This window comes from Argiope bruennichi, chromosome 8 (genome assembly GCF_947563725.1).
Source record: "Argiope bruennichi chromosome 8, qqArgBrue1.1, whole genome shotgun sequence".
Classification (NCBI taxonomy): domain Eukaryota; kingdom Metazoa; phylum Arthropoda; class Arachnida; order Araneae; family Araneidae; genus Argiope; species Argiope bruennichi.
This window is the reverse complement of record NC_079158.1, coordinates 131,428,344-131,538,064: the sequence shown is the minus strand read 5'-3', so window position 1 is coordinate 131,538,064 and position 109,721 is coordinate 131,428,344. Positions and strand designations below refer to the sequence as shown.

Below are 109,721 nucleotides of genomic sequence, written 5' to 3'. Positions count from 1 at the left end.
TAAAGGGTTGTCTATGTATCTGGAAAGAAAGCTATTTAAAAAGGAAGAATTTGAAGAAGGAATCTGGGGCTTCCAGTACATATTAAGATAATGCTTAGTGATTCTTTTTTTCTCCCTTTTGTTCCCTTTTACTTCAATAATGTTCATTGTCATTTATTAAGATACTGGTATAGTTATCCTGAAAAAGCTGTATGAAATATGTACTGTGTCGCAGTTATTGTGAATCAAAAAATCTTCAACTGCAATTTTTAAGGTTTTAGATGTTGAAGAATTTATTTAAATTGTGCCTAGTAAATATGTATTTAAATTTTTATGTGTTGTTAAAGAAGAATGTACTGATTGATCCGATCAATGGAAAAATAAGAAAACATCTTTTCTAGAACATTAACATATTCAGTCATCATTCTCATTAATATATCGATATAGACGTTCAACTGTAATCTATTGAATTGCGGTATGTAATTGCATTGGCCAATACGTGAAATCCAGTATGAAATTTTAACTTGAAACTTTAAATTTTCAATGATTGGATATCTTATAGCCGTATTTTTTTAAGGAAAACTTTTATTTATTGGACCAATCTCTCCAAATGTTAGTTTTTACAAAGGAAGAATAAAATTGCTAGTTCTGATACTTAAAGATTTTTAAAGAAATTAAAAGGGGATTCAAAATTCTCATTTTTTTAGGATTTAGATTCTTTATTTTATAACGATTTTTTCTTTATATTACTGTTATAGAAACTTTTTTCGCAGTGAAATCTCTGTTAATATATAAAGGTTTGTCCTGAGCAATGCCCAGCATAAATCCATTGAATCTAGGAGCATGAAATTCGTGGTTATTTTTTGGGCATTAGAGGCCCACTAAGAATGGATTTCTCAAACTTTTCATTCGAAATTTAATTAAAAAAATAAAACAAGAATTTTAATGTGTTTTCTTCATAATATCAAAGCATGTTACCACACTAAAATTATTTTAACACCGCTTTAAAATATATATAGCTTTTCAATGATGAAAATTATGTTTGAATGATTGTATTTTTATTTCTTTAGTTTAATAATTTTTGAGAAATTAGGTTTGGACACAGTTTATAACAATGATTTTTATTATTATGAAATTCAAAATAATTGTAATAAAAAAAATGTTTTCTTTGTTTTAATCGAAGCTTAAAATTTTTTAAAGCAGTTCATCGAATAAAATTCTTTATTTGATGAGTTTGTTAAATTTTGAAGCAATGCGATATATTTTTATATTACGGGAGTGGTCTTCCCAAAACTTTCTCGCATACGCTCATAAAAGTGTCATCCCTGAGAACGTCCTACATGGCATTGGCGTACAATAGTTACGAAATATCAACTTTTGATGTGAATTTTGCGTTTTGACTGAATTTTTCTTGTCATCCTTGGCGAATTAATTGACGCTTCATTCTTAGCATGTGGTTTATAATATCTAAAAACCGAATTTGTACTTTAGACACGTTTTTCTCAACCGATTGAAACCAAAATTTGACAGAAAACTGTTCTTGTAGTCACAAAATCCCGCATCAAGTTTTATACATTTAAATCGCTGCGCCTTTGAGTTATCGCTGAAAGTACAGACAGAAAGCGTTCTACACCACTTTGGATATGACTCAAAATTTGATAGGTGTATACACTATAGATATTAAATCTGTGTACCGAATTTTATATATCTAACTCCCTTCATTTTGTAATTATCGTGTTCATTTGTATTCGAACAGGCGGATTTTCTTAGATCAGATTTGACTCAGTATTTGATAAAATTCTGCAGATTTGGTGTAAAGAATGTATATACTGAATTTCAACCGTGAAACCGTAACTTTTGAGTTACATTTGTCACAAACAGACGGGCGGATATTTTCTGAAAAAGTCTGTAACACAAAAAATACTTTGAGCTAGACGGTTGAAATTCGGTATAGGTCTTTGTAGATTTCTGTCATATTTTGAGCAACGTCCGTCTGTTCCGGCCGTACAAATGTAAGTTAGCATGATAACTAGAGAACGAAGAGAGTTAGAGGGATAAAATTCGGTGCGCAGATTTAACATCGACATCCATCGAGTTTTTAAACAAGAAATTGACCGTCTGTCGGTCTGCACTTTCAGAAACTTGTAAACGCGATGACTCAAAAATGCAGTGACTTAACTATATCAAATTGGTATGTACATTTATGACTACAAGTGTAATGTTGTGTCAAGTTTTTGTTTTAAATCATTTGGGAAGAGTGCGTCTAAAACCCTTTTCGGATACTTTAGGACTTGCCAAGGATCACACGATAGTAAAAATGTTTAATTCACGATCAAGGATCAGTGGAAGTATTTAATTCAAGCCTAAGGTTAATATTTCTTAACTATTATCCTATGCCAATGCCACGCTCGGCATTTTCTGGCAGTGTGCGAGAAAGGTCAAGCTGGGCTTCTGCATCACCAGCAACAATTTCAGAAATGTTATATCTATATAAATGGATTGGTAACTTATTAATTTTAAGAAATGTTAAAAAAGTTAACAAACCTCTACTGTTACTCTTATAAAAGTTTTTTAATTTTTATGATCATTTCTATGTGTTTATCGAATCCCGAAAGACAATTTTTTACGATAGAAGACATTGTGCAAATGCAGAAATAACCATTAAAATTTAAAAAATAAGCATTTAAAAAAGTAAGTAAAAAAATGTTTTTAATGAAAATTATGCATTATTATAAGGGAAGAAAAAAATCTTATGTTCAGAAAACAGCCGTTTAATTATGCAGACTTATATGAAGGTGCATCATTTTTTAGATTAATGTGTTTAACCCTTTGGGTACATTTGACGCATCAGAACATTCCGTATTTGTTTAAAATTATGTTTCCGTTATTTTATTTATTTTGTAATTTAATTAGCTTAAATTATCTCAATATCATGTTGCAGTATATATATTATGAATAATAAGAATAAATGAATTCTTACGTAAAAGATACTGCCTTCACATCTTCAAAAAATGAAAGGCGCTTCAAATATAAAAGTCGGTTAAAATAAATGTGTTGTCACAAGATTAAAAAGGGCTTAAAAATACTTAATTTTTGCAGCAGTTTCTTATTACGCACCCTGAGATGAGATGTTGTATGTTGGGAAAATAGAGATATAATAAATGTCAAAGCAAAGGACATTTTAAATAATTATAATTAATAATTTAAATTTAGTAATAAATAATTATTTAAATTTAGAAACTATTCCGTTAGTAGGTTGTCGTAATTAGGGTTGCGTGTATTTTATTGTTACTCCAATTATTGCAACGTCTTAGAAAAATAATTTTAGTTACAATTTAAGTAAAGAAATTAAACATTTGAGTTGTGCTACGAACTTCACCGATGCAGTGCGCGAGAGAGCTCCGAAGACAGGGAGAGAGAATAGCTTTTTTAGAAACATACCCGGATGATGAGTGGTGCGACAATTACGTCACACAAAGCCCCAACGGAGCCTGTAGTTTACAGATGTCTGGTATGATTTATGATAGATATTGTTACGGATTTCCGGGTTCGTTTAGGTAGTGATATGGTGTGGCGAACGCTCAATCAGCAGGCGACAGTAGAAAAACAGCGACGTTTATTTACACGAAGAGACGAACATAAAGAAGACGTATACACAGACGACAAATATTTACAACCGAGACGAACACAGTAGCACACCACAGACGACAGTAGCCCACAAGTAGTAATTGCCCACAGCACATGAAGCATCCAGCAGGAGAGAGGATCCTCGGAGCTTCGCTCTACGGTCTTTCCAACGGCTGAACTTCTCGCTATCTTCTCTCGCTTTAGCTGCCGACTCACTACTTCGACTACTCACTCACGCGACTTCACCGCAGCTTGACAGTGTTTGTCTTTTATAGCTCCGGGAGGCAGGGTTAGAATCTTCTAGACTTTAGGGTGTATCTCAGTTCCTACTGGATGGATCGTGAAAGTTCTCGGACTTTCCAGTATTAGCCATTTTGTCGCCAAGCTCTGAGGTCATCACGCACAGGACAGATCGTGCAAAGGTTTTTCCCACGATGACACTGTTCGTGCCGGGAAGCAAAATTACAGGTTTGTAACAATATATATGATTTATGAAAGGCATTCACCACAAAGTATCCTCCCAGTGACGAAAGGAACGAAAATTACTTGGAAGTGAATGCAATTATGCGAATTATTACAATCTAATAGAAAAATGAATAACAATATATTGAACATGAATTATAAAACATAAAAATGTTTTAAATTTCCTCGCTTATGAAAGCGAACAGCTCTGCCATATCTGGTTATTTTTCATGATACCAGCAGATGTCCTTGGACGCAGAGGAGTGATAGCGTTGCCGAGAGACGCTTCTTGACCTGCGTCATTTCAAATCTGAGTGAGAATCAGCATTATTCAAAATTGCTCTAGAATCAGGGCTTGAAATTTTGCTTGCCTCGGCTGGTGTCACTTCCAAAATTCTATCAGCCATTTCTGCAGTTGTGAGGAGTGATAGCTGTAAGAATAGATTACATGTTACTTGGCATTTGTTGAAGAAAGAGTTCTAACGGTAGAGCATCAGAAATGTGGTGACTTTCCGCAAGCTTGCTGGGTTTCCGATCTCCTAATTGCTCGCCGGTGAGAAGACTTCGGATTTCTTGAGATTTCGATTCTCCGCATCTTTGTTACTTCCGATTTCAGTTTCTTTTAAGGATCCTCATCATCAGGGTTCATTATGATGTCACGAACAATAGATGAAGCTTCGGATGGAATATGCGCAACACAGTAGTTGAATTTGGTTTTGCTTGCAGTTATAGGCTTTGGCACTGTTTATTCAAATGTAGCTTCAACCATAAAAGACCAAAGTTGCGGATCAGCAGAATTAAATGGGGGTATCTTCACTGCAGATACTTCATCCATGTCGTAATTCGTTTTAAACGGATGTATGCTTAATCAAATGACAGATGATAAAATTTTTAACGTCCGGGTCCCCATGTCGTAATTAAAGTTGCGTGTATTTTGTTGTGACTCCAATTATTGGGACGTCTTAGAAAAATAATGGTATTTACAATTTAACTAAGGAAATGAAACATTTGATTTTTACTACGAGCTTCACCGAGGCAATGCGCGAGAGAGTTCCGAAGAGAAGGCGAGAGAATAGCTTTTTTAGAAGCATACCCGGATGATGAACAGCGCGGCAATTACGTCACACACACAGCCTCGACGGAGGTTGTAGTTTACAGATATCTGATATGATTTATGAAAGGCATTCGCCACAAGGCCGTACTACAGATTAGTATGTTAGTTTAGATACCATTACATTAATTGTACCAAAAATGAGTATGTATTATGAATAAAAAGGAAATTCTGTTTAACTTAAATTAATTTGTAATATGTATATTATTTGGAATATGTACAAATTATAAAATATTCTTAGAAGGCGGGAAGTATAAGTTTTTACCTACCTAAGATTGTTAAATTTCATATTTAACCTATGGTTTGCACTAGGGTTTCTACAAAAACCGACTTTTTGAAAAACCGGTTTTCGAATTCGATATTTCCAAAACCGGTTTTAGCCGGTTTCCGAATTTTTGTCAAAAAAAAAAATAAATTGAATAGGGAAAAATAAAATATTTTTCCCTATTCTATTTTTTTATTTTATTTTAATTTATATAAAATAACAAAAAAAAAACGAAACCAATATTAAAGTCAAAATATAAAAAAACAAAATTAAAGATTACATATACATATTACTTAGACAAAATAACGAAAATTCAAACAAAAATTTCAAATAATATTTATTTTATTTTCACTAATTTTAATTTCTCTTAAGAAAATAGAATTTTAAAAAACATAAAATATCCACTGAACGGTGGCTAAGTCTCGTTCTTAGTTTGGACACAATATTGCCTGAAATTGAAAATACTCGTTCACTAGTTACTGAGTTTGGCATCAAATTACAAATCTAAGTTTTTTGTTCTTTTATTCATTTGTTCAAATAATGAAAATTCAGCTTTCACTGTCTTTAGATTTGTAACTTTTTCTTCAGGGTCTTCAAGAAACTAAACAATTATATTATTTCCGACAATTATTTTATGAACTGCATTCAAATGATTATGTAGATTGCTCGGAGATGATCGTTTGCAACTCAACATTTTATTACAATGATTTCAGATTGCCTTGTCTATCCCGAACTTATTGAAAATATCTCAAACTTCCAACTTACTCATTTTTATCTAAAAAGGAAATTAAAGTTTTTGAATAAATATTTTCAACGTTTATTTTACAATTTTATTATTTTAACTATTAATATTAATGCAATTTAAAATAATCTAATCTACACATTTTCTAGGAATTTTGGAAAAAAAAAAAAAAAACTTCTTAATCTAATTTCGATACTTGCTAAAGACATAATTTATGTTAAAACGTTGCGAAAGAAAATATGGAATATTTTAACACCTTGTGTTTTATTTAAAATTCCATTAAACAGAAGCCAGAACTTCTTATTTTACACTAATTTTTGATAGAAGAAATTTATATAATAAAATTTAAATTTTAAAATGTAAAATAGAAAATATAAACATTAAAATTAAACATACTTAATATTTACGTTATTTTTGCCAAATATAACAACTTCGTATTTTTGTTTCCAGTTTTCACCTTCACAATGTTAATCAAACCTGTCGTGACGCGAGACGGATCGGATACTGAGACCACATTTCGACAATTTCGTTTCATTAAGGGATGGGACGCGGAACGATGAGCACATTTGATCTGGATTTCTCGCAATAGATACTTTTTTAGTTCTATTTTTTTTCTCACGTGTATGTGAGTGTTATGTCCTTTCTGACAGCATTTTATTTTAACTGAATATTTCGTATTGATATGGCTAGTCCAAGTGGTGTAAAAAAGCATTCAGGAGTGGTTCGAAGAATATATGATATCATTAAATACTGCGATCAAGAAGCAGAAAACGGGGAATTATTTATTCCTTTCACACGTTCTTCGAAACGAGCCAGTCAAATTGCTGACGTTTCTGTTAGCATTGACTTCATACCGATAGACAAAACATCCGACGAGAAGCAAGAGATGAACTTTATTAAACTTTTGTTTCACTTAGAAAAAAAAGTGAAAAGGGATGTTCACTTGTAATTGACTTGAATTGAAAGGAAACATAAATTGACGAATTCGAGGCGCAACTGTGCAGTGCACAAGCACTGGCCAACGCAACTTGCAATGTTGAAAAAATATGTTTGCTGCCCTCTGCATAGAATGAATAGCAAATCAAATAAGTTCAAAATTAATTTTTACATAATAATATGAATTCTTAAAACCGGTTTTCTTAATTTAAAAACCGGTTTTCGAATGTGACAAATTTACTTTAAAAAACCGGTTTTGAAATCCGTCAAACCCTAGTTTGCACCTATTGCTCATTATAAATATAATTTGTATAAATTGATACTTTGTGCCGACATTCATGCTGGGAAATCAGAGTTCTCACAGTCTTTGAAATTTCCTCAAATTTTATTCTATAGTATTATTAAACTATATACAATATATTGTCGAGTCCGTGAAAGATAGGTGAATTGCACATCCATTTGGGGTGGGGGTGGGGTGAAAGAACAAAACCTTTTTTTTTACTTGAAAATTCCATCAACTGAATAAAGAATATTGATTTGGGAACAATATCCGTCACCAATTTTGTGTGTGTGTGTGTGTGTGTGTGTGTGTGTGTGTGTGTGTGTGTGTGTGTGTGTGTGTGTGTTGCTTCAGTTGGGGGTTCGAACGCCATCCATTACCATATGTCCTAAATATTTCATTTCGTCCGACTCTGCGCGAGCTGACATTTTGACGGCTTCACGGTTAGATTTGCCGTAAATTTGAAAATGTGAGAGCAAATGGAATGGAGCAAAAATAAATCCAAGAAAGACGAGCACAGACCTCCGAAGGGATTTATTGGATTATAGTGTTGAAGTGAGTACCTCCACTGTGGAAGTTGACCGTAAGGCAACAAGACAGAGGAAGAAACAATTTCGAAGTCAGAAAATGATGAAGCAATGTTTTGAAGGGATTATGGACTGTTAACAGTTAGAAAAAGGTGATATTCAGTGGTGAAATCAATTTTGTGGCCACTACATAGTATTTTTTTATGTTTTTGATCAGTTCTATTTTGCCTTCCCATTACGAAAAAAGTGAAACTCTTACAGTCTAATTGAATGGCATTTGACCTTTATTTGCGGCAAGGCATTGGTTTCTGTTATGCGTTTCTAGATTGGATAGAATTATTGGTATAAACAAACAATTTTTTGGTAAAGCAAAAAAGTGCACGTATGATTTAAAGGGATTCCGGCATTTTTGTTAATTTCTTCGGGTTTTGTTTTCTTTAGGAGAACATTGGAAAATGGTTCAAATGACTGTTGCTGTACGTGAGAATGAAATATTACAGAATTTTACTATTTATAACTTCACTTTTAAGTGCATAATATTTGTTTTCATGGGTATAGTTAAAAGTTGAGTGTTTTGCTTATTTCACTAATTTCTATTATTTTTATAGTCTTTATATTAATACATATAAGGTAGTAGTGTATTATTAATGTTACTTGCAAAATTGAAGTCATTACATTAAAATAATGATTTTATATGTTTTTTTTTTTTTTTTGTAAAATCAGGCTTAACTGCTAAAATTGCGTGAGCCCGCGGTTACGCTCCACTTCGGAGCGTTCGGTCTTGTGAGAGCACTTCGTTCTCCACGGGCTCGTGCTGAAGGGGTTTAAGGAGAACATACTTCATACCAATAATCAATATAGTATATCAGATAGATATGACTATGAATGAAATGGACTAGTCATTCATCCATAGGGAAAGTCCCTTACCCACTGATGTACTTTCCAGGAACAGACCTCCCACAAACATTTGTGGTGAACGGCGGGACCTGTTGATCACATGCAGAGAGCTTACTATTTCACAAAGAGTCAGGTCCCAGCTCTCCCTATCGCATCGCATGATAACGACCATCGCTTGTTTCATTCTACGAAAACAAGTTTTCTTTCGCACTCAAGTCTCCACAGAAAAATATTTATTCTGGGAAAAAACTCTATCTGAAAAAAGAAGATCAATATCTTTCATTTAAATAGGCAATTACTAAACACATGTGGAGACTTGAATATGTTTTTTCTATACCAGTCTTTCCGATATTTGAAGTTTTATTTTATTTTCGGCTTCTTGCATCTTTAAAAGCTTTAGTTTTTTTTTTTATTAATTATAATCAGAATAATTTTATTTTATTGTTCACCAAATTTTAAATTGATTATTTTTTAAGAATCTCTTTCGAAAACCGTTGGCGAATATATTTGATTCACTAATCTTCATTGTAATTATTGTAGATTTCAATTTAAAATGTCCTCAAAATCTAATTTAGCTGATTTAATGTAAAACATGGCTAAAATGCAAGATCACTGGAGACTATACGGTTTTATGCAAAAAAAAAAAAAAAAAAAAAAAAAAAAAATTAATAAAGCATTTTGATAAAATGTGTTTAAATGACATTTAGAGGGGCAATAGAAATTTTTTTTATTTGCTTGAAAATTTCATTCCAAGTAGGGATAATAATTATTAAATAATTATAATTTGAATTTTAATACAGTTGTACATCGCATAAGATTCTTACTTAGTTATTACTTTATTGCAAAATCAAATTAGCCTCTTCTTTATTTTTATGAACACAAAAGAATATATGCATTCATATTATTTGCAAGCCAGCAGGAAATTTTACCTATAGAAAAATTGTGAAAAGTTCAAACCCTAATTCCTTCTACAATAAACTTGCAGAAAAGTGTAGGACTATTAATGAAAAAAAAAAAAAAAAAATGAAAAGTTTTCGTACCGTAAAAATCTAATTTTTCTGGAGATTACGAGAAGCAAACATAGTATTTGTAGCAGTTTAGTGAATATTATGAAGAAATGTGGTATAATAAAAATGAATAAAAATGCAGTGTAAATAATATCAAATCTTAAAGTCGGTAATAGGCAAATATGTTGTAAGGGGAAAAAGAATAAAAAGAGTCTGGATTCCCTTGAACCTAAAACCACAAAGGAACAACCCCCCGTATTACGCTATCAAAACTTAAGCGGCCTGAGACGACATCTCTGAAAGAAAAGAAGGGATATCGGCTGATCCCCGATCCTCCAGTGATTGGAAAAGAAATCCCAGAAATACAAAACATTCTTGTCTTGTGTCCTGAGGGTCCCATCCCCCTAACGCGAATAAAGGGAAAAAGAGAAATATGTGAATGGGTTGAAAAGTGAACGGACCGGTTATTCTCGGAATAATCATATCATTAAATTGCATATCACTGAAATTTATCGGAGCGGTGACTTTACTTGAAAGTGCGAAGTTGCCGCTTCACTTAATGGTAGCGACCTTGACTTTCTGATATTCGCATTTGACAATGCGCTATCCCATATAGATCATTTTTAACTGCTTGTGACATGACTTTCTGATTGCATATATTCTGTTCACTGTTGGCGCCATCTATTGGTAGAATATAGAACTAAAGTAAACATTTAAAAGAAATGACATATATTTTTAATTCAACTTTTTCAGAAAATGGTTTACTCCAATAAATAAATTAAATAGTTTTGAAAAAAAAATCAAATTAAAAAAATAATCTGAAATAGATGAATTAATTCAATCACATATTACTTAAATTAATTGTAAATTACTTAAATTAAATTAATTGTAATCACATATTACTTAAATATTAATTACAATTACAATTTTTTTATTTAATACTAACTAATAACTTTTATTTAATAATATATTTCAAGGCAAAAATATCAAAACTGACGAAACTTGAAATTCATTTTACTTGAATTTGTAATGCATTTTTTGATAATTTAATCTCATTTCTACTGTTTTTGATAACGAAGCATTATCAGTGTTTATCATGAGGATTCATGGTATGTTAACCTGAGAATGATTCATTTTATATTAATAAAGTGAAAAGAAAAAATTTTTAAGTTGATTATTTTCCACGTATTATACAACAAAGAGGTCTTATATTCTTTTTTGTTAAATATATTTTGAAAAAAATTAAGGTATCTGTCTACGTGCGAAGACAAATTTTTGAAAAAACTGTTTAATTTTCATTTTTAGTTTATTTCGTTAGTTAGTTAGTTAGTTTAGTTTATCGTGTAAATGTTTCTTATACAAAATACCTACTTTTATGGATGTGATTTCATAGATCTTTGTAAATGAAACCATTCATTTCTTCTATGCAATTAGAAATAATCATTAGATGAATGGATTATTCTAAGCATAACTAATTTTATATTCCTTTTATAGGCTTTTTGTATTTTTAAAATAGTACTTTGAAAGTATATAAACTTTCTTTTATAAAATATCTCTTTTAAATCTAATTTTTAAGGATGTATGACGTAATATATTTAAGCATTGCTCTGAAATGCGATTCTTTTAAAATTGAATTTCTCCATTTCCTACATTATTTAATATTTGCTACAGTGTTTACTACTTTTAAGTGTCACAAATTGGGCAAAGATATTGCGTTCTCCTTCTGCAGATTTTCCACCCAGTAGGAATGCTAATTAATTCTCAGCCACCCGAAAGCAGTGTCAGTGTTGCTGATCGCGTCGAAATTTCGCTTTGTGAAAAAGAATAGATTCTTCTTTTCTTCGATTTCTGAGAAAAATTAAAATTGCCATGTAGTTTCAAAACGCAGCAAATCTGTGTGGGAATTGGTAATCATGTTTCATATAACACTTCATAAAACTTACGTAAAAAAAACAACAACAAATATTTATAATTTTTGCTTTGATAAGGTTCCAGTTGTTAATAATTAAATGTGTCCAATCTCATGAATTTTTTAAAAAATGTTTAAACTTATTAAAACATTATATTACATTGAATTGTAAAATTATTTCTTGAAATTAAGGAGAAAGGTTTAATTCCTGAAACAAACAAAAGAAATATGTATATATTTGTATAATTTTTATATAAGGTGAATTTATTTCCTTTTCAGCTATTAAAATATATGTATGTTTTTTTTTCTGTGTGTGTGTGTATGCATTTTTAAGAATAAGTAGAACTGATTTGATTTAATACTATCGAAAAAATAGTATTGTTAGAATATTTTATAGCCATTAATGAATTAAAATCTTACTTATTTACTCTGCATTTTTATTAATTTTTACTATGCCACATTTCTTCATGATATTCACTAAAATGTTGCGCATACTATGTTTGCTTCTCGTAACCTTCAGAAAAATATTTTTACTGTATTAAAATTTTTTATTTTTTTTTCTCATTAATAGTCTTAATCTAATACACTATTCTACAAGTTTATTGTGGAAGGACATAGGGTTTGAACTTTTTCACAATTTTTCTATAGGTTAAAATTTTTGCCTGGCTTGCAAATAATATGAATGCATATATTCTTTTGTGTTCATAAAAATTAAGAAGCGTCTAATTTGATTTTGCTATAAAGTAATAACTAAGTAAGAATCTTATACGATGTACAACTGCATTAAAATTCAAATTATAACAAATGGTATAAAACAATAAACGACAAATTTAATATTATCACTACTTGGGATGAAATTTTCAAGCACATAAAAAAAAGTCTAGTGCCCTTCCAAATGTCATTTAAACACATTTTATCACAATGCTTTATTAACTTTCTTTTTTGCATAAAACCGTACAGTCTCCAGTGATCTTGCATTTTCAAGATCAAGAACACAAGAGTGACTGCCATGATAAAATGTTTTCTTATTTTCCTTTCAACAATCCTGACTTGGGTTGATAGCTTTGGTATAGATTTTTTCAAGCCTTCGAAGTCGGTGATATGCATCGATCATTTTGAAGAATTCATTCAGTGTGTGTCCATTTATTAAATACAGATGTTCCAGTAATTTTTTAGAAAAATTCTTCGAAAAAAAGAATTCGGTTAGCGATTTGCTAACAAAAACAATCAAACAAAATCGTGAGAGCATTTCTAATTCACTTTATTCACATTTGATGAAATTTCTGATAATTTTGAATATACTTAGAAGGTTTTAAAATGTTTGCATGAATATTACATTGCATTTTCTAAAAAATCTTATCAAAATTTAATTAATGTAATTAAACAAACTCCTGCTGCAAAAATAACAACTGCTGTAATGCTAAACTTAGGCGGAAGTGAATAAATTTCTTGAAGATTTATTTAATAAGTGAAATCTTTACTAACTACTGAAAATTGAATTTTCTTATTGACTGTTATAATATATATATAATTGATGTATTTTATTAAAAGTGCTCTTAATTTGATAAATTGAATGCTATATATAAGAAATCTATATATATTTAAGTTTTGAAAACACATGTCATTTAATTAAATATATAAATTAGTTAAGTATAAAAGCCATTAATTAACGTCAAATAATTTTTGCATTTGATTTTTAGTTTTTGGCATTACAATAAAATGCATTATGAGGTTTTACTTTTTTATTATGAACCTTAAAGTTTTTTTTATCTTTTAGTAATTTATGTTATTATTCAGTTATTATTCATTATTATTAAAATATTAACTTATCTAAGAGTAATAATTATTTTTAAAAAGAACTATATTCATAATTTTCAACATTCAATACTATGTAAAAAAGAACATATGTAATTTTTCAAAAACACTGCCATAGTCATTTGTCAAAATGTATCCGTTGGATAAAAAAGCGAAAAAAAAAAAGATATGGGAAAGAAAAGAATAAAGTGGCACCAAACGAATTAAAAAGCGATGTTAATTAATTATGCAAAAACAATAATTCTATTGAAAATGCAAATTAAAATTTCAATATAAGAAATAAAATGACATAACTACGAAAATGTGGAGAAAATAATTCAAAATAATATCTTTTAAAAAAAATCAGAAGTTTTTAATAATTGATCGGCTAGCGTAACATTTACTAAACGATGGTTTCATCAACGTTATCGGCAGACATCCCGACATGCGCAGAACGGTTGAAAATGGAACAGAAACGGTTGGTTTGGTACTTGACACGTGACCGTGAATTGACCCCATTGCCTATTTCAATTAAAGATATTGATCCTCTTTTTCAGAGAGAGTTTTTTCCCAGAACAAATATTTTTCTGTGGAGACTTGAGTGCGAAAGAAAACTTGTTTTCGTACAATGAAACAAGCCGCGTATATGTAGCTTCCAGCAATGGTCGTTATCATGTGATGGGATAAGGAGAGCTCGCATCGGAATCTTTGTGAAATAGTAAGCGCTCTGCTTGTGATCAATAGGTCCCGCCGTCCACCGCAAATGTTTGTGGGAGGTCTGTTCCTGGGAAGTGTATCAGTGGATAAGGGACCTTCCCTATGTATGATTAAACTCTTTCGTCAGTTTACATTGGACAGATCGTATCGATTGTTACTTTCTATCGTGATCCAAGAGCTGTAATCGAAATACTACCAGTAAGACTGTATAAAGGATTTGAATCACACCCCTTTTTAAAAAGTATTGATCACTGGTATTTGTGACTTTTTGATATTTTTTACTAGAGATGCATAATCCACGATTTTTTGAATAACAAATAATTTTGCTATTGTGATTTTTAAACATTTGTTCCAAATAGCTGTTTTTCCAATCATATTAAAATAAAATTATTACTTAATATTAAATATAAAATTTATTAATTGTAATTAATACTTTATTTACTTATTTAAGTAACGTGTGATTAAATTGAATAATTTTGTGAAGATTGAATAATTTTGCTATTGTTATTTTTAAACATTTGTTCCAAATATCTGTTATTCCAATCCTATTAAAATGAAATTATTACTTAATATTAAATATAAAATTTATTAATTGTAATTAATACTTTATTTACTTATTTACGTAACGTGTGATTGAATTAATTTATCTATTTCAGCTTACTTCTTAAATTTGATTTTTTTTCAAAACTATTTATTTAATTTCTTTATTGGAGTAAACCATTTTCTGAAAAATTTGAATTAAATATATATGTCATTTCTTTAAATTGTTTACTTTAGTTCTATATTCTACCAATAGATGGCGCCAGAAGTAAACTGAATATATGCAAAGTCAAGTCACAAGCAATTAAAAAGGATTTGTATGGAATAGTAGTGCATCATCAAATGCGAATATCGGAAAGTCAAGGTTACTCTCATGAAATGGAGCGGCGACTTCACACTTTCCAGTGAAGTCACCGCTCCGATAAATTTCAGTGATGTCGTATCGATTGTTACTTTCCAGTGAAGTCACCGCTCCGGTAAATTTCAGTGATATAGTATCGATTGTTACTTGTATCGTATCGATCCTATTGGTTAATAGGGATGACGAATATTTTACGAGCGGTTATTACGTAACCAATATCATAAAGTCACAAATACTAGTGATCAATACTTTTTACAGAGGGGTGAAATTCAAATCCTTGATACGATCTTACTGGTGATATTTCGATTACAGGTTTTGGATCACGATAGAAAGTAACAATCGATACGATATCACTGAAATTTACCGGAGTGATAGGAACAGGTTGTGAGTAACGCAACTCATCATCGCAAGTCATTGTGGTTCACACGTAACTAAATATTATAAATAATTGTTAATGTTTTGTATTTGTTTAATTGTTATAATTGTTCATGTTTGTTTTTGAAGTAATTGTAGCAAAAATATTTTATATAGTATTTTGTGTTAAATGGAACTATTTTTCTGCTGTTGCATCTGGCAACGAGGATGTTGTAAAAATATATAGAACGAGTGAGATGCTCGCTGTTACTTGGAATTGACGTAGTCTGTGTTTTGATTTTAATTTCGTTAAAACACTTTCAGTCGTTGGTCGTAATATCCTAAAATAAGAAATGTTTATTTTATGTATCGAGCGTTTATAATCTGCACTTTAAAACGCAGAGTCATACGCCGATAAAGTGGTGACCCTGAAACAGAACTGCAATGGCGACCAGCGAAAAAGACGAACCGAAACTAAGTGCAGCGGATACTGCATCTAATGGTGAAGTAGCCAAGGTTAGTGTAAAAATTCCTCCATTTTGGACAGAAAAGCCAGAAATTTGGTTTTACCAAGTGGAAGCGCAATTTTCCATTAGTGGTATTAAATCAGAAGAAACCAAATTTCATTATTTAATTGCGCAGATGGAACCAAAATTTGTTGAAAATTTATGGGATATAGTCACTGATGCTAATGAAAATAAATATACCTCTGCGAAGGAGAGGTTGTTGAATACCTTTAAAGAAAGCGAAAATAGACGTATTCAGCGTCTCGTGTCAGAAATGGAGTTAGGCGATTTACGGCCAACTCAAGTGCTTCAAAAAATGCGTAGTTTGGCGACAGATGGGGTTTCGGATAATGTGTTGAAAATTCTATTTCTTCAAAAAATGCCGGATTCCATACAAAATATACTAATCGTCAGCAATGAAGATATCCAGAAACTTGCCGAAACGGCTGACCGTATTGTAGAAATCCATCCAAATCGGGAAATATATGCTACATCTAGAGGTGATATACAGCAGGATATTGAGATAAATAGTTTACGTTCGCAGATTGTTTCTTTGGAGCGTAAAATCAAACGCTTACAACTTGAACGCGGTCGTTCAAGGAGCAGAGGTGCTAGTCAAAACAATCGGGGACGCAGCGCTTCTCGTAAACGATTTAATCCTGCTGGTAAGTACTGTTTTTTTCATTATAAATTTGGAGCAAAATGTTATCCTGATAAATGTAAACAACCTTGCGAATGGAAATGTGCCGATTCGGAAAACTCGCATCAGCAGCAGACTTAACGGCGAGTTCTGCTGCGGAAGTAACTCAGGATTGCCTTAAATACCGTCTATTTGTCTTTGACAAAACAACGGGTTTGCGTTTTCTTGTGGACAGTGGAGCTGATGTCAGCATTATTCCCAATACCGCAAAACAAATTTCGACTAGTGACTATAAATTATATGCTGCAAATGGAACTGAAATTGAAACATATGGAACGAAAGTACTGGCCCTTGATTTGGGATTATGGCGTGAATTTCAATGGCCTTTTGTCATAGCAAATATAAAAAAGCCAATTTTAGGAGCAGATTTTTTAAATCGTTTCCATTTGTTAGTTGACGTTAGGAATAAAACATTAATGATGGAATAACTAACCTCTCTATTCAAGGTAAAGTTGCACCTGCCTTAAACGTCAGTGTAAATACAATGTACAGTGCCTGTAAATATTCAGATTTATTGTATTTGTACCCATCTATTACAAAACCTAATTTTTTTTATTTCTGATGTAAATCATACTGCAAAACACTACATCGAAACTAGGGGACCACCAGTGGATTCTAAAGCAAGGCGATTAGATCCGGAGAAATTAGAGACTGCTAAACAGGAATTTAAGTTTATGCTGGCCAATAATATTATTCGTCCATCTAAATCTGAGTGGGTCAGTCCACTGCATATGGTCTCGAAGAAAGATGGATCTTTCCGACCATGCGGGGACTACAGAGGGTTGAATGACCAAACACTTCCAGACAGATATCCAATTCCTAGACTCGAAGATTTTCAGCACATTTTGCCAAACAAAGTCATATTTTTTTAAATTGACCTTTTTAAGGCCTATTTTCATATTCCTGTTGCAGAGGAGGACAAGAAAAAAACAGCTATTATTACTCCGTTTGGACTGTACGAATTTAACAGAATGAGTTTTGGTTTGCGGAATGCTCCGGCAACATTCCAAAGATTTATTCACGAAGTATTTCGAAATTTAGACTTTGTGTTCCCTTATTTAGATGATGTATTGATTGCCTCTTCTAGTGCAGAAGAACATCGTTCACATTTCAAAATAGTTTTTCAACGCTTAAATGATTACGGGCTTCGCATAAATGTCAGAAAATCAGTTTTCGGAGTTGATTCACTAGAACTTTTGTGTTATAAAATTTCGGCTAAAGGATCAAGGCCTCTGCCTGAAAAAGTAAAGGCCATATTAGAGTATCCATTGCCAAATACCCTTCAAAAATTGCGTACATTTTTGGGTATGCTAAACTTCTATCGTCCGTACATAAAAAATGCTACGGCAACTCAAGCCCCTCTTCATGAATTTTTAAAAGGTGCCAAAAGGAAAGATCAGAGAAAAGTCCCTTGGAGTGAAGCGAGTGTAAAACTATTTGAAAAATGCAAAATGGATATAGCAGAAGTTGCAATGTTGACATATCCAAATTCCGATTATCCTCTGTCTCTTCACACAGACGCATCGGATTTGGTTATAGGAGCAGTTTTGCAACAACACGAACCTGATGGGTTGAAACCTATCGTATTTTTTTCAAAAAAGCTAAATGAGGCACAAACTAATTATTCGACGTACGATCGTGAACTTTTGGCTATTAATTTTCCGTAAAACATTTTAAGCATTATTTGGAAGGTAGAGATTTCCAAATCTTCACTGATCATAAACCTTTAGTTTTTGCTTTTAAGCAAGAGAACAACAAAGCGTCGCCAAGACAGTTGAGACATTTACAGTATATTTCACAATTTACAAATATATGTTATGTAAATGGTCAGGAAAATATTGTCGCAGATACATTATCGAGAATTGCTAATGTTAACCTGCCAACTATAGACTATGATCAAATTGCTGATGGCCAAATTGATGATGACGAACTGAAACAACTGCGACTTTACAGTAAATCCTTGAAATTTAAGCAGTGTCAACTTCCATCCGGAAAATCTTTATGGTGCGACACATCTACATCAAAGGTTAGACCTTTTATTCCAAAGCCCTTCCGTATGCGCATATGCGCATACGGAACATATGTTTCAACAAATCCATTGCTTAGCTCACCCCGGAATTCGTACAACAGTTAAAGAAATGTCATCACGATTCATTAGGTCTTCACTGAAACAGGAAGTTCGTAACTGGACACGAGCATGTCTACATTGCCAAAAAAATAAAATTTCGCGGCATATAAAATCCGAATTTGGAACTTTTAAACCGCCTGATGATCGTTTTAGTGTAATTCATATTGATTTGATTGGGTCGTATTCTCCATCGGATGGATACATCTATTGTTTGACATGCATCGATAGACACACATCTTGGATGGAAGTGGTTCCTTTAAAGGCAGATCACTGCTGAAGTTGTTGCACAAGCTTTTACGAATGCTGGATAACACGATTTGGAGTACCTTCTCTCATGGTTACGGATCGAGGAACTCAGTTTACTTCAGAATTATTCAGAAAATTAGCAATCATTTGTGGTGTAAAATTACGTCATACGACGTCTTATCATCCCCAAAGTAATGGAAAGATAGAACGCCAACATCGCACGATAAAAGCAGCCATTAGATGCCACAACTGTATTCGATGGACTGAGTCGTTGCCTACTGTTCTCATGGGTTTACGAGCTTCTCTTCGAGACGATTGTAGTTTTACAATAGCTGAAATGGTATTTGGTAAGTCTATGAAATTACCTGGTGAGTTTTTTTGAGGATTCGAAAACTGTGTCCATTACAGATTCTTTTCTTGATAATTTAAGAAAACAGATGCAGTTAGAATACCCAAGCAAAAATGTAAACAACATATTTTTGTTCCACAAGATTTAAATACAACTACTCGCATATTTCTTAGGATTAATCGCGTAAAAACCCCCTTAGAACCGCCATATGAGGGACCCTTTTTAGTATTACAACGACCGCAAAAATTTTTCACGTTGTTAATCAAAGGTGAACATGTAAATATTTCTATTGATCGAATTAAACCAGCCTATAAGTTAACATATTTTGACATTTCTGATGCTCCATTGCCATTAAATGTTAACAGTCCTACATCTTGTGAACCCAAAAGAAGTGGCTCAACTGAAAGGATGCAACATAAGAATGCATTATGTCATTCAATAAAGGACGACAAACTGCCGGCTTTAACCACACAAACAAGTTGTGGAAGAAAAATAAAACGTCTTGTGCGCTTTACAGACAATGCCTAAAATGTTGAAAATGTTGTTCTAGTGCATTATATTCATATTACATTTAAATGTCATTTTCCATTTTTTTTCTAATTAGCGTAACTTCGTTACTGGCAAGGGAGTGATGTAGGAACAGGTGGTGAGTAACGCAACTCATCATCGCAAGTCATTGTGGTTCACACGTAACTAAATATTATAAATAATTGTTAATGTTTTGTATTTGTTTAATTGTTATAATTGCTCATGTTTGTTTTTGAAGTAATTGCAGCAAAAATATTTTATATAGTATTTTGTGTTAAATAGAACTATTTTTCTGCTGTTGCATCTGGCAACGAGGATGTTGTTGTAAAAATATATAGAACGAGTGAGATGCTCGCTGTTACTTGGAATTGACGTAGTCTGTGTTTTGATTTTAATTTCTTAAAAACACTTTCAGTCGTTGGTCATAATATCCTAAAATAAGAAATGTTTATTTTATGTATCGAGCGTTTATAATCTGCACTTTAAAACGCAGAGTCATACGCCGATAGATCTGTCCAATGGAAGCTCTCGAACAAAACAGAAGAGGAGAAATCTGTGAATGGATTGAAAAGTGAACGGACCGGTTATTGGAATCATCGCATCATTGAATTGCATATCACTGAAATTTATCGGAGCGGTGACTTCACTGGAAAGTGTGAAGTCGCCGCTCCACTTCAGGAGAGTAACCTTGTCTTTCCGATATTCTCGTTTGATGATGCACTATTCCATACAGATCCTTGCCGGTGACTTGACTTTGCATATATTCAGTTTGCTGCTGGCGCCATCTATTTGTAGAATATAAAACTAAAGTAAACAATTTAAGGAAATTGCATATATATTTAATTCAAATTTTTCAGAAAATGGTTTACTCCAATAAAGAAATTAAATAAATAGTTTTGAAAAAAAATCAAATTTAAGAAGTAAGCTGAAATAGATAATGTTACAACTGCTTTCGTTTCAGAAGTATTTGATATATCAAGATGTTTAAATCTACCCGATTCTTTCCTTAATTTGGTGAATTACTCAAAAGATGATAAAATACGTCAGCAAATAGAGTCACTTGCATTTTACAACATTTATTTGATTTAGACGCAACATATTTTTATCAATTCACACTCAAAACACGGCTATGTACAAAGCTTATATACAATCAGTTAGGAAACATATTTTACATTGATGGAACAAGAGCACGCAGGCTCGTGAACAATCCTTTCACTTCAGTTCGTTTTTAAACGTGGACTGTCTTCTTCACATCCTCAGCACTTTTTGAGTGATTACTGCAACTCAAAAACATACATAGTTTGGTTGAATAAAGTAAGCTTATTGGGAGCTTTAATACATCTGCCAGATCGTGTAAATTTACATTCGGTAGCTTCAGGGATAGAAGAAGTGTGAGGAAAATCGACCGTACATATAGTTTCATTTTTAATACTTTCATTATCACTCTTAGTGAGAGAATCTATTGTTACAAATCTGTAATTTTGCTACCCGGCATGAAAAGTGTCATCATGAGAAAGACCGTTGTAAGATCTGTGCTGAGCAGCTGCCGCGTAAATGACCTGAGAGCTTGGCGACCATTTGGCGAGTTTGGTGACTAAATGGATACTACTGGAAAGTTCGAGAACTTTCACGATCCATCCGTTAAGACCCGAGATACAGCAAGGTACGCCCTGATTGGTCTGAAGATTCCAGCCCCGCCTCCCGGAACTATAAAAGACAGGCAATCCAGCTGAGAAGAAGTCGTGTGTATCGTGAGAAGTCGTGTGAATCGTCAGAAGTGGTGTGTGTGAGAGGAGTCGGAGTCGCCGACACGTAGAGAAATTTGGAGGATTAGATAGCAAGAAAGCTGCTGAACTAATAAGATAAAGAAAGGCAGAGATAAAGAAAGGACAAGAGGATTTGAAAGCCGGATATGAAGAAATAAAGGATGGATTAAAGAAAGACATTTTGGAAATTGAAGGAAGCAGCGAGAGCCAAGTGGAAGAAAAAAAGACCGAAGATAGAATGGAGACCGCTGTCACCGATAAGGAGCCTGGCGATCCTGAGGATGAACCGGAGTTCAATAAGAAGAGGCACGAACAGGGAGAGTGTCAAGTAATGGCAGAGCTGAAATAGTATTCTCCGAATGAGTCCCCTGAACTGGAATCGAAGGAGCAGACACTTGGGGATGGAGAAGATGAACTCTGTTTGGACGGGTCTGTTAGTGGCGACCCGTGCTCGATGCCTGTGGATGCAGGTGTTAATGCGACCCGGTTCGGATTGGATTCATCCCAAAGATTTACTGGACAACCTCTTTTCAATCCTCTTAGTAGCTCCTTGCACAGTGATACGGAAGAAGAATACGTGGCTGGAATTGCTGATCCCTGTAATCTCGGCCTCGATTTTCCTCAAGAATTCGGCTTTGCTGTGGATTTGCAAAGGGGTGTGATGCAAATAGAAGCCGAAGAACCTCCTGCGTATCTCGTCAAGCTACGTCGTCGCAAAAGAACCCTTTCAGCAAAGGCTGATGAGCTCTTTAGAAGATCCTGTGTTGAGAGCTGCGGACAGTTCTCGAGTGTCGAGAATAAGCCGGGAATAGTTGGAAAAACTCCCGTGAAAGCTTTGAAGACGAAGGTGAATCCCTGGCTTTCCAGTGTACTCCGGAAGAGATTATTGGACCATCCTGACATTCCGTTGGTTCGATGGAGGAAGTTCAAAGTGACCAACCGACCAGCCTGGCTAGAATTCGTTCCGGTGAACTCTGCTGCGATAAGGTGTTTGGCTCCATGGAACATCTTGCATTTCAAGAAGAGAAATCAAATCTGGATGTATAATCCGAAGCGACGAAGAGGTCAGAGTCAAAAGCATTGAGAAGGTTCGGATGGATCGTTAGTCGCCGCCAAATTAGCGAATGATGTCATCTTCGAAAGTGCAGAAGTCGCCAAATGCATCAACATCATCACATCGTTCGAAAGCCTACGCTAGCTGTTGGATTGAATTGGGACTGCCGGGACTTCAGTCTTTAAAGAGGGGAGCAATGTTACAAATCTGTAATTTTGCTACCCGGCATGAAAAGTGACATCATGAGAAAGACAGTTGTAAGATCTGTGTCCATCTGCAACTCTCACTCTCCATGTTCACCCAACTGTTTAAATAATCGTTAAGATTATAGTCGCAGGGGCATGCAGAGGTGTTAAGTGTAAGATCTGTGCTGAGCAGCTGCCGCGTAAATGACCTGAGAGCTTGGCGACCATTTGGCGAGTTTGGTGACTAAATGGATACTACTGGAAAGTTCGAGAACTTTCACGATCCATCCGTTAAGACCCGAGATACAGCAAGGTACGCCCTGATTGGTCTGAAGATTCCAGCCCCGCCTGCCGGAACTATAAAAGACAGGCAATCCAGCTGAGAAGAAGTCGTGTGTATCGTGAGAAGTCGTGTGAATCGTCAGAAGTGGTGTGTGTGAGAGGAGTCGGAGTCGCCGACACGTAGAGAAATTTGGAGGATTAGATAGCAAGAAAGCTGCTGAACTAATAATTAGCGATTAAATGTGTTGCGTCATTACGATTTATTGGCGGTATTTGTTGTAGAAGAAAAATTTTGTAACACTATTTCATTAATGTTTAATTCTAGAGGAAAAATTCGTTGCACAGGTCTCAGAGAAACCCCAGATTGTGTTTTTACTTTAACGGTACGAATTTTTCCGTCTCGACCTGGCAACACATCTACCACTATCGCCAAATGCCAATGGGGTCAATTCATGGTCACGTGTCATGTACCAAACAAACCGCTTCTGTTCAATTTTCAACCGTTCTGCGCATGTCGCGATGTCTGCCGATAACGTTGATGATACCATCGTTTAGTAAATATTACGCTAGCCGATCAATTATTAAAAACTTCTGTTTTTTTGAAAGATATTATTTTGAATTATTTTCTCCAAATTTTCTTAGTTATATAATTTTATTTCTTATATTAAAATTTTAATTAGTATTTTCAATGGAATTAATTTTTTTGCATAATTAATTAACAACGCTTTTTAATTTGTTTGCTGCAGCTTTATTCTTTCCTTTCCCCCCTTTTTTTATCCGAAGGATACATTTTGATAAATGACTATGGCAGTGTTTTTAAAAAATTACGTATGTTCTTTTTTACATGTTATTTAAATATGTATTATTGAATGTTGAATCTTATGAATATAGTTCCCCCAGTTAGTTATTTTTAAAAATAATTTTTATTCTTAGATAAGTTAATATTTTAAAGCTTACTAATAAAATTATTACATTTTTTTTTCTTATGTAATTACTTTTATAAATATTGAGACTTTGATGTTTTCAGTTTGCTCAGAGGAAAGAACATGAAATCAAATTAGTATATATTGAATAAATTATGTTTACAATTTCAAATTATGAAATATAAAAGGTATAGATACTTTTTTTTAAATCTATGCAACTTATGAATCAATAATTTCATTTTAATTTGTAGAAATCATTAAAGGAAAACAAACAAAATCATGCTTTCATAATTTTTATTTACAAATTACAATATATATATATATATATAGCATGATTTTGCTCTCTCTCTCTCTCTCTCTCTATATATATATATATATATATATATATATATATATATATAGAGAGAGAGAGAGAGAGAGAGATAAAATATATGTGATAATTATTTGAAAAAATATGATCAAATGGATATTTCAATGTACTCACTAATTCAAAAACTATTTACTATTTATCAACATTTATTTTCCTAGACACTTAGAAATAATATAAACACAGTATGACAAGAATGTCAATGTAAGTGATGAAATCAATTTTAATCAACAAAAACATCCTAGATACTAAACAACAGTTTTTTTTTTATCACCAATAAAAACATAATTTTGAACAATACACTTTTAAAGCAGAACATTTCAGAAATTTTTTTTTAATGCTAAAGTTACATAGATAAAAATTACAGGTGAATCCTAGCATAGTAAACAAAACAAAAACAGTCCTAGCAAAATAAAACAAAAACATGCAATACAGTAAATTTAATAAACAAGAATAAGGTCATGATATATATATATAGAGAGAGAGAAGTTAAATAGGATATAAAGAGGAGTTGGAAGAAACACTTTTATGCTTTTACAGAATTTTATAATTCAAAATTGATATGTTAAAGAAATAGAAAAAAAAAAAAAGTGAAACATGCATGTAGCAATGAAGTTGGGAATAAAAATTATATAATAAATGCTGATATGGAAATTGATTTTCAATGAAAAGACCTTTATTTATTAAAACAGAAATCACTGAGGTGCACAGTGTTATAACAGGATATTATGATAACAGTCAATTTCAGTTTAAATACAATAAACTATTGACATTTCATTTTTAACAATAGAAAAGTTGTTTGATATAAATTCTCTTTGAATCCAACACAAATCTGCAAATATAATTAGAAAACTAGTAATATTCACTTCCACCTAAGTTTAGCATTATAGCAGTTGTTATTTTTCCACAGGAGTTTGTTTACTTACATTAATTAAATTTAGATAAGATTTTGTAAAAAAAAATGCAATGTAATATTCATGTAAACATTTTAAAACCTTCTAAGCATATTCAAAATTATCAGAAATTTCATCAAATATGAATGAAGTAAATTAAAAATGCACATTGTTTGCACACAAAAAATGTTTGATTTGAGAAATGCACACAAAAAAATGTTTGATTGTTTTTGACGGCAAATCGCTTACCGATTTCTTTTTCTTCGAAGAGTTTTTCTAACAAATTACTGGAACAGCTATATTTAATAAATGGACACACACACTGAATGAATTCTTCAAAATGATCGGAGCATATCACCGACTTCGAAGGTTTCAAAAAATCTATACTAAAGCTATCAACCCAAGTCAGGATTTTTGAAAGGAAAATAAGAAAACATTTTATCACGACAGTCACTCTTGTGTTTCGCATTAAAGCATGCATTCATCAGCACACCAGTATTTCCTCTGTTAACACATAATAAGAGGGAAGAAAATGACTAAAAAATTATAACTTCAAATGTAAACAAAAAATCCGCTTCATACTTGGCGGAGAACGTTAATGGCAGACTGATCGACGAAAGGGGTGCGGATGAAACTTAAATGCCATGCGCAAGAAGTACATGACATGTGACTTTTACATCAAATGAATTGACTCCCTTCAATCGTTTTTTACTGACGTCTCCTATTAATACAACTTCACCAATCTTGGGTTCATGAATGTCTTTTTTCTTATTTTGTTTTTGAATTAATAAAGTCAAATATTCTTTTCGGAAACGAAGTCTTAAATCTTTCAGCAACTTAATTCTATATCTTATCCTTTTTCTTAAACGTTGGGTCTCTACCATGTCCATGTCATTAGTACTAAAATTTCGATTCTCAATTAAAAACATAGAAGGAGTTAAAGGAATAAGATCATCTGAATTTTCAGAGATATAAGTTAGGGGGCTCGAATTTATGACAGAATCACAGTCACATAACACAGTCTCGAGTTCCTCAAAAGTCAAGATCGATTTTCCGAGAGAGCGTCTTAACAGTTCTTTGAGAACTCGAATCAACAGTTCCCAAAAGCCCCCTCCCCCCACCAGGAAGCTGTGGGAGGATTAATTAGTTAGTTGGTTTTTATGGCGCAAGGATCAGATTTGATCATTCTGCGCCAAAAATTTGTTAAAACATGGCTTTCGTGTTAAAAATTAAAGCATTTTAAGAAAAAGATACAATTAAATCTGATGTAAAATTTGAATATATTTTTAAAAAGTAAAAATATTTGGATGAGGGTTATCTCCTAAAATGTCATTTAAGTTGAAAACAGTTGCTCCAAAATGGACTTGTCGTTGCGTACTAAAAACTTGGCATTCACACAGAATATGCTTAACCGTTAAAACACAATTGCATTTATCACAAAGTGGTGCATGATCAGAGTGCAAAAGAGGTTTTTGGGTCAAATAGGTGTGACTTATTCGAAGTCTCGTGATAATGACATCTTTCTTTCTGGTTAGAATTTTACTTTTGAAACCCTTGACAGATGGCTGTATTTGAAAAAGTTTATTTGTAGATGGCTTTTCCCACGTAGCTTGCCAGAATTTACTTTGAATTATTTTTATTGCTTGTAATGCATCGGATAATGGAAGAAAATTTTCCTTCATCAGGGATGAGCTTTTTGCTGCCTTGTCAGCTTTTTCATTTCCCCAAATTCCAACATGCGCTGGAATCCAACAGAATTTAACTGTGAAATTATTTTTTAGCGAATTATATATGTACAAACTATTTAGAACTAAGGGAATTTCCGATGACACATTCTTAAAAGCTGCAATACTACTTTTAGAGTCAGTATATATAATAAATTTAGAGGGGGATGAGGTTGCAATTTTTTGAAGGCTTAGATTTATTGCATAAAGTTCGGATGTAAAAACAGAACAGAAAGGGTGAAGTCTTTCGGATATTACTACATTAAGAAAAACTGCTGCTGTGTCAACATTATTACCACATTTCGAACCATCTGTATAAACAGGTTGAAAAGAATGATACTGTTGTCTGTGTTCATAAAAAAATTTCTGAAACATCACGTTTGATGTTGATGGTTTCAGGAAGTGTATAAAATCATCTACAAAACTGAAAGACGACTCCTGCCATGGAGGTGGACCACTAATATTTACAACAATCGGGAAGTCATCAGTTTTAAATGTTCGTAAAATCTCTCCTATACGGAATCCAAAAGTTGGCGTAAAAGACAATCTCCTAGAGAATAACGATCCGTATATAGGATTGAGAACCCTGTTGCACAGTGGATGGTATTCGACACTTTTAATTTTATAAAAGTAGGATAAACAAAGTCGTTTCCGCCTGACTTCCAAGGAGGGCTCACCACTTATAACTTGTAAACTTTGAATTGGCGATGTTCTAAAAGCTCATGTAGCTATACGAAGTCCTTGATTATGCACTGAGTCTAACAATTTCAAGGTAGATTTGGCAGCTGAGCCATAAATGGGTGCCCCGTAGTCAAGCTTTGAGCGTATCAGTGATTTATATATCTTCATCAAAGAGGCTCTATCTGCTCCCCAAGAGGTGTTTGATAGGACTTTTATAATATTTAGAGTTTGAAGGCATTTTCTTTTCAAGTTTTGAATATGAGAGCGAAATGTTAGTTTGTTATCTAATATCACGCCCAAAAACTTTTTCTCACTAACTGTGGGAATGGCCGACTCATTCAGTCGGAGTTCTGGATCTGCATGAAGGCCACGTCGCTTGCAGAAGTGAACGCTAACTGTTTTCTGAGGAGAAAAAACAAACCCATTTTTCATAGTCCAGTTTATCATATTGTTTATGGATGCTTGTAAATGTTTTTGAATGAAATCCAAACTTTCATTAGCACAACGTATCTGGATGTCATCGACATAAAGTGAAGTGTGTACAAATGGTGAGATTTTCGAAACAATCCCATTTATCTTTATGATAAACAGTAAAACACTTAGTACGCTACCTTGAGGAACACCTTCTTGCTGAATGAAAGTATCTGATAAAATATCACCAACACGAATTTGAAAGATCCTTGTTCTCAAAAAGTTTTGTATAAAAATTGGTAGATTCCCTTTTAAGTCCAAGTTAAATAAATCTTTCAAAATGCCATAACGCCAGGCTCGGTCGTAGGCTTTATCCATATCAAAGAAAATAGATGCAAGATGTTTTTTGCTTACAAAAGCCTCTCCGATAGCAGTCTCCAATTTTAGTAAATTATCCAATGTACTTCTCTTTTTGCGAAAACCGCTTTGGAAAGGGGAAATCCAGTTTTTCTCTTCTAAGACGTACATCAGTCTGTGACTTACCATACGTTCCATTAGTTTACTGAGGCAACTAGTAAGGGCTATTGGTCTATAGTTAGAGGGATCTTGCCGATCTTTCCCAGGTTTCAGAATAGGAATAATTATTGCTTTTTGCCAGCAGAGTGGAAAGAATCTTTCTATCCAAATTCTGTTAAATAAAGTTAAGAGTACCTGCAATGACGAATCGCCGAGATGTTTCAGCATATCATAATGTATTCTATCAGGTCTCGGTGATGTAGAGTGGGACTTTTTTTAATGCATTTTTCAATTCATGAAATTTAAAAGTAGTATTATATTCCTCCCCATATGAAGGTAGAAAATCTAATGTTTGTTTCTCTGTCTGTTTTTTAAAAGCAATAAAATCTTCTGGATAAAATTCTTCACTCCATATGTTAGAAAGAGTTTGTCCAATTAGATTAGCAATTTCTTTTGCATTAGAAATTACTCGTCCGTTCAATTTTAAAAAGGATATTTTATCTGAATTTGAGTAACAGCCAAAAATCTTTTTTATTTTGTCCCACATGATTTTAGAAGGTATTTGTCCTTGAATGGAATTGACATACGAATGAAAGGATTGCTCCTGACTAATGCGTCGGATTCTACGAAATTCAGATTTTGCTTTTTTAAATTTAATGAGATTTTGGGTGGTAGGGTATCTCCTGAAGGTATTCCATGCTTTGTCTAGTGCTCCTTTGCAGTTATCCCATTTGTCATTTACCACGGTTTGCATAGCTTTGGTATTTTCCCCGATGTTTTGGGAATACTGAGATCTGCTGCTGAAATTATATGTTCGGTTACAAGCTTGATTGCCAAATCAATAGAAGTATCATCAATCATATCTGGTGTAAGTTGACATATTGAATTGAACAATGGCCAGTTTGCTTTACTAATATTATAGCACACAAGTCTTTTAGGAAATAAAAAAAATCATTGTGTATATACGTCAATACAATAGGAAAGTGATCGCTGTTGTATAAATTTGAGTCCACGGAAAATTTCCAGTAGGGTGCAAGGGAAGGAGAACAAAGTGCAAGATCAATCGTGTGGAATGTTTTGCTATCTTGATGAAAGTGAGTGGGATTATTGTCATTAAGTATACAGAGACAATGATCATCAATAAGTTTTTCTATTTGCCTTCCTCTAGTGTTGATACCATCATTATTCCAGATATGATTATGTCCGTTTAAATCACCTAGGAGAAAAAAAGGTTCTGGCAACTGTTCTATTAATTGATTCAAATGTCGTTGTTCAATATGTTCATTTGGGGACAGATAGCAAATTGCTGTCAGAACTTCCAACTGAATTTGGACAGCAATTGCCTGTAAATTTGTGTCTAAAACAACTTCATTACTTGGCAAATGACGTAAAGTTAAAGATGCAACTCCCCAGATGCTCTAGAATTTTGTTCATTATCTTTTCTTTGAAGAACATAGTTTTTAAGATTGGGAGAGACACGTGGAGTCAAATATGTTTCTTGTATAACCAAGCAAACAGGTTGATATTTGTTCATAATAGATTTGATAACCTCTTTATGAGCTTGAAAACCATGACAATTCCAAGAGACTAAATTAATATTTGTCATTTCGGTTTCCTGAAGAATTTAGATTTAAAAACTTTTGGCTTGTCTGTGCCAACTCTAGCTTCATCGCTCAGATCCATTTCGCTGAGAGATTCATCGGATGGATTAATTTCCAACTCAACATAGTTACTGGATGTTGAGTTGGACATCCTTATTGACGTTTATCTTTTCTTTTTGTTCATTTTCGTTTTGAATGGAAAGATTCTTCTTTTTTTCCAGGAGCTTCCCATCTCGTCGAATTTTGATACGGCGAACTTCCGTTACTCCTTGAGACTTCAATTTTTCTATTATTTCCTCCATAGGAACATTCAGCAGTTCTCCACAGGTTATAACACCTTTGGACGAATTAAGTGATCTATGAGCACTCACATTTACAGGGATGGTTGCTAATGCTTTAAGTTTTATAAGTTGTTGAACTTGTTTGCGGGAATTGACTTCCACAAGCAAGTCTCCTGAGCTCAATTTTCGAATCGAGTTAACTTCACCAATAGTACTGGAAAGGGATTTTTCAACTAAAAACGACGATACCGTATGAAACGTTTGTTTATCAGTTGATATTCTTTGAATAATAAAAAAATGAATCAAAATGATTTTCACGAGATTGCGTTACAAAATGATGCCCACTGAAGGGAGCAAAGTTTTTGCGGCCCATACGATATTGATGGGGATTCAGGCCCAGCGGCATCGCCCACCACGGAGCCCTACAAGGGATGGCAGTAACTGGCTCTAGATGTTCCTAGCCTCAGCACTTACCATAATGCTAACTGGTACCTATACGCTGAGAGTTACCCCCGAGGACAGTGACCACCCTTAACGCCAAGCCCAAGGAGTAACCCCTTCGCTTGATCCCTAGCAAACTAACCACTCCGGTGGCTAGCGACCAGCCGATTGATACACCGAGGACCACAGTGCACCACCCGTCTAATGGGTCGCCACGCACGGCCAACACGTGGGGGTATTTGCTGTCCATGAGAAGCAGGAAGCAAACAGAGCGGCGACAGCTTCTCATGGAGAGCTCCCTCGCCTACCCTCGAGGGAAGGAAGAGAAAAGGAGACAGCAGAAGGCGCAGTGGAGAGTAAACATAAAGGGAGTAAAGATCCCTGGGTACCTCGGGATTGGGACACCCGTACCCACCTAAAGAAGGTGAGCCCCTGAGGGGTTGGTAATACTGAGATCTGCTGCTGCAATTATATGCTCGGTTACATACTTGCTGCCAAATCAATAGAAGTATCATCAATTATATCTGGTGTTAATTGACATATTGAATTGAACAACGACCAGTTTACTTTATTATTATATCTCACAGGCTTTTTAGGAAATAAAAAATCATTGTGAATGTACGTCAGTATAATAGGGAAGTGATCGCTGTTGTATTAAATTTGACTCCATGGAAAACCTCCAGTAAGGGGCAAGGGAAGTAGCACAAAGTGCAAGATAGTCGTGTGGAATGTTTTGCTAGCTTGCGGAAAGTGAATGGGAGTATGGTCATTAAGTCATCAATCAGTTATTCCATTTGCTTTCCTCTAGTGTTAATATCCAAATAGGGTTATGGCCGTTTAAATCACCTAAGAGAAGGGGGGGGAGTTCTGACAATTGTTCTATAAATTGATCCAAATGCCGCTATTCAATATATTCATCTGGGAGCAGATAGAGTAAATTGTTAGTAATTTCAACTGAATTTGGACAGCAATTGCCTGTAAATATGTATTTAAAACATCTTCATTACTTAGGAAATGACCTGTAATTAAAGCCAGATGCTCTAGAATGTTCTTTGAAGTACATAATTTTTAAGATTGGGAGAGATCGTGGAGTCAAATTTGTTTCTTGTGTCCCCAAACAAACATGTTAATAATTACAGATTTGATATCTTCTTTATGAGCCTGAAAACCGTGGCAATTCCAAGAGACTATATTAATATTTGTCATTTCGGTTTCTTGAAGAATTTAGATTTATATGATTTTGACCCAGCTTCATCATTCAAATACATTTAACTGAGAGATTCGTCGGATGGGTGAATTTCTAACTCAACGTATTTACTATTTGCATCTATCTTTTCTTTTTGTTCATTTTGATTTTGAATGGAAAAAATCTTTTTCTGGTTTTGAGTAATGTTTATTTATTTATTTTTGGTTATGGAAGATTTATTAGATTTTATTATTTCAAGCCAATCTTTCAGCTTAATGGTAATGTATTCCTCATTTGATGGAGAAGGGAGAGGCTTCGAGATTGTTTGTGATGGACTACTATTTTCTTGAATTTGTATCGGTTCAGTTTGCATACTTGAACAAGTCGTCCTTTTTAAAGCTGTACTGTATGGGAGATTTTCCTTTGGAGTTTGACTTCCAACTATTTTCCTAACTTCTGCAAAAGAGATATTTCTAGAAATTTTAATGGTCTGGATTTCCTTTTCAATCTTCCACTTGGGACAGGACTTAGAATAAGCAGGATGACTACCGTTGCATTTTTCGGGCTTTGTGCAAGGAGTGTCATCATGGCCAATTTCATAACATTGTGGACAGCGAGAGGAAGAAGCGCAGCAACTAGTTTTTTTATGTCCAAACCTCTGGCATTTAAAACAACGCACCGGGTTTGGCACAAAAGGGCGTACATCGCAACTTATAAACAACTTATCTTTCTGGGAAGCACATGAGTAGCAAATGTTAAAATAACATGCTTAATTGGAATTATTTTACCATCTCTTTTTAATGTTATACGGCGTGCACTTGTTACACTAAATGACTGCAGTTCAGAAACAAATTCTTCATCACTCACCATAATAAGGTCCATACTAGATATGACACCTCTGGTATAATTCAAAGTTTTAAGACCAGATACTTCTATTGGGGCATCACCGAAATTCTTTATTGATAGAAGTTGCTCTGACTGTTTCGGCGTCGCAGACTCTATTAACAAATCTCCAGATCTAAGCTTCTTTACAGATGTGACGTTCCCAGTAGTACTTTGAATATATTTTTGTATCAAAAAAGGCGACATGTTTTTAAGTTTATCGTCTTTACCATGTATAACTAAACATTTTGGAAAAAACTTCGTAAGCTCAGTTTGTGCAACGTTAATTGACTTATCGGAATCGGTTTGAAAAAAAAGACCCATGCAAAAAAGACAAAAGTTCAGGCCCGACGACACCGCCCACCACGGAGCCCAACAAGGGATGGCAGCCACCGGCTCCAGACATTTCCAGCCTCGGCACTTACCATGGTGCTAGCCGGAACCTATACGCTGAGAGTCACCCCCGGGGACAGTGACTACCCTTAAAGCCAAGCCCAAGAAGTGACCCCTTCGCTTGATCCCCTTGAGCAGCCCAGTCAAACATCTGGGATACCGGCCGATTGATACATTAGGGACCGAAATGTACCACCCGTCTAAAGGGTCGCCACGCACGGCGAACACGTGGGGTTTTTGGCTGTCCATGAGAAGCAAGAAGCAAACAGAGCGGCGACAGCTTCTCATGGAGAGCTCCCTCGCTTACCGTCGAGGGATGGAAGAATGAAGAAAAACAGAAGGGGAAGGGGGATTTAAAGAGAGAAGGGGGAAAAAGAGAAAAGGGATAGGGGAAAGTAGGAAGAGAGAAGAAAGAGTAAAGATCCCTGGGTACCTCGGGATTGGGACACCCGTACCCACCTAAAGAAGGTGAGCCCCTGAGGGGATGGGAGGATTAAATTTCCACAAAATTCTATGAATGTTTGCTTCCCTAGTGATTTTTCCCCAATCTAGTTCAGAGAATTCATTATTTGCACCTCTGAAATCAGTGCCATTATCTGAGTAGACGGTTCTTGGTCTACCCCTTCTAGCTATAAATGGACGGAATGCCATTAAAAAAGAATCGGTACTTAGAGAAGCCACAAGTTCTAGATGAACAGCTCGATATACAGCACAAGTGAACAATACCTTCGAACTGTTCTTCAAGAAAAATGGTCCCGCTAAATCGACTTCCGTCACTTCAAAGGCCACTGTGTCGGAAACTTGATCTTCAGGCAGCGGACAAGACTCAGTACACAAAAGTTTTGCTTTATACCGTTTACATTTCAAACAACCATTAAGTACATTTCTAATAGTTTTACGTGATTTTACAATCCAAAATTTTTCTCTTAAAATAGACAACAGAATCTGAGTACCAGCATGATAATTTTTTCTGTGAACAGATTCAATCAAACACTTAGTCAATATACAATCACTTGGCAAAAGAATTGGACTCAAAAAGTCTGGTACATCTTTACGTTCAGTTATACGTGTCTTAACTCCTTGTCCAACATCATCTTTAAAAATGTCAACTGACGATATCGAACTTTTATCTGCAAAATATTGGTTTTGGATTAAACGTATCAATACAGTTTCTGCGTTTTCGATTTCTGACAGAGAAAGGATTAGAAACAGAATTTTTCTTACAGTTATTTATGAAACTTAAAGTCCATGCAACCACATTTATAATTTTATCATAATCAGAAAACCTAGAGCCATACCAGGGGATTGTCTCTTCCGACAAATTTACACTACTTAATTTGGTTTTTCTTCTTTCTGTCTCTATTTCGTTAATGTTCTAGCAAATATTATCTAATGGCCAGCATTCCGAGGGCATTAAGAGCCAATTGCGGCCATTCCACCATTCAGATTTCAACATATATTTAATAGAGCAACCTCTTGATAATAAATCAACCGGGTTAATATTTCCTGGCAAGTTTGAAGAATCTAATTTCCATGGTATTTCCACGTCATACCTGCCATCGGAAAGAACAATGAATTTTTCATGAAACTCTTTTAATTGCTTGTCAAATAATTTCCTTTTTGAAATATTTTCAATGGGATCACTAATACCTATAGAATCAATTTCCCACAATTCTTTTAAGGAAATATCATTCGCATACAAAGACAGAACTGTTTGCACAGAAGAATCTACAACTATTTCATCATCACTGGAACCGAGTCCAGTTTCTTTGCTAACAACAGTCCATCCTAATTTTGTATGAATTGCGGCTAAGCCAAAATTTAACTGAACACACTTTCCGTTAATAATTTCCCAATTAGATCTGCTCCTAATAAAAGGTCAATTTCATCTTCGTTACAAAAAGCATCAGATAATTCGATATTATTTATTCTTAAATTCTCTAATATATGCCGATTTTCTATTTTAGGAACAAAACCACAAATCTTACGTTCAGAAAAAACTTAACTGCACAATTTGAATGAGCCATTTAAATCATTAATTTCTATCGCATATATACCATGCTCTAATGGGGCAGTTTCTTTCCCTCCGAATAGGCCATGAATTACCTTTTCACGTCTAAGAGGTTTTAGTTTCAAGCACTTAATAACTCTATCACTAACGTATGAACGGGAAGACGCAGTGTCTAAGAGTCCCTGACCTACAATTTCTACACAGATAGTCTGCAAATATACTTTATCATTATAATTATTATTCGACAGATTATTTGAAACTTCGTTACTTTCATTAGCTTTAAATGAATGAATTTCTTTTTTATCAGAACACATTAAAGTTACATGCTGCCTATTACATTTTAAACATTTCAATTTAACTCTGCATTTTCTACTAACATGGCCGTAATTTAAACATTTAAAACAAATTCCCCTTTTAAACAATATTTGTTTCTTTTCATCATAAGACATTTTTTGAGCCAAAAGACAATCAGAACTCAAATGAAATTTCTCACAAAATACACAATTTGGCTTACCTTTGGGTAACCCGTCATGAGAAGCATTTGTATTTGTACTTACTAACATGGCTGTCGTTGCTACATCCGGGACATATGCAACTATAATTTTATTATTATTTCGTTTAACTACTCCATTATTTTTTACCAAATCCCTCTCAAGCTAAACTTATCATCTCCTCAGATTCTACTTCATGACGCACAAAACACATTAATTTTTCGAGAGATCTTTGACTTGTAGAGTCATCATTATCTTCCAAAACTCGGCTTCTTTCCCAGGCACGTAGAACACTTTCAGGCAACATGATTCGACAAGAGGCTCCAGGAAGCCCGCAAATTTTTCTTTCGTGAGTCCCAAGCTTTCCAAAGGTCTTAGTTTCGTTTCCAACATGTCGTAGAGGCTCGCAAAATCAGAAGAATTCCTTCCGGTAGTAGCATTCTTCATAACAAGTGAAAGAAGAACTCGCACATAGATCTGTACTAAAAGATGCCTTTCTACCAAATAATATTTTCCACTGTTAAACCGCTTTAGAATAACTTTCAGATGTTATTGGAAAACTGGAAACCAATCTTGCAGCTTTGGATTCAGGCACCATCGCTTGATATAAATACTGGAATTTGTCGATATCAGATAACTCATCCGATTCATGAATTTTAGAAAAAATACTCCAAATTGTGAGTAATTCTTTCGGATCACCAGAAAATTTCTTCAATTCAAATTTCGGTAGTTTCAATTTTGCAGCATTGTTCTTTGATGAACATTCTGAAGCACATCTGGAATTTTTATTCAAGAATGTCGCCACTTTCGTTTTCAGTTCGAGATATCTATCTCGGTAATTTTCAGCCGTTTCAAAATCTGTTTCGTATTCGGCCGTGTTCTCTTCTAACAGTAATGAGGATATTTCATTTTGAATCTCACCCAAACGAGAAAATTTATCCTCTAGTTGTGAATTTAATGCGTGAAGTTTATCAATATCCTTGGCATCAGTTTCAAGTATTGCCAAGAGTTGCACCAAATTTCTCTCTGCATTGGTAAATGAAGTTCTTAAGGACTGTCGCTTCGTTTTAAGAGCATCCATTATTTCAAGTGGAAATAATATTCTATAAATCACTCACCAGATTAAAGTATCCTGTCGCGGACGCCACAAATGATACAACTGCTTTCCTTTCAGAGTATTTCGATTTATCAAGATCTTTAAATCTACCCGATTTCTTCGTTAATTTGGTGAATTACTCAAAAGATGATAAAATATGTCAGCAAATAGAGTCACTTGCATTTTGAAACATTTATTTGATTTAGACGCAACATATTTTTATCAATTCACACTCAAAACACGGCTATGTACAAAGCTTATATACAATCAGTTAGGAAACATATTTTACATTGATGGAACAAGAGCACGCAGGCTCGTGAACAGTCCGTTCACTTCAGTTCGTTTTTAAACGTGGACGGTCTTCTTCACAGATAAATTAATTCAATCACACGTTACTTAAATTAGTAAATTAAGTATTAATTACAGTTAATAAATTTTATATTTTATATTAAGTAATAATTTTTAATTAATGAAATGATTGAAATAACAGATATTTGGAACAAATGTTTAAAAATAACAATAGCGAAATTATTTGTTATTCAAAAAATCGTGGATCTCTATTGGTTACTTCTAGGTGGTGTTGGTTGATCACTAGTATTTGCGATTCTTTGATATTGCATACGTAAAAGCAGTTCATAAAATAGGTCTCTCTACTTCTCACTTATATGATTCCTTCATTTTGGAACATTCATCGGTTCATCTTAATCTGTTTGGCAGCTGAATAGATGATGAATGAGGTAACAAAGGAATCATCGGCAAAGCCATATAGTTTTAACCAGTAACAAAATTCTTCAACTTCAACTTTGATTTCTATTGTAACAATGTTTGTAAATAAACCTCGTTCGTATAAAATTTGTTTTGGATTTTTACCGCGTATTCATTGTAATAAGCGCCATTCTATTCAGACGACATCGCATGAGAAAAGAGAAGGTATATTACAGTAATATTGAAATTATTCGTAAAAGAGGTCATTAAATTGTGTTAAAGACTTCAATATAGCATATGATATAAATTCAGTCAAAATGATATAGCTTATATATGATAAGTGAACACGTATATAAAGCTACGCTATTTAGGAATGTTATGTATCTCATTTTATAAATATTATTTTATGATTCAAATGTTTAAATGATTTTTAGCGCATATCTTTAACATATTGCGCAATGAAAGTATATATTGAAATGTTAGAATCTATATATTTGTGATTTCGGTGATCATTTAGAGAAAAATAAATAGTAGGAAGCTTAAAATTCAATTCTGGAAAAATTTTATTTCAGTAATATGTGTACCAGATTACAGGAATGTCAAATTAAAAAAAATCTTTAATCATTTTTGTTTGTAATCCCTTAAAACATGAAATAAAATAAATATAAAGTGTATATGGCTCAAACTGCAAAGAATTTTTGAATCTCTTTTTGGAAAAATTCTTCTTAACTATTTTTATTATTCTTTTTATTTTTCTTCTTATTTTTTTCTTCTTATTAACTTTCAGTTATTCTTATTAGATTATTTATTATTAAAGACTCTAACTGTTTTAGTTTTTAAAACAGATTTATATAATTCAGGTTATAAATAGCAGTGCATAATTTTTATTGATAATTCTCTAGCTTGCTATCTAGTCATACTGTCTAAAAAATTAATTGTTCAGAAAAAAATTTTTTATTTATATTCAGAGTAAGGTTCTATTAAAAATATTGCAAATTTTCAAAATATTATTTCTTTTTTATGCAAAAATAACAATGAATGTATTTCACATGCTTTCTGCTCTTCAACAAAAAATAATAATAAGAAGAATATATATATATATTTCAGGTTATCTATTAACTTCTCCCTCTCTCTCTTTTTGTTTTATTTTTGTCATTAAAAAATAAAACAATGTTGACTGAAAGCAAAATTTAGAAACAGTTGGTACATTGAACAAAATGTTGATGATTTTTCTCCCCTTACACCCACTTCTTTTATGCATCTGTGTATAGTTTGCAGGTGACTGGTTTCCTTGAATATATTATTACCATAGAACTAATGCTAATAATAATCTTTTTTATATAATTTGTTTTATAAAATCAGACTAATAAAGAAAAAAAAAATGCTTTATTTTCAAATGTTTATTTATTTTTTATCAAAATCTGATTATAGTTGTTGAAAGAAGAAAAATTGATGATTTATTTGTTTGCATTTTAAACCATATTTTCTAACTCTATATTGCTTATATATATTTTTTCCTTATATGTAAACATTGAAACAATAACTCTGATTTTTTTCTAATCATTGCACACTGTCCATCTCTAACAATTTACAGATATTATATTATATTGATTTATTTTTGTTAACCTTAAAAATTGTACTTTCTAATGTAATAGCAAATTTTCTATATGTATCACATTTATCAATATTATATATATATATGCAATTAAAAATTCATATTTTTAAAAACATCTTTATTAAAATTAACAAGAAAGACATAGAAATGTGTGTAATATTACAAGTTTTTATTAAGAAATTTACAGAATAATAATTATGATGCCTTTTCTTTGAGGAAATTCTTTGCTTTTTAGATGAATCAAATTGGGAACATACCGCTGATGATTTTCCAAGGTCATTATATGATGATCACATTCCAACTTCATTGTTACAAAAGACATTATTGACTGTTGGGTCTTCAGTCTTGGCTATAACAAATCCTTATAGACATGGTAGTACATTTTTTTAAAGGTGTTTTTTGTTAATAAATTGGAATTTTTAAAAATTGCATCTGTTAATTGTAATGTTATGTAATTACCTTTGAAATCAAAATATATAATAGAAATTCTTTCTTTGGTTTAACATTTTATTTCTTTAATTATAGGCATATTATTTTTGGGAGGAATTCAAACCTATATATATACAGTGGTGGCCAAAATTGTGGACACTTTTGAAAATCGTTATGTTTTTTTAGCTTTGTATGGTTATAGAAAATGTTACATTTCATAAAATGCAAACCTTTACATATCATTTTAAAGAGAATTTAATGCTGGTTTCAATACAAAAATCAAAATTCAAATATTTGTAATACAAAAAAAAAGTATTGTTACTTTAATCTGAAATACAAACACTGTAATGAAGTGGATTGTAATTTTCCTGACAAATCTTTGCTCTTGCTTTGGGAACCAATCAAATGTTAATAACTGCTAGCAGAAGATGTCATCATGTTTAAAATTGGAACAAGTCATTATTGTGCTCTTTTCTGTAGAAGGAAGGTTGTTTTTTATGTAATTAAATTGGAAGGTAGAAATTTTGTTAAACATGTTAAAATATATTTGCAATATTTGTAAATATTTCTAATATTTAGTCAAGAAGTAATGTCATCAAATAAAAGAATAGATTTGACACCTAGAAAAAGAACTAATATTATTGTGTTACATGACTGTGGTTTTTCCTATGCTGAAATTGCAAGACCAGAGGATGGTTCAGTGGCTACATCTGGAGTGTGAATGCTTTGTTTATGATATCAAGAGGCAAATTCAATAAAAAAACAAAGTAAGTAATGGCTGAAAAAGGTGCATCACATCTGTTGATGACAGAAAAATAAAAAGACTATGTCTCCAAGATCGAAGAATGCCATCAGCGACCATCAGAAGTCAATTGAATGATGCTGGCGTTTATGTCAGTTCTAGAACAATCAGGAGAAGATTATTATATTTTGGACTAAGAGGTTGAATTCAACGAAAAAATCCTTATCTCAATTTACAATAGCGTAGAAAAAGATTACAGTAGGTAAAGAAACATATTAATTGGACAGATGATCAGTGGTCACAAGTTATACGGAGTGATGAAACAAAGATATTGTTATTCGGGAGTGATGAGCGAAAATATGTAAGAAATAGAATAGGAATCCTGAATGCGTTCAGGCAACTATGAGAACTCAGTTATTGTTATGATATGGCCATGCATGTCAGCAGACGGTATTGGTCTCCTTTATGTTATCGATGGGACATTAAATTCAAGAAAATACATTGACACTATTCAAGAGCCAAAACTTACACCTTTATCAGTGATCTCCTTCCCAACAACACATAATTTATTTTTCAGCAGGATTCAGTTCCTTGCCACATAGCAAAAATATTGAAAGTGTGGTTTAATACAAAGAGAATGAATTGTTATCATGGCCAGGAAAGAGTTCTGACTATAAAATTATTGAGAACTTATGACACCATTTGAAAACTCTTGTACATATGACGCATTCATCAAATAAAAGAGAATTAATTGAGGCCACAATTGTTTCCTGGCATCATGCAATAACGAAGGAAGATATTAAAATTTTCATCAGTTCAATGAAACATCAATGTGAAAACTGTAATAAAAAATAAAGGCTACCCTTCTAAGTACTGATAACTCACTGCAGTCATCAGCATCTAATGTATCTCGGTAATTATTGCCACTCAACTTTTTTGTATTGTAAATATTTCAATTTTGCTTTTTGTATTGAAATTAGCATTAAATTCTCTTTAAAATGATATATAAATGTTTGTATTTTGTGAAACGTTACATTTTCTATGAGCATACAAAGTTAGAAAACAAAAATTTTCAAAAGTGTCCACAATTTTGTCCACCACTGTATGTAATCATATCTAAAATTTAAAAAAAAAAAAAAAATTGGGAACGAAACTAAATAAATTCAGAATTGCAACTAAAAATGATTTCTTACCTCCAATTATTTTTTACCTTGAATGCGTTAGCTTGGAAGTTTAGAGTGCGGGTAAACATAACGAAAAAGCGTAAAATTTTTTTTTTGCCTGCTGCTGGTAAGTGCTTTCCTTTTTGTTTCCATAACTGGTTTGAGTGTTATTATATGGTTATTTTATGGTATTTTTGCTTATTAGTGGATGTATTCTTCTAATTTATTATTTCGTGTTTTTCTCTTCTGTTAAAATGGTATATCTCTTAGGCCTAATTTCAGGGGATTTTTGGATCGCGAAGAATCGATAATTTTGACTGTTTAGTCTGTATTCCTTCACAGAAAAAATCTGTTTTTTTGAATCCCTGCCTGAGGGTGACCCTTGAGAAAGTCTTCAGGCCGGATTCTTTTTTATTTGGTTTAATTTTTATTTTTTCCTATTAACTTGGTTTTTATTACTACTGTCTATTATATATATATATATATATATATATATATATATTTGGTTGAGACAGGATGTTTATAAGGCTGATGAAATGTTTAAATTTTATGTCATATAAATTTTAAACTGCTATACAGATTTTCTTAATTTTTACTTTGAAGCATACAATTTTGTCATAGTTAATTTCTTATTATTTAAACACTCTTTATGCAATATTTCATGAGTAACAGCATGACACTACCCAAGATTTATTTAATAGACTGAATTTTAAATAGCCACAACATAGAGAAGTGAGGTAATTAAAGAGAGTTTTATTTTATATTCATTCTTATTGAAAAGAGTTTATTCTTATTGAAAATATTTCTGTAGATTGAAAATCACTGAAATTTTACTGTTATGTAATTACAAATTGATTCAAACTTGACTATTTACTCATAAAAATAAATCAAAATTGAAATTTGGTTGATAATAACTTCCTACATCTGCCTTGCTGTAAACATATATTTAAGTTTTCATTCACAAAGTTTAATTAAATTTTATATCATTTTTCAAAAATTATTAATAATGTTACTGAAAAAATGTAGCTCTTTGGGGTTTTTTTAAAATTGATTAAAGTATTTTGTAGTTAAAAAAAAATGTAAAATTATTTGGTGGTACATATTTTTTCAATTTAATATCTACTGATAATTAAGGAGAATGTTTGTTTTTGTCTGTATATGTGTTGGTGCTCTACCAAATATGTCTAATTACCAAACCTGGTATGAATATATATTTTGAAGAATGGAAATATGCACTTCAAAGTAATTTTTTTTCTTGTAATATGCAAATTTTGTATTATAATTTTATTTAATTAGGATTTGAGTGAAATTTTGGTATTTTCCCATATTAATTTCTGTAAATATTATATTACAGAGATCTTAAAACCATCTTAAAATTTAAAAAAAAATTATCTTTCCAATTTAATTGTCATAATTATTTTTATCTAGATTTAATCAACTTTTAAAGAGGTTTTTAAATGTATTTTATGATATTATTTATGTTATTGTAAATAAAATCCAAATAATTTTCATTATTGTTACTAAAATTTCATTGTACTTTTTTTTCTTTTTATTTCGATGATCAAAATATGACGATTCAGTTTTTTCCCCCATATTGAATTTTTATTTAAAACTTGCTTTTAATTATATTATTAAGTACTATTGGATTATTAAGCTATACTGCTTATATAGCTTAGGTATAATTTCAGAAGCAATAATATATAAATTTAAAAAATTAAAACTTTGATGATTTTTAAACATTTTTTACTGCTAATTTAGCTTGACATTTTGCTATCATTTTGTAGTATGATGAATTTTATTATTGAACTAGAGAAAATTGTATTCATTAGTCGTCTAATTTACTATACAAATCATGAAAATATTGTATAATATGTGTAAAACTTCAATGTTGAGTGCTTTATCTTTCTTTCTCTATTTTTTCAAACTAACATCAATTCTGCAAGCATGTTATTAGATAATTTAAAATTAAATCACTTCCTATTTAAAACTAAACTTTAATTTTTTGCAAAATGACAAAGATTAAAAAGACCTATTGCACTATAAAATGCTTTGCTGAGATCATTAAGATTAAATTATGCTCAAAGTATTCAGTTGAAATTTTACATTGTTAGTAATTTTGGCACACTAACCCATTACCAAAGGTGGCTTATTAAAAAAAAATTGCAGGAGATAACATTGTAAAGAGATGAAAATTAAAATATATTTTATGTAAAAGAATCTTTTTTATTAAAAATATTACATATATTTTCTGACATGCTGAGATTTTAGTAAATCACAATATTAAATATATGCTTATTTTCTTGTATATAACATTTACACTATGCAGTTTTTAACAGCTTATTTGATTTGTAATAACTTTAACTTCTGCAATAAAAGTTTGATATGTCACAAGAACTTTATAACCTTTCCTGATAAATATGCAATTTAAGTAGCATTTTAATCAAAGTTTTATGCCAATTAAATAATTATTATTCCTTTAGTAAAAAAAAAAAACCATGAATGTAATGTTATCCCAAGTCATTGGTATATCTGAGAATAATATATTATTACCAATCACCATTCATATTTTAGTGAAAATCTGCCTTTGCACACTTTCATTTATATTTTCTGCATATACTTCTCTTGCCTTTTGAATAGAAATTTAGTTATGTGAGAATGAAATTTATTTAATATTTAAGAGTTATTCCATTTAATTTGTATTATTTTTAAAGTATATATTGCTTTAAAATTAGCTGACACATACTTACAGATACAGGGGTGTTGAAAAAATGTGAGGTAAATTGAAAGATCATAACGCAACATTATACACACACACATAAAAAAAAAAGCTATAAATTTGACTCATGTTTTGTAAAAACTAGTGCAACATTGATAATCAATATAAAAAATAAATTTAAAATATCTGTATGCTATGTATAAAAATAAATACATAAATAAAAAGGTAAAATATCAGATTTAGTATATCAAATACTTTATAAAATAAAATATAGAAATAGTTTTCTCTGCTTTATTTGCCCACAACTAATTCTAGCTTTAACTGCTGAACTCGCATCCCAGAATAAAAGAAAATAATCTTGCATATTTGTGATAGAGATCTGTAAATCCACAATTGCTTGTCACTTCAGATGATCAAAGTGATAAATGTAATCCATTCAATAATAATGTTATTTACTCTATCAACAGTATCCTCGTTTTTTTAAGCGAATTAATTTGTTTTGGTAATTTAATAAATAAATTAATAAAGTAAAATCTATTTTCTTAATGTGTTTATTCGTATGCAATAACTATAATTTATATCCTTTTTTCGGTTTCTGTTTTGAACGCAAGTCTTGATATTCCCTCTTGAAATTAATGTAATATATATTTTTCATAAGAGTTTGACATTTTGGGTCTTTGGATTCCTGTTTCTTTACAGTTTGAATAATTTCTTCATAGTTTATTAAAAATCTTTTAATGCTGAATAATTAAAGCTTTCAAAGAAAGCAATTCATGCACACATACACACACAACAATAAAAGAACAAAATAAAGAAATATGCTCATAATGTCACTTCTAAGGTAAAGATTAAATATAAAAATCAAAAAAAGTAAAGCGGTGAAACTTCTGGAATTTCTTGTTCAGTTTTTACATAATATTGCTAATAAATGCTTTTGTTCCTTTATTTATTTATTTATTTGATTCTTTCTCTTCAAGTTATTAAATTTTAGTCCACCTGCTTTAATCTCTTATGAAATAATGAATTATATATATATATATATATATATATATATATATATATATATATATATATAACCAATCTAAAGTAAGAAATAGTTTGAAAACGAAACTAAAATGAAAACGAAACAAAACAGTTTCGAAATCTCAACTAAAATTTATACCTATTTAAACTAAAACCAAAAAAGAACTTCATAGTATTTAGAGAGCGCAATTGCAGCTACTTCTAAAACACAGATGAATTGAAACAAAAGTATTAGAATCAAGTTAATAGGAAAATCAAAAAATCAAATAAAAATTAAACCAAAAAAATTATAAAAAATATAAAAAAGAATCCGGCCTGAAGACTTTTTCAAGGGTTACCCTCAGGCAGAGATTCAAAGAAAGGGATTTTTTCTGTGAGGAAATGCAGACATTTGTCTAATAGTGATTCCTCGTGACCCGAAAATCCCCTGAAATTATGCCCAAGAGATATACCATTTTAACAGAAAGGAAATACAAAACAACAAATTAGAAGAAAATAACCACTACAAAGTGAAAATACAATAACAAAAATAACAATAAAAACAAAAAATAGCACTAAAATTAAAAACGAAAAGGCCAGAACATACCATCAACAGTCAAGGAAATTTTAAGATTCTTTTTTATATTTTTTATAATTTTTTTGGTTTAATTTTTATTTGATTTTTTGATTTTCCTATTAACTTGATTCTAATACTTTTGTTATATATATATATATATATAATGCATACATTAGCAACATTCTTATGCAATAGAAATTCTATGAAGAGGACTATTTTACACAAAAATGATATGGAAATCTATATAATATATATGTATATATATTGCTGTAGTCCTGTAACTTGTAAATAATCTGCAAATGAAGTTTAGTATTGGATTTCTATTCCATGTTTGCTTCAGTATTTTTTTGCAAATTGCCCATTGTGCTAATGTTATGATTACTAAATATTAAAGCTAAATCATTTCTTTTATTTACTTTTAGTCGAAGATTTTTTTTTTTTAAATTTGCTACGTGTTGCATAATTTAGCTTGCAGTTGTACGCGAAATATTAAATCTTTTTTGTTTCATTTTTAAATTATTGAATTTTTTCTTTCAGACATGGTTGCTGTGTTAGGTGAAACTACAGGCAATATAGCAGCAAGACAAATTAGAGAAAAAATGTTGCAAGATTCAGAAGGGAGTTTAATTTTAAGGTTTGAATTTTTAAACCAAAGCCTCAAATTTCTTATGCAAATATTTTTTAGCTCTATGTTCCTAATCTGAAAAAAAAAAAAAAAGTAAAGCTTTTTTTTTAAGAATATATAGCAGCATTAAACCTGAACATTAAAAAATATATATATATATATATGTATTTTGGTATATCCTGAAATTTAGTACAGCTTGAAAAATCTCTTCATTTTTTTAAAAATTATTTTTCAGAATCTATTAATATTTTTCAAGTAAATGGATTTTCATTTTTTATCCTTTGCCTTATTTTAAAAATAAAAAATCTCAAGTTCTTTTAAAAGTTTAATTTTGAGAGACGAAAAGAAGTCTTCCTTGTTTTATTGCTTTGCTGTCTTATCTGGCATCTAGTGAAACGAAATAGGTATGCAGTAAGGCGAAATGAATGAATTAATTACGTAGCTTTGACATTATTTATAGACGAATTTATTATAAACATTAAGGCCTATTATTTTATCAAACACACTAATGAGTTTAAAATCAAACTATCTAAATAAATCAATATATAAAAAAAAAGTCTTAGTGAAGCATTCATTATAAACCAGTGTAAGTTTTGTTACATTTTACTACTCTCCATCTTATATTTTGAAAATACTAAAAGAGCTGTTTTTTCTTAATTTGAAAATTTTAACTTATATTATTTAAATATTTAAAGTTTTGAAATTGTAGTAGTGTTACATGTAAAAGATATTGAATTCTAAAAAAGATGATGCAATATAATGATATAATATCACATTTAATACTAAAGATCAATGTACAGAGTTGCTACAGCACCGGAAGAACCGGGAAAGCAAAAGGATTTTAAAAATCCTCTAAAAAACCAATTTAAAATTTCCATAAAGACAGGTAAAATAGATTGAATTATTTTCCTTTATCCGGCCTTTTTTTTCAACTAAAAAATGCCTATCTCTTAAACACTGCAAGAATAATAAATCATAGCCACAGCATCAAAAACTGTCCAAACCAAACACCAAAATCGCTGAAATTTGTTCGTTTTCTACTCGCTCTTTTTTCAATTTCTTTTCCCCTTCCTTCTTCTTCTTCTTCTTCTTTTTTTTTTTTTTTTTTGTATAGTTACGTCTAATTTCGATTTTAGAAGCAGTTTTCTTTTCATGAGATTCCCGGATTGCAGCTAAGGAGAATGCGGGAGAGTGCTGTAACTGCTTGAGAAAATACAAGAAGTTTCTCTGCCGGGAATAGCAAGATGCAAAAGCATCTTTATGGTATTTTTTTGGCAATCGCACGTAAGCTTATGAAATGGCTCTTTTTTTTTTTTTTTGTGAGAAATTGCGAGTTTATTCAGAGATTTTTTTTTAATGATAAGCTACTCATCAGATTTCATCACTCAATGAGATTCTTTTTAATGATGAGTTGCTCCGTACGGAATTTGATCCCTCCGTACAAACTGGAAGGATAAAAATATGAATCCTGACTTTGCTGAATGAGTTAGAGAAGTTTCTCAAAATTCACTTGCTGTGTACTGCTCACTTTGTAAGAAAATAATAAGTGTAATTGATATGGGAACAAGCATTTACTAGTCATGCAAAAAGAGGAAAACATTTAAAATTTTTTGCCAATTAAAAAGAGTGATCATTGATATTTGACTTTTTATGTAAAAGGAATACAGGAAAAGATGACTAGTCCGAAAACGTCAATAATGTCCGGAAACAAGCCGATTTCAAACATTTTAGTTCAAGAACAATCTTGTAAAGCTGCACTTTCATGGGCATTAAAACTTGTTTCGTCACATTCGTCCTTTGATGATTCAATGATACATTAGAAATATTTTCACGTACGTTCACTGATAGTAGCTAAAAAATGTACGTTAGGTGGTACAAAAATGTTGTGCATTGTTATGGATTAGATCCGTTTTTGCTACAATCTTTTAAGAAATCTTTGGTGAAGCTTTGGACCGCATTTCATAAAAATATCAAATAAATCTTATTGTTAGATAATGTTGTGAGTCTCCACAAGATATTAGAATTCAGTATTTTTAAGATATACCATTGCTCAAGAACTGTTTGAGAATTTTAAAGAAGTTGTATCAAGTTTGGACATACAGTTACTTTTACAAATTAGTAGATGACCAAACGTAAATTTAAAACTTTTTAAACATGTAAAAGAAGAACTTTCGTGTGAAAATGACCGTAAAGTTTTAGATCTAGATACTTTTGAACTATACGTCATCCATGGAGCGTTTCAGTATGAACAAGTACTCGATGGAAAATAGATATTCTTCTTCGAGCAGTGCATAGAATATTTAAGATAGTCCAACTGAACGTGCCGATCTCCTGGTTCTTCTGAATTTCCATTGAAGTTTTTATTCTATCCTTTGGGTGGAAAATGTCTGTGTTTGCGAACGTGCTTTAAAAAAATTTGCCCGAATCTGGCAGGAGTGGTGATATTATAAATGTTTGTCAGGATAAATTGATTATGGTTAGAATCAGATTCTCTTTTATTGCTAATATTCCTCAGCCGTTTCTTAAAAAGTTTCACAAACTGAACGCTGAAGACATCTGAACCAAAAGTGCCTTTCTTATAAGAAAATCTTTCTATGATTGATAAACTGTTCATGAAAAATATCAAAAGAAGCATAATCGAAGAAACAAAAAAACATTAGACGGCTTACTTTTGATAGAGATTGACAATGCTAACACTCTGAAACTAAAAAAAAAAAAAAAAAAAAAAAAAAAACAAATTGAAATACTGAAAAGTTTCTTGATCATTAGTGGAGTTACGGAAACTGAAAGAGCCTTTTTATTAGTGTTTTATATGGTGAAGAATACTATAAAAAATTATTTTAACGCATATCCAAACTTTGCTGTTTTAAATGCTACATCTTGTTTAAATTCACATTTATTGAAGAACAATATATTATTATGTGAAAAAAGAATGACTGATTTGCTTGTTGACTTCTTTATTTCAAAACACAAAATTCCCCGGCATGTTCAGATGTAAAAAATTCTATTTGAAATTTTCCTGAAAAAAACTAAAAAGTATATACAAGGAGTAGCTTGATCCATCTAATGAAAAAATTCGTTTAAATGATTTCTAATCTAATATTTTGAAGTCAAAAGAATTTCCCGATTTTTTGGAAAGTTATAAAAATAATTTTTGTGTTGTCACATAGAAGTGCGGCTATGGAAAATGGATTTAGCATCAAAGATGGCATTCTTGTTGGAAATCTGAAAGAAGGTTCTTTAATTTTGTCTAAGAACTGTGTATGATATCATGAACTTTTATGGAATTGTTTTAAATAATCCGATTTCTTATGCTTCAGTATGCTTAATAAGCACGTGCGAGGTATTATGCAGCTTTAGGAAAGTTCAAGGAAAAGAGAGAGAGAGAGGAGTACAGCAAACCCAAAGCAACATTGCAAATGAAATTGTTGAAAAAGAAAAAAAAATTAAACTGATAACTAGAAAATCTTCAGAAGCAAAAATTGATGTCCAAATATATAAACTGGCAACAATAAATAAATAAAAATTATTAAGTAATATTGCTTCATAATGTTTTTTGTTAAATAATCATTAATGGGTATATGATGAGAGTAAATTTTTTTTTTTTGTATTTTTTTTTCCGAGTCCTTAATTTGGTGTGACTTATAATTAAAGAATATGAGAGGTGTTCAATATCCCCCCTCTTAATATGTAAAGTTTGTCTTGCTGAATTCTAGGTAAAAAATAAAGATAATTTTTTTTCTACATGTGAATATAAGTATTCTTTTTATATACTGTTATTTCAAGTAATGTTAAATTGTTGCTTCCTTTTTGTGTTTTTCTCACTCATTAAAATTATTGAGTATTGTTTTTTTATTATAGTTAGAACATAAGTACTGTTCGCGCATTTCCTCTTATATTGCATATACATACAAGCAAAACTTGGCACGTATATAATTTAAAGGGTAGGTTCGGTTTGGTTTTATGGAACATGGACCAGATTTGGTCGCTCTGCTCCAAACATTTGTTAGACATGATTTTTAGTTTCGGGTAAAACATTCTTTAAAAAAAAAAAGATATATTAAATCTGATATAAAATTTGAATATCTTTTAAAAGGCAAAAATATTTGAATGAGTGTTATCACTTAAAATGTCATTTAAGTTAAAAACAGTCGCGCCGAAATGAACTTGTCCTTGTGTACTAAAATCTTGGCATTTGCACTGAATATGCTTAACCGTTAAAACACAGCTGCATTTATTACAAAGTGATGCATGATCAGAGTGCGAAAGATGTTTTGGGGTTTAAATAAGTGTGGCTTATTCGAAGTCTCGTGATAATGACATCTTTATTTCTAATTAGTTTTACTTTTGAAACCTTTGACAGATGGCTCTATTTGAAATAGTTTATTCGTAGATAGCTTTTCCCACGTAGACTGCCAACATTTATTTTGAGTTATTTTTGTTGCTTGTAATGCATCGGGTAATGGAACCAAATTTGCTTTCATCAGGCTTGACCTTTTTACTGCCTTGTCAGCTTTTTCATTTCCCCAAATTCCAACATGCGCAGGAATCCAACAGAATTTAACTGTGAAATTATTTTTTAGCGAAGTTGATGGTTTCAGGAAGTGTATAAAATCATCTATAAAATTAAAGGGTGCCTCCTGCCCTGGAGGTGGACCACTAATATTCACAACAATAGGAAAGTCTTCAGTTTTTTTTTTTTTTTTTTTTTTTTTTTTTTTTTTTTTTTATCGTAAATTCTCTTCTATACGGAATCCAAAAATTGGCGTAAAAGATAATTTCATAGAGAATAACGATCTGTATATAGGACTGAGAACCTTGTTGCTCAGTGGATGGTATTCGACACTTTTGATTTTATAAAAGTAGGATAAACAAAGTCGTTTCCACCTAAGTTCTCAGGAGAGCTCATCACGTATAGTGTGTAAACTTTGAATTTGCAATGTTCTAAAAGCTCCTGTGGCTATACGAAGTCCTTGGTTATGTATTACATTAAATAATTTCAAGGTAGATTTGGCAGCTCAACCATATATTGGTGCCCCGTAGTCAAGCTTTGAGCGTATCAGTGATTTGTATATGGGGAAGAACTAAGATGGGAAGAACCTTTCTATCCAAATTCTGTTAAATAAAGTTAAGAGTACCCTCAATGATGAATCGCCGAGATGTTTCTGCATATCATGATGTAGTATTCTCTCAGGTCCCGGTGATGTAGAATGGAATTTTTTTAATGCGTTTTTCAATTCATGAAATTTAAAAGTAGTATTATATTCCTCCCTCACCATATGAAGGTAAAAAATCCGATGTTTGTTTTTCTGTCTGCTTCTTAAAAGCAATGAAATCTTCTGGATAAAATTCTTCACTCGATATGTTAGAAAGAATTTGTCCAATTAGATTTGCAATTTCTTTTGCATTAGAAATTACACTTCCATTCAATTTTAAGAAGTCTATTTTATCTGAATTTGAATAACAGCCAAAAAATCTTTTTTATTTTGTCCCACATGATTTTAGAAGGAATTTGTCTTTGAACGGAATTGACATACGAATGAAAGGATTGCTCCTGACTAATGCGTCGGATTCTACGAAATTCAGATTTTCCTTTTTTTAACATTAATTTTCCTTGTCTAGTGCTCTTTTACCGTTTTCGCATTTGTCATTCCAACATAGCTTGCATAACTTTGGTATATTTCCTAATGTTTTGGGAATACTGCTTGTTTATTTGCATTTTTCTGGCACAAGAGCCATCTTTGGCTAAACTGCGCCATTCGTGTGGTAAAGAAGAGGTTAAATTTTCTTTAAAATTTAAATATATGAGTGGTTATACGAAAACAATAAAATAGTTAAAATATTACTGGAAAGAGTAGCAAATGGATATGTATTTAAAATGAAAAGAATTTAAAAGTTTTAAGCACTTGAAAAGTTTAAATGTATGGTAAAAATTTAATAGCATTTAAAAATGTTTGGATGGTGGTTCTCTCCCAATAAATCAGGGAGAGTTAACGGTGATGAGTGAAAAAACTGGTTACGATGAATATTAAAAGCAGGGCATTCGATTAAAATGTGATGAACTGTAAAATCTGTGCGACATGTGGAGCACATAGGTGCTCTGTCACCAAATAGTAGGTGCTTGTGGGTGCTAATATAACATCATTCCTACGCACAGGTAAGACTGGCCACAAGCTTATAAAAGGTTTAACTGTATGCAGTTTATTGTTCCTGCGTAAATCCCATTTTTCTTGCCATAGAGAAAATATTCTACATGCAATGGATTTCTTTGCATCACAATATGGTATTCTGCGATTTGAAAAACAAGTGGCAGTTTTGGCAGCTTGGTCTGCCTGCTCATTGCCAAAAATTCCTACATGGCCGGGGAGCCAACAAAATAAAATGTGGTAGCCCCTACATTGAAGAGTTTTCAAAAGTTTTAAGATTTCAGCAGCAACTGGATGCATATCATAAGTGAAATGGGAAAAAGTTTCCAGCGAACTCATACTGTCAGTATATATGCAGAACAGTCTCTGAGTTGAAACCGAAATATTATAAATGGCCTGTGCAATTGCCACCAACTCGGCTGTCAAAACTGAAAAGGATGCATGCAGACGGACACTGCTTATGTCGGTACCAGATACAATACCACATCCAACATGTCCATTTGTTTTTGAAAAATCAGTAAAAATGGGCGTGTACGAGGAATATTGACACCGACGAGAACAAAAAAGTTGCTGGAAAATGACTGGAGTAGTTTTATTTTTCACAAACCCAGAGAAAGGATTCAAAAAGGAAAACTTGGGAATATCCCATGGTGGGAAGATAAGAAAATCAGCAGGTTCAATGGCAGGCAAATTAAGTTCCGAAATTTCGTTTATTTCTTTAATTCTCTCACAGAAGGGAAGGATGTGAGAGGGGCGGGCATTGTAAATCCTTTGGAGAGTTTCCGGAATAGTCATGTGAGCAATAGGAAGTTGGGGGTGAGATTGCGCTCGGAAATAGTATTGCATAGAAAGTTTTCTACGTCGCAAGTTCAGAAGCAATTGTTGGCATATGACATATAGGCTTTCTACAGGCGATGTACGGAAGGCCCCTGAGCATATCCGCTGAGCAGAATAATGCACGGTATCCAATCGTCGTAAAGTAGTAACATTGGCAGCGCCATATACCACACATCCATAGTCAATCCGTGACAAGACAATGGCTTGATATATACGAAGTAGCGATGAACGATCGGCTCCCCAAGACGTGCGGGAGAGTACTTTGAGGATATTAAGAGATTTTTCACATCTCTTCCGCAGATCTAGTATATGTGGTAGGAAAGTGAGTTTACGGTCAAAAAGCACTCCTAAGAAATGTATCTCATTAACTACAGGTACTGGATTGTTCCGTATAGAGATTGACGGTTCAGGGTGAATGCTTCGCTTTCTACAGAAATGAACGCATCTACTCTTTTCAGCTGAAAGAGTATGTCCATTCTCATTATACCAAGCAACTAATTTTGTAATAGCGGTTTGAAGCTGTCTCTCAATTAAATGCATATTAGAACCCTGACACGAGATCTGCAAATCATCAACATATAAATTTCCTTGCACGGATGGTGGTAAGTGGTTAAGGATGTCACTGAAATGAATGATAAAAAGTGTAACACTGAGAACGCTCCCTTGCGGTACGCCCTCAGCTTGAGTAAAAGGATCTGAAAGTAAATTGCCCATACGTACTCGAAAAATTCGAGAAGTTAAAAAGTTTCGAATAAAAACAGGGAGATTTCCCCTAAAATCCAAATCAAAAAGTCTCTGAAGGATTCCATAACACAATGTACGGTCGTATGCCTTCTCTATGTCAATGAAAATGGAGACGAGATGGTTTCTTCGCACAAAAACATTGCGAATTTGGGTATCCAGATGGACGATATTGTCAACAGTTGAGCGACCCCTTCGGAAGCCACTTTGCATGTGTGGAATGCATGCTCGTTTCTCCAATTCAAAGATAAGATGAGCATTGACCATACGCTCTAGTGTTTTGCAAAGAACACTTGTTAAGGCGATAGGTCTGTAGTGCATAGGGTTTGCAGGGTCTTTCCCTGGTTTGAGATTGGGAATCACGAGCGCTTCTTGCCATTGATATTGGAAGCTCTGCTCATTCCATATTCTGTTGAACAGATGCAGGAGATTAGGGAGCGATACCTCATTCAAATGGCGCAGCATACTGTTTGTGACTCCATCTGGGCCAGAACTGGTATCATGTGCTAGGGATATGGCTTTTTTCAGTTCAAATATCTTGAACTCGCAGTTATATAGAAGAGAATCGCGGGTTTGAAAGTTCAAAATCCGTCGTTCTGAGCGAGTCTTGGTCGCCCTAAATTTAGAATTATAAGAAGTATCGGCGGAAACTTGCGCAAATGTCTGCCCTAAAATATTGGCAATATCTAATGGAGAAGAATAAGTATTGCTTCCAGATTTCAGAATTGGTAAAGAAAACTCCTGATAAATTCCATTGGCAGCCTTTATTTTCTTCCAAAGCTGCTTACTTGTGGTACGAGATGTAATCAATGAAATATATTTGGCCCATGATTCCCTTTCACTACGTCGACGAATGCAACGAGCAAAGGCTTTGGCTTTTTTGAATGCTACAAGATTTTCTGTAGTAGGTAGGGATTGCAATACCGGGATACCGAATACCGGTATTTTCAGCCATTTGTACAATTTTGTAATACCGGTGTTCACAAGTTTAAATACCGGTTTTTCGGTATTTACTAGACATTTTTAAAATTGTCTCCACTATATGTTCAGGGATCGCCAACATAGCAAAATAGTATACGTTTTTGTTTTTATGTCTCCCTAACGGGCGAAATTAATTAGCTAATTAATGGCTTAAATCTAAAGTAGCGAAACTTGGATTATCCCTGAAAGAAGATATTGTATCCATAACGACTAATGCAGCAACAGTTATGAAAGAAGTTGGAACGTTGATTGGTGCAAATCAGCAATTGTGCTATGCTCGTGGAATTCAATTAGAAGTAATAGATGTATTATACCAAAAAAAATAAAGAACAAAAGAATCCAAATACTGTGGATATAGAAACTTCGGATTCCGACATTGAATAGAGTAAGAGTGAGAGTGATATTGACAATGACAATGTAATTGTTGGAGAAGATATTGTTAATGAGGTTGAAATATTAACGCATCAAGAATTGCTTCCTATAATTTATAAAGTTCGAAAAATTGTTAAGATTTTTAAACATTCTCCTACAAAAAATGCCATATTACAAAAATATATACTAACTGAAAATGAAACAGAATATATGTTAATAATAGATTCTGAGACACGTTGGAACAGTTTACTCCTAATGATGGAACGATTTTGGAAATTTAGAAAACCAATCCAAAAAGCAATAATCGACTTAAACATGTAAATTAATTTTTCAGATAGTGAATTCGATTTAATATCCAGAACTATATCAGCTCTACTTCCAATAAAACTGACTATAAAGGCATTATGTCGGAGATATTTTAATTTATTAACAGCTAATTCAACAACAAATTTCATGTTGAAGTCATGAAAGAACAGCACACATCACTATCTGAAGAATTATATATTACATTGAAAAATCACACAGAAGAAAGGCATACCGAAATAGAAAATGTTTTATAGTATTTACATAATTATAAAGATTTTAAAAATGAAAAGTAAAAAGAAGAAAAGAAAATAATTCAATTCAAATCTGATTAAGTTTATAGTAAATTTTCTTAAAAGTTTTTACCCACAAACCTATCCACATTCAGAAGAATTCGGTTCAGTTATTGAAGATTATGATGACACTAATGTCGATAATGAAAAGGAATTGTCTCTTGTACAAAAATTAGAAGTAGCGATAAATAAAAAAATTTCAACGAACCAAAATACAATACAGAAATCAGCTATATCCAAAACGCTCCGACGAGAAATTGATTTATTTGAAGATGAGGGATTTAGAGGTAAATACTTGGAAAAAGTATAACGCGTATTGCTAACAGTATCACCAACTAGCGTAGATGTCGAAAGAGCATTTTCGACAGCTGGTAATCTTTACAAAAAATTACTTTTCAGGCTTAATGACAGTACAATTGATGCATTATGTTTTTGAAGATCACATTTCAAAAATTTGTAATAGTACCATAAACTGAATAGTGATATTTACACTTTTTTTTGTGATTTAGATAAATAAGTTGTTCCTTTACTTTTTTGTGATTCTTTATATACTGTTATAATTTATAAGTTACATATTATTTTTTGTGATATTTACACTCTCTTATAAAACTGGCAAATAAAACAAAGAAACACCTGTGTTTTCTTTCTTTTTCTAAAATTTCTAATACCGGTTTTAAAACCAGTATCCCGATTTTAAGATCTAAAAAATACTGAATACCGGTATTTAAATTTTGGTCTGGTATTGCAATCCCTAGTAGTAGGGTATCTTCTAAATTTGTTCCATAATTTTTTCTGTTGTTTGTGGCTGTCACAGAAAGCAACATTACACTACGGCCTTCGAAATTTTCGCAGACGTGGCGAACTTTTAGGAATCTTATTATTAGCAGAAGTAATTAAGCAATTAAGAACATTTTGTACTGCTACAGATATGTCTGTAATATTAACTATATTTTCAGTAATCTCTGCCATTTGTGTGAAAGCAGTCCAATCTGCCCGTTCAAATAGAAAACGCCGTGGAAACTGAATGTCACGATCTCTATAAGCATGTGAGATTATTAATGGGAAATGATCACTGTTATGGAGATCATAATCGACTGCAAAATTTAATAGCGGCAAGAGTTCTGGGGAACAAATGGCCAGATCAGTACAGTGAAATGTGCATGTAGGCCCATGGAGGTAGGTTTTCTCCTCGTCATTGAGAAGACAGAGGCAATCATCAGAAACAAATTGCTCAATCTGTCTCCCATGAGTATTCGTACTCCCCGAACCCCACAAGATACTATGTGCATTGAAGTCACCCATTATCAGAAAAGGCGTTGGTAGCTGACTCGCCAAGTTATTGAGTTCCGACAGATTAATAACATCATGAGGTGGCAAATAGATACAACAGACTGTGACTAAAGATCGAGTATGAATCTGTACAGCCACAGCCTGTAGGGAAGTATGTGAAGTAAGAGGAATACTCGGATAAAGGTTTGATGTTAAGATACAGACACCGCCAGAATTATTCATTCCACTGTCTGTATCTTTCTGAACACAGTTGTAACCATGAAGTTTTAATGGGGTATTGGACTTCAGCAAAGTCTCTTGAATTCCAATACAGACTGGATGAAAAGTGTTAGAAATGTTCTTTATATCTTGCAATTTGGAACGGATGCCGCGACAGTTCCAGGAAATGAAAGTACCCATTAAGTGATTTTTGTTGCATCAGAATCAGTTGGAACATTAGATTGAGTTGGCAAAATATCACAACTCATTCTGTAATCTTCATCCTCTTCTTCTGATGGATGTAGAGAAATGAGGTCTGGGCCTTTGGAGGCGCCACCAAAAATAGACGTTAAGTCTTTATGGGCTACGCCTTGTGACGCCAAACCCAAAGCAACAGAATTATGAACAAGAGATTTTTTCAATTTGGAGGGTAGCGCTTTTGGTGAAAGACCACGCTTTGAGAGTTTCAGAGCGAGAGATTTTTGTGACTTAGACTTTAAAGTAGCTTTTTTGAAATTTAGGTGTTTTTGGAACAGTATTTCCAGATTGTTCAGAATCAGAGTTGGTGGAGTTTTCAAGTGATTGGTTCCTGCTAATATTTTTATCAATTTTTCCTTGTGTCGCAGAGGCATAACTGATACCAGGTACCGGTGTCTGTGCTGTGACTCTGCGTCTGGCCTCAGGATATGATACATTCTGTTTAAACTTCAGAGCTACAATTTGCTTTTCAATTTACCAACGAGGACAGGAGCAGGAATAAGAAGTATGATTACCGAAGCAGTTAACACACTTCTCTTGTGCGTCACAGTGTTCACTTTCATGTCCTTTCTCCGCACAGCGGGCGCATGTGAGTGTCCCGCGGCAGGCAGTTTTAGCGTGACCAAACCTCTGACACTGGAAGCATCGTAGCGGATTTGGGATGTATGGCCTCATCGGTAATCTCATGTAACCAGCTTTGATATACTCGGGTAATTTAGGCCTGTGGAATGTGAGAATTAGATGCTTCGTAGGAAGGAGTTTTCCGTCTTGACGAATAGAAATACGTCGTACGTGTGTTACTTCCTCAAAAGCTAACTCTGCAGTGATTTTTTCAATGGTTTCATTAAAAAGTTCGCCACAAGTTATGACTCCTTTGCAATTATTCATGGAAGAATGAGCGCTAACCGACACTGGTATAGTGGCCATATTTTTCAGCTTAAGTATTTTCTGCGATTGTTCACGAGTTTTAACCTCCACAAGAAGATCACCTGAGCGTAGTTTACGGATAGACTCAACCTCGCCGAGAGACCCGGTAATAGCCTTTTCGACAAGAAATGGTGAAACGGTATGAAAAGTTTCTTTCAGATCAGAAGTGCGATGTATAACAAAAAAAGTGTCAAAATGATTATCAATAATTTTCTTTGGTTTCGATTGTTGCCCACTGAAGGGACCCTTCTTAGAATGACCCATGCAAGGAAGAAAAAAGGTTCGGATCCCGGCGGCACCGCCCACCACCGAGCCCAACAAGGGAAGGCAGTAACTGGCTCTGGTAAATACCAGCCTCAGCACTTACCCTAGTGCTGGCCTGGATCTATACGCTCAGGGCAATCTCCAGGAACGTTGGCCACCCTTAACGCTAAGCCCCAGAGAATGACCCTTTCACTTGATCCCTAGCAAACTAACCAAATTGTTAGGTTACCAGCCGATTAGTTAGTTATTTCTGATTTTGTGGCACAAGAGCAAAATCTGTCTATGCTGCGCCAAACATATGGTTAAAGATAAAAAATATTCAGTGAAGTTCTAAAAAGTTAAAGTAAAATTTGCAAAAACAAGAAATGTGGAGATAAAATTGAACAAGTTAAATAAAATGGAAAACACCAATTTCTTTCAAGAAAGTTAAAATATTTGGATGGGGATGTTCTCCCACCAAGTCACAAATGTTTGAAGATGATGTATCGAATAAACGCATTCGATGAGGATTAAAAATTGGACATTCTGATAAAATATGTATGACAGTTAAATTAACATGGCACGCATTACAGACTGGGCATCGCTCACCAAATAGAAGATGTTTATGTGTGAGACGAGTATGGCCAATGCGAAGCCGTATCAATTTGACGTCCAGCTCGCGCATTGGCACAGAGTAATGTCAGACTGAAGAGAATGCAGTTTATTAGAAATCTGCAAATCCCATGATTCTTTCCATAGACAGAAAATACGTTGAGAAATATATTTTTTGAAATCAGTGTACGGAATAGCTCGTTGTAGAGAAGTGGATGCTGTCTTTGCTGCAGCATCGGCAGATTCAATGCCAACATGGCCAGGTAACCAACAAAATAAAATTTGGTAGTTCCGAGCTTGCAAGTTTCTCCAAAGATGAAGGATATCTACAGCTAGTGGATGTGTTTTAGCGTGAGGTTGGCTGAGGGCCTCCAGAGCACTCATACTATCAGAATAAATGCAGAATTTGTGGTCAAAAAGATTAGAAATTTTTTCAAGAGCAATCATAATTGCCATTAGTTCAGCAGTTAAAACTGAACACAAAGTACTCAATTGAAAGCTGCTTGTGTCCTCAGCAATGACGACAGCACAACCCACTTGATAAGCTGTCTTAGAGCCATCCGTAAAAACAGGAATGTGTGTAGAATGTTCATTACGGTGATATAGAAAAAGTTGTTGAAAGACAACGGATGAAGTGGTAGACTTGTCATAGGCGAGAAAAGGGTTAAGATATGATATTTCTGGGATATCCCAGGGTGGCAAAGTATAAGCAGTAGTATTATGAACCTGCAGATTGAAAATGCCTGGATCAGCAAAAGTCCTTGTTATCCTTTCACTGAAAGGTAGAATATTAGAAGGACGTGCATTATATAATCGTCCCAAACCAATAGGTAAATTCACTCGACGAACAGGGTGATTAATAGAAGATTCAATACGGAAAAAATATAGTTCAGATAATTTTTTCCGTCTCAGATAAAGTGGAAGTTAATGACAAATCACATATAAACTATGAACTGGTGATGTGCGAAAGGCTCCAGAACAGATACGCAAAGCACTGTTGTGTACTGTGTCTAAATTTCGGAGAACACTAGAACGAGCTGTACCATATATTTCGCATCCATAATCAATTCTTGACAGAATAACAGACTGATAATACGAAGTAGAGATGTTAGATCTGCCCCCCATCTTGTAGTCGAGAGGACTTTTAGGATGTTGAGGGATTTTTCACACTTCTTTCGAAGTGAAGGACATGCGGAAGGAAAGTGAGTTTCCGGTCAAATATGACTCCCAAGAAACGTACCTCTTCAACGACTGGAATATCAACACCTCGAATTTGTATTACAGGATCAGGGTGGAGACTCCGTTTCCGACAAAAGTGTACGCAACGGCTCTTCTCAGGGGATAGAGTATATCCATTCTCGTCAAACCATGAAATAAGTTTGTTAACAGCCCTCTGGAGCTGTCGCTCTATTAAATTCATGTTAGACCCCTGACAGGAGATTTGTAAATCATCTACATATAATGTTCCACAAACCGATGATGGCAAAACATGAAGGATTTGGCTTATATGAAGAATAAAAGGGGTGACACTCAAAACACTTCCCTGAGGAACACCCTCACTTTGAATAAAATGATGGGAAAATGTATTACCAATACGGACTCGAAATATACGGAATTTTAAATAAAAACTGGCAAGTTACCCTTAAAACCAAAATCAACTAAGGCACGGAGAATACCATACCGCCACGTGCGATCGTACGCCTTTTCTATATCAAAGAATATAGAAACTAGATGGTTTCTCTGGACAAACGCATTCCGAATCTGAGATTCAAGCATAATTAAGTTGTCACTGGTAGAACGTCCTCGACGGAAACCACTTTGGAAATGTGAAATATACCCATTTTTCTCCAGTTCATAGAGTAAACGAGCATTTATCATGCGTTCGAGCGTTTTACAAAGACAACTAGTTAAAGCAATTGGCCTATAGTTTGAGGGATTGGTAGGAACCTTCCCAGGTTTAAGGATAGGTATCACAATGGCTTCATACCATTGTTCAGGAAAAATTTGCTCACTCCAGATTCTGTTAAACAAGTGCAGGAGATGCAAAAGAAAGGTTTCGTCTAAATGACGAAGCATACTGTAGGTAATCCCGTCGACACCTGGGCTAGTATCTCGAGTATGAGAAAGAGCTTTCCTTAATTCTAACATCTTAAAGTTACAGTTATAAGAAAATACCCTGCGGGTTCGATATTTCAATGGCGCTTGCTCGGCTTGTCTCTTACCCGCACGAAAAACAGGATTATTAGAAACAGAGCTTGAAACGTCAGCGAAGGTTTCGCCGATAACGTTTGCAATGTCAAGTGGCGAGGAATATGAAGCCGTTTCTGTATTTAAAATGGGGAAAGCGAATTTTTTATAGATTCCGTTTGCCGCTTTAACTTTCTTCCATAATTGTGCACTAGATGTACTGGAAATGATTGTTGATATGAATATGTGCCAAGATTCTTTTTGACTGCGACGCCGGATTCTACGAGCATTTGCTCTTGCTTTTTTAAATGCTATGAGATTTTCCGTGGTAGAATACCTTCGGAAAATACCCCAACATTTTCTTTGTTCTTTATAAGCATTGCGACAGGCATCATTCCACCATGGTTTGCAAAATTTGCGTGGAAGAGGGGTACGCTTTGGAATAGAAGCGTCAGCAGCTTTAATAATACAGTTAGCGACATTTTGAACAGCCTCCCTAATATCGGCAGATGAAATCATTGCCTCTGTGATCAATGCACGCTTAGTAAATGCATCCCAATCTGCTTTTTATAAAATATATGCTGGTGGGCTTTGCACCGTATTGCTATTATCATCATGAGAGATGACAAGAGGAAAATGATCACTATTATGTAAATCACTCTCGACTGCCAAATTCAATAATGGGAGAATTGCTGGAGAGCAAATAGCGAGATCAAGAGAATGGAAAGTACCAGTCGGTTCATGGAAGTATGTCTTTTCGTTATTATTGAGCAGACAGAGACAGTTATCAGAAATGAATTGTTCTATCTGTCGCCCACGGGAATTGGGAGTGTTAGAGCCCCACAAAGTACTATGGCCATTCAAGTCACCTAATAATATGAAAGGTGCTGGAAGCTGATTAACCAAAATATTAAGGTCATTTTGAGAGATAATTTCGTTTGGTGGTAAATATATGCAGCAAACAGTTACCAAGGTTTTCACATGCACTTGTACAGCTACTGCTTGCAAAGGAGTGTGTATGTTAAGAACTGTGCTACGATAAAGGTTGGAGGTCAAAATGCACACTCCACCAGAAAAGAACCTGCCAGTATCATTATCTTTTCTCACACAGTTATAACCACGTAGCTTCAAGTTAACATCCGGCTTCAAGAAAGTTTCTTGAAGCGCAATGCAAACAGGGTGAGTAGAATTTATAAGAGCTTTAATGTCCTCAATTTTTGTCCTGATTCCACGACAATTCCAGGAGAGAAAACTGACCATTAAAAAGTGGGAGGAGGACTATTATCAACACCAGTGAGTGGAGTTGCTGGTTGGTCGCAACTCATTTGGAGATCATCATCAGAAGGGTGAATTTTTAGCAGCTGAGAAGTTGAAGGATTACCAAACAGAGTAGGCAAGTCCTTAGTTGCAAGGCCTGCTTTGCCCATCTCAAGAGCAACCGATCTACGTAATTTTAAATCCTTAAGAGAAGTACCCTTCTTTGAAATTTTCAATGTCAAGGCCTTCTGTGCCCTAGAGACAGTTCTTCTTTTCTTTAAATCAGTTGGATCTTTTTCTTTTGTTGGACTAGAAATTAAATCTGAATCGTTCGATAGGATTATTACAGGGTTTGTTTGTACTTCAGAGGTTTTCAGGGATTTTGCTACAGATGCATAGCTACGTCCTTCCATAGGAGTTTGTGTTAGAACCAAGCGTCTTGCTTCAGGAAAATAAATACCTTTTTTAACTTTGGTTGTAATAATCTCTTTCTCTAGTTTCCATTTGGGGCAGGATCTCGAGAAAGAGGTATGGTCACCCTTGCAATTTATGCATTTTTCTTTAGATGCGCAATCAGTACTTACATGGCCAGATACCGTACAACGGGTGCAAGTTTGAGTCCCGCGGCAGTTAGTTTTGGAATGGCCAAAGCGCTGGCAGTTAAAACATCTTAAGGGATTGGGGATGAAAGGTCTCACAGGTAGTTTCATATAACCTGCCTTTATTGACTCTGGTGCTTTTGGAGAATTGAAAGTGAGGATCAGATGCTTCGTTTCCAGGAGCTTCCCATCTCGTCGAATTTTGATACGGCGAACTTCTGTGACCTCCTGTGTTCTCCTTGAACTTCTGTGTTCTCCTTGAGACTTCAATTTTTCTATTATTTCCCCCATAGGAACATTCAGCAGTTCTCCACAGGTTATAACACCTTTGGACGAATTAAGTGATCTATGAGCACTCACATTTACAGGGATGGTTGCTAATGCTTTAAGTTTTATAAGTTGTTGAACTTGTTTGCGGGAATTGACTTCCACAAGCAAGTCTCCTGAGCTCAATTTTCGAATCGAGTTAACTTCACCAATAGTACTGGAAAGGGATTTTTCAACTAAAAACGACGATACCGTAAGAAACGTTTGTTTATCAGTTGATATTCTTTGAATAATAAAAAAATGAATCAAAATGATTTTCACGAAATTGCGTTACAAAATGATGCCCACTGAAGGGAGCAAAGTTTTTGCGGCCCATACGATATTGATGGGGATTCAGGCCCAGCGGCATCGCCCACCACGGAGCCCTACAAGGGATGGCAGTAACTGGCTCTAGATGTTCCTAGCCTCAGCACTTACCATAATGCTAACTGGTACCTATACGCTGAGAGTTACCCCCGAGGACAGTGACCACCCTTAACGCCAAGCCCAAGGAGTAACCCCTTCGCTTGATCCCTAGCAAACTAACCACTCCGGTGGCTAGCGACCAGCCGATTGATACACCGAGGACCACAGTGCACCACCCGTCTAATGGGTCGCCACGCACGGCCAACACGTGGGGGTATTTGCTGTCCATGAGAAGCAGGAAGCAAACAGAGCGGCGACAGCTTCTCATGGAGAGCTCCCTCGCCTACCCTCGAGGGAAAGAAGAGAAAAGGAGACAGCAGAAGGCGCAGTGGAGAGTAAACATAAAGGGAGTAAAGATCCCTGGGTACCTCGGGATTGGGACACCCGTACCCACCTAAAGAAGGTGAGCCCCTGAGGGGTTGGTAATACTGAGATCTGCTGCTGCAATTATATGCTCGGTTACATACTTGCTGCCAAATCAATAGAAGTATCATCAATTATATCTGGTGTTAATTGACATATTGAATTGAACAACGACCAGTTTACTTTATTATTATATCTCACAGGTCTTTTAGGAAATAAAAAATCATTGTGAATGTACGTCAGTATAATTGGGAAGTGATCGCTGTTGTATTAAATTTGAATCCATGGAAAACCTCCAGTAAGGGGCAAGGGAAGTAGCGCAAAGTGCAAGATAGTCGTGTGGAATGTTTTGCTAGCTTGCGGAAAGTGAATGGGAGTATGGTCATTAAGTCATCAATCAGTTATTCCATTTGCTTTCCTCTAGTGTTAATATCCAAATAGGGTTATGGCCGTTTAAATCACCTAAGAGAAGGGGGGGGAGTTCTGACAATTGTTCTATAAATTGATCCAAATGTCGCTATTCAATATATTCATCTGGGAGGAGATAGAGTAAATTGTTAGTAATTTCAACTGAATTTGGACAGCAATTGCCTGTAAATATGTATTTAAAACATCTTCATTACTTAGGAAATGACCTGTAATTAAAGCCAGATGCTCTAGAATGTTCTTTGAAGTACATAATTTTTAAGATTGGGAGAGATCGTGGAGTCAAATATGTTTCTTGTATCCCCAAACAAACAGGTTAATAATTACAGATTTGATATCTTCTTTATGAGCCTGAAAACCTTGGCAATTCCAAGAGACTATATTAATATTTGTCATTTCGGTTTCTTGAAGAATTTAGATTTATATGATTTTGACCCAGCTTCATCATTCAAATACATTTAACTGAGAGATTCGTCGGATGGGTGAATTTCTAACTCAACGTATTTACTATTTGCATCTATCTTTTCTTTTTGTTCATTTGGATTTTGAATGGAAAAAATCTTTTTCTGGTTTTGAGTAATGTTTATTTATTTATTTTTGGTTATGGAAGATTTATTAGATTTTATTATTTCAAGCCAATCTTTCAGTTTGATAGTAATGTATTCCTCATTTGATGGAGAGGGAAAAGGCTTCGAGATTGTTTGCGATGGACTACTGTTTTCTTGAATTTGTATCGGTTCAGTTTTCATACTTGAACAAGTCGTTCTTTTTAAAGCTGTACTGTATGGGAGATTTTCCTTTGGAGTTCGATTTTCAACTATTTGCCTAGCTTCTGCAAAAGAGATGTTTCTAGATATTTTAATAGTCTGGATTTCCTTTTCAATCGTCCACTTGGGGCAGGACTTAGAATAAGCAGGATGACTTAGAAAGTAGAAATGCTCACTTTGGAGTGATTTTTTTTTGAAATTAGAATTTTAACTAATTAAAACTAAGCAAAATTGTGAAATTTTCCCATTATAATTTTCAAAAATATTACAAAAAGCATTTTGAAATTCGAGATATGTTTTTATCAATGATACCAATGTTTTGCTTTATATATATATATATATTTCTATTTTTAATAAATTAAAAAATATATATATTTTAAGCACTTTTTGCATTACTGTTTTTTATTGTTCAAGTGAAACTCAACATGATTTCATTGTTGCTACTAATTTTTCAACCTGCTTTTCTTTTTTATTGTTGATTATCTAGATATGAAGATTCGGTTTATTTCCATATGTTGAGTAGGTTTAAGTATAAGTTATTCTTTAATTTTTTTTTTTTTTTTTTTTTGATATTTTGTTGTACTCGAAATTAAGATTTGAGTTCAGAATCAAGCAATGGTGGAAATTTTTTAAAGTACATCCATTTTAAGCACTGTCACTCTTTCCTGTGATGTAATTGGAGGCTACATATATGTATATAAAATTGCAGAAAAATGCTCAATGAAAAGATTTATGTTAGCCTTCTAAATAATATGATTTATATGTCTATAAAAAAAGATTTTGAAGTTTAATAATATTTTGCCGAAGACGCCATTTAGACCAAATTACAAAATATTTAATTGAATTTTTAGCAATCATTAATCCCGGTGAACTTATGGGTCACCACAGGCAGCTGGTTTAAAATAAAATCAATATGATTAAAATTTAATATGTACATTAAGACTTAATATACAACCAATTAACATATTCATTGACATTTAGTAGATTTCAGAGTTGATTTTAGATTTTAAGAATTCATTTTATTTTTAATTTGTAAATTCAACTTTTAGAAGTTTATTGTTCTGAGATTTATTTGTTATTGCTTGTAAAGTTAAAACATCTCAATTATATTCATTTTATTTCTTTCTAGAGAAAAACCCAGAATAAATTCTGATACATTGGATTATCAATTTCTGGAATCTTTACCTAATGGTACATTAGGACATGCATATATATCTTTTTTAAAAGATAATGTAAGTATTTCTATCATCTTAGAAATCATAATTTTTCAGTCATTTTTTAGACTTTATTGAAATCTATTGTATTATCTAAAGGGGTCCATTTTCTTAGAGTTGGAATACCCCCCCTCCCTTTGCATGTATAAAATTAAACTTTTTTCATATTTGTTTTGTTTATGCTTTTTTCCCCCATATTAAGCATCTGATATTAAAGAGTAAAAAGTTGGGGGAGAGGAAGGAAAGAAAATAATTGCTATGAAATATATGGGGCGGAGTTTTCAGGGCAAGCATCGAAAGTTCGTTTGTGTGCATGATGACTATGGAACGGAAAGCAGTCTTCACAATGCTCAGATTTTTCTATGAAATAGCCTAAGTCTTTAAATAGAGCTAGAATCAGAATTGTCACAGCATCAGGAACACACGGGGAATTTAAACATCATCTATAAAACAGGGAAAATGCGGGGATTTTTGAAATTTTCCTTAAAAACCGAGAAATTTTCTTCGTTGTTTTCATCTAAAAAATGCATATCCTTTTTGGCATTGCGGGGATAAAGAATCGTCACCGTAAGTCTTAAAAATAAACACCATTCGCGACTGTTAAACCACGGAAGCTCATCTATTTTCTATATACTCCCCTTTTCTTTTGCATATATTAGTCCAAGTTCGAGGATTGGAGAGGTGGGGGGGGGAGCTGATGTTGGAATAATGACTACAAGCTCCTAGAATACTAATGGAGGTACTGAAAATGAAAAAAGACATTTTTTAACTGATTGGTTAATATTTGTGAAGAATGCTACCAAAAATATTTGAATGCATATCTAAAAATTTTGTTATTTTAAAAGCTGTTTGTGTTTAAAATGCTCCTTTATTGAGAAAAGCAAACAAAAAGTTCAAGAGGGGAAAAAAAAAAGAGTCCAACAAATTCAAAGCAATTTTTCAAGTTAAATTGTTGCTAAAAAAAGAAAATGAAATTGATAAAAAAAATTTTTTTTCAGAAATTGATATATGCATTGTTTAAGTATATGGCTCAAATATCAATTTGCCAAAAAGAAAAAAAAAGTACTGGTAAAAAAGTACTATTAAATAACTTGTATCATTATATCAATAATGTTATTTTGTGTTTTATTTCACTCAAGTCTTTAATTTTGGATGACTTTAGATTAAAAAGCATGAAGAAAGTGATCTGTATCTTTTTTCCCTTACCATGTGAATTTGTTTTCTAAATTCCAGTCAATAATAAAGATGCAGTCTTTTTTTTTTTTCTGTATGTAAATATAAACATTCATTTAATGTACCATTATTTCAAATAATGCTGAATTGTTTCTTGCTTTTCTTTGCTTTCTTTGTTGATAAAAACTGGGTTGGATATTTTTATTCTATTAACACATGTGTGCTGTTTGTGTGTTTCCTTTGATGTTATACATGCATACATGGAAAACACGAGGGATATTTTTTTCCAGATTCGAGTGCAAATTTGAGAATGGCGATAGACTAATTGCATTCCTTCTTTTCCTTTTCCTCTGTCTGTTCCAGCTGAATTTTTGATTAATGACTTCTTCGTTAAAATATTTTCAAATAAAAGTTGTTTAGAAGAACATTTTGATAATAATATTATTCTGCTGATATTTAACCAGTGTTTTTATTGCTGTTATAGCAAATCTTTTGTTTGTTTAAAGACAAGTCACTAATTTGCTAATTAATGAACCAGATTATAATTATTACAAAGAAAAATGAATTGATGTTATTGAAGGTAAATAAATAAAATCTTAAATGTAATTTAGAAAAAAAAAATGGTATTATGATTCTCTATTAAATAGATTTTAAATAAATTTTATTATATATTTAAATATATCTAATATTTTACTATATAATTAAATTGTTTGATATACATTTTAAGACCTATGTTAACAAGTTGATTGACAGCTGAGGAGATTCTTAAAAACTTATGCCAGCAAAACTGTCAAGTCAGCACACTCTTACATGTATTATTTTTTTCATGTAACTCGATGAAATAAATATTAAATGTGGATTATTTAATAATCTTAAAGTGTAAGAAATTAAATATGTCTTGAAATTCAAGGATTTTAAGTAGTTAAAAGTTATGCTATTTTCTTTAATGATCTAAATTAAATCTTTGAAAAATACAAGCTGCTGCTAATTATTATATTCTACGAATTTGAATGCCTTTTGACTTAATTGACTTTTTAATTAAAGTAAATTTGTTGTCATTCAACCCAACAAATATTTATTTATCAAACATTAATAAATTATTTTGAAAACTCACAAATAAACTTCTACTTTAAGAATGTGACACCTGATACAAGAAGACCTGTTCATTATGTGGATGATCCTGAACTTGCCTATGTGATTCAAAGATACAGAGAAGTCCATGACTTGAATCACACTCTTCTTGAAATGCCCACGAATATGCTGGGAGAAGTCGCTGTGAAGTGGATTGAAGCTATGCAGACAGGACTCCCCATGTGTGTTGCTGGTGCCTTACTGGGGCCTGTAAGATTTAGGAAAAAGTAAATTTTTTTCCTTAGAAATCTTGCAATTTAATGGATAAGAATGGATAAAAACTCATGTAATACATTGAAATGCCTTACATGGGTTTGCCTTTTTGCATTGAAATTTCGACCATGGATGTATGACACTCATCAGTACATTTTTAGGTAGACTGAATTAAATTTACCTCAACACTGAGTTTACAAGGGTCACAAAACATAGTAGGAAAATTAATACTAATTATAAGAATAAAAATCAATTCCATATCTTTTTATATCACTTTTTCTTAAAGACATGCCATATCTATAAATATCTACTTCTTTCTATGACTTATAACCATTTTTACCTTTGATGTAGAAAGGGGTATGATGTCATTTAATTTCCAACTTCTCCTTTTCCACATTGTAAGAGTATTGAAAGCAAAGGGGGGAAGAGCACCATAGGGATCAAGAATGTATAGTCAAAGTAGATTCCAGGAAATAAGTGCTGGAGAAGATAGTTGAGGAGATTGAAATTAAGATGTTAACAGTGAGCATTAGTTCTTAGTTTGTAAAAAAAGAAAAATGATGTATTAAATAATTAGTTTATATTTACAAGAAAAATATAAATAAATGAAACATGGTGATAAATCTTCTTTGAATCTGAATTTCTTTTAAATTGACAATTGGCATCACCGAGTTGTCACAGGGTTGTGAAATTAACTCGATTTTCTTTATGAATCGCAAATATGTTAGGAGAAATTGCTATGAAGTGATGAAGACTGGATTTCCTCTGAGTATCAATGGTGTTTTATTGGTCTATGAGTTTAAAAAAAAAAGGGGATTTTTAATTTTTATTTCACTTTGAATTTTTTCACAACCTTGTTTAAGCTTATTGGAAGAGTATATTAATATTGGATTTGGCTCTTTTTTGCAATGAAAGTTCAATCATCATGACTTATTCTTAATTAAGAATTTTATCTTAAAATCCATAATAACCTGAAGTGATAAAAATATAATGCAAGAGTAAGGAACAAGCTCTATTCAATTGGATTAAATGTATTCAATGCTGAAATTTAGCACCATTACAAAAATAAAAGGAAAATGAACAGTTATTTCAAAGACATAACTGAGCATTCTCTCATGAACCTGCAGATATTGTTAGTGCTGGCCCCTATTTGTAGTTTATATCTGCAAGAAAGAGTAATTACTTTTCTTTTGCCACTTCACATTTTAGTATTTGTAGTGATAAGCTAAATTACCAATGTGATTATGAATCGATGTTTGTAGTTTTTGAATAAGTTGATTTGTTAGTAGATTATAGAAGACTTAAACTAATATGAGAAATATGTTTGCTACTGACTTTGAATGCTAATTAGTTGCTATATTAATTTTTTGATTTAAAGAAATAATTCTTTACTGTACAGACTATTCAGAACAATATTTCTGATTACAAATGGTTGTAACTTTGTTCTTAGCTGTAATAAAGAAAAGAAATTAAATATGATGCAGACTAAAATTAAAAAATTTGTTTGTGTATATCATAATTCCTTTATGTAATTTAAATCAATCATATTCACAACATCTGTTCCATCCTAGAACCATTTGTTTGAGGTCATTCATGCAATGTGCATGTCTCTGATGGAATTACTTTTTGTGCCTTCATTTCAAATATACCTTACCATAAGCTCCCTTTGGATACTAGAGTTATGATATATGTAGAGAATGCTTTACATGGTAATGAAATGGACTAGCATGTGGATGTTGCCACTGTGATCAAGAGGATTCACAATCATAGTTCATGGTTATTATATATTAGCCATCCTTTACAACCAGCTAGTTCATCAAAAATATTGATTTTATTTTATTTGAATTAAATCTCTAATCCATAATTTGATGCTTTTGATTCTATCCTCACTCAACTTAAGCATAAAATTATGATACACAATAAAATTATTTAATAACTTATACATCTGTTCACCTTACCTTACCATTGCATTTGTTCTGCTTATTTTGTATATGAATATTCTTGTTGAAGTCAAGTTCCTTATCATCTTAATACCAATAAATGTGTGGTTGTTATCTTCAAATACAGCATTGCATTTCCTAGTACGAAATTTACTTTACAGCATCCTTTTAAATCTCAATGATAGAAGAAAATCACACCTTTAAAATACTTGATGAGACATGAGAAGACTTTGAATTTCATCGCAACAATGAAGGTTTTCCTGAACATTATGCTATATATCTTAATATATATAAATTACGTGTCACGTTGTTTGTCCGCTATGGACTCCTAAACTACTTAACCGATTTTAATCAAATTTGCACACCGTGTGCAGTTTGATCTAACTTAAAAGATAGGATAGCTCTTTTTTGAATTTTTAATTAGAATTTTAATTATTAATTAAAAACTAACTTTCCCGCCAAAAAAATCTTTTCATTTTCCACACCGCCAAATGAGTACGGCTTCAGTTTTTTTTCCCAACAGTCATAAAGCTAGGCTTAAGATTTTTCGGCTGATTATTTGAAACGATTCTATTTATTTTCTTAATATTTGATGCATTTAAAATTAAACATTGTTAATGAATCGATCTTTCAGATCATTCTTAAATACTTTTGAATTAAAATAAAACAGAATAAAGGAAATTAAAAATTTATAATCTACATAGCGTTACCCCAACTGGCGTAGAAAAACTCACGCATTTGCGTTACCGTAACTGGCGTTGAAAATTCACGCTTGCGCATTGTGTTCTGATTGTTGACATGACAACCATTATCAACGGATGATTTAAATTATTTTTAGGTTAGTTGCATGTTTTTGTAATTAAATTGCATTTATGTTAGTTATATATTTTTTGTGTACGCTTATAGTTTTAAGTACATCGTTTTTTTAGTTTTTTTTTAAACCTGTTTTCAACCGATTATTTTAAACGATTCGTTTTATTTTCTTAGTGTTTGATGCATTTAAAATTAAACATTGTTAATTAATCGTTCTGGTCATAATGAATCTGAGAATATTTTGTTGACAAATTCTTGAAATATTACATAAATTAGGAAAAATATTCTTTAGTGCCCATAAAGTTTAAACGCTCAGTGACTGTTTTCAGTAATCATATTACAAAAAAATACTTTGTTTCAGTAAAAAAATATTATTATATTAATTGCAGATTAATCCTTCCCACTTTAATTTATAGTATAAATTCTACGGGAACTAACAGAAAATTAGAGAGATACATATTACGTTATAATTGAAGGCGTTTATAATATTATGAGAAAATTATATGACTATCAAAATTTGAAGTTTTAAAATATTTTGATGAAGAAGCTACTAAAGTAGGAATTGCATAAAATATTTAATTATTAAAATTTTAACGAACATTAAGATTGGCGACCCGTTTGGTCGCCAAAGGCGGCTAGTATATATATATATATATATATATATATATATATATATATATTATTTTCTAAAATAGTTTTAAATTGAGAAAAGATATTGCATGGCAATTAAACTTGTAGACATTGAAATAATTTAGACCTGAGATCTGATAATATTTGTGATCATAATATTTCTTATTATCCCAATCATCAGATGTGGGATTCTTGAACACTCATAGATTTAATCAATTATCGCAGGAGATCCACAGAAACAACAACAAATCTGAAAGAATTCTGTTAGAATGGTAACACAGAGGTTTTACAAAAGAAAAAGTTTTTTTTTTTTTTTTAATTATTCTTTAACCGAAGAAGATAATGTTTTGTCATGTAGCAACCATTACATATCTTCTAAATTTTGCAATATTTTATCCATACTTTTTTATCTCTATTGTAAATTATGCAGATGTTAGCTCATATTTCTGAGTAATTTTGGCTATCAAAAACTTTCAGAATAAAAATTGTTTCTCCTAAAGAGACATTAATAAGTTGAATTTGATTTATTTTTCTCTCTTCAATCTTAAGCAAATTATAGAATAATGAAAACTCATCCTTTCACTATTTTCACTCCCTTTGAGCTAGATGGTCCATCTATAAACCTACACAAGATTTTTATACTCCTCATAACATAACCCAAGCTAGTTAAAATCCAATTAAATTTGTTTGCTCTAGTTATCATGTTAGCAAGACAACATGGGCAAGTATTATGCATACATATGTATTGAATAAATGATGGTTTTGGGTTCTAGGGACCATAATCGATGAAGATCTGCAGAAATTTGTCTGAAATTATTTCATGGGAACATAGGTAGTCTTTCTGTAAGGAATCTTTATTAATAGACACAGGAAACTCTCGTTTGTAAAAGATATACATTAATTTGAGAAAAAGATAAAATTCTAGATTGTCTCCTATTTTTATCTAAATTTCTGGTGCAATTTCCCCAAGTATTATTAAATGTAACATAAAATTTAAATCTAAAAATGACTTTGAAGTTGAATTTTATCTGATTTATGCAAAACCAGTATTTTTTTTACTTATGTTTGATTAAATGAACATTTTGATGCACTCAATTGCTAAAACAAAGCTTTTAAAAGAAACAAAAAGTTCTGATTAAAACTTATAAAAAACTTATAACAATTGTAATAAGCAAAAATATTATGATTAAATGTACTGTTGAATTATTTTAATAGAGAACCAAACATCATTTTTCCAGAAACTGGCAAAGTTGTCCCTGCTTATGGTATATTTTAAAATTATGCTATGAGAATAATTTTTGGAATTAAATTAGCAACTTGAAGAGTGGAAAGAATCCAAAAATTATTCCCTCTGGAGAAAAACAAAACAAAAACACTTCCAAGTTTTCATATGTATTATGCTTAACTAAACATTTATATAAGATGTTTTCATATTTGTTGCTAAATTTTTTTTGTAACTAAAATCAAACTTTTTTAATGATAGTTTATGTGCATGTTGTTTATATTTTTATTTGTTGACACTTGCTTCCTTCTTCTATTTTGATTCAATTCTTTATTTAACTTTTTTTTTGACTTAATTGATTATTTAATATACCATTTTAAGTGTGAAAATTTATTATATCAGGTATGATGATATTTTGCAAGCTACTTGCAGTCATTTTTAGGGGTTTCACTAAAGCATAACTTCCTTTTATTTTTTAGGCAAAGAGAAAAATATCTGAAGTACTATCTTCCATGGTCTGTAAATTGTGGATCTCATGCCAAGTTTCTTATGAATGTATATTTTGAAAAAAGATGGCAGCAAAGCATAAGAGACCTTAGATATGAACTAAATATTCCTGATTTTCTTGTTGAAAGTTGATTAATATAAAATATTTTATGAATATTTCTTAATTTATAGTAACCACTCTGCATATGAGGTTTGAAATTTCATAATATTAATTATTAAATAATATTTAGAAATTGAAAATGAATTATTAAATGATTTGAGAAACAGCATTTCATTTATTTTTAAATATATAGTTTTTGTCTTACCAATATTGCATTATACTTTTTGTTTTACACTTGCAGATTCAGCAAAGTTCACACAATAAAAAAAAAGGTGTTAAATTGCGAAAATATCTAACATTTTTCCTAATGTCTGAAGATGAACTTATTTATTGTTCATATAAACATCTAAGGAACCCTAAATAATGGCAAGAAGCATTATGTATGTTTTTACTCTAAAATCTACAGGAAAATAACTGCCAGTGTGTGGATACAATGCAAGAGTAAGTGGCACCATAATTTAACAGTTTTTTTTTTTTTTGTCATCCTTTTGTAACATTTTAGAAAATATCTAGTGCGCATTAATGCTTTACATCCGAATTACCATCTATGCTTTGCATTTATTATCCTCTTAGCCCCGTTTTCTCCTATCCACTCTATATTGCTGGCCACCCTAACACTTTCTGCAGTTTCAGTAAGTGCCATGATTGATCTTAGCGCCTTGTCAAAATGTGTTCAGCGAGAAATGAAATTGCTTATTTTGAAGATGGCAAAAATTTTGTAAATAGAGCTTGTTACTTCTTTTAGAATGAGAATAAATGCAGATAACTTGCTTTTCGTTTTGTCTTCTGAAATAAATCACATCTTAAAAGTATTTTGAGTGAACCGACTAAATGAAATGAAATTCAAATAGTTTCAACATTATGATAAAGATGGATGTCATCTTTTAATTTTAAAAATGCATGCATTTTTAAAATGCAACCGACTAAATGAAACGAAATTCAAATAGTTTCAACATTGTGATAAACATGGATGTCATCTTTTAATTTTAAAAATGCATGCATTTTCATAGAAGTGAGAATACTATAAGAAACAAAATAAAAATAGATCTGTTCGATAAGAAGTGATGGCCTAACTCAGTGGAATTGTATAATGTTCTGACTGAAAAATTAAATGCTGATGATCATCAGAAAAGTAAAAATCAAATCACTTTTCACCATTATAGAAAGAATTTTTACTGTATTCGGCCACCTGTTGCTGTGGCCCTGTCTTGTTAAATGGAAAAGAAAAGAGAAAGCGCATGTTTCATAAGTGATTAATTTCACAGTTCTTGTGAGTACACAATATTTTTAGTTGTTTCATTGCTTTTGCACACGTATAAATTGTCTGGTTTTCCGACTCTAGAATATTCAACATATAACTGGCCATGTGAGATTAATCCATGACGTCTAGATCTAAACAGCACAATTCTAAAGATTAGTTCAGAGCTTTGTTGACGATGACTACAAACGCCATTCAGTTTGGGAATTGCGATCATCTTAAACTGAACTGGCATATTTATTGGAATCATAAGAATGAAGACATCTTAACCATTGAAAAGTCTTGTCATCGCTATTTTTCTACGATATTGCTCTTTAATTTGTTTTCCTTTTTACTACAAGGCACGACCGTTGCAAAACTTCCGTTAGTTGATATTTCGCTACATGATAAGTAGCACGTTAATTTTCATTTGTAGTATGTGCGATGGCATCTGGCAGATCGAGTATATTCAAAAGTTCTGCTGAAGAATTAGCCGCTTCTTCTGCTTCCACAATAATGTCGATGCGATTGCATCGATTTGAATGTTAAACTAAATAATATTCTTAAGCTCATAACAGTCTTTGTTCTTGGCGACAGGAATAGTTTGTTAATTCAGACAATTGTAATTTTTGTAATTGATTTGAATTTTGGGAAACGATGGTAGTTACCACACGGTCGCCATTCGACTTTTTTACCATGTGTTGCCCAAGGCTGTATCACAGCCCAATCACATCTTGGGCTGCTAGAAGGAGCACTATCCCTGGAGACATTAAAAATTCAGATTCCTGACGCGATATTTTAAGCAACTCGGGAGGTACGCGACGTGGTCTCGAAAATACTGATCGGCCTATTATTTCAATAAAGTGATGGGTTTTAGTGGACTTATTGTTTTTCAGCGGTTGAGTTCCGGGAACTGCGATAAAATTTCATAGAATTTTATAATTCTGAATCACCGAGTAGTATTGATATATCAGAAGTTAGTGAATTAGTGTTTGTGTATTTGCCTTGCGTAGTTAATTTAGTTATACCATTATTCAAGCAGCCACTTTTAACATCCAACAAAAGATTATAGTAAAAAGTCAGTGCCGATTGTTGGGTGGCTAACATTCGCAATTATGAAAGATCAAGTAAAAGTTCGACGCAAATTCAAATCTAGAGTCACTAGTTTTCGACCAAGAGGCGATACTTTTGTACCATAGCAGCCATAAGAAGTAACTCATTTGAGGAATCGGCATTCCGAGTATAATGTTTTGGCAAAATCGATACGTCTGCCCCAATATCCATTAAAAATTTCAATTAACTAATTTTATCGACCAGCCTGATTCGATTTATCTGACGATTGGGGCCCAAGGCCCGTGGGCGATCGCAAATTGAGTTTTCCTTAGAGTTGAAAAAAAAAAGTAAATTACTTTTTTTTTTTTTTTTTTTTTTTCGTTTTTGCTAAAATTAAAAGCAGATACCTTTCGAAGGTTCTTTATGCCTCTGCAACCGGTCTCGAGAGCGGTTGCGTCCGTAGTTAAATTGCCTATTTCTACTTGGCGAACGTGTCTGGCATATTGATGGATGTTTACACAAAGAAACATGGTAAAATAAAAAGTCAATATACCTAAATTTGGAAAATTATAGAAAAAATGGCAAATGAAAAAATAAACACACACACACACACAGAACCTCGCATCAGAAAGAATTAAAAAAAAAAAATGTCGGAATTAATCTCTGAAAAATAATCAATTTTTTCACTCCAAAAAATCGCCGAATTCTACATACGCATACTCAGTAATTGTCCCGTAATGACAATTATTTGCCATCGACCGAACAGCATTTTTCAGCTTTTTTATGCATACGCTGTCTACTGGCCGTCTTATAACTGTCCAAATGTTAACGAGATTTATATGTATACTAGCTGTACCCGCACAGCGTTGCCCATGCCATAACATCCAAGAAGAAAAATTAGCTTTAGACTTTAGTCTAGCCTCCACTCGATATTACATGGGAATGTCACGCGCGATCAAAAAGATATTTAGAAATCATCAAAAATAATTACAAAACAATTTTTTATAGTGCATATTCAGAAATATTTAGGGCTAAGCTTTGATGTGCAGTCATTTGGCGCCTTGCGAGGTTGGCAATTTTTCGGTGGCGCTTTGTTTGCGGTTACATGGCCGCCATTTTTTTTATGTTACTGTATTTCGATCTTTTCTGTTCATTTCCCTTGATTGTTTCCTGCTGTACATCTTCCTTCTGCTTACTTCCATTATTTTCGATTAAATTTTTTTGCATGCATTTCATTTTACTGCATTTATTGACTGTTTTTCTATATTTCCATTAATTAGCTACAGTGTTCCTCGGAACCTTTAGATTGGAACCGCTATTGCTGCCGTTTGTGCCACATTCAGCCATTTCGCTAAAATTCGGCGATAAACTATTTTTTGAGTGAAAATGACTGCATATCAATGCTGTTCCATATTTTGACTGTTAAAATGGTTTCAATTTTCCCTTGTAAACAACACATGTCTTTTGGTTCATTTTTCCATTTTAAAGCTGGGCTAAGCTTTGATATAATCATTTTGCGCCTTGCGAGGTTGGCAATTTTTCGGTGGCGCTTTTGCTACCGTTACCCTATTGCTGACATTCTCGCCACATTCGGCAATTTCGCTAAAATTTGGCGAAAATGAATGTATATCAAAGCTGTTCCTAAAGCTGAACAATATGGACAGACTGTAGATATTGTTCCTACTGAAACCGAGGCATCATTTCTGTAATCCACACATGGATCGAAATTCAGAGCGGAGTACTCCTTTTCGGACCAAATATCAGGAATGTTTGTTCTTTCACTTCTTCTCCTGTGTCTCAAATTTAAATGTCTTTCTCTGTCAGCAGACAGGCGAGGGTCAAATCCTAGTATCCGTTACACGATTGGTGCGATTTTGAAAAATGTCGCCAACGCCGAAATGACGTGTTTACGAATGTCGTCGCTGAAAATTGTAAATACATAAACATACCATGAAAAAAGCATATAAATTAATAAACAATGAAAAATATAATATAAATTAATAAAAAATGAGTAAACACAATTTGACAATACAAGCATTTATAATTTTTAAGTAAGGAAAATTATACAAGTTAACATCAAAATAAATAAACAAATTTTAATCTTCGTGCTTTTTTGCGGCTGCAACTCCTGAATAAACGGACTTTATTGCGGCAATGAAAGCTTTAATTTTTGTTTTTGTGCATTCGCCGCCACATATATTCGGCCATGTAGGAGTCAAACTCGTTCTTGACCCTTTTCGTGCCTTTCATACCGCGCTTTACGGCGCTCCACGTTCCCTCTATTTAGTTGGTGTGACCACCGGATTCCGGAAAGTCACGCTGTGGTTCACTGTGAAATGGCGAAAACCTTCGTCATCATGACAGTCGCAGGCTTTCCAACAATCGGACACAACGACGCTGCTGGGCAAAACGTACTTTTTCAGTACGCCCAACAGCGTCTCTTTTGAACGATCTGGAAGAGCTTCCATAAAACATTTTTCGATGCCGCCGAAAACCCACTGACCCTCCACACGCTTCCCACGGTTAAATTTTCGTTTGCCAAATTTTGACTCGTCAATTTCTACGACGACTGCCTCGCCGCCGATAGGTGCAGAATTTAGGGTAATCCACTGAGTACAAACCTCCCGGCAGAACATCATCCAATCGGTCGCGGTTTGTTTGGCAACACAGAGATCATCCACAATATAGGTATGGCTTGCTCCATAAATCCACTCCACAGTCAACTGCATAATTGTAGTGATATCGAGGTTCAATCCATCGAACCACATGCCTTTCCGGAGCGTCACCTTTTTTGGTGACCCCGGGAACGGCACGACCAGCTAAATCCATCCGAAATGTCTTTCCGTTCTCTCAGCTGCATGTCAGATCCACAAGCAGGGCATTGTTTCGGCAGCAAGCCCACTCCAATACACCACTCAACGACAGCTTGTTTGCCTTTGGATTCCAAAATCCAAAAAAATTTTGTATTTAGATACTCAGACTCATCCATGCTCATCATCAGGAAAATCAAACCGCAATACAATGAATGCAAATGCAAAATGGCTAAAAAGTAATAACCCCCTGTTGCCAAGTTGTAAAAAGTAATAGTAAACAACTACAGATTGCAAACTTTATCGCTGTCCCAAATCTCGCCAAATCGTCCTCGTAACGGATACTAGCATTAATTCCAGGCGAGGTTCATTCTGTCTCTGTAATTCAATTGCAGTGCGATTTAAAGAGAGACGGTTACTTCGCCTCAGCAGAAGACTCTCCTTTGAAGAAAGTGTGGACATTCTTTCTCTGATATTCGCTAACTTTACGCTTCTTTCCTCTACATTTTCATTATCGCGCAACAAACGAAGCGTTTTCGCATTTAATGTGTTCCAGCCAAGGTTGAATTTCCTTTGGGGATAATGAGATTTGAATTATTGTTTAAAATCAAACGTAAACAAAGAAATATAACGCATATGAATACCACAGCTCTTGCTATTTGCATATGCGAAGTTTGAGATTTCCGCTCACGCGCGGATAAGTACAAATCACAGATACTACTACTTTACGCATGCCCGAAACCGTGTAGGAAAATAATTAAAATCGCAATTATAAAACTCCTTTTTTTATTTTGATATCACTTCAATATACTAAAACCTTCCCTAATAAATGCCCTACAAAATGAAATAAGTATCACCAAAATTAGTTAAGTATTTCTCGAGTTTTTCGGGTTTCAACATACAGACGCTTTCAGGAGACTTAATTTTATACTATGTATATATATAGTCTGACACGAGCATGCAGCTTAAACCGCGACATCATCTTGATGAAAGTAGGATCATCAAAAGAATAATTATTCAAACACTCAACTTCCTGCAACTCCAGGTGTTTCAGATAAAAATTCCAATGAAGGTGATAATGATATAACCGAGGTAGTTCCTAATGTTGGCACTAAAGTTGGTCGACGTGTTAAAATTCCCAATAGACTTAATTTATAAATTTTGTTGCAATATTGGGTACTCCATAAAATTGCAAGGTAGAAGATTATGTATGTGTCATACCAGTTACAGCTCAACTTCACATGGAATAATTCAATTCATATTGTTTGTCGATGTAAATAGGCTCTCAAAATTTTTTTATTAAAGTATTCACATCAAACTGTTCGCTTGTATTACATCCGTACTAATCATTAAGCATCTTTTACGCCAGTAAATTCACCAAAAAGAGGTGATTTTTTTACTAAATGCATGAAAGGCACACTTATGTAGGTTTTAAGATATAAAAAATAGACATTTATTTTAACATTTTCTTAGTGATAAGAAATTTGCATTTATTGAACTGGAAATCATAAAGAATAAAATAAAAAAGATGAAACATTAAAAAAATTAATCAGCAAGGATACATTTTTATAAACATAGAAACAAACCACAACAAAAAGCTTCATTAAATATAAAGGGAATTTCCTTAAATATTTTATTTAAAATCATTATATGATATTTCAGCTAAGTGGAATCATAATTATATTGATATTTTGTTTAATAATTTATTATTCTATTACTAATTAAGTAATTTTGTCATGTCAAATTTTCCAAAATTTAAGAATAATATAGGCAAGCATACAGTAGATTGTCATCATCAAATTAAGTTCATCAGTTGAGCAACTACAGAAAAATGGCCTGAATACATCTGTGAACTATACCATCTAATTTATTAATATTTTATTATTGTTAAATATTTAGATTTGCATAATACTCTTACAAATATAATTTTTATCTTTTTATTTTTCTAATATCTTTGTTGAAAATGATTTCTATATTAATGTAAAGATAATGGAAACTTAGTTGTCACTTTTAATATGCTTTAAAATTTTAATCTCTTAACTCGACTCCACTGTAAAATAAGATTGTGTGTCAAAGGGCTCTGATGCACTTCCACGTCTTACTGGGGGAGGGGGGGAATTGTAATGGTATCTCTTAATCTAATTTAAATCTTAATTCATTTCCCAAATTTTATCTTATTTTAGCCCATATTAACTTTATTCCAAATGTTCTCTTATTTCCTGAACCAATTCCAATTTTTATTTAATTCGATAAGCACTCTATGAACACACACGCACTAAATTTATGTCGATTGCTCTCACATTATTAAAAAATCACCACACAAGAATAAATTTGGACTCTTTTTCCTTTTAATCTGGTCATCATTGCTTAGCAGGCGCTGCCCTGCTACCGCAGACACACTCGCTTACGATACACTGAAGTGTTTTTCCCTCTGCCGCAAGAGGGCAGCACAGTGACAGGTCGGAACATACCGCCCGCCTTGACATAATTTTGTCAACACACACACAAGGAAAAACTATGGAATATCACAATTCAATGCACAATGCTGAATAAAAACACACAAATTCAGATGTTAAACACTACACATTACAAGGTAATAACATTAATCACACAATAAAGAACACTAATTTAAGATTACACATCAATAGGAAAAATACAAATTACATTAAATCACTGTACAATATTACACTGATTAAATTCTATTATCCATAGGTAATTTACACAATTTGGAAATAGCTCTTTTGGTGTTTTCACATCACAAACTCTTACGTTACCATCCTTACCGAGGTAAATATTCAAAATACGACCAATGGCCCATTTGGCACTTGGTAAATTTTCCTCTTCCAACAGTACCAGATCACCTATCTTGACATTGGTTTTAATGGGGTCAATTCATGTGACGTAAAAGTCACATGTCATGAGCTATCCACGCATGGCATTTAAGTTTCATCCGCACCGCTTTCGTCGATTAGTCTGCCATTAACGTTCTCCGCCGAGTATGAAGCGGATTTTTTTGTTTACATTTGAACTTATAATTTTTGAGTCATTTTCTTTCCTCTTATTATGTGTTAAAAAAGGAAATACTGGTGTGCTGATGGATGTTTTAATGCGAAACACAAGAGTGACTGTCATGGTAAAATGTTTTCTTATTTTCCTTTCAACAATCCTGCCTAGGGTTGGTATATTGGGTATAAATTTTTTCAAGCCTTCGAAGTCGGTGATATGCTTCGATCATTTTGAAGAATTCTGTCAATGTGTGTTCATTTATTAAATCGTAAATGGAATTCCAGTAATCACAAATGTTTCAGTAATTTTTTAGAAAAATTCTTCGAAAACAGGAATTTGGTAAGCGATTTGCCAACAAAAACAATCAAACAAAATCCAGAGAGCATTTCTAATTCACTTTATTCACATTTGATGAAATTTCTGATAATTTTGAATATACTTAGAAGGTTTTAAAATGTTTGCATGAATATTACATTGCATTTTCTAAAAAATCTTATCAAAATTTAATTAATGTAATTAAACAAACTCCTGCTGCAAAAATAACAACTGCTGTAATGCTAAACTTAGGTGGAAGTGAATAAATTTCTTGAAGATTTATTTAATAAGTGAAATCTTTACTAACTACTGAAAATTGAATTTTCTATTGACTGTTATAATATATATATAATTGATGTATTTTATTAAAAGTGCTCTTAATTTGATAAATTGAATGCTATATGTAAGCAATATATATATATTTAAGTTTTGAAAACACATGTCATTTAATTAAATATATAAATTAGTTAACTATAAAAACCATTAATTAACGTCAAATAATTTTTGCATTTGATTTTTAGTTTTTGGCAGCGGTGGAGGTTCTTCAAGGAATTCCATCTGAAAAGCTGACGGACCTAATGACAATTGAAGAAGCCTTGGAATCCAGATTTGGGGACAGCCATCTAACCCAATTTTACAGAACAAAGCTGAAGACAAGACGACAAGAGGCAGGAGAAAGCCTTCAAGTTTTGGCTGCGGATGTGCAGCGATTAATGAGCCTGGCATACGCCGAATGCCCTCGGGATGTTCGGGAAAGCCTAGCAGTGCAGTATTTCGTCGATGCCATCAGAGACGAAGACACACAGCTTGCAACGAGGCTAACGGATGAAAAAGATCTAAAATCAGCTCTAGCTTATAGCATGAAGTATGAGGTTGCAAAAACTGTTTCCCGGAGTCCCAGATATGTCAGACCGATTGAGATTCAGAATGATGCCGGCGAGAAAAGTGACGACAAATTTGAATCACTCTGCAGTATGCTGGAAAATTTATGGAACAGTCGTGGTGGTGAAAAGAATAACATCCCTCACCGAAACCCGAATGTGACTTGCTGGAGGTGCAACAAGAAGGGGCACTTACAGAGAGAGTGCTCGGTGGTTGTTTCCAACCAGGGAAACTAACTCATGGCCGTCTTGCGGGGCGAAGGCTGCCTTTTCTGAATAAAGCCCCTGAAGAAGGATTGAGAGTTTCCGCTCTTAGTGGAAATAAAAATGGACTTTACTTAGAAGGACTTATTTGCGGCATCCAGTGTATGATGTAGGTAGATACGGGAGCAAATGTCACACTTTTAAGAACAGACTTGGCCCAGAAATTAAAAGAACAATTTTATTACACAGCTCCTAATATTTCTTTAAAGACTGCTACAGGTGAAAATGCGAAAATACATGGCAAGTTAGATGCATCTATTGAATTGGGATCAAGAAAATTTCAACATAAGATCTACATTGCTGACATCACCGATCCCTGTATTCTAGGTCTGGATTTCCTTCAAAAATTTAACTTTACTGTAGACCTTAAGAGAAACGAGATACGGACAGCAGAGGAAGAAATTCCTCTGTTTTCAGCCGATGTACAGAATTCAAAGTCATGTTCTGTATTGGCCAAGGAGAGAACTTTAATACCGCCAAGATCTGAATGTCTTATCCAGGGGGTTTCTGAAGTTTCTGCACCGTTCAGATACGCCGTAACGGACTTTTCTAGTCAAGTTTACCAAAAGGGTGTGCTTGTGGCGGCCTCACTGGTTGATTTGAAGACGGAAGCCATCCCCGTTCGAGTATTGAATCTGAACAATAAACCCAAGATCGTGAACAAAGGAACTGTTATTGCGTCCTGTGACCCGGTGGTGGATATCGTCGCTCGTCCTCAAGAATTTTCTGGAGCACATCCTCCGATAATTTTGGAGAATCTTGAAGGACTTGATGAGCAGCAAAAGAGAGATGTAAGAAAATTACTTAATGAATTTCAAAGCTTGTTTTCGATCTGTGACTCTGATGTTGGCCGGTGCAAAATGGCACAATATAGAATCGATACCGGTGACCATCCACCAATTAAACAACACCCCAGACGATTACCCCTTGCAAAGAAGGAAGAAACAGAAAAACTAATTAAAGAAATGGTTGACAACGAAATAATTGAGAAAACGTCTAGCCCTTGGGCTTCGCCTATTGTTCTTGTCAAAAAGAAAGACGGATCCACAAGATTCTGTGTAGACTACAGGAAATTGAACGAAATTACTAAAAAAGACAGTTATCCTCTACCGCAAATAGACGACACCCTGGATGCTTTGAACGGAAATAAATGGTTCACGACGCTGGATTTGAAAAGTGGATACTGGCAGGTAGAGAGAGATCCGACCTGAAGATAGAGAAAAGATGGCCTTCACCACCGGACAAGGCCTTTGGCAATTCAAGGTAATGCCTTTCGGACTTTGTAATGCTCCTGTAACATTCGAAAGACTAATGGAGACAGTATTACGTGGACTATCGTCTGAAGCCTGTTTAGTATATTTAGATGACATCATAGTAGTAGGAAGGACATTTGAAGAACATTTGAATAACCTTCGGAAAGTATTCCAGAGACTACAGAAAGCCAACCTTAAGTTAAGCAATAAGAAATGCCGATTCTTCCAAAAGCAGGTAGTTTACCTCGGACATGTTATTTCAGCAGAGGGAGTTAAAACCGATCCACAGAAAATTAAGGCAGTAGTCGATTGGCCTTGTCCAGAGACAGTGCATGACCTTCGAAGTTTCCTGGGGCTGTGTACTTATTATCGACGCTTTGTAAAAAAAATTTCTACAATAGCAAGACCTTTACACAATTTAACTGAAGCTAAATCTAAATTTAATTGGACAGAAGAATGTGATAACTCTTTCAGCAGTTTAAAGCAGGCTTTGACAACTTCCCGTGTCTTGACCTACCCTCGGACTGACAAAGATTTTATATTGGATACGGATGCTAGTAATGAAGGAATAGGGGCTGTGCTATCCCAGAAGATTGGAAATGAAGAATGTGTCATCGCTTACTTCAGCAAGAGCTTGGGTAAGCCAGAAAGAAATTATTGTGTCACACGTAAAGAATTACTTGCCATTTTAAAGTCTGTAGAGCATTTCCATCACTATCTCTATGGACGGAAATTTCTTCTCCGGACTGATCATGCTTCCTTGAGATGGCTTTTAAATTTTAAAGAACCTGAAGGTCAGATAGGTCGCTGGATTCAAAGACTTCAGGAGTATGAATTCGAGATCCAGCATCGCAAAGGGATCTCTCACGGAACCGCAGATGCCCTCTCTCGAAGACCCTGTAGGGAAAGCTGCAAACATTGCACGAATGCGGAAAAGAAGTTTGGAATGGAAACGGATATTTCCGTGAAAGTTTTAACAAAAACAACGGTGGATCCCTGGTCTTCAAGTGAGATACAAAAAGCACAGTTGGAAGATCCCGCTATTAAACCAATTTTGAAAAAGAAACTAAATTCGGCGGATCGACCATCTTGGCAAGAAATCGCTCCGGAAAGTCCGGCAACGAAACGATACTGGGCTCTTTGGGACTCCTTACATCTGAAAGACGGTGTTTTATACCGCAAGTGGGAGAGTGATGATGGAACCACCTGTCGATGGCAATTAATTCTCCCAAAGAGTAGAATTCCAGAAGTTCTGCGAGAGACCCATGACAGCCCAAGTGGAGGGCATTTTGGAGTCATGAAAACCTTGAGTAAAACAAGGGAAAGATTTTACTGGGATCGACTTCGCGTTGACATTGAAAAATGGTGCAGGGAATGCCATGCTTGCGGAGCCCGAAAAGGACCTAAAACAAGAACGAAGGGTCGTTTACAACGGTATAATGTGGGAGCACCATTTGAAAGAATTGCCTTGGATATCCTAGGACTTTTTCCTGTGACGACAAAGGGTAATAAGTATGTCCTGGTGTTAATGGACTATTTTACCAAGCGGCCCGAAGCAATTCCCATTCCAGATCAGGAGGCCTCGACTGTAGCTGGAGAATTACTTAGAAGCTGGATCTCATGTTATGGCGTGCCTATGATTTTGCATTCTGATCAAGGAACAAATTTTAATTCCGCGCTCTTTACTGAACTTTGTAAACTTTTGGCGATTGAGAAGACTAGAACGACAGCGTTGCATCCCGAGTCCGACGGAATGCTTGAAAGGTTTAATTGAACAATTTTAAACAATCTGTCTTTATTTGTTTCGAAAAATCAGACTGATTGGGATGTACATCTGCCACTCTTTCTCTTGGCCTATAGGAGCGCAGAACATGAGGCGATCAGACTGACCCCAGCAGAAATGCTTTTTGGTCGAACGCTGCGATTGCCCTATGATATTCTCTTTGGACGACCGAGTGAAACACCTTCCTCGCCGAATGAGTACATGAAAAATTTAGAAGCGCGTTTGGAAAGCATACATGCTTTTGCCAGAGAGCGAATTAAACTGGCCAGCGAACGAATGAAAACTCGTTACGACTCCAGAGCGACCGACCACCAATTTAAGGAGGGTGATCTAGTCTGGATGTATAACCCGAAGCGACGAAGAGGTCTAAGTCCGAAGTTACAACAGAACTGGGAAGTCCTTATACTATTGTCAAGAGATTAAACGATGTCATCTATAGAGTACGGAAGTCGCCGAATGCCAAGCCAAAAGTCATCCACATTAATCGGCTAGCTCCGTACCGGGCCACTGATCTTAATTCTATGTAATGAGACTGCCCGGGTCGTGCAGTCTTCGAAGAGCGGAGCAGTGTTACGAAGTGATAAAAACGTATCCCTGACATGCCGACCTTTGCGACAAAAATTGGCTACTTGGCGAGAAATTTGGCGGCCTTGGCGACCTTGGCGACGAAAGGAATCTTCTAGAAGACTCCAGATGGTCCCAACATTATATCACCAAGACCAGTTTCTCCTTGAAACTTGGAGAAAGTTCTGGGACTTTCCCAAGATTACGCCACTTCCTGTAAATGACATCACTTCCTGTGGGAAGACTATGAAAAAAGCAAGCACTCGAGACCGAGGGATTTTGGAGAGGATTAGACAGCAAGCAAGCAAGTTGCTGAACTAATGATTAGCTATTAAATGTGTTGCGATTGATCAGCGGTATTTGTAGAAGAAAAATTTTGTAACAATATATAATTGATGTATTTTATTAAAAGTGCTCTTAATTTGATAAATTGAATGCTATATATAAGAAATATATATATATATATATATATATATATATATATATAATAAAGCTTAATGTGTGTGTGTGTGTGTGTGTGTTGGCGCTCTACAGGCCAGACCGTTCGACCAACAGCTACGAAATTTGGCGCGTGTATACCTTGGAGACCGGGAATGTGCACCTATTTTTTCGAATTTTTAATTAGAATTCTATTTATTTAAAAAATAAGCGAAATTTTGTCGTCTTTCTGCTATAACTTCCGAAAATATTACCGCACAAAAAAGATTTTTACATCAAGTTAAAGATCAAAAATTTATCTTTTAAATGATACCAATGTTTTAACCTTAAAATTAAATTTCTATTTTTAATGAATTTTTAAATAAATATTTTAACTATATTTTTCAACAATTTTTTTCGTACAAAATAAAAATAAAATTTAAGCTGCACGAGCACGTTTCGCATTCATGGGGAAAAAATTAGCTTTTTTCAAAGTGTTGCCATCACATTGATTAAAGCTCCATTTAAAAATAAATTAAATCTTTTTGGAAATGAAATCTGCAAAAATATGATTTTCGTCACGTGTCTGTAGGAAATGAAACAAATATGAAATATTATTTTTTTCTAAAAAATAAATTCAAGAAAAAATATTTTATGATATTTTACACTATCTGTATTATTAATCCAATAAATCAGTTTTATTTTAAGGCAAGTTTTGTTTAATATGAACAGGATGTCCATTCAAATCAGGGCCACACTGCTAATTTGTAAACCTTTAGTAATAGACACAGATCTGCTAAAATGGTCTAAATGGAAAATGATTATATTTTATGTAACTTGATCCTATAAATACTCTAATATATAACGAATTTTTGATTTGACATAAAGCTTCTGCTGTGGAAATCACGTTTAACAAAATGTTCTTGAAACACTAATATTTTAAATAAAGAATTAATTTCCAATCAACAAAATCAATCACTTAAACTGACGGATTTATAAAAATTTGAATATCACTATTCAAAAAAAAAAAAAAAAAAAAAAAAGGATAATTTTAGATTTTCTATCAATTGTTTTAAAGAAAATACGGCAATCAGCGCGCAGGTTTCTCAAGATTAATTGGCCTAAGATTATGAAAATGTTGAGTTTTTCTAAATTTTTAACATTCAAGACTTCATAAATCAGTCTTAGCTAATCGTGGAAAATAGAAACATTCATTCATTTATTTAAAATTTGGTGTGTCCAGAATATTTCTCAGGATATGATACCTTACTGCATAAAATTTAGACTTCATAATTTTTGAAATATATTCATAGGCCGGAACAAAATATTATTATTGATTTCATTTCAATCCTTTTGAAAGCAAAACTAAAAACTGAATTTTATGCTGAATCTGAGAAAATTTTGTTGAATTATTCTTTGAGATATTACGCAAATTATGAAAAATATTTTGTAGTTCACATAGGACTTAAATACCGAACGATTCAGTTTGCAGTACTCATATTCAATAATAATAATAATAAATAAATAACAACAAAAATGCTAAAATAAAACGCTTGGTTTCATTAAAAAATATCTTTACATTAATTGCAATTTCAGCATTTCCACTTTAAATTAAAGTTGAAGTTTTACCGGAAATGACAACAAATTAGCAAAATATATATAGTAAATTGAACGAAACGATCTAAACAACAGTATAAGTTTGGTATGACTATCAAAATTTGAAAACTAAAAATGTTTTGTTTGAGTAGCTATTAAGAGACAAGTTACTTAAAATATTTAATTGAAAATTGTAACGAGCGGTAATACTGGTGAACCGGCTGGTCGCCAAAGGCGGCTAGTATATATATAAGTTTTGAAAACACATGTCATTTAATTAAGTATATAAATTAGTTAAGTATAAAAACCATTAATTAACGTCAAATAATTTTTGCATTTGATTTTTAGTTTTTGGCATTATAATAAAATGCATTATGAGGTTTTACTTTTTTATTATGAACCTTAAAGTTTTCTTTATCTTTTAGTAATTCATGTTATTCAGTTATTGCTGAGTAATCATGTCTAATAACAAAAGAGCAAAATGGATGGCTCCAGAAAGCATTATTACTAGTTTTCTAATTACATTTGCAGATTTGTGATGGATTCAAAGTGAATTTATATCAAACAGCTTTTCAATTGTTAAAAATGAAATGTCAATAGTTTATTGTATTTAAACTGAAATTGACTGTTATCATATCCTGTTATAACACTGTGCACCTCAGTGATTTCTGTTTTAATAAATAAAGGTCTTTTCATTGAAAATCAATTCCATATCAGCATTTATTATAAATTTTTTATTCCCAACTTCATTGCTGCATGCATGTTTCACATTTTTTTTCCTATTTTTTTAACATATCAATTTTGAATTATAAAATTCTGTAAAAGCATAAAAGTGTTTCTTCTAACTCATCTTTATATCCTATTTAACTTTATTGTATGTTTTATTTTATGATATTCATTCAATGTAATTTTTATTAATGTAACTTTAACATTTAAAAAAATTTCATAAATGTTCTGCTTTAAAAGTATATTGTTCAACATAATGTTTTTATTCGTGATAAAAAAAAACCCTGTTATTTAGTATTTGGAATGTTTCTGTTGAATAAAATTGATTTCATCATTGACATTGACATTCTTGTCATACTGTGTTAATATTTTTTCTAAGTGTCTAGAAAAATAAATGTTGATAAATAGTTTTTTTAGTTTTTTGAATTAGTGAATACATTGAAACATCCATTTGATCACATTTTTTCAAATAATTATCATATATATATATATATATATATATATATATATATATATATATATATATATATATATATATATATATATATATATATATATATATATATATATATATATATATATATATATATATATATATATATTGTAATGTGTAAATAAAAAATATGAAAGTGTAATTTTGTTTGTTTTCCTTTAATGATCTCTACAAATTAAAATAAAATAACTGATTCATAAGTTGCATAGATTTAAAAAAAGGAATCTATTCCTTTTATATTTCATAATTTGAAATTGTAAACATAATTTATTCAATATATACAAATTTGAATTTCATGTTCTTTTCTCTGAGCAAACTGAAAACATCAAGGCCTCAATATTAATAAAAATCATTTCATAAGAATTTATTAGTAATTTTATTAGTAAGCTTTAAAATATTAACTTATCTAAGAGTAATAATTATTTTTAAAAAGAACTATATTTATAAGATTTAACATTCAATAATATGTAAAAAAAAGAACATATGTAATTTTTCAAAAACACTGCCATACTCATTTCTCAAAATGTATCCTTTGGATAAAAAAAAGGAGGGGGGAGGGAAAAGAAAGAATAAAGCAGCACCAAACGAATTAAAAAGCGACGTTAATTAATTATGCAAAAAACAATAATTCCATTGAAAATACTAATTAAAATTTTAATATAAGAAATAAAATTATATAACTACGAACATTTGGAGAAAATAATTCAAAATAATATCTTTAAAAAAATCAGAAGTTTTTAATAATTGATCGGCTAGCGTAACATTTACTAAACGATGGCTTCACCAACGTTATCGGTAGACATCCCGACATGCGCAGAACGGTTGAAAATTGAACAGAAACGGTTTGTTTGGTACCTGACACGTGACCTTGAATTGACCCCATTAAGTAATATGCCAACGTTTCCAAATAAGTTGGACAATTTTCGTTACTCTTTGCCACAATTTTAACCTATTAGTGTCTATACTAGTAATATCTGGTTCAATTATTGCATTGATAGGCCTGGCCTGCCTATTAAAAAATGTGCCGGGGTCAAGACATTTAAGTCATCTATATCTGAGGACAATGGTGATAATGGTCTGGAATTTAGAATTCCTTCAATTTGATTTGTAACTGTCAAAAATTTCTCATAAGTTAACCTAGCGTTACCTACTACACGTTTCAGATGGTATTTAAAAGACTTCACTCCAGCCTCCCAAAGGCCTTCAAAATTGGGTGAACGGGGTGGAATAAATTTCCATTCAACTCCCCCTGAGAGTAAATACTCAGCAAGAATTTTATCTTGATAAATTACAATCTCAAGTAATCTCTTAATTTCCCTATTCACTCCAATAAAAGTTTGAGCATTATCCGAATAAATTTTGGATTATTTGCCTTTCCTTACAAAAAATCTTTTTAGAGCAGCAATAAAAGCTTCACTCGTTAATTCACTCACAATCTTTAGATGAATTGCTTTGGTTACAAAGCATATAAAAATACACACATAGACTTTGTTTAAAATACCTTTCCTCTGATTGCGATATTTTATGAAGAATGGTCCACAAAAATCAACTCCACTCACATTGAATGGATAGTTAGGTGTTACTCGATCTCTCGGCAAATCTCCCATTATCTTTTCTAAAGTAACAGGTTTAGCCTTAAAACACACAATACATGAATGAACTATTATTCTACACAAATCACGACAACTTATAATCCAATATTTTTGACGTATGAGATATAATAATAATTGTGGTGAAGCATGCAAATTTTTTAGATGAAAATGTTATACAATTAAATAAAACAGTCTATGATTTTTAGATAAAAGAATTGGAAATTTACTATCAAAATCTAAATCACTGTGGCTAAGTCTTCCACCAATTCTCAAAATGCCATTTTCATCCAAAAAGGGAAATAATTTTTTTACCTGACTGTCAGTATTGACAAAACCTGATACCTTGAGAGACTTGATTTCTTTGTGAAACTTTTCCTCTTGAACAATTTTAAGGAGCTTCAATTCAGATTCCTTTAATTCAATAGCTTTTAAGATTCCAAAATTCTTATAAAAATTAGCTCTACAATTATTCAAGAACCTGTAAATATAACTTAATACATGCAATATTTTAGTATAACTATTACTACAATTAAGAATATCAGTAACAAATGAATTGTTCAATGTAGTATCTAAAACACTTTCACAACTTTTTTGAGTTCACAGTCTACATCGTCCTTTATCACAGAGTCAGAGATTTCACTGCACGGATACTCACTGTTTTTTAGAAAGGCAGGGCCTTCCCACCACAAGTGACTCTCGAGCATTTTCGACGGATTTACACCACGACTGATAAGATCAGCTGGATTTTCTCCTGACGAAACATGTCTCCACTGCTCCTGACACGAAAGGTCTTGAAGTGTGGCTATACGGCTTTCCACGAAGGTTTTTAACTGGGACGTCTCTTTTTTAATCCATGACAGCACAATCGTACTATCGCTCCAGTAATAGGTATTGGACACTTTCAATCGAAGAGCCGACTGGATACACTGCATCAATTTCACCAGCAGCACAGCAGCGCAGAGCTCCAATCTCGGGATCGTGAGCTTCTTCAGTGGAGCCACTCTGGATTTACTGGCTACCATCTTGACAACAACCTCACCAGCAGGTGTTTGGGATTTGCAGTACACAACAGCTCCGAAGGCAGCTTCAGAAGAGTCGCTGAACCCATGAAGCTCTATAGCTTCGACGTCGGAAAATGGAAGAATACAACTGCTCACCTTGATGTTGTTAATAGAGATGCATAATCCACGATTTTTTGAATAACAAATAATTTTGCTATTGTTATTTTTAAATATGCGTTCCAAATATCTGTTATTTTAATCATATTATTAATTAAAAATTATTACTTAATATTAAATATAAAATTTATTAATTGTAATTAATACTTAATTTACTAATTTAAGTAACCTGTGATTGAATTAATTTATCTGTTTCAGCTTACTTCTTAAATTTTATTTTTTTTTCTCAAAACTATTTATTTATTAGAGTGAACCATTTTCTGGAAAAGATGAGTTAAAAATATATGTCATTTCTTTAAAATGTTTACTTTAGTCCTTTATTCTACCAATAGATGGCGCCAGCAGTAAACAGAGTACATGTAATCAAAGTCAATCATGTCACAAGCAATTAAAAATGATCTGTATGGAATAGTGCATCATCAAATACGAATATCGGTCACTCCCGTAAAGTGGAGCGGTGACTTTGCACTTTCCGGTGAACTCACAGCTCCGATAAATTTCAGTGATATGTAATTCAATGATACGATACGATAATTCCAATAACCGGTCCGTTCACTTTTCAATCCAATCACAGATTTCTTTCGAGAGCTTCCATTGGACAGATCGCATCGATTGTCACTTTCCAGTGAAGTCACCGCTCCGGCAAATTTCAGTGATATCGTATCGATTGTTACTTTCTATCGTGATCCAAAACCAGTAATCGAAATATCATCAGTAAGATCGTATCAAGGATTTGAATCACACCCCTCTTTGAAAAGTATTGATCACTTGTATTTGTGACTTTTTGATATTGGTTACGTAATAACCGCTCTGAAAATATTCGTCATCCCTAGTTGTTAATGCACTGTAACTCGTTTGAAAACTTCTCCCATTCACTATGAATTTCAGGGGGAAGCTGATCATCCCATTGAAGATTCAGAAGCCACAATTTTTGTAGAAAGATTTTCGCTAGATAAATCACAGGACCAAACTCACTGTCCTTCCAAAGTATTCTTTGTAGGTTTCGCTGACTGGGATGAATGTAAATCATCCTATGCATTTTCTCAATGTCCGCAATAAATGCATATGGATGGTTGCGGAATCGCATCCTAATTGAAATTAAGTCCTCCTGCACAATTCCCCCATTAATTTGCAAGCTATTGAATGAAGTTCCATTCGTGGTTTCACTAGAGGCATTAAATACTACACGAAGCTTAGTGGTCATTTTCTCTGGTCTATATACTCCATGATGGGGCATGTAATACACTGTCTCTGGTTCTGTCTCATGCGTCACGTCTCTCATATGTCCCAAATTTTCATACTCATTAATAAATTCTTCATACAATTTTAAATAAGTTTTATCACGAGATAGTTTACTCCAAAGTGAATTTAATCTTAATGCTATACTTTTAGACTCGCCTAAACAACTAGGTTCCTCTTTAAGTGGGATTGTGACTACATATTTTCCACTAGGCTCTCTATAATGAGTTTTAACAAAATGTTCCTCAGAAATTTTTGCCTCATGGGATTTAGGGGTCTCTAACTCAACAGTTTCTAGTTCCCAGAATTTTTTCATGGTATTGTTTAAATCTTCATCAATAATTTACCCACAATGAAATTTTGGGGAATCAAATTCCATTACACTACCGCAAGCCAAAAATCCAAAAACACTATTTTGAAAAAACAACTCTGCATTTGATGAGTAGATCTTTTCTGGCCTCAACAAATGATAGAACGATTTAGCACCTAGGAGACAATCAACTTTTTGGGGAACCATAAAATTATCAGCCAAATTAATATTAGAAGGAATTTGTTCTTTAACACTTAAATATTTAATTGGGGTTAACTCAGTGATTTTATCTACAACAAGAAACTCAAAATTTTGCTTAAAGCTCTTATCAGCATTTGAAATTTCAGCTTTAATAAATTTGGTAACAGTCATTGAGGAATTATTTAAACATGAAATTGTTAAATTTATTTTTTCTTGTTTTAACCCAAATCTGTTTGCACACTCCGAAGTCATAATATCGGACTGACTTCCTACATCCAGCAACCCTCTAACACATTGCAGATTCCCAAATTTATCTCGAATATAAAATTTAGCCGTGCATAGCAACACAGTTCTCATTTGTTTATTTTCAACCGTACTTGTAGCTGAAAATGTCGATTGCACATTTTCATTAGTTGCGCAAGAAGCTGGATAAAAGGAATTAACTTCCGGTTTCAAAGTTGATTTTGAACTTTCCCCTTTATTAACTATGGTACTAGTTTCGCTTTTACCACTCCCACTGAAATGATCAAACTCTCTGGGATAATGAAGTAACCTATTATGAGGTTTATTACAAAAGCAATTTCTTGCTGAACACTTTTTCACATTGCATATTGGTGAGAGGCATTTAAAACATAAGTTTTGGGATTTCACAAATGCAACTCTATCACTAACAGGAAGTTTTTGAAATTCCTGACATTTAAATATTGAGTGGTTGTTCTGGCACATAACGCATTTAGAATTAGTATTTGATAAGAACACTTTAGAAACATTTCTATTACGATTCTCAAAATTTCCTTTACCAAAATTCCTTTGTTAATTTTTATTCGTAACGACTGAGCGGGAAAATAAACCGCACTCAGTTTTGGTTTCGGTTTTAGAAGCCACAAATAAATCACATTCTCTACTTAATTCCTGCACATTAAAAACAGATTCTCCTTGTTTAATACTTATATGACTTTTTAAATCTTGAGGAAGAGTGCTAAAAATCTGATCAGAAACCATTAACTCACACAATTTAGAAAAATCATTCACATTACGAAGTTGAATGTAATACTCAAAAACAGATCTAACTCTTGAAGCAAATTGCGCATAATTTTCTGTTGGCAATTTTACTGCACTTTTAAATTGTTTTAGACATTCTTGATAAGTTGGTTGAAATTGTTTTAAGACAATAGATTTAATTTTTTCATAGTCACTCAACTCTTCTTCTTTGATATAAACCATTAAATTGCAAATTCTATCCCCTAATAGATTTAATAGAATTTCCGCTTTAAATTTATCACTAACTCCTTTTGTTTTGAAAGCTTTTTCGTGCGAATTAAAAAACAGATTAAAACATTCAGCATTTTTGGGAACAGGAATCGTCAAAACTTTGATACTCTTAATTAAATTCTCTAAACTAAAACTCTGTTCATTATCACTAAGCTCACACGATGAGGATTTGAGCTTTAAAAGCTCTATTTCTTTCTCTACACGCAAAAGCTAAAGCTTTTCAATCTCCAATTTTTGATCTAATGAACGCCTTTCATTTTCGGCTCGATCCGAATTTTTACTTCTTTCGTCTGAAATCTCTTTAATTAAATTTTTCACAATCTCATTTCTTTGCTTATAAATGTCACTATTCTCAATTATACTTATCAAATCTACAACTTTAGCGGAAGATGCAAATTGAATATCTAGTTCGGTACACAAACTCTTTAATTCGTCTTTCTTCAAACTAGACAAAGACATAATGAAAACTTAAGTAATTGAACACTTACCCACAATAATTATCCTTGAGAATTGGGACGAGAGAATACGCGAAAACACAGAGAACAGAAACAGAAAACACCACTCAAGCTACAGCTTTCGTTTTGTGTTTTGACTACGCTAATCCACTTCACACACATCCAAAAAAATCGTAATCCATCACTGATCGCTATTTCACCTCCTCCGAGATGGACCATGTGAACACACACGCACTAAATTTATGTCGATTGCTCTCACATTATTAAAAAATCACCACACAAGAATAAATTTGGACTCTTTTTCCTTTTATTCTGGTCATCATTGCTTAGCAGGCGCTGCCCTGCTACCGCAGACACACTCGCTCACGATACACTGAAGTGTTTTTCCCTCTGCCGCAAGAGGGCAGCACAGTGACAGGTCGGAACACTCTATGAAACTGCTCACTTCAGCAGGTTCTCACGCTCTGACCAAAGGGTTGAAAATCCTTAATGTTTACCACATTCTTTTAAAGATATTCCTAAAACTACACGAGTCAAAGAAATCCCTATAGAAATCTCATAGTAAAACCATCGAAGGGAAAAATTTAAATCTTTTTTCTCTTCTGCTCTTGTATTGCGACGTAGATTGACGCATCTCTTACCTCTTATTCTTTGTATGTGAATTATACCTCCAGTAGGGAAATAAATCGAAGTTAAAAAATTCAAAAGTGTCTTCTATTCGACCACGCATCTGCTAATATAATATTTAAATTTACCTGAGCAACAAACTGTTGCATCAACATTTAGTATCAACGAAATGTTATAAATAAAATTTCTCTAATTACCAAAATGTTGGACCATCAGACACTTTCAATCCGTTATTGTTATTGAACTAGGCAAGATCGCTTGTGTGGCAAAATAATGCTCACAGTTGTAAGGAAAAAAAATTTTTTTAATGAAACTAATATTTACAAAAAACAAAAAAAAAGTTCTGAAAGAATTTGGTTAAATTATAGTTTGCGTTTCTTACAAAAAATTGTTAAGTTGATAGGTTTGGATTAAATCAACAATCCCACCTTTGTACGCGACACTCCCACCTTTTGAGTTTGAACTTTAAAACACAAAATTAATCTGTGTAATTAAAGATTTAATCTCTTGATAATAGACTGAAAACAAGACTGTGAAACTTCCCCTTCTTTGCTTCAATCTTTAGGAAGGGGAGCAAAATTTACTTCAATATGTTTGATGCTGAATATTTTGCACTGAGGAACCTCTTTTCAAATAGTTCTTTTGCCTCTGAATATCCAATATTTTTCTCGAAGACTTGCGAATTCAGAAGTTCCTTGTGTTTATACATAATCATACTCGCAACCACAAGATGCTCTGAAGAAAGGATTATTGGAAACTTGAAATCTTCAGTGTCTTATCGTAATGTCGATTTGGTCTTCATTCTGAAAAATCCGTTTCTATCTACAACATATTGAAGAGTTCTTCATTTTTCTTCGTTATCTGAAGCAAAGGAATACTTTTGGACAGCATGCGTAATTTTAGTTTCTGCCTCTTTAGTTGTCAGTATGCCTGTTAAACGACAAGTGTCCATAATTTTTCAATTTTTATAAAACTTGACTATCTATGCAGCAATTCTTATTAGTTTCTCAAATGAAAAAAAAAGTTAGCAAATAATTTGTAAATATACTTTGATACATTTAACGATGTGACAACTGACTTTTTCTTCTCTGCATTAACAATATTTTCATCTGGTGATGAATTAGAAACAGGCCACAGTTTTTCCTTCTTCTTTTAATTAGGTCGGACACCTCCCACCACCTTCGAGCAATCAAAGTTTTGACTGAACCACCTCTAAAAAGCAGAACCGAGGGATTTAAATTCCCAGATAATGTTTCCACTGATCTGGTTCTCTGTTAGCTCTTATTTCCTTCACTCGATTCATCATAAACGTTGTTCATTTCTCATCCCTTTTTTTAAACAACACAAACAATTCTTGGAATTCGACCAGTGATGAAGGGGATTTTATCAAGACCTTCACGTAAGGTGTTTGTTAGTCTCAGTCCAATACATCAGCCTAGCAGATCCAATCTTGAAATGGAAATGTCTTTAATAGGAGCTAATCTAGATCTTGCTGCAACTAAATTACAAATATCATTTTCGGATCGGCATGTTGACTTGGTCATAAAAGACACGTTAACTAAGTTTTGAGTTCTTATGTCCCTGAAACCCTTTTGGTTTTTGTGCGACGGATGCTGAGCACCGAGGCCCGCGATTAAGGGGTCCCCAACATAATCAGGAACTAAAACAATGTTCTGAATGGTAATAGCATGATGGAAAGAAGAGATGAAGAAATTTAACTGAAACAATCGATGGGTTTTAAAATATACGAAATTTACAGATATAATACAATTTAGTGCAAATTTACAACATATTACAAAAATAAAGTATGGTCATTTACCTTATTTACTAGGTAAAAGTGCATATATTACTTTGATAATTCATACTATAAAATATTTAATGTTGTTATATCTAATCATGTCCATGGCAAGGAAGTATCCTTCTTGGTGTCAAGAGTCGGTTTCAAAAAAAGAAAATTAGCAGGCAAAAAAAAAAAAAAAAAAAAAAGCTAAATTTCAAAAAATCATGAGTAGATCTGTTTACTTGTCTACGAAGTAACTCTGACAGTGAATTTCTTCGACTTCAAGATTTACAATTCAAGCTTCAAATGGCGAAGAAAGTTCCGTACAAGCTACACAAATGAACTATTCAAAATTTTAAAGAGCCATATGTTTATATAAATATAATTGAATCAGAAAATAACGACGAAATTGAAAATAACAAATGTGATCAAGTGTATATAAGTGATTCCGATTTATGACCAAGCATTATAACTGATAAGTTTAAAATGTTTTGTATTAAAAACAGACCTGCACAACACAAGGGAGTTTTTGCTAAAATTGCTGAAGGTAGATCCTTTTCCACTACTTAATATTTTTCTTTAAATGGCAAAAGGTGAAATGCACCTTCGTAGCTGTATGATTTATTCAAAAGCACAAGACTCGGTATTTTGTTTTTGCTATACATTATTTTCCAAAGGAAAGGAAAAAATCTATGATTTATGAGTGTCTATAATAACAGGAGAAATTATCAACAGTGATTCAAGATCATGAGCTCTCTATTTATCACTTAATTCATTTATTGCTCAGGAAGAATACTGAAACGACTAAATTTAAGTTCGACAATTGATAAAGCAAATCATGATAATATAAATAAGGAAACGACTTAAATAACTGTTTCAAAGAATCGTAGACGTGATTCTATTTTTAGCATGTAATAATCTTCCACTTAGGGGAAACCATGAATTAATGGGAACGTCTAATAATGGAAATTTTTAATCGAATTATTCAGTAATTACGACTATGTCCTGATGGATCATATAAACAGAATTTTTTTTAAAAAAATCCTAAAACAGAATTAGTTCATGATTTAGCGCATGCATAAAAAAAACAAAGCGTTAGGAAATGTGTTAGTTTCCTGCATTAGGAAATGAAGTTCTTAACAAAATTAAAAATGATACAAAAGCAGCCTCACATTACAGTATCCAAATGTATTCTACTTCAGACATTTCCCTTAAAAATCAAACTTCAATCTTTATTAGATATATAAATTTTGAAGAGAAAAGATTAACTACAAATGAGTCATTTATAGGGTTTATTAAAATAACTGATTAACTGAAGAAGGACTAGCAAAAGCTCTATTGGAAATATTAAGTGAGCTTGATTTAGATATTATGGATTTAGTGGACAGGCAAATATAAAGGTGTACAATCTAGAATAATTGCTCTAAACCCTCATACAATTTATGTGCCTTGCCTATGACACTCGTATAATTTATTAATTTACGATGCCGCTTCAGCAGTATGTATTGTAATTTTTTTTTGGGGGGGGGGATATTGCAACTTTTATATTGCTTATTTTTTGCATATACAAAAGGATGGGAAATTCTACAAAAGTCTTTAAACATTACTCTTAAACCATTACGCGACATTCGTTGGGAAGCCAAAATAGATACGGTTAAAGTAGTGTATATACAGTTTGAACAAACTTGTAACTCTCTAGAAGAAGAAGAATACAATGATAGCTGAAGCTAAAATTCTATTGGATTCAATTCAAGAAATGACAATTATTTTATGTTTAATAATATGGTTTATAATATTGTCCAAAATTAGCACTATCAATAAACTATTTCAAGTAAAAACAATTGTTTTCTACTAGGCTTTTAATTTAGTCAATAAAATTAAAACTGAAATCCAAAATTTAACTCATTTTTAGACGAAGCAAAAGTGAAAGCACGTAACTTGAAACTTTCAGAACATTTTCCTAAAAAAGGGATTCGAAAAAAAGAAAAATCATATTTCGAAACAGCAGAAGATGAAACTATAGAAAACCGGGTTGAGGAATTTAGATGTTATTTTTTTAACTCTAAATGTATAGATTTTAAAGTATTTCAACTTAATCACTGCTATAAAAACTTTCGAAAAACATAAATTAGAAAAATGTTCTAAAAACTTTGTAACTTTTTATTATAACGTTGTAGATGAAAACTTAATCCAAATAATTATTTTGCTACAGGATTTGATTTTGAATGAAAGAGATATAAATAACGCTCAACACATATTGCAATATATACTAATTAATAATTATAATGAATTATTTCTAAATGTGGCAAAACTTTTCTTTACATTGCCAGTTACTATAATAAATGCTGAGCGCTCTTTCAGCAAATTAAAATTAATAAAGAATTGTCTTTGGTCAAAAATGTGTGCATAACGCTTAAATGCACTTGCTATACTAAGCATCGAAAAAGAAATTTCAAAAAAAATTATAATTTTCCTGAAGTACTTAATAGCAAAAACATAGTTTTCAACATAAATAGTTTTCGTTGAGCAGTTGATCTGTGACAATCAGAAACTTTTTAAGTGATAACCCAGAGTTGCACCTGACAGAAATGGACTTGATTTAGCACTAAACACTAGACGGCAATGCATGTAGACTGTCATAAAATTCGGATCCTCTTCTTGCCACCAATGAAATTGCAGTTCATTTTTTATTATTGTCATTCAGTCGAATTTTAAAAAAAGCTTTATGAATATCAGTAATGACATCATACTTCCCCATTCGAAATCGGATAGGGAAGGAATGGAATAAGGTTTGGACCTTTAACTAGGCCGTCTTTTAATGGTGGGTTCCCTTTGGCTTTGGCAGATCCATCGAAAACCAATCTAATCTTTGTCGTAAAATTGTCTTTTATGACAGGCCGATGAGAAACGTAGTGTCAGTTAGGGTTGTCTATGTTTTCGACTATTTCAATCATGGTTTCTTTCTTCCAGTCCTACAAAATATTTTCATAATCAGGAAGAATGTCAAGAACTTTTATTTTATCAACTGAATTTGCTAGCCTTTTTCCTGTCAAATTTTTATTTGTAAGTAGTGCAGGATGATCTTCTAACCAAGGGAATGAAACAATATATCTTCTATTTTCTTCGTGTTTAACATGATTTAAAAATAATTCTTCAGTTTCCTACCAAAGCTCCTTTTAACTTTGTTTATGGTCAGGGACTAATATTCCAATGATATCCAAATCTCAAAGATCACAAATACTTCTGTTGTTCATATGTAATGATAAAACTGTCATATAACTATTATTTTTCACCTCATCATTTGATTTACCCAAGAGAATTACATAGTACATCTAAAGAGTTTCCATGGCTACTAAGTTGCAAGACAACTTCAAAATTTTTCCTGTAAAAAAAATTGGCTGCTATATCAGCAACTATCAATAAATGCATAGAAGATGTTGAATACGAAAGGGATGCTTCTTGATCACTAAGAAATATGACGTTTTCTTTAATTTATTTTGTCCAGGACCCAGAAACTGCTCTTGGGATATCAGCACATATTTTCTTTTGATCAAAAGCCTCAAAAGTGCAATGACAGTCCTTTTAGAAGCTGCTCACATAAACTTTATATAGATGATGTTTCTAGTGACTCTCAACATCACCAAAAAGATTGTGGATTATTTCTTCAGCTCTAATAGGTTTATAGCTCATTTTCTCTGCAGTTTTTTTTTTTTTACTTATGTAAGATTTTTGACTACCAGTACCAATTAATGTTTTTACAGGAAAATCTTCTTTACCTTGAAGAAAGACCACAAGGGTTTGTGAAAAGACACTTGAGAAACAAGTAAGATTGGGCAATGTATTCAATTTTTCAACCATGCTATTACTAGTTACTTCTCTAGACTTTATGTTAGGACACATCAAAACATGATATTTTTTGCTACAGTTCTTACAATGGACTCGAATTCTGCATAGCTTTGAAACATGACCTATATTGAAGCACTTGTAACAACAACTTTGCTTCTTCAATCGTGCATTTTTCTTATTTACATTTAAATTTCTGGCAAGATGACATTATTTTGATTGGTGAGTGTCTTTATCACAGATTACAACCCTTGAAAAAAGAAACAAAGTTCTGAGAGTCCGATTACCAGAAAAAAATACTGCAGCTGCCGGCAAGTCTTTGTAAAAATTTGTTTTGCACCGTATTTCTTTTCAAAGTAAAGTCTTGCATAAGTGCTATTTTATCTTCATTTTCAACTTCGTTCTTCGGGAATCTCTTAAACTCTACAATCGTGATTCTTCTTCTTCCGATTTCTTATCGGCCATCAAACGCCTATCATTTCTATACCAGGCTCTTAACCCTCTGGGTGGTTTCATTCTACGTGTGAAACTTCTGAAAAGCGAGGGATGCCAGACTAGTAATGTGTCTTAAAAGCGCATCAGTTTTCCAAAAGAGATGCACTGAAAGTATTTTTTTCTACCCCTCTAACGTCATATGAGGTTAAGAGTCCCTAGGCTAGGAACAAGCTACCGCTCATTCAAGTCAGATCTTATTGCTTTCGTTTGTTTTGTATGGTTACAAAAGTCAGAGAGTTTCTAAGAATAGTGAATGCGAAGACTGTTCTGTTTCTTTTTGTTGTACCAGCATTCAGTAATACACAAATCAAAACTAACTTCAAATTACTAAAAAACGCTGGATCATCAGATTATTTCGACTCGTAAAATAAGATAGGATCTTTTATCACAAGTGAACAGGTTTAAAATAAGGGTAAATAATATCTTAATAACTTTAAAGATACTTTTACAATTTCAAATGAAAAACTCGTATTTGTATAACGAACACTTTTTAATAACATTATTAACAAAACAAAAAAAAAAGTAGTATTGAAGTTGTTCTTTTTCTTTTTTAGGACAAGAAACTCCGGAATTGATTTGTATACAATTTCGCTTCAATACGCGACACTCCCTTCTTTTGAGTTTGAAAATTGAAAACTCAAAACTAAATTAAGAGATCAAAGATCAAGTCTTTTGACAGTCTTAAACTCTCTTCCCAATCTGGTTTTCTGGTTCAGTACAGATTGGTTATCGACTGTACATTTCACAGGATCAGCAGTCTTATTTCTTAAATTTTTTTTCCGTAGATTGAGGAAGTTTTCTTGTACCTTTTAATGATCTATTTCGAAGAGGTTCCGAAGAAACTGCATTTATCTAAGTGAATACAGACGTTGCACAGGAAGTAATTTTTCACCACTAGCTGTTTTCAGTTTCACTAGACGTGTAACATCATCTTTACCTGAAAAAGTCTCAGTGATTCTTTCTAAAGGCCAGTAGAGTCTTTTTAGATTTTTATTTTCAATAAGAACTATTTCTTCCCCTCTAATACCACCAGCCATTCTAATTTTATTCGTGTTTTGTCTCACATGACCTAGATACTCCAATCTGAAACGATTACGTAGATCTTGACGAAATTTCAACTGATACATGTGCTCTTCATACTTCAAGCTTGCTTTACCCAATACTCTTTTAAAAAGATCTTTAACAAGAGCGATAAGACTTTCCCACCATCCTCCCTACCAAGGTGAAGATGGAGGTATAAATTTCCAAATGATTCTACTTGCAGCTCCATAAGTAACAACTTGATCCCAGTTAACCCTTTTTAGAAGGTGTTCGGTTCCCACAAAGTTTTTACAGTTATCTGTATATAAGATAGCCGGCATCCCTCGCCGAGCTCTAAATCTTCTTAGTGCAAGTAAAAATTTATCAGTAGACGTAGAAGCGACGAGTTTCAGATGCACAGCCCGGAATACTGAACTAGTAAATGAAACTATCCATGATTTGCTTCCATCTCTCAAGAAGACTGGTCCAGCCAGATCTATTCCAGTGACTTCAAAACAAAAAGCATCCTTGATTCGATCTTCAGGCAGAAGAGCAAACATTACTTCAATATATCTGGCATTGAATCTTTTGCAGATAACACATTTACGTATAACCTTTCTAATTGTTTTCCTGGCCTTCAAAATCCTATATTTTTCTCGAAGTCTTGCAATTAACGTCTGAATACCACAGTGCAAGAGTTCTTTATGTTTAGATATAATCAAACTTGTAACAACAGGATGATCTGAAGGAAGAATCATTGAAAACTTGAAATCTTGAGTATCTTCTCGAAATGCTAACCTGGTTTTCATTCGTAATAACCCATTTTGGTCAGCAATATATTGGATATTTTTTAGGTCTTCGTTCTTACTTGAAATAAATGATGTCTTTTGGACAATCAACATGATTTTTGTTTCTGCTTCTTTCAATTCGTCAGGAGTCAGTATGTCTGTTACACGACAAGATTTTGCTCGTTTTCTATTTCTGCAAAACCTGATCATCCATGAAGTAACTCGTATCAGCTTCTCAAATGACGTAAATCTTATTAAGAATTCCCTAATGTAATCTAACACAAACAGAAAAGTGACAATTGATTTTTTCTTTTCTGCATTGACGACATTCTTGTCAGGGAATAAATTAGATACAGGCCACAATTCTTCTTCCTCTGTTATCCAGGTTGGACCTTCCTACCATCTTCGAGCTATCAAAGTATTAACTGAACAGCCTCTCGAAGGTAAGTCAGCTGGATTGCCGATGCAACAACCCAATAGCTCCAATATGGAAATGAAAATAATTTTTAGAGGTGCTATTCGTGATATTGCGGCTATTAAATGACAAGTAGCTCCTTGTTGGTCCACAGATATTAAGAAAATGCAAGTAGCATAGGTTTGTTGACTAGCATCACAAAATACATGCAAACTATGTTTTGAGTTCTTATACCCCTGAATCCATCTTGATATTTCTAGTTTATTTAACTGATGTAACTGTCTGTCCCATTTTTCAAATTTATAGACAATTTCTTCTGGAAGAATATCATCCCAATTAGCCTTAATTTTCTACGTTTCTTGGAGCAATATTTTTGGAATTAAAATTATGGGGGCAGTAATTCCAATAGGGTCAAATATTTTGTGACATTTTGAGAGAATATATCTCTTTGTTACTTTTACAGATTCACTCTGCGTGTCACTTCTGACATCAATTTTTACGTGTCTCTTTCAATGATCCAAAGAAGACCAAGAACTTTAACGTCTTGTAAGGTAGGAGAAGCATCTTGGGATTCATTATAATTGTCTCTTAAGAACTTAAAAGAATTGTGTTGCCAGCCCAGTAAATCAAATTTTCCGAGAGCAATGATTTCTGTGGATTCATTTATAAACTTTGTCAAGTCAACTTCACTTTTAACATTAGAAACACAATTGGGTCAATTCATGTGACGTAAAAATCACATGTCATGAACTTTTGCGCATGGCATTTAAGTTTCATCCTCATCGCTTTCATCGATTAGTCTGCCATTAACGTTCTCCGCCGAGTATGAAGCGGATTTTTTTGTTTACATTTGAACTTATAATTTTTGAGTCATTTTCTTTCCTCTTATTATGTGTTAAAAGAGGAAATACTGGTGTGCTGATGGATGTTTTAATGCGAAACACAAGAGTGACTGTCATGTTAAAATGTTTTCTTATTTTCCTTTCAACAATCCTGCCTAGGGTTGGTATATTGGGTATAAATTTTTTCAAGCCTTCGAAGTCTGTGATATGCTTTGATCATTTTGAAGAATTCTGTCAATGTGTGTTCATTTATTAAATCTTAAATGGAATTCCAGTAATCACAAATGTTTCAGTAATTTTTTAGAAAAATTCTTCGAAAACAGGAATTTGGTAAGCGATTTGCCAACAAAAACAATCAAACAAAATCCAGAGAACATTTCTAATTCACTTTATTCACATTTGATGAAATTTCTGATGATTTTGAATATGCTTAAAAGGTTTTAAAATGTTTACATGAATATTACATTGCCTTTTCTAAAAAATCTTATCTAAATTTAATTAATGTAAGTAAACAAACTCCTGCTGCAAAAATAACAACTGCTATAATGCTAAACTTAGGTGGAAGTGAATAAATTTCTTAAAGATTTATTTAATAAGTGAAATCTTTACTACCTACTGAAAATGGAATTTTCTTATTGACTGTTACAATATGTATATAATTGATGTATATTTTATTAAAAGTGCTCTTAATTTGATAAATTGAATGTTATATATAAGAAATCTATATATATTTAAGTTTTGAAAACACATGTCATTTAATTAAATATATAAATTAGTTAAGTATAAAAACCATTAATTAACGTCAAATAATTTTTGCATTTGATTTTTAGTTTTTGGCATTATAATAAAATGCATTATGAGGTTTTACTTTTTTATTATGAAACTTAAAGTTTTCTTTATCTTTTAGTAATTCATGTTATTCAGTTATTGCTGGGTAATCATGTCTAATAACAAAAGAGCAAAATGGATGGCTCCAGAAAGCATTATTACTAGTTTTCTAATTACATTTGCATATTTGTGATGGATTCAAAGTGAATTTATATCAAACAACTTTTCTATTTTTAAAAATGAAATGTCAATAGTTTATTGTATTTAAACTGAAATTGACTGTTATAATATCATGTTATACCATTGTGCACCTCAGTGATTTCTGTTTTAATAAATACAGGTCTTTTCATTGAAAATCAATTTCCATATCAGCATTTATTATATAATTTTTAATCCTAACTTCATTGCTACATGCATTTTTTACTTTTTTTTCTATTTTTTTAACATTCAATTTTGAATTATAAAATTCTGTAAAAGAGCATAAAAGTGTTTCTTCTAATACATCTTTGTATCCTATTTAACTTTCTCTCTCTCTCTGTATATATATATATATATATATATATATATATATCATGACCTTATTCTTGTTTATTAATTTACTGTATTGTATGTTTTATTTTATGATATTCATTCAATGCAATTTTTATCAATGTAACTTTAACATATAAAAAATATTTCATAAATGTTCTGCTTTAAAAGTATATTGTTCAACATAATGTTTTTATTCGTGATAAAAAAAAAAAGCTGTTGTTTAGTATTTAGAATGTTTATGTTGAATAAAGTTGATTTCATAATTTAACATTGACATTCTTGTCATACTGTGTTAATATTTTTTCTAAGTGTCTAGAAAAATAAATGTTGATAAATAGTTTTTTTAGTTTTTTGAATTAGTGAATACATTGAAACATCCATTTGATCACATTTTTTCAAATAATTATCATATATATATTGTAATGTGTAAATAAAAAATATCAAAGTGTAATTTTGTTTGTTTTCCTTTAATGATCTCTACAGATTAAAATGAAATAACTGATTCATAACTTGCATAGATTTAAAAAAAAGGTATCTATACCTTTTGTCACGGTTTGACATCGAATCAGATAATATTCTTATTCAGATACTTTCATTAAAGACTCTGCTTTTGATTTCTTGGATGAAAGGGCATTTGTTTATGGCGTAAATATAAAACTCAAAGCCATTCTCAAAAGTAAAACACAACCTCTTTTAATGAATTCCAAAC

General features: G+C 32.8%; 2 protein-coding genes across 3 annotated transcripts; one reads left to right on the top strand and one right to left on the bottom strand.

Moving 5' to 3' along the window:
* The first annotated feature begins 37,917 nt into the window (after positions 1 to 37,917).
* Positions 37,918 to 75,969, top strand: LOC129981901 (ubiquinone biosynthesis protein COQ4 homolog, mitochondrial-like). Of its 2 annotated transcripts, XM_056092946.1 has the most exons (6): positions 37,924 to 38,079; positions 39,705 to 39,842; positions 46,636 to 46,732; positions 67,385 to 67,487; positions 69,777 to 70,000; positions 75,071 to 75,969. In XM_056092946.1, exons 1-6 carry the CDS (start codon positions 37,971 to 37,973, stop codon positions 75,228 to 75,230), a joined length of 831 nt encoding a protein of 276 aa, XP_055948921.1. In that variant the 5' UTR covers positions 37,924 to 37,970; the 3' UTR covers positions 75,231 to 75,969. The 2 variants fall into 2 exon arrangements, with proteins under 2 accessions (XP_055948922.1, XP_055948921.1); XM_056092947.1 differs by lacking the exon at positions 39,705 to 39,842 and having other exon boundaries at positions 37,918 to 38,079.
* Positions 75,970 to 105,802: 29,833 nt separating this feature from the next.
* LOC129980800 (uncharacterized) lies at positions 105,803 to 106,417 on the bottom strand. The gene has a single exon (XM_056091184.1). It carries the CDS (start codon positions 106,415 to 106,417, stop codon positions 105,803 to 105,805), a length of 615 nt encoding a protein of 204 aa, XP_055947159.1.
* Positions 106,418 to 109,721: the final 3,304 nt, after the last annotated feature.

Excerpts from the sequence above, each read along its gene's own strand:
- LOC129981901 (XM_056092946.1), top strand. The coding sequence starts at position 37,971 with ATGTTTGTAAATAAACCTCGTTCGTATAAAATTTGTTTTGGATTTTTA. Across the intron at positions 39,843-46,635 it reads AACAAATCCTTATAGACATG|ACATGGTTGCTGTGTTAGGT; the intron begins GTAGTACATTTT and ends TTTTTCTTTCAG. Across the intron at positions 70,001-75,070 it reads CCTGTAAGATTTAGGAAAAA|GCAAAGAGAAAAATATCTGA; the intron begins GTAAATTTTTTT and ends TTTATTTTTTAG.
- LOC129980800 (XM_056091184.1), bottom strand. The coding sequence starts at position 106,417 with ATGAAAACCAGGTTAGCATTTCGAGAAGATACTCAAGATTTCAAGTTT.